The following is a 144,179-nucleotide window of genomic DNA, read 5'->3' on the forward strand; positions in this document are numbered from 1 at the left end:
TTTAATTCCGTGGCTGAGATGCAAAACCTTCCCTTTCAGCATCCACGTAACAACACATGTGCATTATGAACAGTTGCGCTTCAGTCTATCCAGACACATTAATAGAAAGGCAGTAAAACTACTTCGAACTATGCCTATACCATTCACATCAAGCAGGCACAGTCACAACATGTCCAGTGAAAAGCACTGGTGTAAGCTTCCTCAACACACGGGCCAGCAATGGCACTGAAACACAGCAAGCTCAGCCCCAGCTTGTTGTGCCAATTTACTCCAACAGCGCGCTTTAGACTTTCCCTGCTACAGCTTTGAAGCAATCAGGTTAACCCAAAACAAAACCCCTTTGTCCACAAAAAAATATGCAATCAAAATTAACCGACCATTACAAATACACAATAAACGAGCAATAGCTTACGAGAAGACAAAGCGTACTGACACATCTCCCGCATTGTAAAAAAACAAGCATGAGTGAGCGACGGGAACTTTGAAAGTCATCTGTCCTTGCTTTTTGAAGTAAAGGAGGGCATTGGTGGAATTCAACAACCACAAACACTTAACTCGCCGATTACATCGGATAATTATAATTGCATCCAACTCACAGCCACCATTAGAGAACTTTATCACAAATGTCATACACACAAGCACACGCCAACGTCTGGCACTGCCAGAGTTGCAAGACGGACTTTTGAGGCATGCGTGCATACACAAGGGCATGCAGGATTGCCCGACTGCTCGAAACATGCACGAGGATGCAGAGGCAGTCGTACGAGCTGGATGGTGACAGGCGAACGGAGCAAACAAAATGAAAATGGTGAACACGCGACGACGGCCCATGCAAAGGGTATGCCTCATTGGAGGACGTATCAATGGGCTTTTGAGGAAGCACCATTGATGACACATTTGAACTATGCACCAGAGAGGGGAAAGAAAAAAACAAAAGACGCTAACCATACAAGCCTAAACGAGGGCACAGCTGAGCCAAAAAAGAAAAGGGGGGTTGAGCTCAGGCTGTGCCCTTGACTGTATACATTTTTGTTTGATAGTTTGATACCTTGTGTTTGGGTTTCGAAGAGGAGAATGTTTTCATGAGACAACAAGAGCACTATCAAACACTGAGAAGAGAGAAGGGAAAGGGGGAGGGGGAGGAAGGGGGCGCCTAACGAGTCGACCATGCTTCCAAGCAACCGACCACACACTGGGCACGACACAAAGATGCGCTACGTGTTCGGAGGCGCCTCCGCCTTGAGGTATACACACGGGCATTCTTCACACGCAAAATGAAGGACGGCAGGCCCACAGAAGCGGGCAAGAGACACTGAAGGACTACTTCCCCCAAAGGCAGATACAAATCGCAGCCACCAGAGCTGCCTACAAAGCTATGCCTTCAACCTCTATTCTCAGCCTGGTTATTAAATTGCCGTAAAATGCCTGCCATGTGGGTGTACAGCAAAACCTGACCCTAGATTGAGGCAATGCTTTGACTTCTCCTTTAAAATGACTAACACAAAATGTTTTGTTACCGTGAGATGATTGAACAATCCCCTGTGCTCACAGCTTCGTTTGCTGCACACCCATTTCTAAGATTTTCCCAGTTTGTGGAAATTTATGAAGCTATAGTTTTACTAGTTCGTTCAAGCTGAATTTTCTATTAGAATCATGCATCGAAATAGAAACAAACTATAAAAAGGCTTAATCGCAAAACACGAAATTTTTAACCGCACGTGACCACCCCGCGAGCCAAAAGGAAGATGTTACCGCCATGACCCCGGCCGAACGACGGCAGCGTTCCAGCCTTACCAGTTGCAAGATATAAAGCTCACAATGAACACCAATTTTGCGTGGACCTCTAAAATAGCAGATGTTGTCCTAGACCAGTTCCATGGCCTATGGGTTCAAAACACGGAGTTCCTACACAGCCCCCAACGCAACTGGTAAAGCCAAATGCGCCGGCGCGCTCAGGCCGGCAGGTCTGGGAAAGGAAAGATAAGGCGGTGAGGATCCGTGGAAGCTTGATGATGATGATGAGGGCTTACCAGAGGCGTATACTTGGGCATTACAGAACGGCTGCGCCAACCAACGTGAAGGCATGCAAAGAAAAGTTTTGGGAGTCCCCGAGTCAAGAGACGGCGGTTCAGGTCAGAGAAAGAAGGGGAGGTACAGAGATGGGTGTGGGTAAAAAGAAAAATTAACAAGCACTTAGCGTTCATGCGAAAGCGCAATGTGGGTTGGGAGGTTCAGTTGGAGAGGAAATCGAGATATTGGTGGGGCAGAAGGGCTGAGGAGGAGATGATGTAACATTCGGTGTCAGGCATCACGCAAAATAAAAAAAAAAGCTAAGGTCTTTTTTTTTTTACTATGCTGCAAACATAAATGCCCGTCAAGAGAAGCTTGGCAATGCAAATGAAAAATAGAAAGATTTCGAAGGATTGGGGTCCAATGAACGGAGCGGCATCACAGGCAATGTACATCAGAAGCAGTGTATGCAAGAAAATATTGGGCTTTTTAAAGCTTAAGGGTCCCAATAAATGCTTAAATGCTTTCTTATAACTGATATTTGTATAACTTACTTCTGATAATGTATGACGTGAGGTATGAAGGACTCTTGAAACCGGGCAGCTTTTTTCTTTTTTTTTTACAAAAATTTAGGTTCAGTAATAAATAAGTTGCAGAGCTTCAATCAAAATTGGCCTTTACTTAATTAAGCACATTTGGGATGTGAGAAACTGGCCTGTGGAAACAAACTCGGCTCCAAGGGCCTTATGCACGCTGCAGGACCAAGGATGAATAGAAACTGCAGTCAAGCATCAAAAAGCATTCCAGAAACTAGAACATTAAGTGTGAACTTCTGCGGATATTTTTGGAGCAAATCTGGATACATCTAAAAAAATTTCCAATTGCACGTAAAATTTTTATTAAGGAATAAGCTGGAAATGTGGTGGGACGGAACTGATCAGGAAGTAAAATAGCCTGACTGCAGTTGATTTCATCCCTCGCACCCTTACGGCTGTGCATCCTTAAAAAAGATCTGGAAACAGTGCGTATGCGCCAAAGCGTTGAGATTATGCAAGAACATAAAACGCCGGCATGCACAACGTTCTCCGGCAGAGCTCCACATTCACACAATCACCAGTGCAAAAGAACAATCACTGTCTGCCAGACACACACACAAAAAAGCAGCACAGAACCAACTTGATATTTACAAAACTGAAAGAATTTCATGTTTTCAATTGCACTTCATCTGGTTACGGCTTGTTCATGCAACAAAAGTGTGAAGAAGGTGAAAAAAAACCGATGCTTCACAATACATGCTTCAGAAGAAAAGAAAGAAAAAGAAAAAAGGAGATGATGAAAGTGGAAAACAAAAGCAAGACTGCCTTAAAATAAAAAAAATATTGGAAGTTTAATGGCAACAATAAAAAAAAACACGGGAATATTTAAAAGGTGCCACACCCCTCTGATGCCACATATCCTATAATATGGAACTAAGCAAGTGCCGACGCGACAGATTCCAACGTTCTTCCCTCACGACGTCACTGCTGCACATTTGTTCCCCGATTCACGTTCAGTTTCTCAACTTTATGCAGACCAATTTATTAGTAAAGTATTCCGACACCGGCGGCTGAAATATTGCACCACGTCTTACCAACCGACAAATAAAAAGAGAGTTTGGTAGGTGTTCTGACAACCGCCTAAAAAGAAATGTACGTTCAAAGATGTTTCCACCGCTGACTCCCAGATCATATATTCTACAAGTGTCACCCGGTTATGACGCAACACTGCCACTGGGAGTTAAAACGGCATGAAAGATATCAGCAAGACAGTGTCATTAGAGTCAAAACGACATGTTGAACCACGTATCATGGCACAGTGTGACTGCCGCAACCGTGACGTTCCTGGTTTCTTTGCGGTGCTCTGTCATACCCTTAAAATCTCATAACAAGGCCGGCCACCTAGCAACCCCAAATTATCGCCGCTTGGGCATGTCACACCCCCTAGGAGTGCCTTTGATAACACTGCTGCTGAATGTAAGCATTTCTTGTGGCTCATGCATGACGACACTTGACACCTATGAAATCATTGCAGGGTGAAAAAAATTTGAGCTCACTGACGGAACTACCATTACTACATAAAGAAGCTTTTATCCTTTTGTCACATCTCATAATGTATTCTATATTCTACACAGGGAAATAAAAATACCCATCTATCTATTCTGACAGCACTGCCAGTGACATTGCCAAGGAAATTAGTGAAAGTTATTCATGAATCATCAATCGCCATTGCTCCTGGAGCTGTAGTCGATTGCCGTTATTGGAGTACTAGAAATCGCACTTGGAGTCAAACAGTGCCCACTGAATACAGCTTTATAAATCCTCTCACGAAGAGTATAATAAAACCTTAAGTATTTCTTTTTTGTAAGTGCCTAAGCTACCCTCACTCATTAAGTTAGTGGACAAAGTTGCATAAATATCATGCGCAAGCAACTGTTGCTGCTTTCAGCAAAACAAGACCGACCCTGTGGACGACGTGTTTACTAATCCATATGAAGTTCACACAGCTGCAATTACCACTTAGGGATCCATAAATGCAATGAGTAAGCAAGAAGTACTTTCACAGAAAAAGTAACAAATAACAGTAATATAGCCTCCCAAAGTGCTTTATCGTTCCAGCACATCCACCTGAAAACCAGCCTTTGATAAACGAGAACCAGCGCATCTGTACATTTGGTACCTTCGCATCAATCCACTCTGCAGCATTCGGTACAGGGCTAGAAATTTTACTTTGTATTATGAGCTTTGAAGTTTGCATAGCTGTATTCATCAAATCTGCAGTCTACTCACTGCACTTAATATTCATATCTGTCACGATCACTTTACAACCATTATTGTAAACTTCACGTCACAATATATATATATATATATATATATATATATATATATACACACACACACACACACACACACACACACACACACATATATATATATACACACACACGCAAAAGTGGTGTAAATCAGTCGCTCAATACCTCTGCTTGCTTGCTCGTGTGATGATGATGATAGTTGGGTTTTATTGGCGCAAGGCCGACTATGGGCAAAGAGCGCCAAAAAGAAGTTACTGGATTGTGATGAGACCGTAAATACTACAACATGTGACTAAAAGACAATAAAGTGGTGCAAAACAAGACAATGGAGATGGCTGGTGTATAGGGCCAGGATGATTACACGTGATATGACAAGAGCTGCAGAAAGTTCACCTCAGCTAGAAACTTAAAAACACGCTGACTAGAAAACATGGGTTCGTCGGCTAAAAAATATGATGGGTGCAAAGGAATGTGTCGTCTGTATAGTTCAGGGAAGTGTTTGTGTCATGTTGTGTCAAGTGCCTTGCATGTGATTAGTATGTGGACTACGGATAGGCCCTTTCCACACCTGCTACACGTGGGTCCCGAAGTTCCAGTGAGCAGGTGGGAGTGCGTCGCATGTGTGTGGCCTATCCGCAGCCTAGCCAGGGCAACTTCAGTGTATCTGTTGTGTGAGTCAGTTATGTAGCGTCCCAGTTGTGGTTTTATTACGTGTAGTTTGTTGTCAGTTTGTTGACTCCAGTGTAGTTGCCATGTGTTACGAAGCTGTTGTCTGATGTGTGTCTTTAGGTCGGTGTAAGGTACTGTTGTTATGTCAACTGTGGTCATGAGAGCAGCCGCACTAGCCATTTGATCAGCGGTCTCATTGCCAGGGATCCCACAGTGACCTGGTACCCAGCATATGGTTATTTCTAAATCTGAAGCATATGCAGTCATTATGAACTTTAAAAGAACATTGATTACATAGTTTTTTGACGATCTTCCTGATGACAGTGCCTGCACAACGCTTAGAGAATCTGTGTAGACGATGGACTTTTGAATCTTATGTTCGAGGATGTGATTTGACACGAGTAAAATGCCATACGCTTCTGCCGTGTAAATACTGCTGTGAAAATTCATTGTTTTGATAACTCTAAAATTTGGTCCGTGCGCTGCACAAGAGACAGTGGAATTAGTTTTGGACGCATCGCTATAGAATTCTGCGCACCTGTACTTGTCCTGAAGGAACAGGAAGTGCTGCAGAATTGCATTCCTGGGTACCCTATTTTTTTCAACACGAATGAATGACAGATCGCATGTTACAGGACGAAGATGCCATGGTGCGATGAAATTATGAATGGGTGTCTTGTGCGTGTCTGAAAGGGGGACATGGAGTGCAGAAGCCTCCTCCCTAACTCTGAGAGAGAACGGTAAGGAAATACATGGCCTGTTTAAAAAGAGTTGTAAATTTGATGTATCGTCCATGATGGGATTAAAAGGATGGTTGGTCAGAGACACGATCTTGGATGCATACAACAGGTCAACATACTCCCGCTGATGGCCTAGGCACCATTTGTCGCACTCGACATAAAGACTTTCAACAGGGCTAGTGCGGAATGCGCCACATGAGAGGCGAAGGCCAAGATGCAGCACTGGATCGAGCATTTTCAGTGCTGTTTTTGTAGCCGACCCATATACGACACTGCCGTAGTCGAGCCGAGACCCCACCAACGCTGTGTACAGGTGCAGCAGGAGTTGTTTGTCGGCCCCATAAGATTGATGTGAGAGGACCTTAAGAGTATTCATTGTTTTTAAGCATTTGCATTTGAGCTGTCTGATATGTGGGATGAATGTAAGTTTTTCGTCGAATAAAATACCTAAAAACTTGTGTTCCTTGTTCACAGGAATTGGCACATTCGCAAGAGTGATGTCTGGGTCCGGGTAGACGCCACGCCTCCTGGAGAACAGAACACAAGAGCTCTTCGCGGGATTAAGATTAAAGCCATTCTTGTCAGCCCAGCCGGCAAGTTTCTTGACGCCGAGCTGGACTTGACGTTCGCAGATGGACAGGTTACACGATTTAAAGGATATCTGCACGTCATCTACATACATAGAATAAGAGATTGTAGGTGGCAGTGCCTTTCCAAGAGAGTTCATTTTTACTATAAAGAGGGTGCAGCTCAACACTCCACCTTGCGGCACGCCATTTTCTTGCACGTGAACATTTGACAGTGCACAACCAACTCTGACGCGAAAAGTTCTCTCCGACATATAACTACAAAGGATGTTCAACATGTTGCCCGCAACACCGATTTACTTTAGGTCACTGAGGATACCGTACCGCCAAGCGGTGTCATAGGCTTTCTCTATGTCGAAAAACACCGTAAGACAAAATTGTTTATGCACAAAGGCATCCTTTATATATGTTTCAAGAGCTACGAGTTGATCGTTCGTTGATCGCCCCGCCCTGAAGCCTGCCTGGCAGCTCTCGAGAAGACCGTTGTACTCAAGGAAGTACACGAGCCTGCGATTTATCATCTTCTCGAGAAGCTTGCACAGGCAGCTGGTCAGGGCAATGGGTCGATAGCTAGCAGGAGAGGAAGGGTCCTTCCCTTCTTTTAGGAAAGCCACTACTATGGCCTCCCTCCAAGAGCGAGGAATGTGCCCCGAAAGCCAAATCTTGTTATATAGGTGCAGGAGTGTTAGAAGAGTTTCTGAGTGTAGGTGCTGTATCATTGTATATGTGATGTTGTCTGGGCCTGGAGCTGAGGGTTTACAAGTGCTCAGAGCGGTCCTCAGCTCATGAAGTGAAAACTCCGAGTTATAAGAGGAGGTTGACTTATCATTATCACGTAAAGACTTCTTTTCGGCCAATTGTTTGTGTTTCATGAAAGTGCTAGTGTAGTGTGCTGAACTGGACACGTGTTGGAAGTGTTGTGCGAGTGTGTTAGCCTGGTCTTCCAGTTTGTCCCCTGTTGTACTGACCAGGGGCAGGCTGTGTGTCTGTTGTCCTTTTAGTTTGCGTATTCGTGTCCAGACTTTGCGAGAGTCAGTGTAAGAGTTTATGGATGTTACGAATGAGCGCCAACTCTCTCGTTTTGCCTCACGGCGCACACGTTTTCCCATCGCCTTAGCCCTCTTGAACAATAAAAGGTTTCCCGACGTGGGGTACCTGCGCAGGATACCCCACGCCTTGTTCTGGGCCTCTCGCGCCCGCCTACAGTCCTCATTCCACCACGGCCTCCGCTGGTTGCGCGGGGCACCAGAGGCGTGGGGAATGGACTTTTCGGCGGCGTCGAGGATGTGCGTCGTGAGGAGTTGGGTAGCTTCTTCGACGTGTAGGTGTCCTATGGATGTGTGGTGTAGTTTGGACGTCTCTGTAAATGTATTCCAGTTAGCTCGTGCTTCATTGAACCTATTATGGGAAGATGGACTGCATGGGCCTTTACCTATGTATGTGAGTGAGGTGGGGAAGTGGTCACTGCCATATGGGTCAGTGCCCCCACCCCACTCGAGAAGAGGAAAGAGAACTGCGGAGCCAATCGCCAAGTCAAGACATGAGTATGTGTTGTGTCCTATGTTATGGTATGTAGGCTGTTTATTGTTGAAAAGGCATGCTCCAGAGGATGCAAGAAACCTCTCTATCAGGCGACCCCGGGCATCCGTACGAGAAGAGCCCCAAAGATAGTTATGAGCATTAAGGTCGCCTGTAAGGATGTACGGTTCGGGCAGCTGGTCAACCAGCGCCTCGAAGTCAGAGCTTAAAAGTGAAACATCAGGAGGAATGTATATGGAGCATACCGTTATCAACCTATTAAATATTATTGTTCGAATTGCAACAGCCTCAAGGATAGTGTTCAAGGTGACAGGGTGGCATGCTAAGGATTTGCGGGCGATTATGGCCACACCGCCAGAAGAGTGTGTGCAGCCAACCCTGTCCTTTCTGTATACCAGGTAACTATTCAAGAAATGTGTGTTCTTGGAATTCAGGTGTGTTTCTTGAACACACATTACACTTGGCTGATTGGCATGCAGAATCTCATACACGTCGTCAAGATTATTCAGAAGGCCTCTGCAGTTCCATTGAACAATATTTTCTCTTCCCATTATTATGTGTTCAGAGCTACTGGAGTGTGATTATTTATGTAGGGTCTTTCGGGGCTTGCACTCTTGGAAGGGGTTTTCTGGCCTTCTCTACTGACCTGGACGTCGCAGCCCGTTCCTTCCGCTGCGATGGAAGCCGGAAGGGCTCGACGTCCATGTCGTCATCTGAAGGCAAGGGGGTGGCCAGCGGACTGGGCCCCCTTGACATTGTACCCTTTCGGGTGTTCTTTGCCTGCGCTGCCAGTGCCGAAGGCGTGGGGAGCACCACAGATGGCACCGGCAGTGAGGCGGAGGAGGGGGTCGCTGCGACTGCCTCCGTCTCCATCTCCGTGCCCTTGCATGTGCTTTGGGCCGGTGGAGAGGAAGCAGTGGATGCAGCGGCATCCCCAACAGACGTTGTTGCCACCACAGCCGCTGCTGGGTGAGCTAGCGGTGCAGAGGCTGGTTGGGCTGCCTGGGGCAACCCTGGGGGGGGCGGGGGCGGGACCAAGTCCGACTCGCGGTACTGGGTCCCCGCCGAAACTAGACGCCGCTCCGCCCCCCGGCGAGCTGCGTCGGCGTACCTCCCCAGGGGGAAAGAGGCGAACCTCTTTCGCGCCTCCGGGAAGGTGATGTTTTCCGTGACTTTGACGTTGATGATTTTCTTTTCAGTTTTGAATGTCTCGCAGGCTCGCGAATACGCGCCGTGAGGTCCTTTGCAATTCACACAAAGCAATTGGTTAGAGGGACAATTATCAGAGTGATGACCTTGTTGCGCGCACTTGGCGCAGGTTAGTTGGCCCCGACACGAGTTGGTACCATGCCCGAACCGCTGGCACTTGTAACAGCGCCGCGGATTCGGGATGTACGCTCGGACAGAGCACCGGATGAATCCTGCATTGATATGGTCTGGAAGAGTTGCACGGTCGAAAGTGAGAATTATGTGCCTGGTAGGTATTTCCTTGTTATCTCGTCTTATGGATATCCGCCTGACTGCGGTCACACCCTGATTTCTCAGGCCTTCTAGAAGATCGGCTTCCGTCTCGTTTGCCAGATCTGACTCTGAGATCACGCCCTGCGAGCTGTTGAGGCTGCGGTGGGGCGTGACCTTGATGCCAAGATCGGCAATACGGGTCTGGCTCAGGAGGCTTGTGGACTGTTGCTGGGTGGTGACTTCTACCAGCAACTCTCCAGTTCTTTGCTTTTTGGCTTTGTAGTGTTTACCGATTATTCCTTCTATGAATTTTGTAGTCAGAAAAACGAACATTGAGGCAACTGGCTTGTCTTTTTCAAGGGATTCGATAATCAAGAATCGGGGATAGTTATCAGGTTTCGGGTGAGTGAGAGTTGGAAGGGGTGGGTACGTAGCATCGGTGCGGCCCCTTTTCAGGGACCGATCGGGTTTGCGGGGGGGTTTTGATTTATCCATGTGGCATTGGAAAAAAGTAGGGGACGGGGGTACTTTCGTCTCAAACCTTACCCTAATAGCTTGAGAGGTCCCGGAGCTCCCTGCCTGGTGAACAGACAGAGAGCCCATCCGCCGGAGCTTGACCTGGGCTCCGACGGCCACCGTTCGTGGTTTCTAACCCTCCACCTATAAACACATCGCCACGGTTGGATCCAGCTTATGTTTGGGGGCTCGGGGTCCGCGGTATCGCCAGTACCGTCACCATGAATACTCAAGGTGCCCCGTGCGGGGTGCTTGCTCGTGTGGAGATCAGAGGCAACAGTGAACAGTGCATGAAGACGTAGACATAAAAATATTCACCAAGTGTCCCAGTGTAATGATTTAGGCATGAGAAAGACTGAAAATCATTTATTCCAAGCGCAATGCAAAGTGACTGGCACATTTATATGTATAAAGAGCAGACATCAGTGCCATGTTCCCATCAAAATTATTATCAGGACTACAACTGCTTTTGTGTGCTGCCACATTATGTAATACTCAGCAAGAAGAAGAAAAAAGCGAAAGGCGCTTGAATAAACTTTAAGTACACTCAGCAACAACACAAACAGACTGAAGTATGGGGGCAGACATGCGGCAGAAAGACCAATACTAACATTTATATTTACATAACAAAATACGCCAGGAGGCCCGTTATCTGCCACACGGTTGTTCTGCTTCACTATTTCTTCAGACTCACCTCCCTCTACGCAACCTGATCACAAGCAAAGATAAAAAAAAAACGGTGTCATTACAGCTATGTAGGTAATCTTCCCCCTCATAACACGGATGCCTTACAGCCAAAGCACGCTTTACAGGCACCATTTGTGATGCTTGGCGCGGCAGGTGCTGTGGTCTTTTAGAAACCAGTATTACGGCTTAGGTATCCTTAGAGTTTAAACCCGAACAGTTAGTCGTTAACTCAAGGCATCATAAAGAACGGTTTAATATAAGAGTGAAATATTGTGAGAAAAATTTCTCGAGGCACTCATGTCTGCTTACGTGCTTTGAAGGCGAATGCCTGGCGGCACTTATTAACTACTTCCCTATAGCATTTGCGTCTCTTTCTCCGCTTTCGTCCTTTCGCTTTCTGGCGCGAATTACTTCGACCGGCTTCTTTTCCGCAACACCGCGCTTGCGTCGAATTCTTTGCTTTCGTTTCATCGTCTTTTGGCACGAAATACTTCAACGGGCAAACTTGTGACACATGCCACGGCTTCTCCTCAATCATAGTTCTGCGACGCTCAGATGCACCTGCATTACTCACGTGCCGGCAAGTTCGACGGGCACACGGCATGCACTGCTTTAACTTTTGTTTCGTTACTGGCAACGTGCGGCGATAGCTCAATCGGGTTCTCTAGCCCAATGGAGTTCTCATGTGTAGTCCTGGGTTCAAATCCCATCGGGTCACGCGAGCTTTTTTTTTTATTTACTTTATACAGCTGCGGTCATTTTTTTGACCGGGGAACAACGATTGTTTTTCGCAGAATGAAGCACTTATGCCTTTCGCCTTTGAAAAGTTAAATTAACCTAGACCGCACGATGGAGGTCACTGGTATTAAACGATTTTAACTATAAAAAACTTGTTTTATACCGTTTTATATTCTCATATTGCTTTATACATTTATACTCCTATTATAGATACTGTAAAAGTCTGAATTCTTAGCGATAAGATTATGAGTGCACCGTCAAAAGCCTCCACTTCTCTGCGCAATTATCGAAAACACAGTTGCCCTCTTAATATTACCAACGAACTCGGCCTTTGTACCTTAACCACACGCACGCCCACACCTTACCATTGTAATGGCGACAGCGACGGACAACGCGCGTATGCACAAAATAGATTTGTCCTCTTTAATAAAAAGAATGAGACGCGATCTTCCTGCATAGCACCTGATCACAGGATTCTTGCTCAGCAGCATAACAAGGCGTTCTTAAAGCATGAAGATCGTGGAGCTCACGCAATAACTCTCGCAAAAAAAAAAAAAGGATCACCGAGCCATCTCAAACAACGATTTCGCGAGCTTGTAGTTTTTGACAAGCGTCGATTCGCACAAACAAAAAACTCCATCCTCAGTTATTCTCAAAAATCTACTTATAGCTATTGTCTCCGAAATGTTTTCGAAATTCCACGCCGGCAGTCGGAGACAGCCCTGCAAAAGAATGCGGGAACAGAAGCACCACCCCCCGACGAAGCTCGACCATCGAAACCAAAACAAAACGACGACAGAATCGGAAGGTAGGAGGCGAGTCATAAAACCCCGATTAACTTTATTTCGCAAGGAAGGGGAAAGACGCGCGCCTGAAGTCTGAGCGACGTCTTGTAACACGCGCCAATCAGAGAATACAAAAACTTTCTTTTTTTTTTTTCGCTGGCCCAACGTATACATGCTCGCATTCGAACAGCGCGTTCCCCGGAAACGTGCTCTAAACAAGCGCACGAACGACGGCAGCATCGGGCTCTCCCCCGAGCCCCCCGCAGGATCGCAGGGCAAGGGTGAGCCAAACGAGAGTGAGCCGGGGAAAGTGTACGTGCCGAGGCGCTCCGAGCGGTGAGCGATTCCGCGCTTAAACGAGCTCGGCGGAACCAATAGTCAATAAACAGGCCGGCCCAACTTGTTCCCCGTTCGGAACGCACTCACGCAACGGCCGTCTCTCTTCGACGTTCTCGCTCGGGACAAGGGAACGCTTCAACCGGGGAAATGTAGGAACGAGACGAACGCGGATACCGACAAAAAAGGGGGGAAATAAAACGAGGTCAGCGTTATACCACGTGACAAGTCGGGGAGCTTTGGAGAGAAATGAGCGCAAGGGCCAGAAACCGTGCCCGATCGAGTGCGGTAGCAAGCAATAATTGGGGGGAAAAAACAAAGAAAACGACGAAGAAGCGAGAGATGACAAAATTTACTCGCACATAGCCGCCTGTTCATCAGCTCGTAGTTTACGACCAAAAGACGTGCTCTTCAATGCAACGAGTCTAACGCCGCGTCAATGACCCTTTCAATATTCATCGCCAATTGGGCGAGGCGTGAACTACGCCCGCTAACGAGGTAAAAATTAACTTCGCGGGCCAGGAATTAAGGGAGTGGCACATCGTCGCGTGCCCCGGCAGCATTACGTATTCGTGCTTCGAATGACATCCACCGCTTTGACTGCAATCCGCCAGGCGCAATTTGTAGCATGCCAAACACGTCGTAACACTCGGCTGTTAAGTCGCAGTTGGGAGCAGAGGCAAAACGGACAGACTGGCATTCCGGGAACAGGTTCGCAACTGTAGTTGCCCCTCGCATCGTGTAATGTTGAACACGAAAAAACTGGTTTTCAAATGGCAGTGCGATGGCTACGTCGAAGTTCAAGGTTGTAAAATCGTATAACAGACTAGACACTCTGCATCCTGCGGAATCAGAAGCGATGTAAATCACGTTCTCTGTGCCTTTCTGCGAACAAAAGAAGTTTCAACAAACCGGACGTAGTATGGGCTTCTATGCGTACCGATGGCGCAGGACAGAACAAACCGGCAAGCCGAACGAGGTGAGTTAATCATTCTACCTGCTTCAATTTGAGTGTTTTGCCTTCCGGAAGCGGTGTTGCCGCAACCGCGGCCGCAGCACGGCCCGCGTCGACGTGACGCGCGCACTACGTATTAGCAGAGTCCTTCAATGTAAAGCATTGAAGGACTCTGGTATTAGCTTGCCGCTCTGAACTCGGAATGCGCAATGATACTCGGGATAATACGGCCCCGCGAAGTTTAAACACCCTACGGAATTTGGCCTGCACTACGTGGTTGCTGCACTGAAGCCCCATGCTGCGAAACTAGCTCCACCTTTCTCCTCAGTCCCAAGTGCCGTGCACTGGAAGCAAAAGGTAACGCACAAGGCAAGAATCGCGTTTTCCGGCAAAAGCAAGATAATTCTATCAGGAAACGAATGAAGCCCGAGTCTACTCGACACCTAAGCAGCAAGTCAATACTCTAATAAGAAAAAAAAAACATCTTGCTCTTCATCAAAACGACGCATTGGAAGAAAACAGGGCCTCGTTTGGTTTGGACTGCTATGTGGGGAAAACGATTCTGCTGTCCGCGAAATAAGAAGAAAAAAGGCGACCACAGTATCATTGCTTCTTCGATTCTGGAGGCATATTTCCAATTATCTCGACGTTCCAATTTCCGCCACGCGAACCGCCGCCTGAAATGCGCATACAGACTGACTTAATGCATAAATCTCGCCCTCTCCTATTTTTTTTTACCCTGTTTTGAAACAGAATATGAAGCATGCTTCGCCGTAAACAGGGCGAAAATGGGTCCTAACAGTCGGCACGGCGCATCGTCGCTGTCAACACGACTATTCATGAATCCTGTCCTCGCCAACGTAAGAAGCCGAGCGAGAACTGCTACTGCAGTCCTCATCAGCAACAGCGGCGAAAAAAGTAAACAGCAGAGCAAAACGGCGCCTCCCTATCTCGCCCAAGGAAGAGGAATAGGAACGTGATGCGTTCAAGTAATGTGCCATACGTACGCCGATCCCCTGTTATCACAGTGGGTGTTGTTTCTGATTCTTTTGGGAGCCCGGCTAAGACTGAACTTTTCCGCGACTTTTATATAAATGAGCCCTTAAACCTCAAAACAAGATAGTTGCGTATATTTCGCTGGCACAGACACAGTAGCCCGTAGGTTATACCGCCGGCAGTCATTACTTTCCTCAACAGCGCTGTTGTATTGCTTTCCCTGATGTTTTACCCGCGTCCAACTCCACCCATGATCTAAAACAGCCTATCCTGTGTCACTTTAGCTAACGCAGAGCCGTTCAGTATAAACAGGGCTTCAAATAAACAACTCCGGATGCAATAGAACCGACGATACCCGTACGCACAGTCACCAAGTTGTAAAATCAAAAGCGGGGTGACCGTGAATAAAATGACAAAAAAGGGAAAAATAGTTACTTTTAGCAATAACGAATATTATTAAGCCGGAATCGAACTAGTGACGTTCGGTACTTCAATAAGGACGTTCGGTACACGCAGACACTGCGTTACGCTAGAACAGCGCGCAGTGATCGATGCTCACAGGCGCAAACGCAAATTAAATCGAAGCAGGCTCATTCAGCTAATCAAGAGACAGTGCAGACAAAATAAACCTGCTTGCGCAAACACCGGCTGCCGGCAGCAATGCACTTACAAATTTTCACAACTTCGCAGACAAGCTTCTACTCATACCACAAAGCCTTACAGGCAAAGCACGCTTTAGGGGTATAAGACACGCAAATTATCTTAGACGTTTACACCGATGCACTTCATAGTAAAACCAGGCAGAACATAAACATCGACTAGCACAAAAAATCAAATCAGCTCAAGAGAAAGTTCCCACGTCATCGGTTGCCTCGCTGCAAACTACCTCCAAAAGCAGTACAGCATGACGGACACAAAAGCCGAGGTTTGCCTCAAGCGGCCGCCGTGACCCGCAAATGCTTACGAGGAATGAACACCGAAATGGTGCGAAACGTTGACGCGCTACGCCGGGGCGAAGAGGGGGGGAGGAAGGGGGATGTCCCACCACCCATCTCTCAGCATGCACGCCGGGGGTATAGCGAACGCCCTTCCATATTTAGACAGTCGCCCTCCAGAAGAAGTGATGTCGCTATAGTATCTTCTGCTCACAAAGCCCATGTGAGCAGTATCTTCTGCTCACACAGCCCATGTAGAAAGACAAGTGCCGATGAACAAACGCGTGCAGAGCAAATAGAGACGCCACCGAGAAAAAAATAAAGCTAAACCCGGTTCCACCCAGTGTGAAGCCTGCAGAAACAGCGTAGCTGCGGGTTGTCTTTACGAAAATCCCACTTAGCTTCGACATCTTCCTTCTGCGTAACGTTATAGTAGTTTTAACGACTAACTGTTCTAATTTGTTTCGGGATAATTTCGATAACACGAGAGTTATACCCGTTTTCTATAATCACAGTCCCTCCGTAGATCGTCACGGATCACTGTGAAGCACACAATGCGGAAAACCCAATGCGGAAAACCCAGAAAACGATGCCCTCAAGGTCGGCTTCTCCTCAAAGCACAAGCGCATTGCTGGGAAGAAATTTTCCTTGTGGCAATATAAACCTCCATATCAAAATACGAGGGCCCTAGTACTTGTTTTTATTTTCCAACGAATTTTCTGTATACTGGGAAGCGGTTTTCGCGCGGCGGAGAAACCTGCTCCACGAAGGGCGCGAAACGATACCAGCACAGACTGTCGTCAGGGTCAGCCCTAAACTGCTCCGCTGTAAAAACAGCGGAGCAGTTTTTACTGCATTGAACACGCAGTTTTTACTGCATTGAGCAGTTTTAACGCCTGCATTGAACACGCAGTTTTTACTGCATTGAACACGCAGTTTTTACTGCATTGAGCAGTTTTAACGCCTGCATTGAACACGCATCCAACGCAATTAAAACTGAATCGACTCCTCTCTCCCCACGAGACCCTTTTCCCGCTCAAAGCGCCCGACACGCGCAGTCAAACGATTTGAGGGATGAGGAGACGCCACTTGTGCTCGCGCAGACGTCCGCTCTTCCCCTCCTCCACCACCCCCTTTCCACTCAATACGTTGGTCATAAAACAGAGCAAGGCGCTTGGATCTATGCGCTTGCGCGGAACTATATTCCTAAATACAGCCCCTGTCATTTAGATGGAGAGCAGAAAAAAGCCCGAAGTGCACACGAACGGGAACTTAATTTTTACGTCGAAGTTCAAGATATCAGCATGTATGTACATATGAATAAAAAGCAAGCTCATCAATCATTTACGTATGATCAATGCCTTACAGATCACCGGAAGGCTAGCAAAGGTGCTTCGCTTGCACACAAGATACAGGGAGACGAAAGACCAGATTAATACCACCCCCACTTTTTTTACTAACTAAAAGCTTTTGTACGACTGGCACGCACCCACGATAATTACGCGCCAGACGTAAGGCGACGCCCTCATACTGACGCCTGAAGCCTGCGTGATACGCGCAGTAAATTTCTCCGCCTGTTTGTCCAGATGATGGAATGCAGGTGTATGAGCGACCCTCAAGAGGACACCATGGAGAGTTTTGAGAAATAGCGTTTGTGACTTTTTTTATGAGTCGAGCAAGTATCTTTTGCGCCACTTAAATGTGTGACTGCCTTCCAGACTTCAAATGCAGAAGAACATTGTTACCAAGCGCCCCCGCCTTCCAAAAAGCGGAGCGCTCATCATGACATATTGGGTTGAAATTTTTCCCTTTTTTTGTGTTCAGGATTTGTTCCCTGACAAAAAAAAAAGACGATACCGCCCCAAGTTCAAAAGTTTAAAGAAAGTCCTGAATTACGGGGCTAACCCTTCGCAGTGGGGATCGCAGTAACCTGCACGTTCACAACCGCATTTTTCGCCCCCCCCCCCCTCCCTCCCTCCCTCCCTCCCTCCCTCCCTCCCTCCCTCCCTCCCCCCCTCTCTCTCTCTCTCTCTCTCTCTCTCTCTCTCTCTCTCTCTCACTCACTCACTCACTCACTCACTCACTCACTCACTCACTCACTCACTCACCCACCCACCCACTCACTCACTCACTCACTCACTCACTCACCCACTAACTGTACTGAAAACGGAGGTTGAGGACAATCTTTCCTTATCAACATTGGCGAACACCGTGTGCAGTTTACGAAATACCAAGGCTGCAGAAAAGTCGCGGAAGGAACCCGTTTTAGCATAAATGTCCCATTTTGTGCTCCAGTTCCCGCCTTCTGCTCGAGTGGCGACAATGGCGGGCCAGTTTAAAACTAGACGAGACAAAACAATGGTGCTCAAAAGTTCTCGTTCCTTTGAGACAAACTAAATTCTTGGCTTTGTACACTAGAAATTTGCAGAATATTTCCTCCCTTGAAGGGTGCTGCGCTGTTCCGCACTTATGCCATAGCTAACGCGGGGACGCGAATGCGAAAGGTTCGCTTTTCCGTTGCTCTTCTTCTCACACTCGCTGCCACTACCATCTTTGTACGGGTATAGTCCCTAGAGAATGAACATATCTGCCGTCCGGGCAGGTTTTCCATTACAACGGCCTGTTGGGGTAGGAATGAAAACCGTCGGGCGAACACCACACCGGTCGACTGCGGCGCCCTCTCCCTGCATTCACTACATTTCCCACTAAGTCATTTATAAAATAAATTGATTTTTTTATGTAATTTTACCCAAATGTTGTTTTCTTACCTTATGCCCAAGTAGGTTTTTTTTTTTACACACTAAAATATATAAAAAGCAGCGTCGTCCACTCGCAACGCCGGCTTGTCTCCCTGCGCTTGCCTGCGTTTTTTTTCTTCTTTTTTTCACAAAATAACACTGATAACTTCGCTTGGTAGTGCAGGGCTGCTCCAGTAATAGGAATTCTATCGGCAAAAAAAAAGTTCTGGGCCGTCCAAAATGACAAATCGAAGAGACAACGCGCTCTAGTAGCAGTGAGCAGACGAGCAGGCGATGGCTACACTGCACTGCTTACGCTCACGTACGCTGTACGTGGTAAAATAACGATAGCAACTGTTGACAAGCAGGGCATATATCCAGATATGAGATAATCAATGAGACCCTGCAACACTTTTTTCAACTTTTTTTCGAAATCTTAAATGCTCGCAGAACGCAGCCAACCAGCAGTGCTTAGATTAGGGGGCCGCAAAGTACCTCGGCCAGAAATAACAGCTTCCTCAAAAGATTTTCCTCTCCCGGTCTTGGCCTTCTTCGACCGCTGGAATTACGTCATTACAGTGGCGGTGGTGTGGCGGCTATTGGCCAGCTTTCTTTCGGTTGCAGCTATTAACGCATGCGATAGCCACTTCAAAAAGAAATTCACAAAAGCAAAGCAGGGACGGAAGGCGCATTTGATTCGACGAGCAAATCACGCAGTGCCGCTCCTTGCTGGAGATAACTGAAGCTTTGGCTGTGCTTTCGGACGCGAACGAAAGGGTGAAAGCGTTTATCTGAACTGTTGCAGGGTCCCTTTAACAAACGTGTAAAAACTTCTACTCAACGCACTCTCGAGATAAAGGAAACTGGTACAGCGGTGTCGTGCAAAGGTCCGCCACTGCATTTACTGTTATCATACCACAGCTCCTTAGTACCCTAAGTTTAAAATCACCCCTCAAAGACAAAAATCACGTACGACACCTTTCCAACGCAGGGTCGGCCGTGTAGCCACAGTATCGGTTATATTACGCGATTATATAGCGCGCCGCCATAGACTACTCAAAATCGCTCCCATTCTAACATTCGTTGCAGCTAAACGGTGCATTTCCCACATAACATTTCTGCAGTAAGTATTGTTAAATCCCATACGGTTAGTTGACCAAACGCAATCGCAACTTACAAACGATCCAACTAGAAGACCACTTAAAGGGAAATTCAGCAATTTAACGCTCAAATACAATCATATTAATCGAAATACGTGGTTTCTTTGTTCTTGATTTTCTTTTCAACAAGAAAGGATAGAAATGTACGTTTATCGTAAATATGTATTCCCAAAAACAGACTGACATTTTTGAATGTGTCTTTATGAACTTTAGGTTCTCATGGAGCCATTAAACCAAACCATAATGTTTGTTACCATATAGCACACCTTCAGCGGCGCATACGCCTTAAAACATTCCCTCCCAGAAAGAGAAATCTGTTGAAATTCTGCGTCCGTAAAGCGCAGCACTCACAAGCGAAAGACAGAATTACGAGAGTCGAACACGCGTTTACATCGGCCTTGAGAACTCCTACAAAGCCCACCAGCTTCAATACCATCATATGGATAAGGTTATATGTGGTTTCCGTAGCCGCAAGAGAAACATCCATATTGTATTGTGTCGCAGTGTTAATACATTTACAGCAGACGACTACACGCTCCTTCTGACGTCTCTTACAACGACCCCTAAAGAGGTATGGCAAAGAGGGAAAAAAAAAAAAAACCCTTCCCAGCCATGGCTGCACGCCGAGTTTAGCGTACATGGAAATAAGTCTTGGCTTCTTTCCACGGAAAAGTCCATCCGACAGGCATCTGACTGCCTTTCATGTCAGTTTGTCTTTTCGGGCCGCAATTTCTGGCCTAAAAAATAAACAACGGGTTCGTATTTAAAAGAACCGTGGCGAACGGCAATCGCAACGCTAAACTAACAAAAAGAAGTGAGCGCTTTTTTCCGTCTTCTCCGGCAGGCCCATTTCGCGACAGTTCGACAGTTCGGCGAGCGTCCAAAAGAAAAAAACGCGGTGCGGCGAATCCCTCTCACGTCAAAACGTCTTTTATCTTGTTATTCTAAATTGCACGCGAGAAAGGACTTCGATGCGCTGGAGAACGAGCATGTTGCCAATATCAAGAACAACAAAACATAATGGTTATTCTCAATTGAACAGGGATTGGCAGATGATTTTAGTTAATCGCGTGAGGGTGACGGTTTAGGTAAATCTTTGCGATATAGTTTTTTTTTTCATTCTGAGTACTTTCCAAATTCATTGATACCCAAATTGTGCTACTTATCGTATCAGTTAATTTTTTTCTTCGTTTTTTTTTAATGATCTACATTTGCACTATTATAGCGATTAAATGTCTCAACTTTACCAGTTACGCGTTTTCATGCCGACACAAGCACGTTGGGGTACTCGGGAAGGAAAAGGAATGCTTACGCACTGAAACGAAGCTTTTTAAACAAACTTAAAAAAAACACACAATGCGTATACAACCAGGATGTTGAAACGAAACCGTACCCGACCCAAAAACTGGGACCGAATTGGTATTTTTGCGGCTCGCACCCGCCGCGGTGGCTCAGTGGCTAAGGCGTTGCGCTGCTGAGCACGAGGTCGCGGGTTCGATTCCCGGCCGCGGCGGCCGCTTTTCTGATGGGGGCGAAAAGCAAAAATGCCCGTGTGTACGAGATTTCGGCGCACGTTAAAGATCCCCAGGTGGTCAAAATTAATCCGGAGCCCTCCACTACGGCGCGCCTCATCGCCTGCGTTGCGTCGGCGCGTTAAACCCTACAATCATCATCATTTTTGCGGCTCGCATAATTCTGCACGACTAATTTCTGCTCGTCGCCGTCTTCAACAATCGAATGAGAACAAAGATGGAACGTCGATTGTGCCCTATAGACATCTCTTCCTTCGATCTTTCAGGTAACCAGATGATCATCGTGAAAGTACCCAGTACGGCGGTGCCCGGTGTAACTTCAGATTTTTCGGTACGCGTAAAGCCGGTAGCATTGCGTTTTTTTTTTTTTAACGAAGCCAAGTATTGGTAACCCATACAGACCAGAAAACTGTTGGCGCATTAGGGCTCAGTTCCAAAGTATTTTAAAGACCCCCCAAGACTTATTACCTGACCTTGTAGGCACTACGTGCTCCGTCAAAATACGCGCCGAAGGTGAGAGCCTTAGTGCAGCGGTTGAGAGTTTAAAAAAGCTTATTTTTACGCGCATTCCCGGCCAAGGCGGTGGTTTTTCTGATGTAGGTGAAAGATGAAAACGCCGTGCGTCGAAATTTCGGTGCACGTTAAAGATAACCACGCGTTCAATATTAATCCGGAGCCCTCCCCTACGGTGCGCCTCATAGCCCAGGTGTGCGACGCGCAAAACTCCAAAGTTTGATCTTTTCTGAATGTTTATTAACACATCGACTAAACAAGACAACGACTGTGCAGCAGATCAAGGGAGTTGCGTGTTGCGCGAAAGAACATGCGACGCCCTTCGTGTGTTAAAAAGGCCGCTAGAGAACTCTCCTACTTAACACTGGGCCCCATTAAGCTGCCCTTTTACAATAGTGGCTTTCCTTTAGTAAGCCCCTCTTGCAGTGAAGCTTTCTTTAAAGGAAGTTTTAAACACACACACACACACACACACACACACACACACACACACACACACACACACACACACACACACACACACACACACACACACACACACACACACACGCACACGCACACGCACACGCACACGCACACACACACGCACACACACACACACACACACAAAGTAGTAAAAAAATTTCAAGCAATGATGTCTTAAGCTTCGGTCATATAGTTACTACACTTAAGCGCAGTTCTTTGACGCTGAAGGCTTCCCGCGCAAGACAGAATAGTGGAAAAGTGGTTTCCTAAAACAGGTTTTTACTCAAGTTTTGACAAGCTTCCTCGGAATCCCAACACATTTCGGTCAGTCAAGGGGCAGTACACGTCCCGGCCTATCGAGAGATCAACCTCTACGTACTTAGCGGAGCGCAAGATGAGGCCCGAAAGGGCAGGCCCTATGTGCAAGAGGGAACTCGCCCCAGCTAAGGAGAAGGGCTAATTGGAAAGCCACTGCTTGTTTTCCAGAAAAGTTGCGAGCGCCGCGTACACCACCTCATACCCGCCTTTAATTAAACGTCTCTCGACTTCGCAATAGCTCATTGCCCTGGGCGGCCCACGCAAAAATGACAAAAACAAAATACACGCCACCTGCACGCGCTTCCAGCAGTTCAAGAAAAATTCCGAAATGTTGAGGCGCGCAAGCGAGACCGAACTTCCCACGCTCACCCTATTGCTTTGGGGAGTGTAGAAGTTTGCTCTTTGAAGGAAGATGACAAAAGTGAGGCAAAATTCGACGCCATCTACCCTTTCTTGTGTGTTGGAGACGGAACGGACTCGTCAAAGCACGAGGTAGTGCCTCGGCCAATGAGAGAGCTACAAAAGTGGCTTTTCGAAATCCTACGCGTAGCTAGGCATGTACAGAGACACCAAGCTTTGCTTTCGAACCCCTCATTTTGTCGGTTGGTATCACTAACTCTTGCGAGCCCGGCACTAACTGCTGCTCTAAGATTAAGACGGTAGCTCTTGTGCAGGCGTTTTATACCCCTGTCACACGCGCCAACCTAATGTCATTTTAGACGAATGAGATTCGTTTCAAATGACATTCGTCTGCTGTCACACGGGCTCAGTCTAATGACATTCGCTGCGAATGACATTCGGTACCAAATGAGTCCAGAGAACTCATTCGACTGTGAATTCGGACCAACTGCGTACTCTCAACAGCAGAAGACCAGAAAAAAAATCTTAAAAAAAAAAGAAACTGATTGTTTGCCACTTTTTATTAGATCTTGCCTGTTTTCAAAGTTTTCGCTTGCTTTATTGAGCACTTCGAATGAATTACTTCCGCTTTCAGTGTGACCGCATGGGTTCCCGGCTTTGCGGGCCTTTGCCAACTTTCAACCATTTCAACATGGCTGCCGCCGGCATGGGGACGGAAAATGCGCGCGCCCGCAATGCCGCGGGACACCCAAACGAACGCACGCAATGGTCCGAGAGCGAGACGTTCGCTCGGCGACAGCCTTTTTCACGTCGCTCATCGCGGCGTCGTCCCCGCGCGCCGCTATGTTTGTGGACAAATTGCGGTATGGATCATGGCGGATCTCCTTGTTATTTGTCTTGGCTTCGTATGACTTATTGCAACAAATTACGGCCTAAAAAGAGTGCGCATAACGCATGCTAAAGCATTTTAGATACTTTTTCTCAAAGTATAAACGCTTATCTAGATTACATCATCATTCTATGCAATTTCGAGTGCGCCAAGTATACTACCGATTGCCATTGACATCACACGTGAATGACATTTGGTTTGTTCGTGTAGCACCTATGCAGAAAACGAATGTCATTTGAAACGAATCTCATTCGTCTAAAATGACATTAGGTTGGCGCGTGTGACAGGGGTATTAGATCCCCTGGCGAGGTGCTACTTTTGGTACGTAGAGCAAGCCAGTCACCGTCATAACCGTCACCATCACAAGGTCAAATATTTTAGCTCTGTTCGCAAGCGTTACAAAAGCGTACACATCGGCATCATTTTGCGTTAACTTAAACTCGCCAACCACCATAATCGCAGCAGCCTCATGAAAATGATGAACTGCGCTATTATGAACAAATTTTACTAATGCCCGCTTCATACCCCTTTATTCAAATTCGCGCGAAAAACTATGTGCCCTGTAAGTAAAAATGCACGCTCTTTTTCCAGCAGCAGCCGCTATACACTGTCGCATACAACAGGAGATACGCATGTATGCGGTTCACACTGTCTGACCCACCGCATTCAATCACAGCTGACAAGAAGCGTTCCATACATCTAAACTCTACCACGCCGTCTATGTCTACGGCAACAATACCGGCTCTACGACAAGCACGTTTTTCAACACACGCCCTTCAAAAATCCAAGTATCAAGTATGGCGTCTTCCGCGCGCCACCGTTGCGTGTGCGCTGCCACTGGTACAGCTTAATATGAACGCGACAACAAAACCGCTAGAAAGTCAAGTGTGCGCTGATAGGCGAACATAAGGCGAACATTTTATATTTGCAGAACAACCCGAAAAATAAATTTACCACCCCTTCCTAAAGAAAGTTGAGAGAAGCGGGAAAGCTGAAAGTGCGTCCAATCGACCATCAAACCTTCAAAGAACGAAATCGCAAACAAAGAGCGAACCCACGCGTCGATTTATCGCGCACTATGTAAAAGCACCTACGAACGATCTAAATGTGTACCAGTGCGTGGTTTATGAGACAAAGGTACACTATTGTACTCATCCTTCATGATCGATGCGTGTATTGTCTTATCTAGAGCCGCTCCTTTTTCGAGATTTTCAGGTGACCGTTTTCACAAAATGGAAGCCCGGTTTCTCCAGAGACCTTACCAGAGCTTTTCGGTCGACCAACCGGTCTATGAAAAAACGCATTAGTTTTTTTTTCTTTTTTTTTTTTTTTTTTTTTTTTACAGAACGCAATTGCTCCCACTAAAAAAGGCTATCGTATTGAAAGAAAAAAAGGACTTGAAAGGCTGGCGTTTTTAAAAAGAAAACAAATGCATGACAAGGAAAAACAGACGCTCGAGGTTCTGAAGTAGAGAGAGCAGAACATTAAATCGGTAGATGTGCACCGCGGCTATCTTTCAGTTAAATCGACCTTCCGCTTCCTGCTGCGGTTCAGGTCGCAACGGCGGGCGGCGGAGAAGGGCGAGACGTTCGTGGTGGTGCTGCTAGTGGTGGAGGAGGCGAACAGCCAAGGCCACGGGCACGAAAATGAAACGCGCACGCGCCGCCGATCTGACATCCGGAGGTAGACATGCGAAGCTCCATTTTTAAACACTCGGAAAATAGCTCGACCTCGAAGAGGCGGTTAAAAATTCGCCATCTATCAGTACGCCGATCTGATCCAGTGACTAACGTTGGCTGCGACGCCGAATGTAGCAGCAGCACTAGTTGCACATGGACATAGTCATACGCATTATTTGGGTCCCCTTGCCTCCCGCCAAGTCCACAGCCTCCCCCCGTCTTCACCCTCGATGAAGTTTCCGCCCCATCGGGCACGTATTGAGCAGGAGACGCAGCAGCTGCGCGAGACAACTTTCGGTTGTAAACTAGCAAAACATGAATAGCGAGCACGCCTCAGCGTCCGCTCCCGAGCCGTTTGGGCGCGCCTCCAAAGGGGCTGGGATTCATCATTCGCAGCTGTCATGGAATAGTGCCAGACACTACCACTCCATTGGACTCGTGTGGCTGTGCCTTCCATTAGCATCGACGAGGGATGCAACCGTCGCAACTAGAACGCGCTGCACTAATTTCTCGCGTTTCCCCTCATACGCAACGCGAAAAGCATATACGCATGCGCCGTTCGTTACAGTGAAACCTACATAGTTTTTAGACCTTCGGGGTCACCAAATAACAGTTGCCAAGCCTCTTTAGAGACTTCGAAGCTTTACGGCAGCCATTAGGCGACAAAAAATGTAAAATTATTCCCTTCGTCTTAATAACTACTCTTTCCCACCCGTAGTTCTCCATATAATGTTTAGATCTCTTTCCTTTTCCCTCTTCCATTCGCCACATCTCACAACGCGCTTAGAAGCAGTCTAAAATATTTTACTGACAGGGTCTTGGAGTCAGAATTGGCAACGTTAAAGAATAATCAAACACGACAGGAATTTTCGGAAATCGCTACGTGAAAAAATCAGTTTACAGACCCATCCAATAGATTTCACACTGAGTTGTCAACACAGCTGCGTTTGCTGTGCGTTAGATAGTACAAAGAGGCGACAACCAGCAATGGTAGGCAACAGCCAGCAACTGTCGCATGACGGCTGCTCCCGTTCGTCAAAAGCACCGCCGAAACGACGCGGGCACCATTACCTGCAGTCCGGGCCGGGCGCGTCTTCGCTTGAAGAGACCCTTGAGCATGTCTAGAAGGGCCGCAGTCTCCCCGGGCAAACATCGCACCCGGCGACAGCCGCTGGCACAATCGGACACCGGGCGTCACCGCCGGACGAGCGCGTCGGAGAGGAACGGCGCGCGCTGCGTCCGACGGCTGCGCGACTCGGTTCGGCGCCGCCGAATTCCGGAGGCCGATCAGATAGGGCGGCCGCAACGCACAGCACCAGCAACGGCAGAAATAGACGCTCAGATCCCGCGCAGACAAGCCCTTGTCGGCCCACTCGTCACATCACCACGTTGAACGAAGAAACTTTCACCGAAGACACCGCGAGCGATGCGACTTGAAGCGCTTCGTTCTTCTGGAACACATTCCGACCTGAGGATGTCACGCACGCATGTTCGCACTGAGGTCTGCCGCCAAGCTTCATGCCAGATCGGCGTGTAGTCACGCGTCCAGCTAGAGTACTAAGAAACGGCGATAAAAACTATCTGTAGAACCGTGGAGTCGAAACAGAAAGTTCACCGTAGTCACGTTCAGCGTTGCGTCTACTCGCTTGGACAAGAGCAGACGATGCCTGTAGTCTTGGTCGCCGGCGCACCACGTCGCCAAGCGTTGCAATGGGGAAGACGTCACAAGGCACACGCCCGTCACTCTCCTCGTAGAAGACACACGCAGCCAAGAAGGCGCTAACGTCACACACCCTTTTTTTACAGGTCAAACGGGCCGTGAAACGCGCGCTCCCCGGCGAAAGGACGTACTTCAGAAATAGCAGTTGGCGACAACGTGCCTACGTTAAGTGTACTACTACTAGCTAAGGCGACATCAGCAGTTTCTCTCCAACGTCTCGCACAAGCCCGCTAGGTGTAAGTTTCGTAATTCGGCCACTGACGACAGCTGAACCTCTCCACGCACGCGCGGCAAGAGGCGCTAGCACAAAGCTGTTGCTCACGTTAGGATAAGCGACAGTCCATTCACCTCTGTACACGACAAAAGACTCGTTGGAGTAGCAACACGCACAAAGAGACGCACAACGAACCCGAGCGAGCATCGCACGGCTCGCGGTACACGCCAAGCGAGCGGGTCGGAGGAAGGAACGCGTGTCGCCCGAGGTGGTGGCGGCGGCGGCAGGCTCACGAGCGGGACCTCCGAGCGCCGAAGTGGCCCCCGTGCTCGTCAATGGCGAGCCCCGACGCCGAGATGGAACGGCGCGTCGCAGCCCGAGGTAGCCGGCGCGGCGGAGGCAGCGTCGGCCCGCGGCGGCGGCAAGGTCGTTGCGCGTAGCGTGTGCGCTGCTGCAGCAATCCGGACGGCCGGCCCATCGCTGCTCCGGCGCTTCCTCCCGCGGCGCGTCCAATGGAGGGAAGGGTCCACGGGAACTGCGAGCGCCTTCGAGCCGACGGAGGCCAAGCGGGCACCTCGCCGCCGTCGTCGTCGTCCGAGGGCTCTCGAGCTCACTAGCGACCGCGTGTCGCGCCAGCGGCTCGCTGACGCCTACGAATCGATTACCGTTCAACGGCAGGGAGGCACGCTCCTCGCCCTCCGCGCTCGCGCGGAGCAGCGGGGAAGGGGATGGAGGAAGAACGCGCCCCGACGCCCCTTTACGCGTTTAGGAACAGCATCGACTTGCAAAGGCGATAACGGGTAGCGGCCGATACGGACGGGCAAAACTACTCGCACGGCGAACTCTTCTCCCACCGCGATAAGCCGCACAGTACGAGCGCCGCAAGCAACGATTGGACAGCGCCAGGAAGTTGGCACGGGAGACGGCATTTATCTTCCGCGCCACCCATACGTCATGCGTTCCACCTGTCCATCGTTACACGTCAGAGATGGGCTTGCAGGCTATTTTACTGCGAGGACTACAAGTGTTCCGTATATCATTAACAAGCACCTAAGAAGATTTGTCGCTTACACAACTGTTCAAAATCAATACCGGTTGCCTGCGGATTTAACAGATCATCTCATTAACGGGCCACAACGGTGACAGGGGAGCGGCGTTCCGAAGCACGCACCTGCTAAATCGTGGCACCTCGGAAGAAAATAAAAATAAAACATATACGGTATAAATAGCAAGAGAAATGAGAACCTATGACATCCACAGAATTGCCGCAATGATTCAAAATACAATAAAAAAAAGGCTATTAATCACCGCAGCGCAGCATGGGCAGCGAGAGGCCGAATTAGCACTATACGTGCATCAACGTCTGGGAACAAAACAACCCCGAACCTGCATAATAAATGCGCCTCATCTCTTAAGTTTCAAAACTGGCGGTACTACTTTTGAACAAACGGTTCAACACACGCCCCACAACGAAGCTAGTGGACGCAGTTGCCTACTTTCACGCGAATTCCCACTCAGCTTGTTTCCGTAGAAGCCCTGTTGCGCCTCTAAACAGGAAGCTAACAACAGGACGCACCGAAAAGCACACACACACACACCGTACAAACGCATACCTTCTGCTCAGTACAAACCAGAAAGCCTGTTGGAGAATGGGATTGATAGCCCAGTTACGAACAAGCGGCTCTAAGCTTGTTTTCCCTAGCAGCTCCTCGTGTTTCTAAGGAAGGAAGTATAAAATCGAATCAATCTTGGATTCACTAGCGGCTTAAAATGGAAAAAAAATAGAAGCTACTGATCAGAAAGTCGCAATGTTGCACAGAAAAGCAAACTTCCCAGCCTCCTTGCGGCCGGAGAAATGTCAAAGCTTCGCCGCGGGGAGCTCGGCGAAGAAGCGAGGAGACCCCACGGTTTTGGGGTGCACCTTCAACCTATCTTCCTACACCCCACTCGCCCCTTACATCAGTCGCACAGCACACTGTCTCACTACGGGCAACGTCGGCCCACAATCCGCGTAGCGGGCCGCATCGCACACACACCCAAGCACACGCTGCGCAGCGAACCAACGTTCAAAATCACGCAATCACTGCGATCCACGTTCGTTCCCGGGTCATGCACACAAGGCCCAGCATCGCCTCAGCGAAGGATAGGGCCGAGCGCGCCAACGATGCGAGCAGGCCACGGCGTAGCACGTCAGTGCGCAGCCGAGATAGTGGTGGCGATGCTGGTAGTGGTGGCGCAGCGGCGGCAGCCGCCGGGCCTAGCCAGCGAGCAGCGCGTTGGCTGGCGCTGCAGCAACGTCCCTGTTTCGATTGACATGGCCCGCCTGTTTCTCCTCGCTCGCGAGCGCCCGCTCACCACCGCGACAAGCAAGGGCGGCGTAGGAACGCGCCTCCGCAGTGTACAATAGTGAGCACAGTCCGTCTGCCCTCATCAGCGGTCAGGACGCCAGAAAACGTCGTTTTACAAGGAGAAAAACGACCACTCGCACGATGAGAAATGAGTGCGTGGATGCAACGAAAGCCAGGCCTCCTCCTCTACGCCGTGAAGCGCGGCCGCAGTCGCTTTCTGAAGCCCACGCGCTCGTGGCAGCCTGTGCGGGACACGTAGACGTACACGCACGCACGCACGCACGCAGGCACGCACTGTGGCAGCGGAGGAGGTTGCTCTTTTACCGGCTCCGAAGTAGGATGTGGCCGAAACGCCGTTCGCTTGGACGTGAATAAACAAACGGGCCGGCCTGCAACAGAGCAGGCCCGGTCCTCGAAACGCCGCCGCGTCTTGTACTTCGCCGGCAGACACGCGGCTGCGCACGAACGTTTGCGCGGCGCAATCGCACGCGATCCGTACGCTGGGAAACGTAAGACAGAAAAGGGGAACGCCGTACCGCGCTCGAAAAAGGCAGGCTTGGTTCACATAGAGGAAACAAAATCAAGCGAGCTAAAGAGAATAAAGTATTCAAAGAATCGCGGAGGCGACCTTTTCAGACCACTGTGAACTGGAGTCGTACTGACTCAAGTGTCGTGCCACTTGCAGCGTCATCTTTCTCTTAACCAGTCAGCGTGTGCTCCCTATCACGCATGCACTTTTACGGGTGGACTGCTCGACGACCCCCCCCCCCCCCCCCCCCAGCACCACGAACATCGGCGTAAAACCTCAAGGTTTATATAGTCGGCTAGCTAACGACGAGAGTCCTGCACATAAAACGTGCAATGCCCGCCTATAAAATACCGCTTCCCGTCTTTTCCGCTGCTCAGATAAATACCTTGCAATGCTTCACAACCACGGTCAAACGTTACATCCGACGTCGACATATATGGCCAAATACGACGCACCCCGGCTTAGCCACCCTTATGCGATCTTTTGCCAGTGGTGCTGTAATTGAGCTGAAGGGGAGGTCACTCAGCAGCTCAATTGCTTGTAATAGAATTAACCAATTACTCAGTCATAACAACAACAACAACAACAACAACAACAACAACAACAACAACAACAATAATAATAATAATAATAACAGCTGGTATTCGCCCAAGGCTGCAAGTGTATATGTTAAGCCGGATCTTGTCTCATTCCCCTTTAATTCATTTGAATGACTCAAGTCTTCCCCGCCACTTCCATGCTTCATTCAGCACATTGTATCCGCCTTTTCCACTGGTTTCTCTGAGCGCCAGGTTTCTAGCCCCAGCCCGCTGTTTCGCACCAAGCCCATCGAGACAGGCGAACTGTACGTCATCGGCTTGTGAAACAGTAGTCTACGAGGGTAATGCAAGCAGCGCCCACGACGGCGCTTTCCTGTTTATACGAAGCGCGCAGGAAATAAGTACGGCTTTCTGCCCAACCACCACCTCTGAAGAAGAGAGTAAACTCGGGCAGGCGATCTTTATTTCTAGTACGTCGACCAAACGTAACACTGGGAATTCAAGAAAACGGCCTGTTCTGTTGAGGTAGAGGGAATCCTAAAAAATGATCCTTCGGGGGCAGCCCCCACCCAGCCTATGCGATAGATCAAGTTCAACATTTTGGATCCAAGCTAAGTCTAGACGCTTGATTTAAGTCGATTTTTTTAGCAACGTACGCACACACAAAAACATACGCATTCAAATTTGAATTGGGCTAGCAGAAGGGGAGGGACAGAGATTAATTCCCACCACTGGGGTCCTTTAACGTGCGCCGAAATCTCGAACACACCGGCGTTTTTCCTGTTTTTCTTCGCTGCCCTAACCAGAAAGACAGCCTCCGCGGGGTTAAATTGAACGTGCTAGTTCACAACGTTCTGAGTCAACACGGCGTGTGAAAACCCACCCATCGGCTTGACATAACATTACTCCATGAATGTCTTTACACGCAAACTACCTCAATTGTGTCGGAACTGGAAGATGGTAACTCCACCATGATTACGTCACGTAACGCCAGCCCCTACGTTAAGAAGCCGTGCAGCCCAGGAGCTTTCCCAGCTTCCCTGTTTCCAGTACCACATATACAGTATAGGAGCAGCAGCCTCACCGAATAAAAACGAAAGGCTTTCAGCAAGGAAATGCAACAAAACAGAAAGGCCATGAAAGATGAGCGCTCAGCTAAACAGGGCTTTCTGTTGCTGCTTACCACCGGTTGTTTCCGTAACAAATAGCAGGTCGTCAAGAAGGTGAAATGTAACACAAAGAGCCGCTCAGCCAGGACGGCGATCTGATGCAGTTGCTCCAGCTGCATTCATCCCCATGAACGATGGGCAACCGGCAGCTGAACTGTTATTGCCCATCCGCGCGTATAGAACGCCATACGTTGATGCCGTATGATCATCTTTGAGTTTCACGCCACCGGAGGGAAACGATTGCTGCCAAAACGTATATAGCGCGTTTGTTTCCTTCGTTTGGAAAGTTATGCAAGCAAGACATTTATTGTTTGTCTACTCCGTCAAAATTCTGCGTTTCGAAAGCAACAAAAGGAACATGTTTGAGGCCGAAGCCCTAAATAAAAGGCTAGAGAAATTGCCCCATTCTGCACAATTTGTTTCGCAACAGCGGAACGCGCGGACGCCTTACAAGAGGAGGCTGAGATAAATAACACAAACCAAGCCCCTTTCGTGCTTGACGCGATCCCGGCTTTCGCATGCCTAGGGCTTCTTACACATTCCTCGCAATCATTCGGCCCTATTTGCCCTCTTTCCCGAAGTCACCCAAAAAAGAAATTGCCCGGCGCGTCGACGAGAAAATACGAGTGAAGAAACATCAATCAAGCGTTATTTTCAGGCGCACGTCACGGAGAACGGCACTGCCTACTGTGCGCAAGAAACAATGCTGTTAAAAACCGATGGAAAACTTTGTATCAGAAAGGCAGCAGCTTGGTGACAGAGACATCGAAGCGGAAAAAATAATATGGGGCACATTCAGTGCAACTTCTCTACGTTACCTGTACAGCCGGGGCATAGGTACACCAAAGCAGCATGAATGACGCCTAACACGTACCCTACTGAGTACGTGCAAGAATAAAAGACTTTAAGAGAATGTTAAGTGTTTGAAACTAAAATGAATCCAAAAACAAGGGCTCCGCGATAAGACAACCCAATGCACCACTTTGTGTTAAAATGCGATTACAGCGATGAGACAGCCAGAACCGAAGCGATTGAGACAGCCAGAACTGAAGCAGTCGGTCACAGGGACACGGTGAAATTGGGGCTAAGTAAGACGCAATGTTGTTCTTTACGACTACGGTCGAAGGGCAAAAAAGAATTTTCGGTCAGACATGTAAGAAAGAGTTTTTTTTTTTTTTTTTATGTACAATTGGCATTGCTTACCCCTGTAAAGCGTGCTTTGCCTGCATTGCTTAGGTGCCCCGTGGCAAAAATGAGGGTCAACAAAAGGCCCACGTTTGCAGAACCGTACAGCGAAAGCTATGTAGCTCGTATTCTTATGCATGTAGCTTAGAAAAAATTACAACGTGCGTGACCACTAAAACATAATTATAGATGTACTGAGTTTGTACTTAGTTTCACGTAGATGCTAGTCAGTGGACACGTGTTGTGTTTTATTTGTGAAGTAAGCGCTACGGATCGCGTCGCAGCTAATAAACATTCAGCGCGTGCCGTGCGTTCCATTCGAAAGCTAGATTAAAGGGGCCCTGCAACACTTTTTTCAACTTTTTTTTTAATCTTAAATGCTTGCAGAACGTAGTCACCCAACACACCCAGTACTTTGATTAGGGGGTCGCAATGTACCTCAGCCAGAAATTACTGCTCTAAGCCCAGCGGATAACTTGGAAATTCGATCAAAAAATTTGTCTCTCTTTCCCGGTCCTGACGTCCGTCGAAGGCTTGAATTACGTCACTAAGGCTATGTAGCGGCTTGCAAAAAGTGAGGGAAAGCTAAGCAATTTTCCTGCTGCAGTATACTAGAAAACTTCCTTAGCACCATTTCTCAAATACAACGCGCTCACGTAGCAAACGGTTAAAACAGTTCACTCGAGCAACAAAACAATACCTAACAATGGTGAATGGTCCCACCACCCGGCACCGTCAACCTTTGCCGCTGTGCACCTGAGCGATGCAGGCAAAGCACGCTTTACAGGAGATCGTTATAGTCCTGTGTAGAGACGTATTTACAGTGTGCGCGCCTGCCGCGATAGCTCGCGATAGTAATCGGCTTAGACAGCGAGACTGTGACCACGCACTCGAGCAGGCCGAAGATCAGCCGCAAAAGATAAAGATAATATGCCGCTCCGTGCATCGGGGACTGCACGATTCTTAAGTATTCGGAGCTCCGCCCTGTTTTTAAGGCGAGCCCAGGTAAACACGGCAAATGACCGGGTTGAGTACAAAAAAGGAGCTCCTCAGTGCACATTTTTGGTTTAGTCGGACACAACAACCACTGAACCTCAATTCAGAGCTCGCACCAACTGATCCGGCGCGCCTGGAAAAGACGCAGCCTGGAATCTCAGGGGGGAAAAAAAGAAAAAAAGATGAAAATGGGAGTCGGGAATTAAAGCGAGCAGAAAATCCGAAGCGATAAAAAAAAACCGCACGATTTAGCTGTAAATCAACACGTGACACGCGGATGGTTATACTTAGCGAGCAGATACATAAATGTACTAGATTGAGTATACTATTATTCGCTCACAAAAAGAGCGGAGCCCAACGAAACAGTTGACGTTCACGTTCTGACACACATGGAACTATCCCAGGGACCGATTTCAAGCGCAACGTCTGATAAGTTCTCATCGAAGTCATTCTCCCTCATATGAGCGCAATGAGTCCAACCATACCAACTCGCGGGGCGATGGGCAACGCTGCACCAACAGCCGTTCTATCGAAATGGCCCATAAATAGTCGGGAGAGACCTATAAAATCAGGATTGCCTGACAGCGCGGAAGGAATTATACGACACCAGCGAGTCGCTAGGCTAAATTAGCGCGCTGGCTGAAGCTAGACCTGATGTAAGACGCAGTAATGTCGGGCGACCCGCAGAACGGTTGCAGCAACGAATAACAGTATTTTGTTCACAAAGTGTTCAGAAAGGATTCACAAATTACCCACAAAATGTTTACAAAGTGGTCAAAACGGTTTATCATCGCCCCCGTGACTTCCTGCCTTCTTTTTCGGGCATCGCGTTTGCGCAGATCACTCAGTGTCACGAATGCTCTTCGGTTTCCACTCCCCTCCCCCCCCCCCCCCCTCATTCCTTTTTGCGTTTTAAACCTTTCAATTCTCACTATGACTGGTTAAAACTTGGTTATCGTGGAAGCCCTTAAAGTCCTTAAAGGCCACAGGAACTCGGTTTGAGCACCAAAAATGGTGCTACACAAAGCATACTCAAACGCGGTATGCCAGCTGGAATGCTAGATAAACCCGTTTCTATGTGCCTACCCTTGCGGCTCCCCAACTTAAAACACTTCAAGCGCAATTGCACAGGACAACTTGATAATGTTACTCTCAGTGGCCCCGCTACTGCTGCTGCGATCACGTTTGTTTTGAAAAGAGGCAAGCGCAAATAAAAACAAAGCGCTTTGCAAGAGCGCGGCTGGGATAATATAGACGTTTACCGCAATGGCTCCCCGAAGGCCCTACACCTCGTGAAGCGGGACGCCGGGCTTCAACGGTTGGCTGCCCCGGCTGCCCGGCCACGTGACGCCATCTATTGCGAAATCCGCATAGTGCACAGGCAGATGCACCACTAGCAGGCGGCGCTCCTGAGCCTCTACGGCGCGCCCTGCGCGAGCACTGCGCTGGGCCGACGTTTTTAGATTAGCGCTGGGCAGAAAGCGCGACCGCTCACTAGCGGTGCGGCGACGACCAAAGCTGACGAAAGGCAGAGAAAGCGACACTGTCCTCGCGAAACCGCTTTTTTATTCCCCCTTTTGACAGAGAAAAATGAAACGTTCCAAACGCGAAAACAAAGGCGCGCGAGCGATTACGATAAGTGCTCAGGAACGAAGAATTCCGGACACAAAAGGACGAAAAGTAAGAACTCAAGCATTGCGCCCGAATGTCAACGCACACGAAAACTGGGCATTTTTATTGATTTTTTTGTTTTGTTTTGTTTTCAGCCCAACGAACGCAGCCGGAAACACGCTTCAGTCCGGGTCTCTTTGGCGCTTAGCGCCCCTCTTTGTTGAACACATACAGCCTTAGTCTTTTTTTCCGCTTGCCTTACCGCTAGATGCCCCGCCTCCCCCCTCTCGCACTTTTTTTTGTGCGTGCACACAGCGTTGTTAAGCTTCTCACCACATTTTCAACCTCTTCAAACCGGCAAAAAAAAAAATCTGGTTTCCAAAATTCTGAAGCTGCGCTGCTACCAGACACGCGCTTTCATACTAGTCAATTTTTACGACGTCGCCAACCAGTCGAAAGCAAGTAAAAGGGGGTACACCACAAAGTTGCCTCTGCAAATGTCAAAAACAGGGATGTAACGTGATCTGAGCAGGAAATTCGTGCTTGAAGAAAGTTTTGCGAACAAGGAACTGCGACGAAGCGAATCAATCAGGCACAAAACGAGAACAGCAGTCGCCAAGAAACGTGAATCTTACGCAGAAGTCAAGAGGAAATAAAAAGAGACAAAGGTCACAATGCATACAAATTAAACAACACCCCGAAACCATATACAAAAAATAACGTGCAAAAGAAAGGCGAAGAGTGCCACGAAAAAAAAAAACCCGCAGCCGGCAGAGACAGCGCAATCCCTAAACGAGACAGCGGGGCGGAGGGTAGGAAAAGAAACACGAACTCCAAGAAACAGAAGAGAAGAGTGGAAAAACGGGGAAAGAACACAACCAACGAGTAAGAAAAACGCGCGAGCCCTCGTTTTCCAAGAGCCACTCTATCGATTCGTAGAACTCAGCCTCCGGGTCTCAGCCGCTTCCCCGTCTGCGCGACCACTCCACGCATTTTCCCCCCTGTAATCCATGTCCGCGGGCCCGTTTTTTTTTTATCCGTACCCGTGGGCATGGGCAGCTTTCAAAGCAGAGCGAAATTCGCGCGCATATACGTAATCTGTTACGCCTTCCATGATGATATAGTTCACCGTACTTAGATGTTATGAGTACCACTCTCCAGCATCATTTTGTCGCTCCTGGTGCTGCCGAGTGCGGTGTTCCCGGTAAACCACGGGTATATCAAACAAACCGCTCTTCTTTCCGTGTTCACTGTTAGCCAACTGCCTTTTGTTTAATTTCGTTCGCATTATTTATTTAATGTATCGGCGAAAGCGCCTCTTTCGCAGCGTGCACTCGTTGCTCTGTGGTTCACCTACAAGCGACATTACAACCACCGCGTCTCGCTCCCTAAGCCACAACTAATTTCTTCCGCCAACTCGGCATTCGCATTAATACGACTCGCCGACGCGCCAGCTTTTTGAATTGCAAAACACCTAGCAAGTAAAACAAAGCCATAGCCAATGGCGGTGCTGCACGTAGGTACCAAGATTACAGCGCCTTCAAAGAAACAGGCGCTTCTTGGCGATTGGTGTGAATAGCGACAACCTGCAAGCGGTCGATGAAAAATAACAAACCTGCACACGCAACAGATATGAAACTACGGAGGAAATATAACTCCGAAATTGAAGAATATTTTTGGGGGGGTCTGAGGTTCAAACATGGAGCCACCAGCATTATAGCGTATAGCACAGTCACTCCACCAAGAGCGGGTTGCCAATAGCAGCGCAACTACGGAGCAATCAACAGCTGTAAATTAGGCGTAGCTGGTCACAGGCAGCCGACGGATGCTTCTCAGATAGATTTAGGTGAGAGCGGCAGAAACGGATCGCCAGAACGAGAAACTGCCCCGCGGATCCCATTCGGAATAGAAGAAAGCTCTCATCTACGCTACCGAATTTGGGATTTAAACGCACCGAAGAAACGGCTGGGTCATGAGACGCGTGCCTGTAGTCGATTCCGTAATTATTAACAATGCCCTCTGCATTGTGCATTGACGCTCTTAACATTATTGTAATTCGCCTCCTCCAAAAATAGCTTTAAAAATCGACAGCGTTCATTACGGTCGTAAAGTAAAACAAGCTCTTTGTGTGATTGTGATTGTGATAGTGACATGAGGTGTGTATACCCGACATGGGCGAGAAACTGCCGGACGTTCCCGCACAAATTTGTGTAACTAAAACGACCATGGCCGCATAAATTCGAACTAGTGGCATCGCGCTTCGGAGGTTTTGGTTGCAGATCTATGACTCCATACCCCCTCAAACACATGCGCGGATTTAACTGCAGATGCACCTCGTTCTTACAACGAAGCTGTATATACCTAGCCCGGCAGGATGTCTCGTGTGCGTCCGTCAACGAAAACAGCCTTCGGCGCATACCCACTTATGCATCGTGCGTGGCCAAGAGTTAGAGCACTTCATGCGCCATGCCAGGGTTTCCGGCCTTCTCAGGCCCGACCTCTTCCAATATGAACTGCATGTACCACTTCTGTTTGAAGACATCTTTGGAGTCGCCGATAATTACCACCGGAGTGTGTTGACAAAGTGCGCGCGCACAAGGTTCTCTACGTGAGTATAGTGCGCGTTGTGGGATACTTATACAATGAAGATTAAGAATCAGACTTTTGTCTCCAAAGCACATAGCACACAGTTGGATGGGGTTGTTCTCTCCTCCGTGACGAAATTTGAAATAAGCGGTTTACACCAGACAGCTCGGTTGGCCATCCGCCTTGGCAGAGTGAGTGAATGGCTCCTCAGTTTTTTTTTGTGTTTTTTTTTTCGCATCTATCGCTTTCCAGCGCCACACCAGGCTGGCACTGACGACGCTTGGTCGCACGATTACGACGACGACGACGCCCACAATTCGGTGATGATGACAACGACGGAGACAACACCCGTAGCAGTCATATTATTCGGAAAAATAAAACTAGAAGGTCGCTGCGTCCGTATAATCAAAATGGGCACGCAAGAAAGCCGGGAAATGAGCACAATGCGCGCTAGCTGCCAATGGACGAGTTCGCAATGTAAAAACGGCCATTATAGGCAGAAGCCCGCCGTTTAATTATTATAAAAAACGCCCACAGCCTTGGCACGCGGAAAGCGGTTATTAAATAAGTTCCACAGTAGTATAATTCCCGAGAAACCAATGCAGAAAGTAGCTTCCACAGAAAGGTAGTTTCCCGCAAGTGGGGAGCGGAAAGATGAAGGGAAGCCATGCGGGAAAGAGATTCCCACAAACAGTAGATGAGTGCAGTACTTAAACGTTACCACATTTATCAATGAAAAAAAAAATTACTTCACGTCTCACGTCGTCCTCATCGTATGAACACATCTAAATGTACCAGATGAAAAAAGTCCGCGCTGCACCGGATGCTCAGTGAGTCACATCGGGCACCGGCAGACAATATAACGATGCCTCTCGCCCTCCACCACGCTTTTTGGCGAATTCCGAGAAGCCAGAGGTCAAGCGCAGCCGGACACGCTTCGGCGGGCAGACGCCCGGGGCACGCGAGAACGAGAGCACGCGACTGCGCAAATGAGCCAACGCCCTAACCACCCGACACGCACAAGCCTTGTCGTGGTGCAACCCCGAAATCACGGTTGGTCAGTGCGGTACACGTCGGACAAACGCAGGGGTTTTCTCGGAAGAAATGAGCAGCCGTCTGGTTGTCCTTTCACGGGTGTATATATATTTCGACCTCTTCGTCGGATCAGAGGATTACAACTAAAACGCACAATGTTACTTGAAGAATTAACAAACTGCACACAAATGCCCCCTTCTCGGCAAAACTCGACGGAGTGAGGGAAGAATAAACACAAGCCTACAATATGTAAAAGACAAAACAACGTAGCGACGAAGCAGAGTCTAACAACATTAAATGAGATTTTACAGAAGGCAAAAAAAAATGTACGAAGAGTTCGCCTTTGAGTCAGTTTAGTTTTGGCTGACCAAAGAGTAAAGGAACCATTTTTTACTAGATGTCTTGAAATTCGAAAAACCCCAGTGTTCCCGTATGCTAGCGGGAGAGTTCGCCATCAGCCTAGCTTGTAAAAGGCTGTAGTGGTTCTAAATGATGACCGCACGGTTGTCCACAAAGATCTACTAACTCCGAACGGGCTACCAACGTCACTACGAGAGCTCTCTCGTATTTGAATAACCACGGCCCGTTAAATGGACACCGAAGTGAATTTGTTGAGGTCCAGTTTTTGCTTGCGCTGCGTAGACTGGCTCAAATTAACACAATTTTCATCGTTTATCTGGTTCATAAGTCGGTAATTATTTTATAAAGCCCGAAAGAAGAAAAACTACCATGCGCGGTCTGCGGCGGCCGCACCAACTAAAGGCTGTGACGACGGCAGGAGGTGCACCGTGATTGGACGATGTCCAGGATTAGCATTCAAAGAAGTTTTAGTTTCGGTTCTGTCAAACAACATGCTTGACATACGACGTTATCGTTGGACGGACATTCTCGATATCTCATCATACCGCGCTTCTGCCATGTTGTCGGCTGTAAAATTCTAAAGATAAGCCTCCCAGGACGGCTTGGAATCGTAGCAATCACTAGCCGAGGCCTACGCACTGGATGAACGCCCTCCGCGTCACCGCATACGCTCAAATGCAATGCGCCTTTCCCCCACATTCGGAGTTTGCCTCACTCATGCCTGTATCGTAACAAGCGTAAGCGTGTTCGCACCAGGCCAAGGGTCTGCTGATTCTGGCCTGTGCCCACTTCCCGCAAGCAGTCGGTGCTTATGGCAGCAGCACGCCAACGAGAACTCGCCAGCCCGTCAGTGTCAGTCTGCGCGCGCTCTGCGAACTCGCTCGTGGAGCAGTGAACGTCATGGCCCAAAAATGGTGAACTCAGGATAGAAAACATCGGGCCTAAAACTAAAACATAAACTTACAAAAAATAAAAAAAGAATATACCCTCGGGGATTCGAACTTGCGACTTTCAAAATAACATACCTAGCGCCCCAGACCACTCGGACACGGGGCAGCGCTCCTTCTAGTGGAAATACAAGGTATATAACGTATAACCAGTTTACATTTTTAGTTTTAGCATTACAAGTAGTTTAGGTGACTATCTGTTGTACAGCGCTCGTGCAGTACGCGCGTCCCCCCCCCCCCCCAAAAAAAAAAAAAAATCCACAATATCTCCCGTCTAGCAATTGCATTTCTTAGACGGAAAAGCGTTCGCAGATGTGTGGTCGTGCTGCTTACCGCTGTGCTTGTTCACCCAGCGCAAAAAAGTGCTTCCTGCTCCCTAGTTTTACGCTGTACGGTAAAAGTTTCAGTTGATTTTATTTCCTTAGTACCTATATTGACTTCGCTGACTCTTCTCCCGCCTTCAAGTGGCCTTAGATTTTCCTACTAGCGTGCCAGTCAGCGAAGCGTCGCATGTGCGTCTGTGCAGCGCTTGTGTGGAGCGACCTGGACTTGGAGCTTGATACAGTGCACAAGCTAAAACAAAGTAAAGAAATGCACATTCTTCCATTCACAAACGTGTCGTGGCTTCGTTTCAACTGAGCGAACGAATTGCGACGACCCGTCGGCGGCCGGCGGACTAAACGCTGGGCCGACTGACTCTGCGGGAAGGTCGGCGAGCCATGCAGTAGCGCAGTCACGCCAAGTCATCTCCTCCTGACGTCACACGAAAACGCCACAGAAAATGGGCGAGGATGCAGAGAGGAGGACAGCATTTTCGGATTGATTTTTTCACTAAATAAATTCGCGTAAACGCGCTCAGAATGGTGGAAACATGGCCTATGGACTCCGGACTACAATTTGCGCTAGTAATCCCGCAATGTTTACAAATCATTTCAGTGTCCCTTTAACGCTAAGCGTCAAGAATCGGCACAACTGCGCACAGCCTTCATTCGCGTTCATCGGGATGTGGTAAATAAAAAATCATGCACCCCTCCGTCTAAAGACGACGATGGTTGGACGACATGCTTCCTCCAGATAGATTCTTCGGTTGGCCAATCCCACACCGCGAGTATGTGCTACTCGTACGCACCACTTCTCTAGAATACCCACAGCAACTTTAGGGCGTACACTCCGCAGGCCTAACGTCTCGGTTTGGGGTGTACGGCGCGAATCGGTACCAGCTGCTTTTCGTTCGCTTCGACCATGTCGAATTGGAGCAATCAGATAGACACCCCGGCTTCATAACGCGAGGGACACAGGTTCGATTCTGGCTACGGGAAGCGTCTTTTTTTTTTTTTTTTCCTTTCACTTCACCCACCCACGATTATTCATCATCATCGTCAGGAAAGCTGGCTTGCCTGCAGTGCGTATTGGCGTATACAACGTCATCAGTGAGGACACTGAAGCTTCACTTTAATATAATGTAATTTCTGCTAGCGCACCGCGCAGTCGAGAACCGCAACTTTCTCTGGGAGCAGCCAGGCTCAAAAGGGCTCGCTGTCTCATCAGATTAGTATACGGCACGGCAGCTGCTTCCCTAGCCGTCATTACAGCAGCAGATTGCTGCGCCGTGGCGGTTCAGAATGCGCAATGTCTCGAAGTAACACCTGGTCTCCGATGCCAGCCAAGCCTCCAGAAAGAAAGAAAAAGAAAAAGGTTCCCTTTGATGAACTAAAATTTCAGCGTTGGAATGCCACCGTATAAGTGCGATAGCCACTGGTCCGGCCTTGGTTTCATAGGCACCATGAGTGCGGCGTACGCTCCGAAACCCCATGCGGAACTCGCGCGCTCTATAAGAATCTCGGCCCGGAGAAAAGGGCGAAAGCAGCACCGGAAATATCCCAATCGACACAGAAAAGCAGCCGAGCTGCTGCCGTCAATAGAACCTTAAAATTTATCTGCCAAGCGACGTCGCGAAATAGTCTTCGTCGCGCTATCCGGCGACCCTGCCCAGCGCTAAAATAATACCTACACACGTCACACAGGGTGTCATTATCATGAAGAAAGCGCAAAAAAGTGGAGAACGGTGCGGGGGTGTAGTCTCCGGCTTTATTTACACCAGCCGCCTCCGCAATCTCTGCACGCGACGTAGCGGGCGCAAAGGAACCACCAGCCTCGATTCCCGGTACGCACGCGAGTCACGCGGCATGGCAAAGGAGAGCGCCGGGCAGAGACCGGGCGAGCGAGCTGCCCCGACCTTGAGGGCCCGGGGGCCACGAGTCACGGGCGGCCCGGAGAAGCGCCCGCCAGGCCACTTCGGTCGCCGGGAGCTGGGCGCAGGTGCCGGGCTGCGGCGGCAGTGGCGCAACCGCCAGCCACCTCTGGCACCCGAGGTCGACGCGAGCAGGGACCAGAGAAAAAGAAAGCAAGAGTGCGACCGAGTGCCGTGCAAGGAACGGGCGCGCGGCCACGCAATCTCTGCCGCGCTCTATTCTTCGCGGCAGCAGACTCGTCTCCTCTGCACAGACTCGCGGCCCCTTCCCCGCTTTCTTGTCGCGAGAAGATGGCGAGGGGGGGGGGGGGGGGGGAATTAATCGAAGCGTGAAGGTCCCTCCCGCGAACTGTTATTTTCGGGCCCCGAGTGGAGCAGGCGGGCAAAGCGAACGACGGCGCGGCTTTGCATGGGAGCGAGCTGCATAGGGTTCGCGCTGTGAGCGGGACTGGCGCTTTGCGTCAAGCCCCGCTGTCACTCACCACTATACGTCGCGTTGGGCCCACATTCGCAGTATTTTTTCCAGACAGTATTCAATATTCAAGCGCAAGAGCGGCTAAGGTGTACGTTTCTTCGCAAACGTGGACGATTGTGGCCGCGAGAAAGATGTTCGTCGTTGCTTCGCGTATGAACTTCGCGTTCGGCGATCAAAGGACACCTTCGTTGATGCGCAACGTATTAAGAGCAGATTAATTTCGCCCACTCAGCGCTCTTTATTGCACATGTAATGACATGCTATCTTATCCACACGTTTTGTGGTTCGTCCACAACCCATTCGTTTTTTTCTTTTTTTTTTTTTTTTTTTTTGTAGTGAACTTATCCCTACGTGCGTAAGGAACAGTCCGAGCCCGTCGGTAAAGCTCTCATTTTTGCGCCCCGATAATACAGCTTGCAATTATTCAGCAGGATGATTCATGCAGCCTCCACGTTGAAGCCCCAAAACTAGAAGCGAGATTAGGGTTTTGCAGCAAAGCCAGCTGAATACTCCTCCCCAATTGCTGTCCGTCCTAAAATTGCTCCCCCCCCCCCCTTTTTTTTTAATTTGGACTATAATGTCTTTTACCCGAGCTTGTTCCCTAATTCCCTATTTGAGACTAGCGTTTAAGGTGCTTAGGGAGCCTCCAAGTTTTTACTGCATAAGTCCCCACAGTGAGTACGCATTGTCAGAATACCGCTCCTTTCAGTGGCAGATATAGCCCCCCTGAAAGTTCTTTCCAAATGCACCCGATCCTATACTAATTATTTGCCTGAATTCCTTATCGTGGTTTGGATCAGCGCTGCAAACTTGTCCAAAACAGTATTGATTGATTGTAGGGTGTAACGCGCCGACGCAACGCCGGCGATGAGGCGCGCCGTAGTGGAGGGCTCCGGATTAATTTTGACCACTTGGGGATCTTGCGCCGAAAGCTCGTACACACGGACGTTTTTGCTTTTCGCCGCTATCAGAAAAGCGGCCGCCGCAGCCGGGAATCGAACCCGCGTCCTCGTGCTCAGCAGCACCAAAAATTTCTACACTGGAGAAACAACGACAGAATAGGGAAAAGTGAGGTTAAATAATATAAGCAAGCCGCTGTTTCATAACGAGGAAAAAGCGTTGTCACCTTACCATAGTTGTCTGGCGAAACGCGTAAAGAAAAATTTCCCCGAGGGGAAGAATGTGAAAGTGCGAATGCACGAGTTGAATTTGCGCGGTTCGGTAATGTTCGCGAAAGAGAGATCACACACACACACACAACTACAAAGAAAGAAAGATGCACTTATTCACAGACACCTATTTGTGTTGTGCATTGCACTTAAAAATTACATCGGAAAACATGGCGTCTAGTCCTTTTCGTGGAAAAGGAAGCCATTATTTAAGTCGATGAATTAGCTGACTGATAAGACGTCTAATTATATAATAAAAGATTCGGAGAAATCGGAGAAATAAGACCCAAGTGAAATACGCACGGTTTAATGTAAAACTATATGGTTATATATGCGTGGCTAACTCATTGGTGTCAAAAAATCTTGAAGAGCGGGATAGCACTTAACTATACGCCTCGAGTGCTGCCTGTAGGGGCGCCACTGAAACCCCCTAGCGTCCCGTTTCGAAAGCAGCCGCGGAACGCTCCGGCCCGCTCCCCACTGTCCTCGTTGCTATTGGGGCACGTTCAGGACTGAAATTTACCGTTTGTATGCGTTCGAAATGCATATTAATGTGGAGCAGTCACTATATTCGCAAATGTGGTGTCTGCTACATGTATCCTCCGCGAGCAGCGCAGCGACGGGCTTGTAGAGTAAGCCGCGCACGGGACTGAACGGTTTTCCGAAACATCACCACGCGACACAGAAAGCCTGCAGACACTAGCACAAACTAAAATCTGGGGCCCTTATCACATACCACACTCTGCCAAAGACAGATCTTATTCTTTGTGAAGTGCCTACCCTCTACTTCAAAAAATGCGTCCGCCGAGTGATCAGCTGTTCGTTGAATTGAAAAACAAAAGGAAAGTGAATGCACAGCTAGTGTGTGCGATTACTAAAACATTAGTTCCCTGACACTTCGTTACACATTCGGACAGAACGACAGTTAAGCGTCCCTGACTTCGTTACACATTCGGACAGAACGACAGTTAAGCGTCCCCCCTCCCCCCCCCCCCCCCTATTATGTCCCGCGCAAAATAGCAACTAGTGCATTTCGCATCCATTGAGTCCTAAATAGCTTAAGTTTAGACGCTGTCTCTAGCATTTCTGAAGCTTTTTTTTTTTTTTTTTCATTCCCGTACGAGCTATTCTGTTTCTTTCCAACTTGCAGACCATTTATCATTTGTGGATTCTTGTTCCTTGGTTCTTGCTGTCAGGCGTGAGTGTGCACATATTTAGCGACGCAGAGTGTTATACTATGCTTAGCATTTTCGCGTGGCTTGTATTCTCATACAAAGGCCCGAGCGGTTGTCAGGTGTTGGGTGATCACAACCCCGAAACATTTTTTTCTACGGCGTATATATTCGAAGCGAGGCCGCATTCATTGTACGCGCTGCAAGACGAAACTAGTCTCTCACTGTGCCAGTATCAGGTCTAAACGAGGCGACAATAGAATCCACTTGTGCCTGACGTGATCGGAGGTGGCAAAGGTGTTGTGCTGCCGCCGTCGCTGACGCCCGTAACAGCGGTCAGGAAGCGCACACAAACGCGTCCCCGGATAGCTTTTGTAGGCGTTCGAGCGCTATACAGAACCGCACTTGTTCTTTCAAGAGCCATAAACGTACTATTTGCTTACAGACGTGACCATAAGTTTTTTTAGGTCGCGAAAAGGCACGAAGAAGCGAAAGAGAACCAAAAGATTGCTTGAGCCCTTATCAGCAACCCAGCGCTCATCTCGTAGACGCCGCGCAGAAGCGGCGGCACGCAGCGCAGCCATCGCGAAGCTCGAGGCGTATAGCGCTTAACTAATGTGCCAGAATGGCGGGTCTTCTCGCTTTATGAGATTAGTCACGTCATGATGGTGACGCTATAACAATGCGCCACGAGTCGTGACGCATTGTTATATCGCCATACGCCCAATTATCCCGCATGAGCCAAATTATTGCCAGGCATGCGTCATTCCGCAACAGAAATAAGCCCCACAGTGTTCCAATTCTCAGCCCCACCGACTACACTACAAAAGTCAGCCCCGCTGAGGCGAACACCGCGGGGCAGAAGGGTGAACGACGTCGCAATGCTCCCTAGACGTGGGCGGCTAGCCGGAGTTCCAGAAAAAGTATCGGATGCTAAAAGCAGAGACCCGCGAAGGACGACGTGTTGCATAAAACAGAACAAGGACGAGCGAGGGCCATGAAACAGCGAAAGATGTAAGCGACAGCAGGAACGGCAGCTGCAGGCTCGAACTCCGTGTTAAGGAGAAACCTCGGTGTGTGCTGCAATCACACCGGAAGACAGCTCGGTAAGCGGAAAAGAAAAAAAGGGCAATAGCACCCGCCTGTTCGACCGATGTCACCGCGCACCGTGAATGACACGCGACAGCTACTCGAAACGAGCCGTCTGCCCAGACGAGAGATTTATATAGCAAAGCGAACACGCCGCGCGGCGGACGAAATGCAAGCAAGGTGGCTACACTCAAGATGCCGAGGAACGCCGCTTGTATTCCTCCTCGCCTAAGAGGCGGAAAAAAAAACATTAAGAAACACGGGACAGCTGATACGAAACCGAGCAGCAGCGAAACGACCGCGAGCCTAAAGAAGCGCGAATAGCAGTAGAGAAGAAGATGGTGATGATGAAGAGAGAAAGGGGGATTAGAAGAAGAGAGAGATGACCAAGAAGAGGACCTCCCGCCGAGAGGAGCGCCCTAAAATTAGAAGGCCACTAACAGAAGCGCGGAGAACGCGGTGGCGGCAACGCGCTTCGCGTTCGTGCGGGCACCGTCACTCAAGCGTCCCCATCTATAGGGAGTCCCATCGCCGGCGCCAAGGGATGGAGGAGGGCGAAGAGAGGACGGGAGCAGGACGGCGGAATGCGCCAGAGCCGCCAGTTGACGGGCGGATCGGGCGGAAGGAAGAAAACGCAAAACGAGTGACGAGAGCAACGGAGAAGCGCCGAGCAACGGTTCGCGGTACGGACCGATTACGTGGACGCGTGAAATACTCTCCAGTCCGCTCTTTCATGCGGAGCGGGTTATGGTGGTGGTGATGATGATGATGATTAAAGTCCGCCGGGACGGGTCTCCACCCCGCTTTTCAAAAGGCACCCTGGAATGTCATACCTGCCTACTCATCCGCTTTTCGTTCCACACCTCACAGTAGTGTGGAGCGGGATGAGCCACTGTCTCTCAAGATCCTGGTCATCACTATGCTCCTTAGTCAGGAGGAGATCGGGGTGACGGTGACGACGACGACGAAAAAGAAAATAACGATAGAGATGAATGTGGCGACGAGGATGAAGACGACGTCGATGATGAAGATGATGATCCGTCGTGACGCACGTGGTTTTTTTTTTTTTTTTTTCGAGAAAGGCGTACACCCTTTTTGGAAATTTCCTAGGCAAACGTAAGCCTTTGGGACCACAAAGAATTCAAAGAATTAGCTTAGCCTTTAAATGTGACAAAACTATTTTATGACAGTAAGAAAGAAAGGTGTTTTCTCTAGCTTCCCGGCATACACCGTTCTAGCCTGGCTCGAAACGTGAGCTTGCACACTGAATTTTTTGCAGCCTACACCCTTTCGGCATGGCCTAGAAAATTTTGACAAAGACTGCACATCTCCTGATGTAGTGATTCATTGCCAAATTTCTCTCACAGCGAAGCTGTTCAGGTTTCACACGTGGCCCAAAATTTCTCGGACGCTGTGCCTGCCGATAGCGAATGAGTTGAGACGAAATATATTCCGCCATCGTCACCTGTAACGAAGAGGGTTGTGGTTCCTCACCTCAGGGGAAGAGGAGGAACGGTGTGAGGAGCGGAACGACGATAACTTTGCTTTGCCCAATGAACTGTGACGATTCTGCGATCAAATAATGGCCGGCTTCTCTGGGGTCAATACACCCAACCTTTCTTCTCCTATAGGTACCGGAGGACGAGTCACATTTAAAGTCTTCGCAAACACATTGTAAATTTTGTTGCGACTGACGAAAAAAAAATTTTGCGCAATGAATCAAGTAGCTCTTGCGCACAGATTTCCGCGTCCTTCCTGGTCTCTTTGCTTCATTTCTTGTTCATCTTCACCCCCACCCCTATACGAGACAGCAATCCCCCCCCCGCATTACTGCAGCAGAAGGCTTAAAGTGTTCAAGCTATAGAAACACTTAGTCAAGCTTGCAAGCCTTTAAAAATCCCGAACACAAGACCGCGACAGCTTTTCTCTTTTTTTTCCCTCTCTCTTAAACGTAGATGTCTTTCTACGGTGCTCAGGTCAAGCCAGTGGCATAGTGATACTTTCGAGAAAGCGTGCAAAAGCTTGATCCTGAGCCTCTTTGACTTTGCCCAGTAGCAACAACAGCTTAGGGTAAGAAATAAGAGCACAGAAGAATTCTATTATTCTGAAAACGAAGGGAACAGCTGTCCAGCCAGTCCTCCTTTCCGTCAGTTTCACAGCAAATGAATCATTCTCCGTGTCCCCACCCTCTACGGCGCTAAAAACACTGGATGTAGCGAGCAACATTCTCCAGTTTAGTGTCGTCGGTTGGCGCACCGGTTCCGTAAAGTTCTGGCTAGGCCACGGCACGACCAGTAGAGCCTCTACTACCCCTTCTCCCCTACTCCACTTTCTACCTCCGTTTCCCCAGCCTACAATCAAAGCCCACTTTGCGAGTGATTACGGAACATCGCTGGCGAGCTTCCAGTGTACGCAGGCAGTAGACATCTCGTGACACATTTCGAGAGAGTGAGCTAAGCGGCTGACTGATGATTGATTGTGGGGTCTAACGCGCCGACGCAACGCAGGCGGTGAGACGCGCCGTAGTGGAGGGCTCCGGGTTAATTTTGACCACCTGGGGATCTTTAACGTGCGCCGAAATCTCGTACACACGGGCGTTTTTGCTTTTCGCCTCCATCAGAAAAGCGGACGCGGCGGCCGGGAATCGAGCCCGCGACCTCGTGCTGGGCAGCACAACGCCTTAGCCACTGAGCCACCACGACGGTTAAGCGGCTCCCCTGAGGCGCCAAAAAGGCGGATACCGCATGACAAAACAAACCCGCCAGTCTGGACAGAACTTTATGACAAATGAAATGACTGGTTTCGCCTATCCAGCTATGCCATTCATTAAGCGGGCCCGCCGCACCACAATGACTAAATGTCACTGCCGAAACGGATTCAGCAACATTGCAGCGAGCGAAAACAGCTCCTGCAGATCCATCACCGCCAGAGCAGAACAGAATTTCGGTTTCACAGGAGCGATATTACTTTCTAGCTAATTTATTCGACTTTACACCGGATTCAACGATTCCGCTCCTCTGGGGTGCGCATCCCAACACAGCAGCCGAATCCCGTCACCCATATACCTGCAGAGATCTCGACAGTCGAGTAGCATTGCTCCCAAATAATACCGATTTTTCCCGAAGATGGAAGGCACAAAAGGCTTAGACAGAGCGGCACTTACCTGCGCGAGTACCGTATACGATATTACAAATTTCACAAATAAGTCTGCGCTTATCGCTACCACGACAAACAAAAATTACCCCCTAGTAAACAAACGCACAGCAAGACGGCGCTCTCAGCAGCAAAGTTTCCGTTTCTCTTATCTACAGGGGCGCTCAGGGCGGCGCAAATGGAAGCGATCTTAGGCGCTATCGTTCCTTTTCGCTCCAACGCGGCACAGTGTGTACACAAGAAAGGCGGCAAACGACGGCCCCGCCAAATGCGACGCCGCGCGTTTTTTCCCCTGTTAGTCACGCATCGAGGAACGCACAAGGACTAAAACGACCGCCACCTTCCGCGCACGATTTCTTGTTTTTCTTCCTTTCTGGCAGCAAGCACCACGCGCATCGTCATCGCTCCACGCTCCCTTCTCAAGAGCTCTAAGAACTTCTTGGGAAGCCCGCGTCACGGCGATAAAGTTCGATTTGCCCTTATTCCTCGGAGGCGCCCACCATTCGAAAGAACACCCAACGGGAGCCACACGGAGAAAAAAAACGGGAGGAGGGAGGGAGGGGGATAACAGCGGAAGCGGCGAATGCAATGGCTCTCAACACACGAGGCCCGACGCAGAAGCAAAGACGGCGAAGAGAGGTACGCGAGTGGCGCACCTTTGGCGCAAAACCTAATAAGCGAAGGATATACGTTGCCCCGGTAGCAACTACCGGCTGCTGTCATCGTCAAAAGGCTGATAACTAAGTTCCGCCCTCCTGTTGCGAAAAGCTTAAGCTAAGAATCCGTATACCTGGGAAGTTCCATTTGGCCAATGGAGCCCCGTCAAAGGCAGCTGCGGCGCTAGAAACTGTACGTCAGCGCTAGAAACTGTACGTCAGCGCTAATACCGATTAATATAATGAAGCCAGAGCGTACAGCCAACGTCCCAAGCGCTCGTGACCGAGACAACTGAACCCCACTAAACGAAAGGCACTAGAGGCGATAGCAGGAACTTTTAATTACATCCACATGCCGCCAGGTGTTTCAGTGAATGACAGGCAATCGCTAATAACGAAGAAGTTGATAAAACGGCGTAGCGAAAATTTCACGCATCAAAATACAAGCGCCAATCGTTAAATGAAAAATTAACTTTACACGAATATTAAGTGTACCTGAAATTAAATCCGCGGGTTTTAGAGCGCAAGTTGAGATTGCAGCTTTGTGCCCCGAAATCATTTGAGGACAGCCAACGTTTTTTTTTTTTTTTAATTTCGCTCAAAAATTGTGAAAGTGTATTCGGCTTTTCGTTGATGACGCTAATAACTACAGTCATATCGAGGACGAAGCTCGACACGAATACTCAAACTGGTGGCGCAGGGAAAAGACAGGCGGTCTTGCTTGGCTATTGGTGTCTATAACTCAGCACTAAAACTTCGTCTATAACTTAGCGCTGAGGCAACAGCAGGGTTTTAAAGCCCGCCGCGGAGTACGGAGTAGTAGTCCAGCGACTGTCGCACTGTAGCTAGGCCCTGTAGTGCGGATTAATTTGAAGGTAATAGCAGGGGCATCGATCGGCGGGCCCTAACCTACAAAGCGGCCGTTTTCGGAACTTTAGAGATAAAAGTAGCAGTGCATTCTTCCCCTCGTTGCCTCTTGCATGATACAGCACTAATACAACCCATAATATGGCGGTGCTGTTTGTTCGTTTGTCACGCTCAGCGATCACCTTCAAATTGATCCCGACTACGGCTGCCAGGCGGCGTCGAAGATTGCGTCGGCCGCTTTTAACAGCGAAGCTTTTAACAGCGCCGAGTCCCGGGCTCGCGCAAAGGCTTTAGCAAAAAAAAAAAGAGAAAAGGTTCCAGCGCTGTCGTCAAGCGCTAACAAATGTGAAGAGACACCTTGCTTGGGGGAGGTCACCACGCCACCGAATTTTCTAGAAGCCATTACGGATAACTGGTCACATGGCTAGGAGTTTGCCAATCCTTCCCGAGACGACTTGCAGATACCGCCACACCACTGACTCGAGTCGATGACGAAGAGCTGGTGGAAGTCTAAAATGCTGAGGATGACTTTGCATCCACCACTCGCCGCGAAGACCGCTTCAATGCACATGATGACGGTTCGTAGTACCGCACCTTTGCAAATAAACAATGAACTGTGTGTCCGGCAATGCTCTCCGACAACAGCTTTGCCATTCAAGTCTTGCGCGTGAGTGCAAGCTTTCCTGAGTTTTCTTTTTGTCTTCCTAGGATAACACTGCCAGTCAAGGTCACAGCCTTATTATAGCCATATCTGCCCCAGAGGCCATCCGTACTATCGCCGTTCGTTCAGGACGCAAAGTAGTCGCACTGGGTGGATAAAAAGCTCAGGCATAAAGAGCGTATACGGAGCGAGATTTAAGGATTCCGCTCGTTAGCTAATGCCTCCGCTCGCATTTTAGAGTTGCCATCTCTCCCTTGTTGCTTACGTTCGCCGCACACAGCGCATACATACACGCCGTCGTCAATGACGGTCGATCGATCGAAAAAAGACCCCTCCCCCCTTCTCTCCCGATTTTCCCTCCGGTCCACGCTTCCCGCATTGCCGCACAAATGGACAGCGCGATGGAGCAGGTGCGTCGACAGGGGCGGGTGAGCCCGGGCAGGGCTGCTATGCTTGTACTCGCCCGACCGTAAGCACTGTCACCGAACACGGCGCAATGAAGCGGGAAATTTAAAATTAAAAGAAAAAAAAAACGGATTATGAAGTGAGGAGCGCTCACATTTATTTGCGCACGAAAGGCGCAGACACGCTCTTTTAGAAGACTTGGGAGAAGAAACAGGAAGTTGATTTTTCAGCGCTTTCACTATAGTGTATACAAGCACGCCACGCTTTCTGAAGGATCAACGAACGCACTGCTCCAACGCAAACTTTAAACTGCAATGTCTGTTTTAATGAAGCTCGCGCAGGTTGAAATGAAGAAAAGAAAAAAAATAGGGCGTCAATTACCACGGCAGCAACACAAGTTTACGGCTTAATTGACCTTAAGCTATTAACGCTCCAAGCAATTCAACGACCATAAAGCTGCTTAGCAAGTCGCACATCGGCTCGTCATGCGAATAAGAGAAAGCACTTCTTTTGCACCATTCTCCTAAGAACACAAATAGGAAAATGATGGCGAGGATGGTCGTTCCGTAAGCGGTGCCACCATGTCAGCTCACACGAATTGTATAACGTGCTCGCATTTTGAATAACTTTCGCAGAAAGCGCTGTTGGTGTGCCATCGCCACAGCCTAAAGGTCGAAGGTTCATTGAGTAGAGCTTGTACCAAAAGCAGAATGGCGCATGGAAATGAGGAGTATGCAGAACATTGCCACAGTACCAGAGCTTTAATAACAACAACAAAAAAACGAACTGCATGAAAACTTAAAACACGTTTTGTAAGCCCGCAGGCCTACACTGTACACACTAAAAATTTTTACGCCCAAAAGGGTGCTTCAGCTTGTCGCCGCAGGAGCACCTTAAAAACTGAAAATTTTGCACCCTTTAGGGTGCTTGGATTCTGTCGCCGCAGGAGCACCCTTTGTGAAGCACCCCAGAAGACAGGTGCCTATAACACCCTTTTCGACCTAAAAGTATCCTAGGGTGCTACATAGCACCCCAATCTGTAGGAGCATCTTCTGCAAAAGCACCCACCTAAAGGGGTACAAAAAGGGTGCGTCATCCTCGGTTCACAAATGCTGCAGCAGGTGTGAGACCACATATTGCACAATATGACACACGATTATGGTATGAAACATTCGTGCTTTCCAAGCTCGGTTCTGTGAGACATTCTATTGAAGCTCAACGTCAGCTGATAATTTCCTTGAACTTGTGTCACCGATTGTTAAAACATATATTTAAAGAGTCAGGAGCCACATCTCAGTACAGAGTTATAACTTTAGAGGTAGTTGATTATCCTAAACTTCGTAAAAAACCAATTATATGTTCACTTTGCCGAACTGCAGTACACATCCTTCGAGCTTCACTGCACAGCATAACCATGCTATGCAGTGAAAGCAATTAGGTGTGCAACACTTCAGCCACACAAAACTTCCTTGAACCTTAAAACCCTTGGCTTCTCAGTATTGCATCAAACTTCCAATCACGGTAGCTACCTGCAATGTTTAGTGCCTTATTCTTGAGCTGAGCAGGAAGGTTCAATATGAAGGAAGACTAAATGCAAAATGTATTGTTTCCTCCATACTGCGGCTCATAATATAGTTCCCTCCTTACTGCGGCTTATAATCTACTTATAAAAGTTGGGTACCCAAGCCATTTATTTTCGTTTGCATTATTCTTTTTGCTTTACGAAAAAATATTCATATGGTACAGCACGTACAAGGTTTGGTGGTATATGGAGTTTTATAACCATACATTTAGACTAAATGACCCCACATAGCAATAACAAGAACTGCTAACATCACAGAACAATGCATACAAGTTCCCTGGTGAAGCCCATGGTTGAAATGTAATGTCATGGTTCATAAAACATTATTTTATCATGAGGCTAGCTTGTACATGGTGCCCTGCATTATGTCCCTGCTGGCAGATGTGGGGTCATTTGTCACTGTTGCAAATGAAAAGCCAACAGCCGGGGCCCATTCGTTTTGGCTAGTATTACGAGGTGCCTCACGGCAAGCATTCTACGTCGATAGACTTTTGTAGAGTTGACTAGAACTGAAATCAGCAAAAGATTCTCTACAAAACATTCAGTCTATCCGCAGCTTTAGGGTTTGCTAATTTCCATATTAAGGTTTCTTCTGCCAATCGCAATACGGGTCTATAGACCCGTATTGCGATTGAGATAGCAGGGATCATCTATCATTACACACATATTTCGGAGGAAAGCCGCAGAGGGGATGCTAGAAAATATTTGAAACCGCTATATTTTTCCTACGGCGGCAAATGCTTGAAGCGTGTGCCCTTTAGAAAACTTGTCCTCCTAAAAAAAAAAAAAAAAACGGCGCCTCGAAACGATAGAGGAAGCGAAAAAAAAAATCCTATTAGTTTAATTCGCAACCCCGTCTCTTCCCTCACCCAGACCCACTACCTTCCTCCTCACTTGCACCAATATTTGTTTATTCGTTTGTTTGTTTGTTGATTTATTAGCTTATTAGTTTATACGAACTTGCGACCTCTTGGGTAGCAGCACAACGCCTTGACACTGTCTTCAACGCTTTCTGGTGCCACCCAATACACCATGACGCCTCGATTTACACAAGACGAAAACCTGGTGGCGGAGTAACGTCGCGGCGTGAGACATACGCAGGAACCAACCCACCCTGAATCCCCCTGTAGCTCCCGCTTCCACAAAAGGTGAACGACTCAGAGAGGTGTGTGTGTGTGTGTGTGGGTGAGGGGGGGGGGGGGGGGGCGGCGGAGGGACTACCCCGTGGCATAGGGTATGGCATACCGCAACGGGGCATGCCATATTTGTGGCATATCCGCCTAGTTCCAGCAGAAAATTACGAGCCGGGCTCCTGCACAAGTTTTGTAGCAAATCCCGTTCACGGCGGCAGCATATATACATTTTCGGGGAGGGGGACTTATCTTTTATCCCGGAATGTCATGCATGCTTGGCTACTGCAACTCTTTTTTGTACGCACATACTTATGTGAACGTCACGACGTAGCCTTTTCCTTCAAGAAGACAGCGGACAGCTCGTCGCCGCACATAGAAGCCGAATGAAACGTGCCACCCCCCCCCCCCCCCCCCCCCCCCCCCGAATGTCACCCAACTCCCCATTCCCATCGCAGGTAACGAAGCTGACAAAAGGTAAAGTAATGCTTCGAGCACCGAAAAAAAAAAATAAGCACTAAAAGGCGAGACATTTTCTACCTCTGTCTTAAACTAGCCGAGAGAATCCCCATCGCAGGCTGCATTCCAAACAGGCCACTGCCAAGGCCGACATTCTCCCGCCAGACAGAACTCGGGAAAACACCCACACACATACTACGCAGTCACAGTTTCGCTACATTCCGGCACCCGGATACACTTTCCGACGCGTCCTCTGCTTCGCACTCGTACATGAAAAGTGCCATCACACCGAATAGTCACGTAACAACCCATGATTTAATGCAATGGCCAGACTTTCCCGGCGAGGCCCATCTCGATGCAGGCGACGAATCCGCCTATTTGCGGACCGCACACGGGTCCACAGAGCACGCCGCCCTGGTTTTCACACAGCTCGCACTGCGTCGTTTTCCTTCCCGCTCTGACGTCACCGCTGTCCATCAAACGAAACGCGCCGGGACGTCGTACACACGAAAGAAGAAAGAACGGCGTGTAAAAGGCGCCGCCGTATGCATAGACACGGAAGGCGCGAGCCGATCTAAATGCAAATCCCACCGCTTCCCGTCGCCCGCACGTCGCAATGACCGCTCCGCTCGGTCGCCGACTGGCGCCGAGCTTGGCGCAACCGCCGACGCCGACGGATCCCGCACGAAACTGTGAAACAAGATTGCGACAAAGCAAGAAATCGGTTTCAGGCTCCGCCGTGTACCCTCCAAGCAACCTATACGCCTCGGATGTTTTCGCAGTTATCTAGCCTCCGGGAACAAAGCTGTTAACCCTTGGTTGTTCTAAGCGAAGCCCTTCAACTCGCACTGCTGTCTCAGAGGAGTGAAACTGTCTCTGACATGCGTGAAAATTAACCTCGGGTGTCGCCGCACGCTCACACTATCGAACCCGTAATAGCCTCTGCCGTCAAGAATTAAAACCACGACCTGCAGCGACGGCACATTGTATATCCCGCAAAAAAGGGAGAAAAAAATATGGCAGTGGGGGATGTGCCACGCAACGGGCGAAATCACGGCTGTCCTTGCACGAATAAAAATTTAAACAGCTGCTTAATGCAGTGAATGAAATCCTTAAATCCTTATTAAATCCCGTTAAATCCTGATAGCGCACAACAGAGGAAGCACCGCGCGCAACTTTGGCGTTACGGAAATGCAATCTTTAAATATTGCTCCATCTCACTGTTCCATCAACAACCAAAACTAATCGTAAAATGCTGCGATAAAATAATTTTTTTAGCCTGTATGAGAAATAGCACGAGAAAATACAGCAATGGTGGACGTTAAAAAAAAAGAAAAAACGAACGAACTGGCCGCAGTTATAATAAATTAGCGTCTCAGGACCGATTCGCCAGCCATAAATGTCGTAACAAAAAAAAAACGCAAAGTTTAAAAACTCGGTCGCAGCCGCTGCCCACGCAGCTAAAGCTCAAGTATCAGACTGTGCACATTCACAAAGTCCGAAGCGTTCGCATCAGCACATTGCTTCCAGGTGCTGACCGTTCTGGCGACGAGGTAGTGCAAGGCGACATCCGACCATAAACTCCCACCGTTAGGACGAATCCCATGCTCCGTAAACCCATCGCGCCGTGGAGTTCACCGCTCCCAACTGTTTATCTTGGCAAGCGCACCTTCGTTCCAATCAGGATGCCATCAAGATGCTGCATCGCAACTGACAACCGAGTAGCAGATATGACAACCGACCGACGGGCGTTTAAGACGCAAAACAAAGAAGAAAAAAACAGCCAGCTGAACTCTGCAGTAAGGCGAGTTTAACGTCATTATGGTCTGCGCGAAAACTGTGACAGGGTACGCCAGTTCTCAATACGAATTTTCTTTTTAGTGGCAACTTGCCAAGCAATCATTCCCGTTGCATAATTTTTTTGGGGGGTACAGTTCAGGCTTCGAAACACGATAACAAGACTATAGGCAATTTCATCAAAGAAAGAAAAAAATCACCTTTCTGGTGTCTGCGGTTCACAGCACACGCAACATATATGCATCGTAGATACAACGGTCTACACACAATAAAATAAAATGGAAATTAAAAAAAATGTTCCATACCCGCCTCCGGTACACCGGCGTGCGAAAACCTTGATCCCTGCGGCTCCGCATCCTTGATCGAGGAATCGACCGGAAGGATTAAGTATCCTGGCGCGTTGCTCCTGGGCCGCGCGTCGCAGTCTCGACAAAAGAGAGTCACCTTGGCTCCTCTACGCACGACACCGGTATCCAGATGAGTGCAGAAAGACGAGAGGCAAGCGACTGGAGCCGGGGAAAACAACGCAATCACCGAGCAGGCACCTGGCGCTTATCCCAGAGCGCACCACGTCACTTCGCGCCACAGGCAGCTTCTCCAGGCCCGCGACAACGACGACGACGAAACAACCGATTCCCGTGACGCTACGCAGCCCACAACACACAGAAGTGGTCACCGAGACGCAGCGCTTTGAGTCTGCAAAATCCAAGTTGAGCCCAAGATCATGAGAGCTGAATACGAGGAACGGGCGGTAGGAACATCCCGGTCGACACGCAACCAGAGGAGTAACGTGCGCAACGAGTGCGCCAAGGTGGCTTGGCACCAGCTCGTTGCGTTGCGGTCGAGAGTATACGTCAGCAGTTCGGGAATGTCGAGGCTTTCGCAGCGAACCTAGGCGCACCACAGTAATCAGCTCTCGGCCAACGAGGCCGAAAAATAGAACGCCCGCACCATTTTAATCACGTCCCACGACGAACGGTGTTGCGCGCACAGCATGGCTTCGCGCTGAGAGCAAATACAACGGAAAAGGGTGACCCGTTTGCAGAAAGATTAGCCACGCCGGTAAAACAACGCAGTGAACTGCGTTTAGAAAACAAAGTTCAGTCGACGTCACATCAGGCTGTCCCCAATGTACGATGCCTTCACCGCACAACACCGGTGCGATGCGTGGTAGCACTATGCACGAACGACTAGAGGAGGAGCCGCCGTAAGTGAAATCTCGGACAGCGACTGCTTTCTCGCTTTTCCAACGTGCAGAACTTGGCCGTTGAGTGCGCCGAACACAGGTTTCTTCGACGCAGGGTGGAAGCGGTAGCAGCAGGCGTTCAGAGCGGAAGAGACGACTGGAAGTGAAGCGGACCCCGGCGTTGCGGGCGAGCTCATCAAGCAGGGGCTTGGCTGGTGGAACGTGACGTTCGATGACACGGTTCTCCGTCAGGACTTTCCTGGCCCCGCAAGCAGCCGTTCGAGCTTCGCGCACTCCACAATAAACGACGGCCGCTACCACTGCACCACTGCGCTTGGCGCGACGCGAGAAATGGAGCAAATCACTGCGGAGAAACAGCCTCGTCAGTTAGCGGGCGGGCTTCTTTCCTAGCCGCTCAAGCTAAGCACGCCGAAACGAGGCGTACGCACGACGCGACGACTAGAGGACCCACACAGGCGACACCGCTGCGGTATCGTCCCACAGCTACGCCGGGCGTAACGCAAACTCTCGCGCTCAGCGCGACTCCTCCTGAAAGCAGCTTTCAAAAACAGCAAGAAGAAAAAGACAGAGAGAACGAAGTAAGGACGAAGCGAAAGAGAGCGGGTGGAGGGGAAGCACGCACGCACCGACACAGATGGCGAGAGGGGGACGACAAGACCCGAATTAGAGGGCCCATTAGTCACAAGACCGCGCGGTCCTTCCAAGTGTCGCAGGCGTCTCGGCGTTGGATCGCCGAAGGAAGGGAACGCCGGAGCAAGAAGATGTAGCCGACGTCGAGCAAGAATAAGCAACCAAACAAGCGCGGCGGCCGCGATGGCGGCATACGAAAAGAGTACATCGCGAAGAATGGGAGGGGGCTCGCCGGAGAAAAGCGGTAGAGCTAGCCGAGCGCGAACGGCGGCAGCGGCGTAGCTGTCACTCTGTCCCCGCGGCAGCCGCTGCCAAGTTTTAGGCCCGAGTCGTTTTTAGGGGGAGCGCCAGAGACGGCGGCGGCGGAGGCTGCTGCTGCTTCTTCCGAGCGCGACGCAGCCGAAAGGGAAAGATGTCACCCGCGGTAAAGTCGATGGGCACCCCCGCGAACGACGCGTGTACGACGACGACGACGCGCCCGCTCCTCGTCTCGTTAGCTGGTGGAGACGGGGGGAAGCGAACCCTTCGGTGGCCGCGGCGCATTAGCAGAGCAGACAGCGACGACACCGCTTCCGTCTGCCGGAGTACAGGCGCGGGAGTGGTGAGAGGAGTCGGTGAGTACATGTCTCGTTGCGGCGACGGAAAGAAGAAAATCATGGTCGTCCAACGCTATGTGATTGCAGTTCTGATGTAATACGCAGTATGATGGCTTCGTATAGTGCGATACACACGAGAAGGCGATGCCGGTAAGAACCGTGTACGCGTCCGTAGGAGGCCCGAGATCTTAAGTTGGCTAGTATGGCCCAAACGTAATGCCACAAAATAACGCTCGTGCCTGAACGCCGGTGAGAACGAACAAAAGACAGAATGGACGTTGAGAACACCGCAGGACTCGATATACTGAAAACCGGACACTTTCAAAATAAAATAAACCGTTAGAAGGGCACCCTTTTATAGTTCACGCGGCGGTGGCCTACTGGATAAGGCAGAATGCATCGGTCAACAGGGTTCACATGTGCGCAAGATTTCGCAGGCACCAGCTCGTTTGATATTGCTCCAATTTTTTCCTGCACTTTGCACTAAATGTGTCCACTTGATTAAAAAAGAGGGGTTGTTGAGAACAGATTTTCCTCCAAAGGCAAATGTATTTAATACGCATTCAACATTCCATCGTTACGCGAGTGTAAAATAGTAAGCGCAACTCGGCATAGCTGGAGAGGCTGATAGAAAAGTCGAATTCGCAGAGAATAGACGTACACAAACAGATACGCGTCCCCGCTATTTTTTTTTTTTTTCTCTAAATGTGCGCGCGCAGTTCATGTCTTCTAATCTGTTTATTGTTCTTCCCGAATCCCGAAAAATCGACGTGGTAGTCGACGTCTCCGTATTTTATCAGAGAGTTCGATGCGCGGCGCGTTACTGCGCAAAATTCGTCCTTACGTACGTACGTCACAAAGCCCTCCCCTCAGTCTTTTTCCCGCTCGATATGAAGAAAGGTACAGGCGAACACCTGTCCGCGTGGTGATATGCGTGTCTTTAAAGTGGGGTATGAAATGGCGGGCATAAAGAGACAAAGATGTGACAATGAAAATGTGTGCCGCCTTACACACTCTCGGTAAGGGGGAGGATGCTATGGTTGTCGCAATGCAGTCGTGCTCGGGTACATTCATTATTATTATATTTTTTTTCCTGTTTACGCCTGCATAGCAGAGTATGAGGAAGAAATTTCGGTAGACAACACACATTCGTGAGCAAAAAATGTTTATCAAAGGGATTTCGTATAATTTCATCTGGCATTGCTCCTGTATAATTTCCAAGAGGCAGGTCCTACGAAACGCTGCGGTTTAGCGTGTTCGCCGTAAACAAACACGAGCGGGGTCTGTTTTGACGTCAGTAGTGCAAATATATATCGACTAAGACCAGGGGGGCAATAGCCAGAAGAACAAAGAAGATGGAGCACCCAACTAGCGGAATTGCGGCTGCACCGCACGGCCGCCTTTCCTTGCGAGGTGACATTCGGGGCGGCGAGACCGACGCAGACCGGCGGATGACGTCAACGGTGACGCCATCGTTGCGTGGCGTTTTGGAACCAAGCCAATCTGCCAAACCCTCGGCGATTAGTATCTGGTCGACGCGGAGAATAGGCTTCTGGACAACCAGCGCCATCTAAGGAGCTGCGCTCGAAACTGCCCACTACGTCTCACGTCCACCCCTTCGAAGGCTCTCTCGGGAGTCTCCCCTTCGAAGTTTCTCTCGAAAAGGAGAAGGCCGGAGCCGGGCAGACGTCAGAAGACGTGCGGCTGTTTTCATCGACGTGGAATGCGAAGCGGACGGTAAGGGTGGGTGTGCCGGATGAGAGAGAGAAAAAAAAATACAGAGAGACAAAAAAGGAGGAACCGCGAACGCGGAAGTGGAGCGATTGAACGGGAAGAGCGCAATGCTCTGCCGTTCCAAGGCTTGTAATGCTCACTGAACATGACGTCCAGTGCAATTCTTTTTGAGTAACACCCGGTAACCCCACTTACACGAGCTCCGTGATAATGGGATGTATGTTTTGTTTTTGTTTTTCAATCAGGTAACATTCAAGTGACCTATAATTCGGAAAGTTGAGACACATTACTACTTCGTGGAGTTTAACGAAACACTACACTATTAAAGTTGGCTTTACTGTTGGGCAGAAATGCGTTGCTAGGAAGGTTTCCAGGAGCAATACAAGTGACGTTTAAGAAAATATGAATGCCGTGGGGCCTAGCATCAAATATACCTCCATTACATCTCGTGTATCCCTGCAAAGCGCTATACACCTAGCCTCTTGACAGTCGGTTTCATTACTATACACACATTCATTGCTGGAAAGATGCCCTTAAAGGGGCAACACAAGGAGTCTGATATCAAAATAGAAATGGTCTGGCGCCTTTTAGTAATCGCATTTCTATATGCGGCAAAAGTGTGGTCCATCGAGTGATACACACAGAAAAGCGGGCTTCCCAGTTGAGTCCACATAAAAAAAATGAAGGAAGCTCACACCAACGCGCGTTGTAAGACTTGAAGGCAGCGAAGCTGTATACGTTACGCAACCTTCACGACCATCACGGCGGTTTCAGTCCACGAATACAGCCCATTTGCTTCTTCTTCGCTCCCGCAACGACCTTTACTCCATCATTGTTGCTATAAGAGCTTCTTTTACTTTTATAGAAGTGATAATCATTCGACATCACCGAGAAGGGCCATACGCTTTGACATGTTTTTCTTGTTCCGATAAAGTGCTTGTTTTTTTGTAGTTGTTGTTTGCCAATCTTGGCCAATCTCCCTAAGTGGGTATGCCTGGCCTGACAAACATGCGCCGGGGACGCTGGGCAGTCGTCCCGAGGCACGCACACACGATCGCTATGAATTTTCTTGGTTTTGTTAACTTCCGGGCGGTCGCCGCGAGGGCCGCACTCACGCGCGCGCGCTCGGCTATTTCTTGGCATTTTAAACTCCGGGCGGTGCCAAAACGTTTAATGAGCCAAAGGGGAGGGGTAGAAGGGCGTGGTTAGCCTCCTAAGTCCAGGAGGCCTCTTGTCCGGGCAGCCTTCAGTGCGCGCCGCACCAGGGCGACCTGGCGCTCCGGTGCGGAGCTGGTCAACTCGGACTCCCACTGCTCAGGGGAAGGGGAGGGGTGGGGATGTGCGTGTTGGGGGCAGGTCAGTGGTTGGGGGCAGGAGAAGACGAGGTGGTAGGTGTTGAAAGGGATCTGACAATGTGGGCAGTCGGGTGGAAAGAGAGAAGGGGAAATGTGAAATAGGATGATGTGGTTAAAGTAGGTTTAGGTCTGTAGTCGGCGGAGGATGTAGGCCTGTTGGGCGGTGAGAGAGAGGGGGGGGGGGGGTATCGCCGTCGGGAGTTAGTGTGGTGGGAGAGGATGGAGTTGTACGTGGGGTCGAGAGGTGTCAGGGCTGTTGGGTCGGGGGGTGGGGGAGTTGCTTGGTCGGGAAAGAAAAATTACGATTTGCTAAACAGTTTCGCTGTTAAAATAAGTTACTTGTCGCTATCCAGCGTGCGCACGTGAAGCTCTTCCACAGAACGGCCATGAAAGCTAAGGTTTGGATTCCTCGACCACAGAACATAGAGAGAGAGAGAGAAAAAAAAAGTAAAAGAAAGGCAGGAATGTTAACCAGGCTACGGCCTAGTATGCTATCCTGCACGGTGGAAAGGGGAACAATGAGGAAAAAGAGGAAAATATAAAAAGAAGGGGAAAGGTACGGACAGAGCGTGGAGTGGTGTGCCCAGCGGTAGGACAATATAAACAAAAAAGTTCAGACAGTTCGTAGAGAGTAGTCTTGCGCTACAGTCTTTTGTGCAATTCCGTCTTTTTGAGGAAACACAGGAGCGCTTTTGTCTCCTTGTCCGCAGACGACGGAGAAGGCCAGTGGCCCAGGATTGTCTCCTCGGAGAACGGGCGCCGAGAGTCTAACTTTCGTAGAGTCGCAGAGAGCTGGCTGCGTTCGGATGAAAACCGTGGACAATCGCAGAGGACATGTCGTATGGTCTCTGGTGTGTCACAGACTTCGCACGCCTCACTGGCTGCCATTCCAATCAAATAGGAGTAAGCATTTGTGAATGCGACTCCAAGCCAGAGGCGACAAAGAATGATTGCATCAGATCGTGGGAGGCCTAATGGGAGGGGGCGCTGAAGATGGGGGTCCAGGGCATGGATACAAGCGCCCGTGAACTCTTGGGTGCTCCATTTCGATAGCGTGGTCTCTCGAGCAAGTTTTCGGAGAGTCCTAGCGGCGTCCGTCCTGGATAACGGAATAGATATGGTCTCCGTTTTTTGGTGTGCCAAGCGTGCGGCAGCGTCCGCACTTTCGTTTCGGACAATGCCGCAGTGACTGGGAAGCCACTGAAAGGCAATGTCATGACCCGCTTAGGTGGCACGGTCATGCAGTAGTCTTTAGTCTTATCTCGGCCAGCAGCTGTTCATGAGGTCCACGGCACAGGGCTGACTGGAGCGATTGAAACGCAGGCTTTGAGTCGCAGAAGATCGCCCATCTTCGGCATTAAGTTTGTTCAACGGTGTGAAGGGCACAACAGCAGAAGGCGGTATGGTAAGATGGGCTATTTTGAATTCTGTGGACATGGACATTGGTGGTATAACGACGGCGCCGGCAGAACTAGATGTTGTTACGGAGCCATCGGTGTAAATATGGGTGCAGTCACTGTATCTCTCGTGTAAATAAATGAGACTTAGCTGCTGTACTGCCAGCGTTGGAAAATCTTGCTTCTTTGTTAAGCCTGGGATACTGAGGCATGCTCGAGGCTGCGTCGTACACCAAAGTGGGAGTGGCGGCCTCATCGCAGGCGTGTAGTTGAATGGCATGCTGGTGATGTTGGAAGCTACAACCTTTGCGAAAGGCGCATGGGGGCGTTTAGATGGTAGACTAGCAAGGTGATGATCCGGCAGCCTGGTTAGGTGCCTAATATGCGCCCTGAGTGTTTCAATTGTCACGTAAGTGAATAAGGGGTGATCACGAGCCACAGCAATGGTTGCAGCTGTTGACGTGCACCGTGGTAGGCCAAGGTAAGTTCGGAGGGCCTGCGCTTGTATGCCTTGCAGTTGCCAAATATTGGTACGGCACGTACCCGAAAGTACAGGCAGGCTGTGCCGTAGGGAGCCCAAGAATAGTGCGTCGTACAGCTGAAACATTGACTTCATAGATGCTCCCCATGTGCACGTCTTGCCGCCGATGAACTGGAGAATGTGGGCCACTGCAGACAGCCTCTTCTTCAAAAAACGAACATGTGCTTTTCAAGACAGTGTGTGTGTGAGTCGCTAAGTATTTCACAGTGAATATACCTGGGTAACATTTATATGCTTCGCTTCGCTTAACGTTTTCATTCTTTGTAGATAAAGAGTAAATATCTATTTGGCGCCCCCCTGCAATCCTTGATATCTTTTCCCGCTTTTATTTAAATTTCGTGTATGTCCCACTAGTGCAGCCTGTTCTTGTTTTGTTTTTTTCCCGTAGAGATCTCAACAGCGTAGTTTATTGCAACGCCTTTTTTTTTTCTTCGTTGTAGTCTACGCCTCAGTTATTTAACCTGCTGAAAGGTTAACCTCCTGCAGGTTCGATTCCCTTAAAAGCACATCCACATACTACAGTGCATATGCAGCGTCGTCACTTGCGGCGTCCGAAACGGCTTTTTCGTACCACGAAATGTACCCGCTGATATATGCTACGCGATCGTAGCGGGTGCTCTTGTGATAACCTGAATTCTATACGGATGCCCAGTTCCGGATGCACTTAGAATGAATCCCTTACGTACAGCGCCGTAAATCCCGTGACACAGCGGCGGTCAGCGTGAATCCTGTCGCGTGCGTAATCCGGGCGAGGTACAAGAGAGGCCCTCCTCAGCAGCAAAAACAAAAATGTATGAAGACAGGCAACCAAGGGACGGTGCCTGTTGGAAGCCGCACTCTCAACCACTTGGGGAGGGCAGAAGAAGCTGACTGCGGGTACGAAGAGAAGAGGTCACACATGGACGCACGGGAAAACAGCCGCACCGTTAAGGCAAGGGCGAGCGAAGAGGCCCAGAGCCCCGAGTTGGGCGCCAACGACGGCGGCGGCTTTTGGGCCAAGCGGCGAAGAGAGAAGCCAGCCAGCTGCCACGACCTCGCCGAAAGCGGCAGGACAGAGGCCAGCCTGCGCGGCTTCGTGCACGTGCCGCTTCGAGAAAGTACCAGCGCAGAGGATTTCGATGAACCGCCTCCACTTGTCGGTGACGCCAAGAGGACACCCCACTGCTTCTTGAATTTAAGAGAAGGTGACAAGCGGCACAAGCGGCAACCGCCGTTTTTGCTTGGTCGCCATTACTTGTATCCCCACCCCCATATTATCATGCACACGCTCCGGTAAAACAAGCTTCAGGTCCTTATAGGCCGAGTAGGGTTACCTGGACGGGACTTTCACTTACTTTTTCTTTGCTGGTGAACGACTAAATTACTTTCCTGACGAACGGGTTCAGGCCTGAGAATAGTGAAAGAATTAATAAGGACAGTTGCAAGCTGACGATACACGTATGCAAAAAAAAAAAAAAAAAAAAAACTCACACTAATGCGTAAGACTGAGAGCGAAGCTGTACGCAACAGTAGCGTTTTTACCCTTTTTCGATTCACGGCGTTGTTTTACCCTCGCCGCTGTACGAGGTACCACAGCTGGATGTTCGTCTTCCTCTATCGTACACGGTTCTGCGCCGCTCGTGGCCTTCCATCGTGGCGCGCGCTTATCACTGCAACCTCCTCGCCTTCGTCCGCCACGTCCCGCGCACGTCTCCTTTCCCTCTTCGCCTATTTCGCCCCTGCCGCCTATCTCTCGCCGTTATCGGGCTGCTGCTCCGAGCCGGGCGCTTGCGGAAGGGGGTGTGGTTTAACCTCTAGCGCTCAAGGGCAAAACTGGTCACCCCTCGAAGACTGCCCGAGGTAGCGTCAAGGTAAATATAAATGGTAGCGAAGGTTCGGGCAAAAAGCGGTTCAGAACCTATTGCCAGCGACATCAGCATGGGGGCTTATGGGAGTGGCGATTGAAGCGCGACTAGGTGAGGAGGGAACAAACACTAGTAACAAAAAACCAAGTTTTGTTCAACAATAAAACAACAATTATATTTTACGAACTATATTTATTTCTGAATCACATTTATTTAAGCACAGTATGTAAATAATTTCTGAAAATGCTGTTCATTCTCAAAAATCTTTTTTGTAGCGCCATCTGAAGCACATGTCATTGCTTTGTGATGCAGTCCTTGTAGTGTTCGGAAAGGCGCTCCTAAAGTTCGTCTGCTAGGAAACGCCCCTCGCGTGTTTTGGTGGTGCGCATTTGCATTCGTTTTTCCTTGTTAATTTGGTGTGCACTTAATTTTTGCTGTGCGTGGAGTTGCGAGGTGCGTTGTATCGTCGGTGAACACGTTTAGTACCGTGCCCGGCAGGCACGGTGAACTACGGGACGATGCTGCCAACGGTTGGAGCGGAGCGCTTTCGTCGGTACCTACAGAAACGATGTGCTGTACAAGTTGCAACAGCAACTCCCGTACACCTGGCGCTTTACTGCACCATTTTCCTCTCATTTCCACAGGTAACGCGACACTATTGTACAGTTAATATGTGCACGGGGGTGGTGTAAGGGGACGTGGTGGTGCTTCGAAAAAAATGGGTCTAAAGCTTTGTTATGTCACAGTTATCTCTTGATTTCACCTCAGGCTGGCTCAGAGCAAATTGTGTCAATTACTCTAGGACTTCTCGGCGTAGTACCACTCGAATTTAAACGAGTCGCTTTAATTGTCTATCTCAGTGTCTTCTCTATTGCATTACAACGCTTGTAGTGCTCGTTGCTTCCCGCACTTGTATGCGCAAGCATTATTTCCATCGCTGTACTGTGTTATGCTGCTCCGTGCTGCGCTGCTGCCAGATCTTTCCTGCTATGTGCTTTTACATACTGCCGTCGCTTTCGTTTGCATTGATCCATTTTTCCTCTTTTTACTTATCTGCTGCGACACTTGCCTAATAATGCAACCAGGAAATTGCAGGCGTGAATGCTGAGTGAACTTCTGTAGAAATCCTTGTCTACTTGATAAGACGCCGGGACAGCTGCAGTGTGCTCGCTGCAATTTCGTGAATCGGCATTCCTGCGGCCCGGTTTTCTACGTCAAGATGCAGTGCCTAGTTATTTTCTCTTGTTTCGAAGTAGTTCTGGTGTTGACGCTCTCATTGCTCATAATGCTATGTGTTACGGGTAAAGTCAATTTTTCGGCGCGTAAGGAAAATCATAATGCATGTAGTGCCCACGAACATTTTGTACTTATTGTATACGTGCTCATTTTCTGCAGTGTGGTAAATTTGTTTTATGTTCATCCTAGAATAAAATTCAAATGTCTTGATTATAGCATGACTTTGCGTTATTTCTTCTCTTAGAACAGAAGTACACAAACTGAGCAAGCATTATATAACCTTGATCTATACTTAAGGCACGCACGCCTACCTGCGTATGTGCGACGCAATTAAACTTAGCAGAGGCGTTGGTTGAAATTGGCATCGGGGTAAGGAGTGGGCACGTTTTTTATATGAAAGGGGAGCCGGGGAGAGTGGTCAAGTGTCATTTTGGGCTCTGTATTCCAAGGCAGAAAAAAAATTCGGGTCGGGGGGGGGGGGGGGGGGGGGTGTACGTTTGCCACCCGCGGCAATCAAAATAAACAACTGATTGCTTTTATACAGCAGTGGAAGGCATGAATACAGAATAAAGGTTCAGAGAATATGCAAGATGCTTTTATAAACACCGAGGCGAATCATACGACAGTATGCTAAAGTGCGTTTCTCTAGTCACGAGTATAAGCTGGCGTTGACTTGAAGCACACACGCCAAGGGCCGCCAACTTGCGTCAGATGGCAATGACATGAGCCCTCGGCGATCAGAGTCCTGCTAAGGCTATTTTGAAGTAAAATTTTCCCGCTAATGCCACCAAAATGACGTCACTTTCTGACCGGATGTTGCGTCACATCCTGTTTATTTTTTGTTCCGCCGGAAGTGTTCCCTCCTCACACAGATGGCGCTAAGCCCCATGAGCAGCTTAAGAGCCGCCATTTTCTGAACGTATGGGCTTCTATGGAAGCTTCGCTACCAGTTATATTTACCTTGGTAGCGTACTGTAGCTTGCGCTACAAAACCAGGAGCGGCGACAATTATACGAAACTGACTCCCATGGCAGGGTGCACATCCGGGGTCACGACGGACATTTACTTACCATGAGCGACTACGGGCCAATATAACCTGTGATTTATGCTTGTGAGTGCGCCCGTTTAACGTTGAGAAAATGCCGCGCGTCAAGAAGGGAAAAGGAACTGCAGCTGCAGCGCGGGCTATAAGTGGCCTGGGGCATCTCGCGCTACACCAAAGAACTGCTCCTTCCTTAGCAGAGAAGAGTAAGCAGATAAGCTACCCTGCACGCTCATTCGTGCTTCTTGTCGACCGTCGGCGAAATGGGTAAAATGTACCCCCGCCTCTACCACGTGAGCAGATACATAGTCGCGTTCACACGCACGCTGCGTGGCTCAAGCTCGAACCTACGCATTCACCCCTTGTTAGCCAACATCACAAGTGGACTAAAGGCAATGCCAAGGCGGCAAAGCGTTAGTGTGCAGAGAACGCAGCCTCCCTGGCGTCAATCCGCCTCTTTCATTGCGGTGTGCTGCCACCTAGCGTGCCCAGCGGAAGTTGAAGCTGTAGGGTTTGTCGGCGTTTCCTCCGGCTGCGTTCTCGTTGTATGCACGGCAATCCCGCATTACGGCGAGGAGCAGCCGAAGTTTTTCTACTGTGTTGATGTTATAACGCCTTAAGATGACAGCCCCTGGTCATCACATAATACCAGGCGGCTTCTTATCACTGAATGAGGGCTGGCAGAGAAATCTCGGACAGATCCGTGTGCCGTCCGAGTAGCAGAGCGAGCACTGCTTGGAGTCGTCTGGCATGAAGTGCGATCGCCAGCTCAACAAAGGCCGGCAGTTCACAAAATGCCTTTAAGCGCTGCACACATGTACGATTGGTACACGCTATTCGCATGCGACTGATCGTTATGACTGTCACCACGACTAGTCATATGCGTGAATTTGAGACGGCCCGATGCGCGCATGAAATGCGTCGTCGGCGTCGCTCCGCCCACTGTTTTTGCTCCGTGGTCACCTACGATGATCGCTGAGCTGAATTTGTAGATTCTGCGCGTTTGTTCGCAAGAAATGGATAAATCAAGCAATCGTGAAGCGTTTTCTGCCTTCGGAAACAGTCCGCGCACACGCCGGCCGCGCCTACCAGCTCGGCACACTCAGCGGCTCGAACCGGCGCCGACTGCGCAGACCACGGTAGCAACCGCGCTTGTCGCTGCTCTTCTGAATCAATCTGATCGCTAAAAAGTTCCACATGCGAGAAAGTAGGTGTTAGTGTGGTGAAAAATTGTGCTAGGGATTGTTGTCAGGGCTTATTTTAAAAGCGGCGATCAGATATATCTGCCGCGTTGCAAGCCTACGCTGACCGGTCGCCGCGGCGCGCGGTGCGCCGAGCAGCCGAGAGATGGCGATACCTGCGCGGAAGCATCGAAACAGGCTACGCAGATGACTTGGTCACCGATCGCTCAAACGGCAGTTATAACTTAGAGTTCCACATGCGAGAAAAGGGATGATAGTGTAGTGAAAAGTTGCGTTCCGGATTGTCATTCGCAGTTGCACAGATAGCAGCGATCAATCACCCGAGCCGACGCGAGCGACGCAAGCCGCCGTAGCCGATCGCGTGCGGCCGACGGGAAGCGATAGAAGCCGACACCGTTCCCTTTTCGGCACTCCGAGTTAGAGCGGAACGCAGCACAAGTTGTGGGCATTGTTCCGCGTACAACGAGCACACAAAAAAATGTAAATGTAAATGTAAAAATGTAAACGATGTAAATACAGCCACGACCCCTTCCCGCTTGTGCGGGAGCTGTGGGGAATGTCGTCTGCTGCCCCTACTGGACTGCTTAGGGACTTGGCCGCTAGGGGATTGCGCATGCGCATTGGGGTTGTGAAAGAGGCGGATACGAATCCGAGCAACAGGCGCAGACATTCTCTCGGAATGGCATCGTCAGGAGTCATCCCTGCTGGGAGATGTGGGAAAAGGAAGGATGCGGGCGGCGAAAGGAGAAGGAGGAGAGCAGGAAGCTGAGCGCGGCGCACGATGGTCAAAACTGTTCCGTGCAACGCTGTCGAAGCTCTAAACATGTCCCGCCTTGCTTTGTATGTGCCGCGTTCCGCGGAAACGCTCATACAAGTAGTCATTCCTCTTTCCAAGACATTCCACAGTATCGCACCAACGTAGCAGCTCGCGACAATTCAAAGAAAGCGGGTCGTCCGGTTACAACGTGGCGTTCTCACACGCTCGAGGCAAAACATCGGCCGCCTGACCAAGTCCTCTATCCTGTTGTTCCTTTTGACGTGGTGTGACGTCCGTCTGCTTCCACGCCATGCGAAGATGTCCCAATTCAGGTTTGCGCATTATCCAGACCTTGGTCTTCGCATGCCCTCATCGCATGCCTGCCCAGGGTTCGCAGACGCTGCGCGGAACACGCAATAAGCGGCTACACAGCCCACAGCGCATTGGACGCACGCCGAGGCGGCGAAAGCAGCAGCAGCGGCCGGCCCGAGAGGGTTGCCCGGGCAACGAGTCCCCAAGCCCCGAGTCAACGTGGGATGCCAATAAAATTACTACTCGGCTCGCGGTGCTGTGCCCACTTTTGGGCAGGCTGCTTGTTTACAGCTAGCGACGGCAGACTCCCGACGGGAGAAGAAGTCTGCGGGCCGCCAATGCGGCGACGACCGGCCAGTCGTTACCGCCCGAAGGACGCCGGACACGCACGGCTCGGCGGCGTCGGCCCCGCGCCGAGTCGCGGCGGTGACGAGACAGTGGGCACGTCCGCCACGAAAGACGCAGGAGAGAGAGACGGCTTGCCGCTTCCAAACACGGTGTGTAATAGCCGAAAATTTGGGCACACTTTGAGCAGCGGCGCACTACGAAAGTATTCCCTTTTTAACATGAAGGTGTTATTATTCCCGAATACACAAACATTTCAGTGACGTCATATCCGCCACGGAAATGACACCAGTACAACGAAGCAAGTGGCTTGTAAAGGGTGCATTCCTGCACACGGGGTCTTCTTACGGGAAGAAACCTTTAGAACTAAAGAGTACGTTATACCTAGGGTTGTTCGTTTTCAGGTTTTATATTTTAACACCACAGTGTTTTATGTCGGAATACACCAAAATTTCACTGGCGTCATTTCCGTGACGGAAATGACGCCAGTACACCTTTGCCGAAGAACCCGCCAGCAGGACGTCGCTCGCCAAGCACACTCACATGACAGCCGCCCACCCGCAAATCATGCTCAGCTGCAGATTTTGCTGCACATTTCACTTTCGTGTTTTACCAATTCCTATGACAGAGGAATCAACCACATTTTTTTTTTTTTTGCCGCGAATATCGTAGGTGAAAAAGAAAGTCCGGAAGAAAGTTAGTGACGGTGTTAGACATAGCACGTGACTACCAGTGCAGTCATCCTTTTTACGGTGAGGACTCAGGATACGGCTCTTCTCCTTTTAGAAAAAGTTACTCGAGAGCAGACTGAACTAGGCTCCTCGGTGTCGTGTGAAACCCGGAAATAGGAACTGACACCTTTTAGGCGATTAATATTTTCGACTATAACCAGACAAGCCGTTGAAAAGGAAGCATTCTGTCAGTGTGGCAATGAGTGCACGTCTCTAATCGGTCGTCTGTAAAACGAAGCATTTTGATGTTGCCAGAAACGGGTGCAACGCGTAAAGAACTGGAGGCGTGTGTCTGCGCGTATACGCCTACGGGTGTGTCACAGGTGAAAAGTCGTGACTCGCGTCCTCTACTCGACTCCGGAGAGGCGTATTAGCGACACTGCTCCCATAAAACGAAAGGCCACAGGTTTTTTTGTAAAGAGCGGGAAGATCACGTCCTATGAACAGCGGGAAAAAATTCTAAGAAACGCGCCAAGTCCGTATAGGGGATATGCTGGAACGAAAAACTGCTCAGGTCTCCTAGTAGCCAGCAGCATCCTTCGAGCGGTGACTGAGAGTACGCGGGCCAGAGCATCCACGGCGCGGTGCCGTTATGTGTTTCGTTTTCCCATGTCACAGCGTGCTCAGTATTCATGCCGCGCTAGAGCGAAAGTCCCAGGTACTGCGCAGTCGTACTCTCCAAATGACATCTACAATGCTCGGACACACGCCTTTCGCCACAAGGGAGGGGGGGAGGGGGGGCGAAGGAGGCAGGTCAGTAAAAGTTACTGTAGTAGTAGGTAGTAAGTCATTTTAGTCGAAAATAAGAAACGGAAAGTTCAATCAAGGATACTATTGTGCCCATATAAGGGCACACCTGCATTCAACTTGGTGGGGGAGGGAGGGGGGTAAAAGTGGGAGGACGGTGGTTGTGAGAGAAAGGAAGGAAAATAATTAACAGTAGTTGAAAAGGGGGAAAGAGAAATAAAAAATCCTGGGCCATCTCCGCTTACGTGAAACATGGGGAGGGGCAAAGCATGCAGTGAACACGTGTATTCTTGGCGCCTCGGTGTTTTTGCCAACCGAGATGAAACCGTTGGGGGGTAGAGGTATACAGCTTTGCTGTAAATGTCTCTCGTCTTTGAAGCACGAAGCTCTCTAGCGGGAGGCGTAAACGAGTGTCCCGGTGTTTTAGTACCGCGACTACATCAGACGATGATTACGACGATGACGATTACGACGACGACGACGACGACGACGACTGGCGACGCCAACAGCCACAGCCTCTACGGGGCTTCGCGCCTAAAAGTAGTTAAAAAGTAGTTGAGCGCCCCTAGAGGCGTTCGTTCAGCCCCGTGGCCTCGAGACAGTGCAGTAGGCCCCGGAAGGCCCGCACTCTCGTCAGGTCAGGGCGCCTTGAGAAAAGCAGCGCCTTGAGGCTTGTGGTTGGCAGCCCCAGGCGTCGGTATGCCGCTTTCACGAGGTACCTCGTTGCGACGGCAGAGGCGGAGGACATGGTCGATTGTTTCCGGCTCCGAGCAGTTGCTGCAGGCGGGGGAGTCTGCGCGTCCCTGATGGTGGAGCCCGGCGGCGGTGTTTGAGCCTCAGGAGGGGGGCCCGTTCTCGGCGCTCCATGCAGTGTGGCAGTGGCTGCGCCGGATTCCCGCAGGCACCTCGGCCGTCTGGGTGGTCGCGTAGAATGGTGGGGTTGAGCACAGTCCGTGCCCCATCGAGAGCGCTGATGGCTGTGCACATCGCAGTGGGAGGATGGTGGGCTCCCTTGGCCAGGGTGTCTGCCTCCGCGTTGCCCCCGATGTCGCAGTGGGAGCGCAGCCAGTGAAGTGTGCTCTCACAGCCGCGGGAGGTGGCTGCGTGCAGCTTGGGCACCAGGGGGCGCTCGGCGTGGCCACTGCGGCTCATCGGCATGTCGGCTTCCAGCACCTGGTGTAGGGCTGGCCTCGAGTCCGTCAGGATGACAGCAGCTGTGTCCTGGTGGTCTCGCTCCGGGAGCAGATCTGCAGCCAGGTGGGGTCCAGCCAGCTAGGCAGTGGCTGACGATGCGGGAAAAGTGTTCCGGGGCTGTGCAGGCAGCCGCGGCGCTACCGGTCGCTAAGAGGACGGAGCCTGTGTGTATTTTCAGGCGGCCTCTTAATCCTTCGTGGCGAAGCGCCACCGCTGGGGTGTGGCGCTTTAAGCACACGACTGGCATTGAGGTGCACACCTGGATGGTGGCGCTCCTGCCAGGCGGCGGGGCTGAAGGCGGGGCCGGTGAGGGGGGTTAATGTGTCCCTCGAACAGGGAGATAAGCTGACCCATGCTCGAGTTGGGCCGGCACCGGAGCCGTAGAAGGAGTGCGGCACTATCTGGAGCCTTGTGGAGTCGCTCTATTTGCAGGAGTCCTGACTTCAGGGGGCCTGCATCTGGATGGGCCAGATGGATGACTGTGCAGGTGACGGCGGTTGGCGACGATTGTGGGAGACCGAGGCACTCCCGAATGGCCCTCCTCTGCTCGAGCTCCAGCTCCATGCTCTGCTGAAGGCTGGTCCGAACGGTGACGGTGGGCCGTGAGTCCACAGCTTCATGAGTCCCCCCCCCCCCCTGGCCATTCCAGCAGTGAAGATTAGCGGAGCCATTCTTGGTGGGAGGACTCTAGACTCCTCAAATGCTCCCTGTTCATCTGTACATTATCATCATCCCTAGCTGACGCCCCAGCACTTCGTCCTCATCCCCTGTAGATACTGTGGGGATCCTGACGCCCAGGCCATTGCGCGATCACTGGGTTTGTGCCATCACGCGGCGCTTTTCCCCTCTCTCCTCCGAAATTCCGGCTCGTCTTGGCGCCTCTGTGTAGAGCCGAGCCGTCTCTCAAACTCTTGCGTGAGGTGAAGCCTGCAGAGACCGTTGCGGCGATAAAACACTGTCACGCAGCGGGCGCTCCGCCCTGGTAGCGGAGCTAACCTCACCTCATTGGTCCGTTTGAACGAGGCCCGAACCCAACTCTCGCCGAGACGCGAACGCGCGCCCTGCGCGGGGGTCCGTTCGGGGAGACGCTTCGAGGACGCCGAAGGCATTGGCCGAAGGTATGTGACGCTTTCTTTACCAGCCGGCGGCAACTCTGTTGCGCCGGCGAAAGCCCACCAGCCCTTCCGGCTGCGGCCAGTGCCCAAGGCTGCTCCTGTTGTCCCTACGCTTGCATATAGTAAGGCCGTACCTACCACTCGACGAACACGCCGTGCGGTACGCGCCTGTGAGCGAATGGGCCCCGTCTCCCTCGCTGCTGCGAGCCGATCCGGCCAGCACGGCAATGCGCGCGCGCACAACGCGCACCCCGGAATTTGCCCTGACAGAAGAGCCCACTGGCTCTGCGCCGACGAAACGTGCGCACTTGCGCGTGGCGCCCCATCGCCCCTTTCACCTAACGGGAAGTACGTACCTGTACTGTAAATTGTGTAATTGGTACTGTAAAATATGTGACTAGAATGTTAGTATAAAATAAACGTCTTCCCTCCGTACCCTGGGCATATTCCTTTGTCGCCCCCTTCTCCACCTGCCCAACAGAGGCGGTGTTAAGTTGGCGAGACGGCGTTTCAGTATCGTGAGCGTGCTCCATTAGCTCGAACCCACGGTGGTTCCTCGCGGTGTGCATGAGTGCTTGCCTTGTGCAAAGCTAGCGTCATGGATATTGCGAGGTAGAGAGACCACAATACTCATCATCATGGGGTGTGCGCGCGGGTTCCTTGCTCGAGCTTCCGAATAAACCGTCGCCCTGGACGTCGACCTCTCCAGTAAACCTTGTCCTCTCTACATACATACATACATACATACATACATACATACATACACACACGCATACATACATACATAATGCACGCATGCATACACATACATACATACATACATACATACATACATACATACATAAAGATGAAAGGAAGTCATCTCCCTGAAACGTCAGTAAACTTATTTTTTATTGTTTTTCTTGTGTGTCTCTGTCTTTATTTACCTTATTTTATCGCGCTCTTTGCGAGTGTTATTGCTTCCAGACTACATATATGTAATATAAAGAAGATATTCCTGGACACCGGTTGAAAAATACAAAAACGCTTTTTCGACCACCTTTTCAACCATATATATATATATATATATATATATATATATATATATATATATATATATATATATATATATATATATATATATATATATATATATATATATATATTGTAACAGAGATAGTGGCCGTTAGCAGGCGCGCCAGTGTAGCCAAAGGGGTGTGTGCTCAACTGAGACCGAGGCTGACTGTCAGGTGGCGTCAATCCCCCAACTGGGTCTATGTGCAAGGCTCAGTCATCGGAGCAGCCCCATCGAGAACGATCTTGCTGAGAGACCTGCGCGTGGACTCCCGAGCTAGCTTGGCCTCTGGTACAACCAGCCCCCGTTACCACGCTCTAGCCGTCTGCTAATAAACCCCATTATATTTTGGTGGAGGTCGTAGTCTTTGCACGGTCCCCGGCCTGGAACTACGAAGCAAGCGAGTGCTCCCTCCCGTCTCCTGAGGAATCGAGCTACGATGAACTGCGCAAGCAGCGCGTCGTTACTCGCCAGCGCACATCGCCCCATGAAGAGTGCTCACGGGGATGCCTTTCCTCTCTCACCATGCCGCATGACCTTTCTTCTCTTCTGCCGCACATCGAGGAGTTCGTGCGCGCAGAAATTGCTCGACAGCTGGCTCTGCTTCCCAGTGTTCATGAGCGTCTGCCTTCGCCTTCACTGCCTTCGACTGTACGCCGCGTAATCCGGGAGCAAGTCGCCGAGGCGCTTCCTCCAGTTCGCCAACCTACACTTGTGCCGGCCCCCGTGGTAGCGACCGTCGCGCCACCCGTGGCGCCCCCGTTCGAACCGCAAGTGACAGTGCCCCTCGAACAACCGGTAGCAGCGCCCATCGCACCACCAGTGACGATGGCGGTGCCCCCCGCCATTCCTGGAGGGCTCCCCTTCAGTTACGCCTCAGTGGTCCGGCAACTGCAGCCCGGTGCTTTCCAAGCGTACCAGTATGTGAGAGACCCGCGCGCGACGCCTTATCCTCGGCTACCACCTGAACCGCTGAACCCCTGGCGCACATCTGACAACCGCCCTATCTGTTACGCGTGCTGCATGCCCGGACACGTCGCTCGGATGTGCCGTCGGCGGCCACCGCCTGCTAGCGACGTCCATCGAGTGTCTCCTTATGGACCGCAACCGTACTACACCCATGGAGACTTGGGTCAGGCACCGAATTCGTCCCCTGCCGACCGTCCGCCCTTTTCCAGCCGTCGCTCCTTTTCCCCGCGTCGCCGTTCACCGTCTCCCATGCGTCCCCGCCAGAATCCGACCGCTGAGGGAAACTAACGGCTGCAGTTCCCGAGGCAAGAACTGCAGCCCCGTCGAAATTCCGAAGCCCTCCTCTCTCACCCGCCAATGTTATAGACGTGACTGTTGAAGGTGTCGCCGCCCTCGCACTTATTGACACTGGTGCCGCTGTGTCTGTGTTGAATGAACGTCTACGCCGCTCATTACGTAAAGTTACGACGCCTCTCTCTGACCTTACCCTTCGGACTGCGAGCGCGCAAGAGATTAAACCGTTGGCCATGTGTACCGCTCGGGTTCTCATCCAAGACGTCACCTACGTCATCGAATTCATTGTTCTCCCATCATGTTCCCACGACATAATCCTCGGCTGGGACTTCCTATCCCGACATCATTGCGCCCGATTGCAAGTTGAACTTCTACCGTTCTACGAGCCGCCGTCGAACGAGCTGTCGACCAAGTTAACTGTTTCCGAAGATACGGACATTCCCCCGAGATCTTCCCTCATAGTGCCCGTTTTGTGCAATGTGGACGACACGACTGTGGTTTTTACGCCGTCCAGTTCCTTCCTCTCGCGCAAATGTCTGCCTTTACCATCTGCTGTCATCGACGTCCAGTCTGGTTGCAGCTTCATCGTCATCTGTAACCCATCTTCCTGCCCGACTACCTTGTTCCATGGGGAATGTATAGGGTGTGTGGAAGCCGTTGACCCTTCTCACGTGAACGCTGTGCCCGACGAACCATCGCTGCTCACTGTAGGCACACTTAGTCCTGTGGGTGCGTCAAGCTCGGATGCGTTCCTGCAGTCCGTCGACAAGGGCCTTAGCCTTGAACAACGCGACAAGCTCATCGCCCTCCTTCAGTGTTTTCGCGACTCCTTTGATTGCGTACAAACCACCCTGGGACGCACGTCGGCAGTTTCACATGAAATAGACTCCGGCTCCCACGCCCCACTGCGGCAGAGACCATATCGCGTGTCACCTACGGAGCGCCGCGTGATCGACGAGCAAGTGTCCGATATGCTTACCCGTAATGTCATCCGACCCTCTACCAGCCCGTGGGCCTCTCCTGTTGTTCTGGTCACAAAAAAGGATGGGTCGATCCGGTTCTGCGTGGATTATCGCCGCCTCAATAAGATTACGCGCAAGGACGTTTATCCGCTGCCCCGTATCGACGACGCTCTTGACTGCCTCCAGGGTGCCGAGTTTTTCTCCTCCTTGGACCTACGGTCGGGTTACTGGCAAGTGCCCATGGCTGATACCGACCGCTCCAAAACAACGTTCGTTACACCTGACGGTCTTTACAAATTTAACGTGATGCCGTTCGGGCTTTGTAATGCGCCAGCCACTTTCGAACGAATGATGGACAACGTTTTACGGGGCCTTAAGTGGAAAACCTGTCTTTGTTATTTGGATGACATTGTTGTGTTTTCATCGGATTTTGACACGCACCTTGAGCGCCTTAAGCAAGTGTTGACCTGCCTCACGTAAGCCGGCTTGCAACTGAATCTGAAGAAGTGCCGCTTTGCTGCTCGAAAGCTAACAATTTTGGGCCATGTTGTGTCCAAAGAGGGCATCCTTCCAGATCCGGGCAAGCTTCGTGCCGTGGCAGAGTTTCCCAAACCAGCCACTCTGAAAGACCTCCGAAGCTTTATCGGCGTATGCTCCTATTTTCGCCGATTCATCCGAAACTTTGCCACCATCATCGCCCCTTTAACGCAGCTCCTCAGCGGACACAACGAACGTCTCCAGTGGTCGCCTGCTTGTGACAACTCATTTGTGACCATGCGGCGCCTGCTTACGACGCCCCCAATACTGCGCCATTTTGACCCGCTTGCACCTACTGAAGTGCACACTGACGCGAGTGGTGTCGGTCTTGGCGCCGTGCTCGACCAGCGGAAAGCTGGCTTCCATCAATACGTCGTCGCATATGCCAGCCGCACTCTGACGAAGGCGGAACGGAATTATTCCGTAACAGAGAAAGAATGTTTGGCGATCGTTTGGGCAATCAACAAGTTTCGCCCTTACCTCTATGGTCGTCCATTCAACGTCGTTACGGACCACCACGCCCTCTGCTGGCTGTCTTCACTCAAAGACCCTTCTGGCAGACTCGGTCGTTGGGCTCTTCGCCTGCAGGAGCACGACATTCGCGTCGTATACCGGTCCGGACGCAGACACACGGATGCTGATGCCCTGTCCAGATCACCCGTGGTGTCGGACGATCACAGTTCATCTATGCCAGATGGTACCGTGGCGTCTCTAGACTCCGTTGACATGGCTGCGGAACAGCGTAAAGATCCGTGGATCGCCTCTGTCCGTCAATATTTGTCGAGTCCGTCAACAGTTGCCGCCTCTCGGACGCTGCGCCGCCAGGCTTCGCACTGTGCCCTTCGGGACGACCTTCTTTACCGCCGCAACTATTCATCTGAGGGCCGGAAGTGGTTACTCGTCGTCCCTGGCCATCTGCGCTCTGATTTCTGCTCCCACTACCACGCTGACGCAACGTGCGCGCACGCTGGGGTGCTCAAAACGTACCAGCGCTTGCGTTTGCGCTATTACTGGCGTGGAATGTACACGTTTGTAACCAAGTACGTTCGCTCGTGTACAGATTGCCAGCGTCGCAAGTCTCCCCCTCAGCACCAAACCGGCCCGCTGCAGCCGCTACCATGTCCGGCTCGCCCTTTCGACCATGTCGGCATCGACATATATGGTCCGCTCCCCACCACGACTGCAGGCAACCGATGGATTATCGTCGCGGTTGACCACCTCACGAGGTATGCAGAAACAGCCGCACTACACGCTGTTACCGCCAGCGACGTTGCATCGTTCCTCCTTCAACGTTTTATACTTCGCCATGGAGCGCCGAGAGAATTGTTGAGTGACAGGGGACGCGTCTTCTTGTCAGACGTTGTGGAGGCCCTGCTGACCGAATGCCGAGTCGTTCATAGAAAGAGCTCCTCCTATCACCCGCAAACTAACGGACTGACTGAGCGCTTCAACCGTACATTAGGCGACATGATTTCGATTTACGTTTCTCCCGACCATTCCAACTGGGATTTAGTTCTGCCTTTCGTCACTTACGCCTAGAATACGGCGACGCAGACAACTACGGGCTTCTCGCAGTTCTTTTTATTATACGGACGTGAGCCATCGTGTACATTGGACACTATCCTTCCATACCACCCGGATGCGTCTGAGTCTGCACCCGTCTCGGAAATCGCCAAGCAAGCAGAAGAGTGCCGCCAACTGGCGAGATCATTCACAACCGCAGGCCAAGGTCGTCAGAAGGCTCGCCACGACACTTCCAGTGGCGCTCCTACATACGCTGCTGGTTCACTAGTTTGGCTTTGGACACCGTTAAATACCCCAAGCCTTTCGAGCAAACTACAAGCTAAATACGAGGGACCCTTCCGAGTCGTCGAGCGAGCTTCACCCGTGAATTACGTCGTTGAGCCGGTCACTCTTCCTACAGATCGTCGTCGCCGTGGCCGCGAGACTGTTCCCATTCAGCGCCTTAAGCCGTATTACGACCCGCTCGTCCTCACCTCGCCTTGAGTCGCCAAGGATGGCTCCTTTTTTTTCCCGGGGGGTAATTGTAACAGAGATAGTGGCCGTTAGCAGGCGCGCCAGTGTAGCCAAAGGGGTGTGTGCTCAACTGAGACCGAGGCTGACTGTCAGGTGGCGTCAATCCCCCAACTGGGTCTATGTGCAAGGCTCAGTCATCGGAGCAGCCCCATCGAGAACGATCTTGCTGGGAGACCTGCGCGTGGACTCCCGAGCTAGCTTGGCCTCTGGTACAACCAGCCCCCGTTACCACGCTCTAGCCGTCTGCTAATAAACCCAATTATAATATATATATATATATATATACGTATCGCGAGCCGCCTCTTAGACACTTGAATGCCACCGCATTACGCTTCCGCTGGTGCAGAAGGTTAAAACACAGCCAAGAAATCAAACACCGTTGATGCACCCACCAGCTCAGAACCGGGAGAGAATGGCGTGGCGAAAAGGGGACGTCGCTAGCGCACGTACAGAATACAGACACCACGACACAGACCGCACGCGCGAAGGGTGCTCGTTACACGGGGACCCATTTTGCTCGAGCGGCGACATGCACCTCGCGCGACCGTCCCGCTCGGATGCCGCCGGTTACGAGACGGCATCCAGGCGTGACGACGGCCCGCTGACGACACTGGTCGACGACGTTTAGTCATAAACCGAGAGCGAGGGCAGTGCAATCGCTCATGTCCAATCGGTGCTTCGTGGTAGATAATGCATTGTACAACTTCAGGCGGAATAGGCGACCAAGTTCTTGAAAAAAGAAAGTCTAATATGGCTGGCCCCTTCGTCGAACAGTGGCTAGATGCCTAAAGGCATACAAACATTAAATTAAAAAGCAGCATATAGTAAAAAGACGGGTAGAGGCAGTTTTGCGGTGTGCTCCCCAGAAAAGGAGCCATTTTCCTTAGGGGCTTCGTGCACGGTAAATGAGTAAGTAGAACAAGCTTCGGGAGAAAAAAACCCTATCGGCGACACGGCAGTCCCACTCTCCCGATCTTGGTTTCGTACAAGATACGCACCTCCGTCTATATCATCACATTATAGCAAACCCTTCCAAGGCGGACACCTCGACCATCCTGGCCCTTGATCTCCACAAAGCATTCGACAACGTCTCTCACGTAGCCATTCTTAACTCTGTAAACTCGCCTGGACTTGGTGCGCGTACCTACTCTTACATCTTCCCCCTTTCTTCGTGACCACAAGGCCACTCTCTGATTCGGACCCTTCCGAACCTCGAACTTCCCCTTCCACGCAATAGGAACACCTCAGGGTTCGGTAATATCTCATCTCCTTTTCACTCTGGCTAAGATCCCCATGGCCACCGCCTTGTCCTCCATCACAAATCTCCACACCTCTATCTATGCAGACGATATATTACGTTATGGGTCAAATCAGGTAGCGATGCTCTAATCGAACACACACTCCAGCAAGGCGCAGACATTGTCCAAGCAACTGGTTCTCAGTTAGGCCTCCAGTGCTCCTCGCACAAATCCGAGCTACTCCTTTTGCACCCCTCTTGCAAGCAGCCCCCCCCCCACGGAACCCCCATCACAGTTTACGTCGACAACCATATCGTTCCTCATGTCTCCTCCCTCCGCGTGCTAGGTCTCACCATTCAGGCCAACCGGGGCGACGCCACCACCTTAACTAAACTCCGATCGCACGTACTTCAAACACTCAACCTCCTAAGAAGAATCACCACATGGCGTCACAGAATTTCCGAACCTGAACGCTTGCAACTTCCTCATTCCTTCGTACTCTCTCGCTTTACGTTTTATTTCCCGTACTGTAAACTCAAAGCCTCCGACAAAACAAAACTAGATTGCCTACTACGACGCATACCCCGAGTTGCGCTCCTAATACCTCCCAGCGCCCACACCAACCGTCTATTAGCCCTGGGCATTCACAACACCGCCGATGAAATCATCGAAGCCCACCACACAGCCCAGATAGCCAAGCTATCGCGCACGCATACCGGCCGCGCCCTTCTCGCAGCGGCCCGCCTGACCTCGCCCTTCCCCTCACCTATGGCCTCCCTTATTCCCACTACGCTACGCCAACTCTTGCATGTACGCCCACTGCCGCACAATATGCACCCCCACCACCACGCCGACTGGCTAGGGCAAGACATCTGCCGCCCACATTCCCTCCCACCCAGCATCATTTATACGTCGACGCAGCTAGCTACCACGATAAGCCGGCTTTCGCCCCAACCGTAATTTCATCGCTCGACAGCACTCCCTTGGACGCACTCACGATGCATACAACATCAGCAACCGCTGCGGAGAAGGCGGCTATCGCCCTCGCCCTAGTACAGTCTCCACACCCAGAGTTGTCCTTCCGGACTCTCAATCGGCAATTCGCAACTTCTCTGCAGGACTACTCTCCCCAATCGCCCTCAAAATCCTTTCCCTCAGAACACCATCCCACCCCGTGGCTCTGCTGTGGACCCCGGCCCACCCGGGAACAGAAGCCAATGAAGCGGCCCACCGTACAGCTCGATCTGCCCACGGCACACCCCCAGCTTCCGGGACGCTCTAGTCTCGTACCCGGACATTACCCAGCCCTTCCGCCTCCTCCGCAGGATATATCCTCCCCCACACCCTTCCCTCACCCACGAAACCGCTCGCCACTGGCGGCTACTTCAAACCCACACAAGCCCCTGCCGAACTATCCTTCCCCGCATCAACCCCGATCTCTACCCTTCGCCTCTCTGCCCTCAATGTCTCAAACCGGATACCCGCTACCATTCCCTTTGCGAGTGTCCCCACGACCCATTTCCCCCTTTTCCTTCCCCCTTACACTGGCAGCAGGCCCTGGAGAGCGCCGACCCGGAAGTGCAGTTGGCACTAACCAACCGGGCCGCCCAGGTCGCGGAGAACATCGCATCTTCCGCCACCCCTCTCCCCTAGACCCAGTTTGCAAATAAAGTGTTTCTCCTCCGCCTCACGTGCCAGCCAAAAGACCGGAAGCGCAAAAAGGATCGCTTGGAAGTCTTACCCCCGTCAGTCACACCACGACGACCACGCGTTTCAACCGTCAAAAATTAACGTCCCTTGCAGCTAATAACGTTTACACGGTTGAGCCGATTTGCGCTTCGAATTCCTTGAGCATCACCCAAAGGGGCGTGAAAATAATATTTCTTTCGAGTGAGAAGCATCACTTGTCAGGCCGTCAACGAATTTAGGTGCGAATTTTTGCGCGAGTCTCTCGGGTGACTGACACGCAACTCTAAGCTTGTAAAAACTCCAAATTTACTTTTGCCCTCGCTCCGCACTGAGGTTTCCCAGAAGACTGCGCGCAATAAACTGGCAAAACACGTCTACCTTAAAACGTGGCGTACCTCCGGCGTGAAGTCTCGATTTACAAATCGTGCCACGGAGAGGTTTGGCTCATGCGTGCCCTAGTCTTTTAAGTGCAGAGCACTTTAGGGGCTCGCCTTGCCGTCGTAGCTCGCAGTAACGCTCGATGTGAAGCGACTGCCGGAATCAGGCGGCGCAGCAAGATAACGGACCCAAGTATTGCCCGGCGTACCCGTCGTAAGGCCTCCCGCAGAGGCTTCGAAAACCAAGCGGTTTAAATAGTCATAACCGCTCGATACTCGTGAACCGCTGGCGCTTGTCATACATTTCCTCGTTGTTTAGTGCAAATAAAACTGCACGTACATTTGAGGCAAAATATATGTAATTAACCCGCAGTGCCCGCGTTCATTCAGTTCGGAACGCTCGTTGACTTGGTTTTTGCGATAGTAGGCGAAAAAAAGTGGCATGGCAACGCCGGCACGTGCGGGAGGAAAAGCAAGCACAAAAATAACAGCTCCCCGCTGGCGCAGTTTCAGGCAGGGGGCACACGAGCACTGCGAAGGCGGGAAATTTGAATTGCATAGGGTGGTAGCAGTATGCGGATAACGGCGCTACAGCCCATTATGACGAATCACTGCTCTGCACTTCCGACAGCTTTCACGTTGAGTGGAACGGCTTTAATTTTCTTTTTTCCTCTGCCTACACGGAACAAAACTGATATCGTTCCGGAATATTCCTCCCCTCTACACTGATCCCACTTATGCCCTGTCCGATCTCAGCCCGCGTAAAATTTCTCCAGGGGGCCTCAGCAATGCTACTCCTCTATGCCCAGCCACACTTGTGGAGCGACGCCAGGATTTAGCCACTTTCTTTAACAATACAGAGTGTTGTCTTGCTTGCAACGATGCCATTTGAATTTGTCCGTCGCATTCCGAGCGTTGCCCTCTTAAAAACACCCCTCTGCAGACAGGTATGATTTTTTTTGCAAGGGGGGTGGGGGGAGGGGGCTAGTTCGATCATGACTCATAGTTAATTGATTCGCGCCTACGCATTTTTTGTAACGTCTTCAACAACGAACACTACCCCTTTCGGGGCACGCATGCTAATGCAGTCATGCCATTTTGCCCGATCGTTATGTCTTGAACAACGAACACTACCCCTTTCGGGGCACACATGCTAATGCAGTCATGCCATTTTGCCCGATTGCCGCATTGTCTCGCGCGCCACGCCCTATCCTATTGCTCGTTTTCGCATTCTTTCCTCCCCTTTATAGTTGCCTTTAACTATATACATTGTCGTCGCCGCAGTTAATTCCTCAGTTGACAGCCAGCGCTCCAGTTGTGCGCTCCTTTACCTCTGCCCCCGTTCTCGGCGCTGCTCTTTTTTCCAACAAACGGCTCGACCCACCCACCTGCCGGCACCAACCCGTACAGTACGAGTACCGACTCGCAAACGCCAAGCGCAGTCGGCAACAATATAACGCTCGAACGCGACGAGAATATCACTCGGCGAAACGAGCGAGCTTCGGGCGTTCGTCTCACCGACGGCAAACAATGGCGCATTCATAAAAATGAAGCGATGTCCTCCAGTCTTCCCAAGCATACGCTCGAACTGCACTTTTGTTGCGCCTCAATGAATCAAAATTGTGAAATCTAGGTTCACGTTATCGTCTTCGCATTCTGTTAGCTCTACTGAATGTGTCATCATCAGCCTGTCTACGCCCACTGCAGGGCAAAAGCCTCTCCCACATATCTCCAATTATCCCGGTCCTGTGCTAACTGCGACCGCAAACGTATTGATCTCATCTGGCCAACTTTCTGCCGCCCCTTGCCACGCTTGCCTTCTCTGGGGATTCTCTCTGTTACCCTTAAGGGCCAACGGTTATCATGCCTTCGCATTACATGCCCTGCCCACACCCATTTCTTCTTCTTAATGTCCACGAATAAGTCCTTAACACGCATTTGTTCCCTGACCCACTCCGCTCTCTTCTTGTCCCTTAACGTTGCACCTATCATCTTCCGTTCCATCGCTCGCTGAGTCGTGCTCAATTTAAGTTGAACCGTCTCAGTGAGCCTACAAGTTTCTGCCACGTAGGTGAGTACCGGTAAGATGCAGCTGTTACACACTTTCTTTGAGCATCGGGAGAGAGCACTGTCCAGCTCGGACCCTGACGACCAGCTTTGGCTGGTGAAGAGGGCTCAAGAAGCCGGGAGGTCTCAAGGGGTCCTGGAATAAGGACCCTTCCCCAAGGCGAACTGCTTCATAGGGACGTTTATTCGTCCTCCTCCTCTTCAGTTATACACTGAATGTATCGGCAAAGTTTGTTCGATAACCGCAAATCGGGCTCCATTTTAAAAAAAACGAGAACATTAATTATTATCGTCGTGAATCCTCGCGATAGCTACATCCTGTACGCAACCTCCGGGTTGTGTTGCTTCTGGTACGCGTTCTTTTATCTCTCCTTGCAGTAAAGGAATTTTCAGTTGAACGGGAGAGCGGACCTTATAACTGGCACCACACGTGGCCGCGTGCTCTAAAAGGTATCCGGAGACAACAAATCTTCCATTCTTTCCGGCCAGCTCGAAAGTGTCAACGGCTAAAGTTCGAAAATCGGAAAGCTATCACATAAAAGCTGCGGTGGGCCTCACCGATTACCACTTCCGTACTGCCAGCGGACTGCCCTAAACTCAGCACGACGCTCAATTTTCGCGCTCATTCCTAAAAGGACTTTTTCTCCTGCCCGAGGGGAGTCTTCGGTCTGGCTAGAACTGGTAAACAGGGAAGCCCAGTGGCGTACCGGGGCATTAGCGGCGCAGCGGAAATGTGGTAGAAAAGTAGCAAAGCTCAATATTTCGTTACGAGAGGAGCAGTCCTTCCAGTACAGGACAGAGGAAAACGGGTGGGCATGCAATGGCAAGCCTATAAAATGGCATTTAGAAGCCATTTTATAAATGGCATATATAAAATCCCGCATATGCTATAAAATGGCATATAAGCCCATAAAATGGCATGCACAAATGTCATTTATATAATGAATATAAAATGGCATATATGTTCCGTCAAAATTCCAGCCCTTGTCGCTCGCGGCTTCAGGAAACGACGCTCAAAACTTCCCTCCCAAGTGAAAGGTCATACATAATCAGCCCGTACAAAAGACAAATTTACGTAAACCGCATACTTTATGAAAGCGGACGTGAATCTTTCATACGATGACACTTCCACGAAAACTATAACACATTACATTTTGAGGAGAAAAGGCTGAATACGATGATACCCCCCCCCCCCCCCCCACTTCCCTCCGCTCGCTCCGGCAGCGCACCCACTTGAGAGATTCGACTTGACGTCATTGGATAAGATTTTTTCATCTAATGAACTGGCACGCCGTACGTTGCCGGAGACTGAAATGAAGCTCATATCTGGTTTCAGCAGTATATCCCTTTAGCAAAAGCGAACCTATTTTTTCACGCAACAGTTCAAAAAAGGCACTTCACGTTCCTTCACGCAGGCATCAGAGGTGTGAGCACCAAATAATTAGAGGTATAAAAACGAAACTGCTGAGAAACAAAACTGTCGCTTGACGCGAAAGGAATAAGTTAAAAAAAAAGAAACTTTTAACAACAGACAGCGACAGAAAGCAGTAGTACGATGGCCAAACTCCGTAAATTCGCACGTAGCCAGGACCGCAGGCAATAGTATACTGTAAATTGAATAAGTTGAGAAAAAAAAAACGAAGTGAATCTCAAGGGGAAAATGAAGCACCAGGGCACGCAAGAATAAAATATTAAGCAGCGTTCCCGGGTCAGTGGACGTGCATCCAGTCAGGCTGGCGGGCGTCAAAACAAAAGGCGCGCAAAATGCGTAATGTATACACAGGAAGAGAATAAGACGGCGTCCGAACTCACCTGCCTTGCGAAGCTGTTCGAACTGTCTGAGAAGTTCCCGTCCGGGTGCCGGATGCGTTCGCGTCTCTTGTTGACAGATGACTGGAAGCAGGAAAAAAGAAGAAAGGAAAAAAGTTGGCAGGCTCTTTCATCACTCTCACCCACACCGATATGAAATGAATGAAGACACCCACACCAACGAGACGACAACACCCACCAAGGGGACAACATCTCCCGTGTGGGCGTCATTTCTGAGAGGTACTGCAGAAAGTTCCCAGCTGATACAGGCGAGTTATATTATAGCAGCTCCGTACGAAAACGAGCACTAAGCACGTTCAAGCATTGCTGGGTCCCGACGGTGAAGCCCCGCATGCTTCCGTTCAAACCCGGTTACACGTCTCTTCTACGGCTCCAAAGGAACCGGAGGTGGTCTGCGCGTTCCACTGGACGTATAGATTCTGCATAGACGTCAGTTGTGGCAGGGTTTCGGGAGTTTTTAAGCCCCCACTTAGAAGCTACTATGAGAATCAAAAGTAGAACACCAACCTAGCTTTGCAACCGACGTCCGTTCCCTGCCTACAAGCGCGCAAAGTTGAAAGGAAGGAAAACAAAAAGGACATGTAGGCGCATATATCAGGCACTCCCTCATATCTGGTCAGAAAAACAGGCCACCAAATAAAAATCATGTTTTTCATTAATTATCTACTAAACTTTTAACATTTTGTTCCGCATTCCCTTTTTGGTGAATATTTCAATATAAATATTGGTGAAAGCATATTTGTGTCCAGAGAGAGAGAGAGAGAGAACAATCTTTGATGAGTGTGGCGATGTCAGCCGAGCTAAGCCGCCAGGCTTGCTACGCCAGATGAATGCGGTGACAATGATGATTATAATGATGAAGAGGAACACACATTATTTTGACTGTTTACTAAGTTTGATCAAGGCTTGTGGTTTTTAGATAGACTCGGTAAGATAATTCCTGTTCCAAAGAAAGATCCAGCGTCTTCTCCGGGTAATTATCGCCCCATTTCCATTTCTAGTGTATGCTCTAAATTAATGGGGCATGTCGTATATTCACATGTCGTAAAATTTCTAAATTCGGTCAATTTCTTTCACCCTAACCAACATGAATTTCAAAAAGGTTTATCATGTGACACCCAACTTGCTCTCTTCACTAACGACCTTATCTATAGTTCCAGCATTGACGTTAACATACCCGTAGATGCCATTTTCCTTGATTTTGAGAAGGCTTTTGATAAAGTTTCCCATCAAAGGCTATTTCTCAAGCTCTCTCGCCTTAACGTTAATACCCTGGTATTTAATTGGACATGTGAGTTCTTAACTATATAACCACCAACAGTACGTTTATGCTAATAGTCATTGTTCCTCTCCTTCCCCTGTGTCTTCAGGCGTACCTCAAGGTACTGTTCTTGGCCCTCTGCTTTTCCTAGTCTACATTAATGACCTTCCTAATAACATATATTTTAACATCCGCCTTTTCGCAGACGACTGTGTAATTTACCGTCCTATCCGCAGTACTAACGACTCCGCCACCTTACAACCTGATCTATCTCTGGTTCAGTCATGGTGCGAAAAATGGCTAATGTCTCTTAATATTTAGAAAACATGTGTCCTGTCAATTCGCCGACTCCCGGGTTACTCACCCGCTAAATACTCTATTTTTAATTCTGAAATTACACCAGTTAATTCATGTAAATACCTTGGCATTAACATAACTTCAGATCTCAACTGGTCATCCCATGTCATGAATATTAGCAATGAGGCTAACGGTGTACTTGGCTATCTTCGAAGGAACTTGCGTCTCGCTCCGCCTTCCGTTAAACTTCTTACTTATCTAACACTTGTCCGCCCAAAGCTGGAATACGCATGTTCCGTTTGGGATCCCCATCAAATCACTCTTCCTGACACACTTGAATCAATCCAGAATCGTGCAGCCAGATTTATTTACTCAGATTACTCCTATATAACCAGCGTAACCGAACTCAAAACTCGAGCTAATCTTGTTGACCTAGCGTCGTGGCGCAAAATTCACATACTACGCCTTTTTCATCGTTTTTATCATTCCGTACACCTAAACCAGGCTTTCATTCCTACTCATCGCCTTTCGTGTCGTCTAAGCCATTCCAAAGCTGTTTATCCCGCTTGTGCGCATACTGCCGCCCACCATTCTTCATTTTTTTCTTGAAACATCTAGGGACTGGAATAATCTGCCTTCTGACGCCATGCACCACTCCTGCATCACTCATTTCAAAGAAGCCATCGCACAAATCATCCTTCAGTGACTTGTTTATCCCCTGACGTAACGCCCTTAGCGGTGACTTTGAGGTATAATTAATTAATTAATTAAGCTTTTTTAGCACGACAGGCACGTTTGGAAGAATTCCAGGGACCTAATACGTCCCTCAATTCTAGTCCGACGGACAGCGGCCGGCCCAGAGACACTGCGAGAGACACCCTTTGCGTACTAATCGCGCACAGTCACAGATTAGGTGTTTCAGATCTTCACGCACATCACACTGTGGGCACAGTGGCGAGGTGGACTGGTTGATTTTGTAGCAGTAGTATCGCGTGTAGGCGACGTTCAACCCCATACGGTGCAGTATTGCTGCCACAGCTTTTACAAACTTTTTTTTGAGTCCATAACTTACACAAACATCCTACAGTTAAACAATGTTTTAAATATGGTTACATCCAGAACAGGAATCACTTCCTGTAGCCTTGGTGTCACTGCCACCGTTGATACCCAGCCTCAACTGACGTCTCTACAAACCATGCGTTCGGATAACGCGCCGCCCAGCTGTGGCTCTTTCGGCGCCGCAGGAGCAGAAGGAAAAATGGGTTGGAGCGGAAGCATGCTGGGCTCCGTCAACGGGATCCAGCTGTACTCTGAATTCGCACAGTGCACGTGCGCTAGTAAGGTCGTCCTACGAAACTACGTCAATGCCACTCGGCTGTATCAATGGTACCGTTCCTTGCTAACGGAGTTACGAAAGTTCAGTGAGCTGGCACCCTACCATCGGACCTCAGTGAACGCTCTCCTGTTCTTGTGTCGGTTGCAACATCTCCCTTTATATAAACGACGAGACTATGTACGTTTTCTTTAATTTACAAAACAAAAAAACGTAATACGTTTCAAAAAGATATTTCTAATATTGGATGGCCTGAAACACATCACCAGTTGTATGTCAGCGGCACCTACACCTCATTCATCAATAAACTTAAAAAGATCTCTGATTCTGATCTCCAATGAAATACGAAGTGCTCACGCTGAAAAGCTTAAAAGACACGCATTGCCTGCCCCACGCACAGTAAAAAAAAAAATGCGGATCGGCGTAACACGAAGCTTTCATCGTGGAATACCTGGCTTTGGTGTGGCATTGGTGTGTGCGTGCGTGTGTATGTGCGTGTGCGTGTGCGTGTTACTGTGCTTAGCGTAGTTGCTCATTATTCAGAACGGGGGGCCGTGGTGAGTGCGCAGAGAAATACGAGAAACGTTCAAAGTTTTGATTGATTTATTGCAAGGTTTAACGTGCCGGTGCAACGCAGGCGACGAGGCGCGCCGTAGTGGAGGGCTACGGATTAATTTTGACCACCTGGGGATCTTTAACGTGCGCCGAAATCTCGCACACACGGGCGCTTTTGCTTTTCGCCTCCATCCGAAAAGCGGCGGCCGCGGCCGGGAATCGAAACCGAGACCTCGTGCTCAGCAGCGCAAACGTTCAAAGTTTCAATCTCCGCGAAGAGAAATATGAACATCAATTGGCGAATCTAAACTGACACGCGAAACAACAAACTAAACCTGAACCTGTAATGTGACTAATGACGTTTGCTATACCCCATTTTGCGTCCACAAAAAAAAAATGAGAACCTGGTGCTCGAACGGTGGGTTAAATAAATAATTAATGACGTGCCATATCGCTTAATGAGGCAATCTACAAACCTTTTAAAAAAATTCCTAGGCGGGGCAGAAACACGAAACATGAAAAAATTTACGCTCTGGAGACGAAACGTAAAAAGTTCAAGATCCCGAAGAGGAACATTGTTGATGTATAAACTGTTCTAGCACCTGCAGTACCCCCCCCCCCCCCCCCCCCCTCAGAGAGCTGCAATCAGCTTTAAAAAGCGACACGATCGACGTCAGAACACCTAGCGTGGTTATCGGAAATATGTACAGTCAAAAGCTTTATGACAGTAAACACGGGAAAATGCAGAGCGCTCTGCTGAGAGGCTGGCGAGCTCACGAAGTTTGTGCGTTCAGCGGGCGCAATCCCTCAAAGCGCTTTATCGCTGGGCTATCTGCACGGAATCTGTAAACATAAATACGGGAGGATAACGCATTTTTTATCACCCAATCGGGCAGAGAAAAAGCAAACGTTTGAACGTGTTCCCTGGGTTTCGCGCACGATAAAGAGCCCCTCATCTGCCCACGTATCCTCTGGAATCGTTTCAATACATATGACGTAGCTACCGCAGCAGACAACAGCGCAATCAACCGTTGTCAGGGGGTGGATCCGCAAAATGTACGAACTACGACAGTTCGCCATCTCATCGCTAGACCGCTCTGCATGTACTGAGCGACACGCGCTCCCGTGCTTACTGTCATAAATCTTTCGACCGTATCATTCACTAAGAACTTCTTTACACCAAATTTAACTTTGAAATTTTGATAATAACAAAGAATCGTTGGCATTTAAGGCCAACGGACGCAGACAATGACTTGTGTTCTGCGTTTGATTCGTCACCCCGTGATGCGTGAAGCACGGAAGAAATAGAACGAGTCTGCTGACGTTACTGCTATAGAGCGCTTTCGTCGTCATTGATGTTCACTCGCGCAAATAAATTTTACGCTCTCATTGCCACAACCAGCGGTTCGACCAACGTTCGTGCTAGCGAAAATTAGCGAAATGATGTCTCGTTACTCAGGTCGCTCATATAGCCCCTTGTAGTTCAACGCAACTTGAACATTCTTAACGATACTTGCTTATTCAGTCTTCGTGTTTCAAATCGTACCACTTGTACGCCCGAGCATCACGCTTTCTTATAAGGCCAATGCCGGTTCCTCATTCCAGCACGTACTGTGAAAAGTCAGTCCCAGAAATATTATTAAGCCTAACTTTGTCTGCTTAACTCGTTTGTATTCAAACACGATTCCCGATCAGTGACCCAAGAACTTGAAAGATCGTGAGTTCAATGAAAACACACCGTGCACATTACATAATAGTTACATAAAAAATGCTTAAATGTGAGTATTCGCCGAAAATAACAGATAAACTCCCAGCCAATAAAAAAGTGCACCAAATTTTCGAAAAATACTGCCGCGTTACCCTGTCGCGCAACCTACAAGCGAAGTTGCAACTCAGCTGCAACTCAGCAAAAGTCAATATTTCTTATTTTCCGATTCGTCATACCATGGCCTGAGTATTTCTTCATTCGCTTTAGGTCAGGTTTGGACGGCATGCAACACGTCCCGTGCGGGGCAGAATCGCGTTGCAACGTTTTAATGACTGTTCTTACTGACTGGCGATTGACAACTTATTTCAAGCTAGCACTCAATTAGCATATGGCGTTGCTTCGGTGGAGGAATGGACAACGACAATCCCTCACCTCTATGCAGCAAGCACAGTCACCGCCCGGCGGCAGTTCCCTGCTCTACTATTACCGACTCCCATACTAAAATATCATTCATTTCACCCTCATTCATGAGGCAATTCTCGTTCAGCTCGTTCATCCAAGCGCCATTTACCGGTTCGCTTGGAGCACTCGTCCTATCCTTTCGAGCAACTGCTAACGCCCGTGTTCTAGTAGCCTACGGGTACGTAGAATCCCCGGTTCTGGAGCGAACGGCCTGAGTTCTGCTAGCTCACTTCTACGCTTTCTTTTCGTAAACAAGGGTGCTTCAGTATGCTTTCGGTCGGTGTAGGGGCGGCGATCGGCATATCAACGCGTCTAATTAACGTCGCGGATAGCACCGGAAGTTCCTAGCCGTACCTACTTCGGAACGGAATGCCGCTGAATGGAACGCGACGCTCGAAGACACTGGCTATGCGCTGACGCAATTCACAGAAAGGACTCGCTGATAAAATCTCCCTATATTCGTACCTGCTCGCAAACAGTACATAACTGTTTCTCCGAGAAACAAGAGGTAACAAGAACAAGGCAATGGCATGCCGAACCACCTAAGTATAACAGCAAGCTGCCCATTACAATACGGCGAATAATTGAATAGTATTGACATTTTAGATTAGAAAATAAAAGACGAGGCCACGAGTGCAGGTAACATTGAAGGGGGGAAATGCGTATCTACCACAGCGTCGCAAATAGGAGTGTCGCACCGTGCAATCGGTCTCCGTTTTCCAGTCCCCCAACAACATTCCTTCGTTTTACACTGCGCATGCGCGCGCACGCTTCGCACGCAGGCAAAGTCATGCTAACACCCCGAGCAATCCACGCGCGTACGTGACGTACTAGGCAGCGGCGAAATGAAGCTACGCGCGCGCCACTTAAATCAATCGAGCCTACTTCCCAAAGAGAGGATTCGAAACAGGCGCGCTGACTTCCCGTTCAGTTCTATAACGCCGCGGAGGACGCTTTTAAAGAAGTGTTCGCCGTAAAGCTGCCCAAATAAGACGAACAAGAATTAAGGAGAAAAGAGAAAGGGGAGGATCAAGGGGAAAAGGAGCGCTGGCAGTTGTCTACAAAACAAGCGGGGACATTCTTTGCGGAGCGAGACGTGAAAAAAACAGCTGGAGTCGCCGCAGACGCGACGCATGAACCTGCACGCGCGTTGCTTCGTCGACGGCCGGAGAACTACGGGACGTTTGGGGCCGGGAAAAAACGATGACCTCGCGCTGTACGCGAACACACACACGAAAAAAAAATACACACACAGAACGGAGAGGGATAAAACATTTTAATGGGCTTGCAAGTAGGAATGGATAGACCTGATCTAGTGGCTCTAGGAGTGGAGCCCTAGTCCGGGAATTGATGCGTCGTTGCCCAAGCCGTCTTCGGCAGGATCACCAGGAGAGTTTGGTCTTCGTGCCATCCGATGTGCTCTATTTACTCTCCTTAGGGAGCCTTGTGGAAAATTCGCGCGTATCGAGTTTAGAGCGCCGGAAACGAGTGAACGCCCCTCTGAACGCAGCCGAGCGATAGAAAGGAGTGTGCAAACCCTAGCAGTTGTAAAAAAATTGTCCTTGTCCGGGTTACCTAAGAGCTCCACCTCGCGACCAACCCTCGTTCTAGGTCTGTGTTACTGTTTTCTGAGCTTATCAGCAGCTCGAAATCCCTAGGCGCGCATTGAGAAGTCCTTTTAAACGTCGCACTAACGCTAAATAACGGGGAAAACTGCGATATTTTCTCGTCTGCTAGTGACGTCACCAAGTTTCGGCAATTACGGAAGCCGAAGAACTGAATTAGCACATAGCAAAACCAAATTCAACCAGTCACAGCCGCAGCCTCGGGATAAAAAGTGCATTGGAGGTGGGGGGATGCTGTTTTTAAGGCATTAATCAGTGAGAACGCACGATCTGGTGACTCATAAAATCGCCTTCCTCAAGAACACGTGTTGCAAACGACTCATATTTTGTTTATTTCGCGAATCAGCCTCGTTCGAGACAAATTTGCCACACGATATCATTTTTTCTTCGAAACAAGAACATTGCTCAGTGCACGAAATGTAAGAAGCGACCACTTTCTTTTAAAGCTCCAAACTAAACTTCCATGCACAGTTTAAACCAACGTCGGGCTGCGAATACAGGAATGCCCAGACAAACGAAGAAAATCGGTGTCTCACAACGGACAATTGAATTCCGCTATTGTGTAACACTGCCCCCACTTTGTATTGCGCCTTCGCATCTCACGCGTCAATTGTTAAGTTCAGTATAGAGGCGCGGTAGGCCGTTTGTGCTCACTGGGAGCGGTTGCACATACATTTTTGCAAAGGTATTGTCTAGTACATTCCTTTTACGTGCGCATGCACGCATACTAGTAGGTTATACGTCCATCGCGGCCTAGACTTGAGTTCAATAAGCTACCTAACGATATATCACGAACACAGACGTGGCAATACAGAAATAGAAGCAAGGACATTGTCCGTTCTTTGTGCCTCGACATCTCAGAATTTAGCACTCCCGAAATATTCTGAAACTTCAAATTCCACTTCATTTCATTTACTGTTACCTCACCTTAAGAGCCCGTAGGCATTACAATAGGGGCAACAACTACGAGTTGAATAGAGCACACAGCTAAAACAAACAAAAATAAAAAAAGGAAAAAAAGCCCACTGCGTAAGTTACAAAAGTACTTCTGGAGAGCAAAAGCCGGACATACCGTATACAACAAAAGCAATAACAAACAAGAAAACGAAGGCATACTGCCATGCGTTGCCCACAAGATATATGTACAAGGAGAATTTATAAAGAGCAAAGATCACGGTAGGAGCATTGCAAACATGATTGACGAGCGATGAAGGAACAAGTAGGCAAGAAAATCAGGACATGCAGTATGTGAAGACTTACGTTTTTGGCTACATTCGTGAAATATTAAACTAGCGAATTAAAAGACGTTGCGAATTACGAGTCAGAAAATGGCGGCTCTTCGAGACTGCGCAGAAACCTGTTCGTTCGAACTGGTGTTGATTCCAGGCACCGAGTCCCCACGGTGAGTGTATCAAACGGAAGAAAGTTGATTGAGGTGGAGGAACTTCACGATATACGAATAAATTTTTGTTGGAGACAAGAATACCTATCCTTCTGTATTGGGTGGAACAAGGTGCAAGTGTTCGGGGGCCGCCCTGGAAGCAGGCAAAATTGCCTTTTGTAGCAGGCTTGGAGCAACCAGAAAGACCTTTTGGAGCAGGTTTGGAGCTGCCAGAAAGTCCGTTTGATTTCATCAACGGTATGACTTGGCCACATTTATATTTAGACCGCTGAAACAAATTGACACAAATATAATACTCTAAAATTGGCAGGTGGCTGGTACAGGCTGCTGCGCCAGCCACCGGCTAATTAAGTTTAATTTACGTACCTGCTATTTTAGGCGCTCTACCGTTTACTAGAACCTACTCCGAACCAGGAACGCAGTTCGTGTAATATAGCTGGAAATTTACAATATGCGGTGTTTTCTGCCTTCGGCGGCAGCGAGTGCGCCGCCTTATCACAGTTCAAAGAGAGTCACACACAGAGTCGAAGGCCATCAGACAACAGGCCTTGCCTCGCGTCCGGTAGACGGCAGTGTTAAGCGAAAGAAGGCGTTTGCTTGCATTTTTTCTATCGAACAGCGGTTTCAGTGCGTACGAAGCGGAATGTATCTTTGCCTTCGCCCGTCACGGGGTTGCGACAGTCCCCGAACGTACGCCGTTGATTAAGCAACGAGAGCTTGTTAGAATGTGTAATTAATGCTGGCCCATCCTATACGTAAGCAAAGCTAACCTAAAAGTTCACGGGCTAAAGTTAGTAATCATTTCACAACAAAGCCGAACCGAATAAAACGAGTGCAACGCGTCCAATACCCCTCTTGTTCAATATACATGCAGCTACGCTCGTCAAAAATTTTCGACTAAACATAAGTTCACTTCCAATAAACTGCAACCTTTCATGCGAATCTGTTTGCTCACATTCGGTCATTTCCCATAGATTGTGGCGCGCGCAGCGGCCGGCACCGGCAAACAAAACCGTGCAGATGCGACAAAAATAAATGCGAAGTGAATGTTGAGTGCATGCGGCCTTGCAGCTAAGCAAAAAGCCAACTTCCAGAGCCGCTCATCTGTGAAACCAAAACTATAACCGCATTGAAACCAAAAACAATATGTGTCAGCCAAGTTTTCGGGCGCGGGGAATCATGGCGGTAATACCTCGCTGATCAGTTCAATTTGCGGTGCAGGACGGCGTTGATAGACGAGTTTGGCGCAATAGGGGCGGTTCGGCGCAGGTTGGCGCAAATAAACAAGTATGGCGCTCAATGGCGCAAATGGCGCAGCTGTTCCATCCCTGTACAGTAATAAAAAGTCAAATCCTTCTGCTCAAAAAACGCACAGAAAGACAGCGATACGAGCACAACTAAAAGAAAACGTGTGCATCCCAGTAATTCGTCAACAGCTTATACTTTGTCACAACAAACGGCAACGATGGTAGAACGCGAGGCTTCCTAAAATCAAGTCCAGCACCAGACGAACACGCCGGAAACCGAGCGGACCCTATTTATTTATGACGATTAGCATAGTGCTAACGTGATTACGTGCACGGTAAGGTGGTGTGATGTGGATCCGCTAGTTTCTGGGTTGGTTCGTTTGGTGTCGGTCTTGAGTTTTGAAAGCTTCGCGTCCTCCCATTGTTGTCGTTCCGACAGAGATATAATTGAATTGTTCTGTCTATATTTTCACGTCCGTGCACCCTTCTCCAAATCCAAACCGCTTCGACCGTGCCGGAATGCCGCAATCAGATAGACGATACATAACGGAAGGGACCCAGGTTCTACTCCGACCACGGGAAGCGTTTTTATTTTTCGTGACTTCACCCACGACCATCACCACCGTCAGAGAAAGTTGGCTTTCCTGCAGATCGTTTTGGGTGGACTATAGACGACATCAATGAAAGGCTGCAAGCTTCGCTTTAATAGCGATCGAAAGAAGGCTGAGATTAGAGGACTTCGTGAGGTACGTATACGGACTTAAGCACAGTTATAGGTCTTAATGCGGAGAGTTCGCGGTAGTCTGTCTGAAGCCTACCGTATTTTCCGGTTTTGAAGTCGCATGCGCAAAGGTCGAAATATAACCAGCCGAACTGCTTACACAACAGAGTTAAAAGGGAACGCGGGCACACGACGGCTTCATGTCAGGCCTAAGTTTGTGCTTTGATGTCTAATGTCGTCAACCGGTACCCGCAGCTTGACGAACGCTGATTTCGGCGCTGGTTGGCAAGTGTTTTGGCTCAACGTTAAGGTTGCTTAACGTCAAGCCGGAACTGCCTTAAACCCAATCGGCTTGGCCAATAGGCAATATACAATAGCGATTCGCCAAGGCTTTTGGGTATATTGAGGGGGAGAACCGACATTATGAACGTTCGCCATTTTTATCCGATTAAGCCAGACAGGCATCACATCCTGCGATAAAAAAATACATACTTATCTCCAAGGCATGACTGGCCAACGCGACTGTAGATCTCATTGATAGCACCGAGCGTGCGCATATTTACGAGCGGCTACGCTCGTTTCAGTCACTTTTCGGCCGCTGGATCCCCTTCGGAGGGACTAGCTCACGCTCCACTGCATTGCACTGCAGTGCCGCCATAGGTGACTAACGTTGATAGGTGACATCACTGGAAGTGAGCATGACGCCGAAACCGAACGTACTAGTCGTGACAATAGTGATCAAGTCACAGTCGGGTATACGGCGCAACTTCCGCCGTTAAAGATAAGCACAAACTACCTCGCCCATAATCGACTCTCAGAGCCAGGGTACCTCCGGTGGGACATTCGTTTGCCGAACACCACGAGGTCACGTAACAGGTCGGACCGCTTGGGCTGCAGACAAACGGTTCCTGACGTGTAGGTAACAATTACTGCATCAGCGAACGATTTGACTTGGCCCTGAAGCGGGCTATAAAAACTGGCCGTGCCACGAAGCGCCTTCTTTTTTTACGCGACGCCGCCGCGAAATGCGACGCGCAGGGCTCACATGACCGCTTCGCCGCGATAGGAGGGTATACGGTGTACATTAGCATGGATTTCAAGTATACCGCCGCTCAGCAGACAGCTGAGACGCAGAGCATTGACCTCCGCACCGCAACTCCGGCACAGAGCATTGACCGCCTCGCTATACTGCAACACGAGCCATCGAAGCTTCTTGAATAAAAATTATTCGCTGCTGGTGACAGGCGTGAAGGATTGCAGTAACGCGCGTGCGCGGGTCAGAGCACGCAGGCAGAGAGACGGTGGTGTGGGTCGTTAGGTGTGACTAGCCTTCCGAAAACGCGATTTTTTTTCTTCTGAAGTTGTAGAAACAGGCAGTTGTAATATGCGAAAAGAAATAGCGCGCGCGCGCGCGGGCGTGTGTGTGTGCGTGTGCGTGTGTGGAGGGGGGGAGGGGGGATGGCGTACTAGCTCTTGGCGCGCAAGATGCAATGTGTAGGGTTAAGAGTGCGATATTTACCAATTACAGTATAGACCACTTATAGCAAAGCCAGTTTTAACAACGTACCGGTTATAACGAACAGATCTTCGTTTCGCGTTACGATTTGCACACATATATTTTATGTTCACATATAGATAAAAGTGGACACAACGAACCAATTTCCGTTTCCTGATGTGTTCGTTAAAAGTAGGCTCGACTAGCCTGTAACTACGTGAGTCGATTATAATATTATTACCCCATAATAACGCAAATTGCGTCTCATTTCGTAAGTTTAGAGTGCGTGCCATCTGGTCAACTCATTGTAATGCAACCCTCGACCGGCGGCCACTCTTTGTGGAGAGTTCGATTTTCCTAAATACCGGTATAAACTTTTACAGAAACAAGCGCAGGCGCACACTTCGGCAGTAGAAAAAAACAAATTCAGGCCGTCTGTCACAGATCCCTTAAAAAGGCGCGGATCGGTCACCTCCTCGCTGACGCCGTAAACGTTGTTGCTCAGTAAGGCGTGCTCGACGCTCGGCATGCTCGACGTTGATCATCCTTTCGCAAACGGCGCGGTTCGGCTCCCAAGCTTCCGCGACCGCGCACCAGCGATCCGCCGCTGAAGTCACACTTTCTTACTGCACAGGCGCGATCCAGAGGCTTCGCCATTCACGAGACAGATGATCCCGCCTGTTTGAGTCTCCTTTGCTTGCGCGTACGTGAGATCTATGAATACGGCCGCGTCGACAGGAACCGTACGACGAGACGACTTTTATGGAGGCGTGCAACAATTCGTCCCCAGCTCCGCCCGCCGCCTTTAAGTCCCTATAAGGCACACGTAGACTGTTACGACGAGATTTGATGTGACCCCGTTATACTGCAACATATTCACGGGGAGTAACGCATTTTTGCATTGCATTCTTGGAAGTTTTCTTCAGCTTTGTACATTCCTGTGCAACTTTTAAAAACCTGTCAGATGACTGCTACATAAGCTGACGATTTCATTATTGTGTTTCCTCGGTACGATTCGCTCAGGGTCTGTGATTAACATTAACGAAAATATCGAAGCTGTGATTTCAAACTAATGTATACAGCTCATTGCTTATGTGTTTCACAAGCTGAGTGACCGTTCGATAAAGTGGTTACCGGCCATTCGAGGTCTTTTTCCTTTAGTAAGCGCAACGGTCATATAAAGTAAATTAGTAAATGATATCCGGCCAAGGTGGAGGAATTCCTCCACCGTGCATCCGGTCCTGCCGATTGGCTGCTGAGACTATTAGCAGTGGCTTATAAAAAACTGCTGCGACGTTGCGAGGCTTGTTGAAGACCTCGCCACCTTACTGGACCTTTCAGTATAAAGGCTCCACTACTTTGCTCCGCACTCCAAAATTCTCGAACTCGAGCGCGCTTCTTCTCTTTGAACAGACGTATACGCTGGGACGGACGTCATTTAGAGTTCTGACGAAGTCGGACGTGGTACGCGACGTCATCCGGGGATTCCCCGAATACTCGACGACGGACTTAGTTCAGAACGCCGAAGAGGCCGGGCGGGCGGTCGCGTCGCACCTGACGTCAAGGCGCTGCTCCTGCTGGGGGAGAGGTGAAGAATCCGAGCGACAGACAGCGCAGAACCCCAGGAGAGCGAACTTAAAGCTGCCCTCTCAGAAATGGCAGTGCCCTCTATTTGAAATGTTTTGTTCGCACTTCTTGGAGGGACTAAACATTCGCGTGTCTCCGTCATTCTTGGAAATGGTTACAAGAAAATACCGTTTATTTCAATGTTACATGAGATCTGATAAGCCGCAGAATTTATAAACTGCATCGGGCGAAACAAACCGTACTCTTGACGACTCGCGGAACCCTTAAAAAAAACTCCGTTCTATGTTTCATTTCGAAGCAAACACTAGACAAATACCTTGCTTCTGGGTTTTTAACAAAAACAATCCCTGCCAGTCACCTCATAACGGCGCGATATGCAGCGAAAGCCGCTGACGTTCAGCCAGGCGATAACGATAGCTCTCCCACGTTCCATGCGGTACGCCTGAAAGTTGCAGCTGCAAAACGACAGCAAACACAAATTCACCGGGGACACTAAAGTCTGCTTACGTGAATAGAATGTCATAGAATTATGGCAATGGAAATTGGCGAAACCGGTCGAGGGCCTCGGACCAACGTTAGTAACGTTGCCTCGGACCAACGTTACTAGAACCTATCTAGTAACGTTGCCTCGGGCGGCCTCAATTTCTAAACTGGCCTATCCTCCTGAGTGAGACAAATGAATAGTGAGTGGGGTTTGACGTACGGGCCAAATGGAAATTGCTGAACCGGTAGTGAATTTCTGACGGCAGCTGCCATCGTCACAGGCCAATTCCCTTGAGCTGGTGTGTGCCCATAAGACCGTTTGGAACTCCGTATTGTGAAACTACGAATCTATTACGGTAGCCAAGCTTGGACCCTGTTTTGTGATTCCAAGCCAGCACTCCAGGTCCTCAACGGAGTTATGAGGCAAGGACCTTATTATGCCCTTGCTGCGGAAGTACTCGAATTATGCTCATTGGCACTGCAACAAGGACATGTCCTCACCATTCAGTGGGTACCAGGCCATTGCGGGCTAGCTGGTAACGACTGGGCTGACCAGGAGGCAAAGAAGGTTTCTGCAAATGCAGATGTTGTACGTCTGCCCTTCGCAAGGACGGACACGACCGCCCTTCTGTTTACCATTCTCCGCCACGCCTCGGCGAGTCACTGGTCCCACCCTGACAATCGTCATAGAAGACTACACCGCCTGGACCCCGACTGCAAGTTTCGGTTACCTCCTGGTATTCAGCGAAACTACGCCACGCTGTTTCACCGACTACGGCTTGGCGTAGCCTTTACCCGTCGCTACAAGCACCTCATTGGCTTTACGAGTGACCCCGACTGTGAGACATGCCATGTACCAGAGACTACTTTGCATGTTCTCTGCCACTGTCCACGCTATGCGCAACCTCGAGAACAATTAGTGAGAACATTGGCCCGTTTGGACTGTCGTGTGGTGTCGGAGGAAGTGCTGCTGGGACCTTGGCCAGACGCGAAGCGTTCCTACAAGGCATTTAAAGCTGTGCTGACATTTCTGCGCAGCAGCGGCCTCTCAGAGATATTGTAGTTGAGGCCCGTCCGGCTTAACTTTAACACATACACCGTATCGGTATAGGTATCTTCTATACATAGCCCTTTATTTATTTCTCCGCCATCTTCATCTCTCTCGTCCTCTATCCACACTCTTTCCTCCACTTTCCCTTCCCACACACAGAATAGCTGGCCGGATATACTACCGTCAGGCCGACCTTTCTGTGTTTATTTCATTTCAATAAAATTCCTCTCTCTCTCTCTCCTGAAACCAGCATGCGATGTAGCACGCACGCGCGATGTAGCAGTGAAGCTTCTTCGCCACGGGAAAGCCACAATGCTTTCGCATTTAAAGCAGGGAAGCAGACTCAAGCGTAAGTCGACAGTTGTGTTTTGTGTGGCGTTTAATGTAGAGTTGTGGTGATCAGTCACTTGCCTGCTAGTACCACGATTGCGGGGCCATCCACCGCTCACAACGCCCGAGTTTTTCACCTCATCATTTAGCATTTAAAAAAAATGAAGCACGCTCACCCTAATGCGTAAGACTTGATGCTAGCGAAGCTGTACGCAATACCTTCACGAAGGCTTACGTCCAGGATTGCAGCCGATTTGTTCCTTCTAAGCTAACGCAACGACATTTACTCCATCACTGTCGCTATAAGTGTCAGCTTCTTTAATATTTGTTTTGTAAGTGATAATCATTGGAGATCACCTTGGAGGGGCGTACGCTATGACGTGTCTTTCTCGTTCCGAGCAAGGGTCGCCATGATTACGGCGAACGCTGAAATTTTTTTTTTTTTTTTGCCAATCTTTGCCAATCTCTCTAACTGAGTATGCTTGGCTTGACAAACGTTCGCCTGCCGGCGACGGTGGGGGGTCGCCGCGAGGCACGCACACACGACTGTATCCCGCATCGGTACGCGGGGCAACAATGACATGTATTTGTGGTGCTCATAATTCCAGTTGCGCCGAAACCAACAAGCAGTGACGGATATTTCTCCTGCCTCCTATCCCGTAAAAACAGGTCGCAGAATTTCAATACAGTACCCGCTTTTATAACTTAAAATCAACGTGGACTCACGGTCCCGTGGTTAATTATGACCCCCGCCACAGAAATCCTCAGGTAGATTCCCTAAACCGCAAAAGCCTTTCGAATATTTTTCTTCACGATCGGTGATCTATGGTGCACGTGCTGTGATACCAGCGACGCACACACGGCGACTTTACACGTTAAAAAAAAAGAAAAATAAAGTGTCCCTTACAATGAACTATTGACAGTTGACGTTTAAAAAGAAAAGAAGCCTTTAATACCCAACTAATCACGCGCGCGCGGGCTGACACGCACGCAGGCACACACAAACAAAAGAGTTGGTAGCGATTAACTAGGCGGACATGCGCTATATCTCGCCTTCTTCCGCGAAAATTTCGCGTCGACATTGCTTCCCGTTCGCCAACACAGCCAGTGATACTGAGCCCCAACAAACACCAGTACACAATCAAATAATAATAATAATAATAATAATAATAATAATAATAATAATAATAATAATAATAATAATAATATAACAATAAAAGAAGAAAACAATAATTAACCGGCTCAGTGAAAAAAGAAAGTTCACGCGACTGATATATTTTCAGTAAGCGTCTTAACACTCTCACCACCATTTCTAAGCAGTTTTAAAAAGCAGTCTAAACAAGAGCAAATGCCGTCGGCCTCGACACTACCTTGTTTTTGTTATCGGTTCTGCCACTACGTAGTTGCCCACGAAGTTCTGAGAAAGGAGCGAGCTGCGGGGGCGAGCATTCAACGCGACACGCGAATGAGAATGAATGGATGCCCTGCCGTCACTATTATACGCGCCCGAAGGGGAGTGAGCACCGCAGTAAACAGGCGTTCCGGCACTACCGCCTGCGCACAGCGAAAATGTCACTGCTGCCAGAACTGCAGGACCGCCTCAGAGACTGTACCGCGAGCATTTGACCTCGCGCACGACAACCCTCATAACCCGTTTTTCTGGGATCGACGTGCGACCAGAGGCGTAAACATGAAGGAAAAACAATATATGTATTTTTCCCTGCTTCCTTCATGTTTTAAGGCGAAAACAGTAAGTGCAGCATTCTTTGGGAAAGCGCCGTGTTGTCGTTGTTGCCAGGTAAAGAAAATGGCCGCCGCTGTAGAGAATGAGTGAATTAAAGCCTTTCCACTCAACGTAAAAGCTGTCGGAAGTGCAGAACAGTGATTCACCATAATGCGCTGTAGCGCCGTTATCCGCTCACTGATACCCCCCAGTGCAATTCAAGTTCCCCTCCTTCGCAGTGCTCGCGCGCCACCTGCCTGAAACTGCGCCAGCGGGAGTTCTGTTCTTTTACTGCAAAGCAGTATATGTCTAACCCTCCCCCCCCCCTCCCCCCCTTCCCTGTTTTCATTCCGGTGTCATCGATTTACTCGGCGCCGCTCGGGGTTCCTCCTCACCACCGCTGACATCTCTTTCACAGCTATTTTCCCCCTCGCCTCCATCGATGCTCCTTTGACAAGGTGTGCAGTCGGCAGCTAACGGCGGTAGTGCGGTTATCAGATGATTGCGAAAAATAAACAGAAGCACGTAAGGGCATAAAAAATGCGCTGACGATTACTACACTCCCTAATATGAAATTTGTGCGCAGCGCGAGCTGCAGTCTTCTCGGTCACGGCGCGTTTCTGCCGCGTCTCAGAAACTGTTCGCGTGATCAGCGAACGTACGGCGGCAGCGAACGTCTGCTGCTACCTCGCAGTGCGCCGCCGCCGGCCAGCATGTTGCAAATCGTGTTTGAACCTCCCGCGCAAATGTCACGGGGTTCGGATTAGCCCCGCACAAGGGAGCAGCGAGCATGCTAATGCATGTCGTGTTTGAACCTCCCACGCAAACGTAACGCGGTTTGGATTAGCGGAGAATGGAACGGCGTCTGGGGAAAGTGTCAGGGGGAGGGCGCTCCTTAGTGGCGACACATGAAACATGTGTAAGGGAAAGGAAGTGAGAGAGATGACGCCGTAGCCTCACGTGTCGTACTCCACTTCACTCTTCGCTAGACGCGCCCATCTGTTTTTTTTTTTCGTCGCTGCTGCATTCGCTCACTAGGTTATGCGGACATAAAAAGACGCCGCTCCCGCGGAGCCCATGTAACGGCTGCCAAAGGGCCGCCCCCTAAAACGACCAAAACCCGCCGTCGCCGTTTCCACTCAGATTCACTTCGCCAAGTAACTGCGAATCCCTCCCGATAGAAGTGAAATTTCCCCAGTTAGAACGACGGCTTCAGCCCATATTTCTTTTACAGCTTGGAAGGCCGATTCCGAGCGAAATTTTTGCCAGTGTTATTCACGCCTAAGCATGCGCCATCACCGGTTGCCGGTTTTTGCGAGCACGGTTTGCGGGTAGAAAAAGGGGGGCGTGAACGCACAGCTAGGCTTCATGCCGTTACCGATAAAATGCCGGTTGTGCTGATATTTAAAAGTCGAAATTACATGGCTCAATGCGGTTAGTCGGCTGTCCTCCTTAATCGAATGGTTCAGGTGTGGGTTGATGTGTTACACAGACGTCTTACACACACAGTAAGATTCATACGATGGGAAAGGAAAACGGACAGGAATATGTTTGTACGCGAGAATAGAGCTCAAGGGCTTCCAGGCATTTAATCGTTATAGGACGGATGCATGCCGTTTGTTTGGAGGAAGAGCAAGAATCGAAGTGTTTGCCCGAACACAAGCGCGAATGGGTGCAAAAACAACGGGAAGCTGCTGGCACCGCCTGTACCGCCTCAAGTTCAACTCGTGGAGTAGCGGCGAATCCCTCCCGGTTGAAGAGCAAATTGACCACTTGGAACGCCGGCGGGAGCCAATATCACTTCTTCAGAGGGCTTTCAGGGGATATTTTCGACGGCGTCTGTCACTTCTATGCTCACGCACATGACCGGTTGCCGGTTAATGCGTGCGCAGGTTTGTAGTGGGGAATAGTGGGAGGGAGGAGGGGAGGCGTACACGCGCAGCTATAGGTGTCATATGACCGTACTGGTGTATGGCACGTCCGTACTGCTGGTGCGAGATTTAAACGCGGACGTTAAACGGCCTAATGGGACCTGTCCGGAGCCCTTAGTGGTAGAGCGGATTGGGTTTATGTGTTAGGCTATGTTCAGATTACCGACGCAAAACACGTATCGTGATCTATGGGCGCACGCAGTTCGGTTGGCTGAGACGTGCAATGACGTCGCTCTTTAAAGTTATTACGACAGTTGCGGCAACAGAAATATGCTCCATCGATAAACGATAAACGTGTTTTGTTTCGCGCACTCCGTGGACTGCGTCCAGCTTTGCAGGTCATCCTTCTTCACAGAGTGGAAGGGCACTGAATTTTTTGTGCTTGCTTTTCCTCCTGCACGTGCCGGCGTTGCACTGCCACTTTTGTTTCGCTTACTATCGTAAAAACCAATCCAACGACAATTCCTAACCAAATGAACGCGGCCGCTGTCGGTTATATACACAGATTTTGCCTTAAATGTACCTGTAGTTTTCTTTGCGCTAAACAACGGGGAGATGTATCACAAGCGCCAGCGGTTCACCAGTTGCGAACGCCTATGACTATACAGTCAAACCCGGCTATAACGAACCTTGATAGAGCGAATTATGCTATATATCGAACAAAAATAATTCAGTTACGGAAATACATGGGAAACATATTCCTTATAACGAAGTTCACATCCGATATATCGAACTATGCGCGCCTACAATGGCCGCCGAAATGCATGGTCTCGGAGCGGCTATTGAGATGTGGATTGGCCGCGACCACGGAGCAAGAGTTGCGACTTAGACATTGCGCCTCGCACAGAGCGACATGACGCCCGACACTTTCCGTAACTGTTTCCGACGCGCGGGACTCATGACGGAACCCGCGCAGTCAGCGAGTCCGGACCAAGACAGCAGCATCGGTGAACTGTGGGAAGAGCTCCCCAACATTCCCGATGATGTCGCGAGTGAAAGCCGTCCGACGCTTATAATGAAGCGCTTTCGGCAGTCAATGTGCTCCGCCAATGCTTCTTAGATTTTGGAGGACGCGGACTCGAACTGGTGCAAATAATGTTTCGTGTACAGAATGCTATGCTAGTTGAAGCCGCCAAAACGAAAGTGAAAACAAAAATCACCGCTTTTTTCTTTGCAAACTAGGCAGTTCAGGCGGAAAGTAGCTTTAATACTTGCAATAAATGGATTATTTTGGGCATGGTAACGGCTACTTTACTGTGCTCGTACTGTGCATGCGGGGATGGTGGAGTTGAGGAGGAGGAGGGGGGCTCCCGCTGATTGCGAACTGGTAACGATAAGTTCGTTATAGGCGGGTTCGGCTATATCGAACTATTGGATATATCGAACTAATCGCGCTGCATATTGCCATTCGCTATAAACGGGTTTGACTGTATAAGCTGCTTGGCGTTCGAAGCATCTGGGTTACGCCGCGGCGACAGCCGCTGCGACGGAACGCCGTGTACGTGGCTCTACTTGGGTCCAGCGAGCGAGCTACGACGACAAGGCGAGCCCCTAAAGTGCTCTGCACTTAAAAACACGTGATGCAATGCAATTTGAACCCGGGTCTGGACAGTAGCGGCCAGCTCAGCTATATCAAGACGTTGCTAGCGTAATACCAACGTTGTTGTCATCGTTGTTGCTTCTTTCTTCTCGGCACATATATACTTGGGGGATTGGCCAGAAGCTTTGAGAGCAATATGCCCGCTTCACCAAATTCACATGCCTATGAATCGGAAACGTGAAAGTTGTAGAACAGTGCATGCCTCGTGACACCTGAATGTGACAGCGCGTGAGTAGAACCGGTGCACACCGGCCACGCAGAACACTGATTCTAGGGAAGCTGCCGCGTGTGCCAGTCTGCTTGCTGGCGCGATTCCGGCTGTAATAGGAAGAAACGAAAGCGAAGAAAGAGACGCATGCATGCACGGTGTAGCAGAAATCCAACTGGCGCCGAAAGGCAAAGAAACGAAAGCAAGGAAAGGGACGCAAGTACGATGTAGAAGTATTTAAATTGTTAATTACTATCGTCAAGCTTTCGCCTTCAGAACAAGTAAGTAGACGTGAGTGGCCCGAGGATTTTTTTTTTTTTTTTGATGATTTTACTTTTTCGGTCAGAGCCGGAAATGTTCGCCCTCTATAATGACGCATCCGACAGCTTGCAAAAGGCTGACAAACGGGTAATTTCGTACGAGTCCGTGCCGGGACTATATCCCATCCTATTTCAACAAAAATGAATACAACTCATTTTTCAGTGTCTTCCATTGTTGCGAAACAACAAAGTAGAATAGTTCTACTTACAAATGTGACCTTAATTGTAATTACAAACCCTTAACCCCGGCCGCCCCCAGAGCGCATTGGCTTCCATTTTTATCTTTATTGCGAATGCTTTTCTCGTTGGCTCCCACCCACTACAGAAACTAAACCCTGCGTACGGTACTAGTGATCGAATTACAAAGAACTAATGTCTATGTTCGACATTTGTCGACCCAGTGCATGTTTTACTCCGCAAAAGAGACAGAGAGTGAGAGAAAAGCTTCACTTCTGCTTTCAAAACGGTCCCTATAAGCAAAGCTTCGTATCTTGAAGTGCTATACTCTATACTCGGGTACAAGTTAAGAACGGCAACGCAAGTTGCCGCTGTGCCTCATCACCGCAGCCGGATGTTACTCCGCGCGGCGCAAGCAGTGCGTTACTGGGAAATTTTTTAACACGGCACGAGCCGTTTCCGTCATTTTTCGGACTTAATATGCTTATAAACGACTGCAGCCACGGCAAACTCCGTGAGAAAAGGTAGACGATATCACGCATTCATAGAAATCTCCTTTCAAAACACGCGCGCCCGTTCACATCCGGGTCCGTCGCTTAGGCAGAGTGATACCGCACAAGAGCAATTGCCGTTCTTAACTTGTTCCCGAGTATAGAACAGGAACCACGCACCAGGTGAAGCTATAGGCCATCTGTGTTGAACTACCCGTATGGGTCGCAGTCAAGCTACCCTACGAGTATCGCGGAGTTGCCACGATTGAGTCGGACCGATTCCGCATCATTCCGGAATTTCGTGATCCCGTAACGAAACGTGAACGAATTGCGGCAACGTTTTCAGGAACGGTCATTTTTCCGTGCACAGCGAAAACAAATTGTAATGCCGCTTTTATCACGGCTACTGGAAAGTGATGGCCGTCGCGGTGCTCGTACTCCTTCAATGATGAATTATTAAGACAAATAATAACTGCAAGGGGATAACAAATCCTCCCTGGTGGCGAGACACAGGACACGATGGTTGTTCATGGAAGAAAAGGCCCGACGTAGCGAAAGGGACAACCAAAAGGCACTAACAAGGAAGGCTGACGTCACCGCGCAAAACTGCAACATCCATTCCAATGCGGCCGACCAAAAAAAGAAAAAAGAAAAGGCCCGTCACCCGTATATTTTAGGACGCGGCTCTTTCACTCAGTGGGCCCACATGATGCACAGTGATGTCCAGGTGATACGGTGACAATCAGAGGGCCCTGTGCAAAGAGAATATGAGATTTATTGAGCTAGCCACACACCTCACTGCCGCGATCGCTACATAGCTCCAAAGTCATCCGAGCTAGTGAAGTTCGCGCTCAAGCAACGTGTGAGGCAGTAAAACGAAACGTAGCACATGGGAGAAGTCCAGCTTGGCTGAATAAGAAGCTCACACAAGGGCCGCGTGAGAATCTGAAAAGCGAACGGTGGTCTTACTGTCCTATACTCAGGATTGCTTCACGTATTGCCGACCGCTGCTTAGCTTTTGTGCTTCATATACCTGCAGCGCAAGCAAGCGCCGCTAAGCGCTTCGTACGAGCGCGTATAGATTATAAGATGTGGACGCACCTTGCACATTCTGCGAATTTCTCCATGCCTTTGTTAACGTCACGTTAGGCTGCCTCTGTGGGAAACAATTTCCTGGACTAAGGAATTGATATAATGGGACTAATCAACAACAATTCTCCGCGATAAGCAATTGAAAAAATGCAATTAATCAGTCCATCCACTGAGTGAGAATGAGTTCAGTTCCCTAGTTACTAGGAATTAAGAAACATACTGAACCCATTGTTGTAGAGTGGGACGCCTATTCCACAGAAATGACCCAAGTTAAATTGAATGTCGAGCCATTACTTGCTGACCAAACACCCCGCCTTCTGTCTACTTAAGGCCAGTAAATAAATGCACTGCTCAATTTCTATCAGCTGCCGTTTTTTTCCAGATAAAGTAATGAGTGAAAGCTTTGCTACAAGAAGCCGCCTGATAAGTATGGCGCTTCAGCTCCTCGTGTAGGTGCACTTCGAGCTTATTGTTAGAAAACAAAACGCCGGAAACGAAGGATAAAACGCCCGCAACCACGAGGTACCGCGCTTGTTGGGAGCTGGCGATTGTTTCCCGGCCTTTGAAACTCCGACCAAACACCTTCTAGGCTCTTGTGCATCGACGTTCGAGAGTTACACTAGTTTTGTACGTAAACGCCGCGGGATACAGGCCCCACGCGGCCTCCACCACAGCCGCTGTTTGCAATTACCTTATCACAAGCATGCTCGATTCCATCACAGTACGGACGCCCATCCCAGAAACGGCGGAAAAGGCGGCGATAGCGCTGGTTCTTTCACTCAACCAAACCCCCGCAACAATCATTAAAGATCCTAAAACCGCTCTCCAAAATTTTGCCGCTGGACGCATATCCTCAAAGGAGCTCAAAAATTTGCTCAGAAACCCACCGCAATCCCCTGTACAACTGATCTGGGCCCCCGCGCATTCCGAGCTCAAGGGAAACGAGGCGGCCCATGACCCAGCCCGAGATTTTACTATCCAAGCTGGTCCAAGCCCGTAACCCTACCACGATGCCCGGTCCGCGCGGAACAGTCTGATCGGTTACCACGACATTACCACCTTCTCTCCCGCAGCATCTACCCTCAAGCAGACAAATCCCTCAAATCAGAGCAAAGTCACGGCTGGCGCCAACTCTACACGGGAGTCTTTTTTCAATCCGGCCATTATGGCCCACATCCCCGCCAGCACTTACCCAACCTCGGCGTGTCCCTTTGTGGTGTCCATGCTAATCTGGCCCACGTCACCTGAGCATGCCCCCAGGACCCTTTCCCTGAAATCCCTTCTGATGAGAGGTGGGAGGCCTCGCTTCGCTGCCCCGACCCGGACCTACAGGTATGTACGCCTGGTTGAGATGGCGGAAGAGGTCGACGAAAGGCACCGGCCTACGGTCACCACGAGCTCGCCCACTCAATTCAAGAAGACATCCTAGAGGAACGGACCTTCAGCACTTGCCCGCCACCAATATGAGGAATTCGATTCTCCTTGACCTATTTCCTCAGCCAATAAAGTTTTCGCTCGAGAGAGAGAGAGAGAGAGAGAGAGAGAGAGAGAGAGAGAGAGAGAGAGAGAGAGAGAGAGAGAGAGAGAGAGTATCCATCATTATTATCATGCGGCGTCTACGCTAAGTCAGCATCCTCCTTGCCTCGACACCGGACCAATATCCATGCGCATAGACTGGCAACACATCTCCACTATGACACGAACCGTACGTGGGCCAGACACCCAATTTGCACGTTAAGCGTCGAATCTGATTTTTAACCAACTTATTTACGTTTGTCCCACACCCTTCTCTTTCAAAACACATGCCTTTAATTTTTACTCGTGCATCAGGTGTCAAAATGTCTAAAGAGTTTATAGTTTCGATTTTAACGGAACAGGAATAAATTAAACATTGTTTAGCCAAAAGATATAAACATTTCATAATAACGCTTAGATATATGTGAATTTTTACGGGAATAACAGACCTCAAGGTTATAGAGCAGATGCGAACCGTTCTAATGGTGGTAGTTTGATTTCCGTTTACGGCCGGACTGAATCCACTGGCATCTTTTCTCTTTTTTTTTTTTTTTGTTTGCGTGCTCCGCCAAATACGTTTGAGGACCTTTTGTCACGTCATAGGGCTTTTTAGGAAGGGGGCACTCTTTCGCAAAAAAGCAAACTGGTATTCTAGTCGTCATGGCCTTTTTAAAATCGCAATCGACGCATCTGAAGCAAAGGGGGTCGACATCTGGTGCTCCGTTCCAAATCTAAACATAAAAAGAAAAAAAGTTCTGATAAATGCTGCAGCACTTGCTACAGTAATTCGCCATTGCGTGAAATAGGACCATTCATCGCAGCGGGCAGCAGCACATAGGTTGCGAGAAAAAAATCGGGTCGTGCGTCGCAGCGCGTTTTAGAGGCGGTGCGTTTGAAAGGGCAATGAGCCATTACTTATCCACAAAAACAACGAAGTGCCGACTATTTCGCGTGCGCTTCCGTTTGAGCGAAGACCGCCGACAGGGAGCTTAGGACACATAGGCGAAACTAGGTAAATAAAATTTATGACTGACCCTCCGCGGTGGCTCAGTGGCCTAGGCGTTGTGCTGCTGAACCCAAGGACATTGCGGGTTGGACTCCCGGCCGCGGCGGCCGCTTTTCTGATGGAGGCGAAAAGCGAATACGCCTCTGTGTTCGAGATTTCGGCGCACGTTAAAGATCCCCGACCCCAGATGGTCGAAATTAATCCGGAGCCCTCCACTACTGCGCGCCTCACCGCCTGCGTAGCGTCGGTGCGTTAAACATCATAATCAATGAAAATTTGTAACTGACATCATCCCCCCCCCTCCTGTTTTTATTTAATTTAAATGCCTAAATTTTGATTTCCGGGTCCGATGCGTCTGACACACGAATATGAAAGTCAAAAAGCAAATTCGTTTCCACCACAGTGCCCCACAGCCCTGCCACCAGTGAAATAATCGTCGCACCATAACAATACAGCTTAAATGCTTCCGGGCAACTTTTTAACAGCGTAAGAGAACTTTCCATAACGATCTTGGCAAAGGCAGGACTGGGGCATGCAATTAGTGCATTGGCTATTATAAGAATTGTAAATTAGGCGTTGCTCGTGCGAATAAAAGTAACACTCATAAAGCAAGCAAGACACAAAGACAGCGTCCATGGAAGCGTCGTTACGCGCAGAGGCCACCACGTTGTACACTTCACTAGCGCAAGGTGCGGAGAAAAGCAACTGCTGCATAACTTTGACCGAGAACAGCCAAATCTCGCACGAGGTTTGTATTAAAATCATCTGCGCCAACCAATGGCACGCAGGCTGCGCACTTTCACTGGTTGTCAAGAAGTAATTCCGCAGGCTAGCCGGGGGAAAACTCATCTGACATCACCGATTGTACAGCTCTTTGCACTTTTTGTTGCGCAATCAATCGCGCGTAACTAACGCGACCTGGGGCATTTCTTTGAGGGGCGAAGAGCCTTACGGAACTGGAGCTGTCGGCATCTCATGTTGTCGTCGTAACCATCGTCCCATGCAGTCACGGTACTAAAACACCGGGAAGCTAGTTTTCACCTCGTGCTATAACTTAACGGCTGCTGAAAAAAAAAAACACCGGGACACTAGTTTACGCTTCGCGCCAGAGCGCTTCGTGCTTCAAAGACAAGAGAATTCTACAGCAAACCTGTATACCTCTACTCCCAAACGATGTCATATCCGTTGGCAAAAACGCCAAGGTGCCAAGAACACACTTATACACAGCATGATACGCCCCTCCCCAGGTTCCACGTTACTGAAAACAACCCGGAATTGTTGTTGTTGTTGTTGTTTTTTTTTTTTTTTTGCGTTCTCGTGCAGTTTTTGAAATAAGCTCGATGGTTCTGCAGCCTTACTTTTTACAAGGTCGGGCATTTCCATGTTTGCATTAGTATGCAGCAAAAATGTACGTGCAACTCTCCAAAAGAGTGTGTTTAAGTGCCCGTGAAACGTACCACGAATAGCTCGTATTCAGTGCCGGTTTGATATCGTCTTTGTTTTCGTGCAAGCGTTATCGCTCCCAGCGTGCGATAGCGCACGCTCTCCAAGTTGAGCGGCAAATGAGCTTAAAAACGCGCACCTTCTCTTCGTTATTTTATGGTAACAAGCGGTTCAAATTTTCAAGCCACGCTCGACATCCGCTACTCTTCAAGTTGAACGCACTCCAACTACGCACTCGAGTATTGGTGCATATATCATGCCACAAACGAAAACTAGGGGTAGAGAGCATAGAAAAACAATTATGCTGAACATCCACGTTGAATTTCCTCTCCTTGTCTACATTCTCGTGCCGGCTAAACCTCCCTGATCTTCGATAACCAAACCCATTCTAAGGTGGAAGAAAATTCGGAGATCGCAATCATTCTAGACTTCAAGTTCGCACATGCTGCATCAACATCACAGCAATACGAATGAAAATAGGTCATGATCCAAATTACGAGATGAATCAGCTGTTTCGTTTTTTTTTTCTTTTTTTTTTTATGAAGCGGACTTCCTCCAGCGAGGCAAAAAGGAGGAGCTGTGATGCACGAATCGTACCAACGAGGTACGGTAACGGCGATTTGTTAAAAGGCAACCTTCCAAAACGCTGGCAAGCTAACGACAATTTTTTTAAGCACAAGAAAATCAAATTTCGCGTTTAGGGAAACACCTCTTTTTGCACACTCGCAAAAAGTAACTGCTGACTATGATTTCTGTTCGCACATAAAATGGGGCTGCCGCTTCGCTTAACCAGCCTCAAAACGAACCCCTTTTGCCGTGCGTCATTATAGACAAAAGAAACCGTACATATTCACTCTTGCGAAACGACAAAATGGCACAACACTAAGAAACCCAGTAATTGCGCTGGAATGGCACCCAGAATGAAGATCGAAAGCCAAATCACACACAAGAGAGCACGTAATATGCCAGCTAAAAAACTAGCGGAACGCGAACACTATTAGCGTTGTCGAAGAAAAAAAAAGGGGGCCTCGGTTGCGCAGATGAGCTCTCTTGCCCCCATCTTACGGGGAATGCCCACAAACGTGAGCAAACTAATTTACCGAGTCACCTGCGCGAGCGCGTATAATCGCAAACAGCACTAGAAAAAAAAAATCAAGACCCTCCCACTGCTCAGTTCGACGACCTCACGACGCAGGTAAACGACGCACCGCCCGCGCGATTTCGGCGCTTGCGAAGTGTCATCCTTGCCGTTCGACGTCTGGCATGGTGCTGTGTGACCTAGGTCCACTTTGCTCGCGACTTGTGTCCCAGCGACGCCGTTAGGGAGGTCGTACGGCGCTAGGGTTCAACGGGACAAGAGCGAAACTCGCTCAGCCGCGATCTTCGCTTTTTGTCGATGCCCGCTGTGGGCACCACCGGCCAGCCTGTTAATTTGTTGTTGATGCGTTTTATAGCCACGACAAAGCGTGTATCTCCTGCAGTGTATCTCCTGCAGACTGAGTCTGCAGCGTTCTTAATTATTCCGCCCCACTATCGATTTACGCCGGGGCGTGCATTATTCGGTCGGGCGTCGCAAGACGCATTACCGCAAATTGCGGTCTCGCCGCTGCGGCGCCGCCGCGATATGCGGCGGCGCCGCGCATCATCTGGTCGTGGAAGGGAGACGAAACCCGCTTTCGGGATTTCCTCCGGCCCTATCGCGTGGCACCGCGAGCCAGGTGCGCGTGAAAAAGACGGGTTTGTCCCCCACGGCATGGGGAGAACATTCCCTACAGGAACACATAAAAGGCTTAGCACGACTACGGGCACGGGGCCAAGAAGCGCGCAGCCTGTGACGCGCTGGCGGGAGAGAGCGTGCGCGACGGCCTGACGCACGGCGAATGCGCGTCCTCACCTGTGAGCGTTTTGATCGGATGGCGACCGTGGGTAGTTCTTCCAAGGCGAAAGACTGCTGCGGTAATGGTGGGGTCGCCATTGCGGGGAAGCTACCTCACAGTGGCGTACGGCGGGCACAGCAGCCTCGGCATGGTGCGTCGCCGGTGCGCCCCGGACCGCCCTCAGAGCCGCTCAGCCGTCGCCGGCGTCTCCGGGGCGTCGGCGAGCCACGACGGAACCAAACGCACGCACACTCACGGTAGCCACGGCACGACGAAACGGCGCCGCACCCGCGGCGTCCACCATCGGGCGAAACACACGGCCAGCTCTCTCGGCGATACTTTGCTTTCTTTTTTGCGCTCCTGGCGACGATTTGCTTCGCTTCCTTATGATCTGCAGCTCGCGGCTCGACTTGGCTCGGTGCCCGACTTCACCTCGTTTCGGCACTGTTTTTGGCTAGGAACGACTCTCTACCGCCCTTCCTAAATCTCAAAAATTCCGCATCCGGCAAAATGCACTATATCCGTTTTACGACAACAGAGGGCAGCACAGATCAACCAACTGCGCTTTATTTTCAGTTTCGTTTTGAGCTATAAATAACTTACATAAAACCAACTGACATATTGTGCAAAAAGTGTACTTTTTTGGTATTACAGGTTACAATGTATTATTTGTATGCAAATAAATTAGCCAGACCATATGGTAGTACAAATAGGCGCGTCGCGATGGCGCCACCAATCCGGACTCCGGCTCCTCGTACCATCCGTATTTGCTGGGAGTTGGATCAAAGTTCTGTGATCAAAGTCGGAAATTGGAAACGTTGGCAGCGTTGGCATAACTTGAATGCGCTCTTTTCCACGAAGGCCGTTTACTTATGTTGCAACTCGCGATTTATTGCACATGAGTCACATTAATCTTCTCATATTTCCAAGTAGTTCCGAACGCGAAGCAGTTTCAAGGGATAGAAAAAATCCACGTAAATGAGAAGGCACAAGGAATCTCTGTTCTGCCTGACAGAACTACAAAAAAAATAGTGCGGTCATTCATACCTGATCAATCTGAACAAATAACAGCAACAGTGTATGTAATATGCCATTTATCAAAATGGTTCCGCACCTTAAAATGCCTTTTTTTCTTCTTTTTTTTTTCCTTTAATGTGATATAACTCAATGACTCACGTGCAGTGGTGTAAATAAGGGACGTGAGGGGGGTGGCATTGCGCGTAATATTAGTTAAAACGTTAAAACCTGTAGTTATAAAAGCAAAATGGCCGCCTATGGATGTGTCCCTTCTTGTGTTTTTTCAGGATTTACGCCTCTGCTCATGTGTTTACACCTTGCTGCATTTACCGCTAACTATTGTACTAATTGTATTTTGCTGATCTTACATTTGCTTTGTGTTGACGTTCGCTACTCACAAGTAATCCCATTACAGACCAAACTCCGGGACCTCTTTGTGTACAGTAAACTGACGGTGAAGACGAAAATTTGTTCGTAATGTCAGAAATTCATCTTTAAAGGTGCTCTTTGCATTGTGCACGTTACAAGAGAGCAAAAGTGTTCTTAACTACGAAATTCGTCTTAACTAAAGTCTACTGCATATTGTTTCCTATAGATTGTAGATTGTATACTATCTCGTAAATAAGGAACTGAACTGAAACTTGGACTTGTCAGACGGGTGGATATGAGATAAAATCGTTATCTATCGAGGCACTATCATTTCTTTCTTTTTTTCTGGGGCCTTCCAAACAAAAACAAGCTTGGCACAAGCATCCTTAACAATTGTTAAAGGTTGTAGGGAGCGTTGAGGAAACCTACACATAATTGAGAGTGAGAGGGTAACAGTACTTATAATTAAGCAAAGGGAGAGATGAAAGACAAAGCTAGTACAACCATTTTCTCCTCCTTTCAACCGTCATCGCTGATACCGGTCAGAAAGAGTTGATGAGGCGAAAATTTGATTTACAGAGTGTAGCATCTAATGTCCGCGAGTAATTTCTCGATCGAAGCGGAAGATTAGGTTAAGTGCGCGGAAATTTCCCAAATTGGGAAACCAAAAACGAGAAAAGCGAAGATCCCTAATTTCAGTGATAAGTTTTGTGTTGTGCTGGGTTGAGGGGCCGAAACGAGATTTTATCCCAAGTGAAATTGCGCGTGCTCGCAGTAAAGAGGTGGTGGGAAAGATGGAAGGCTGGGGCCTGACCGTCTCATCCGGAACAGTGACGTGCGCAAGTAATGCACTAACCGGATTATCTAACCTCCTAACCAGTATCTTAACTAAGGAACGGTTTTGAAAAGTACATTACGGCATGTAAAAATGCTATAGTACCGACTACAAAGATAATATCATCTTCATCGGCTTACTCAGATCCACTTTGCTTTCTAGTTGTTTAGTAAGGTGCCAATTAAGTTTCACCTTCGTATGTCATAACCGGCAGTACGCACTGTTGGTAGATTTTTCTTTTGAGTGACAGAGGTAGCTTACTTTCCATTATTTGGAAGTGTTTGCCGAGTGCTCCCCAACCCATACCTTTTCTGCGCCGGGTTTCTGTCTCGTGGTTGGGGTCAGCACAAACCATCTGTCCGAGGTAGTTATATTCTTTTACTTCCTCTAGCGTTTCGTTTCCTTAGCTGAAGAGGACGTTTTTGGTACGCTTGTTCTTTATTACTTCAGGTGTATTCATATTTATTTTTAGCCCCACGGCCGTGCTTTCTTATTGTAGTTCCTCAAGCATTGTTTGCATGTGTTCTGCAGTCTCATTCAGCAAGACTATGTCGTCCGCAAACCTCAAATGGCTCAAGTATTCCCAGTTTATCCTTAATCCTATCCTTTCCCACTCAAGCTTTCTAAATACCCCCTCCAGACGTGCTGTACAGTTTTGCAAGATGGTACCTTCCTGTCTTACTCCCTTTCGGATCCAATTTATTGCTTTGCTTGTGGAGGGTTATCCTGCTTGTTAAATCCTTATATATTATATATGCCTTCTAGAAGTCTTATGTGGGTCTCCTCTATTCCCTGGTCTTTTAGTGCTTCTGGCACGGCATCGGTGAATCAAGCGCTTTCTTATGGTTTATATATGCCACGTAAATGGGTTTAGTGTATTCAACGGATTTCTGAAGAAAGATAGGTTTCGATTTCTGAAAATGAGCCACCAGTTGCAGACAGATTGGATAGACGTCCCAATTCAGTATTGAGTAAACAACTTTTGGATAGTTCTTTGCTAATGTTTGCGTTTATTAGTGTTTGTTCAAGGAGTAATATCATGAAGAAAAGGATGGAGGGGCGGAAGATTCATTGGGGTTTTCAGAATGGCGCAAATTATGAATTGTGAATGTTAAAAACGGCGCGCAGTATGAACGACAAGAACGAAACCTGGCGTTGACAGCGATCACAAATGGCCGTTAAAGGATGCAAATGCCAATGTAACCAGCAAGCTGCATAAAAAAGTTAACATAGCAAAGAGGTTATACGCGATGTTGTTCGATTGCAGCATCGACACTCAGTTGGTGGGAACACGGGTTCTAATCATAAAGGGCGACTTTTAAGTCACTAACACTGAAGGTAATAAGCAATGCTAACTAGTGTTGCGACCGAGTGGGGGCACCCGATCCGAGCTCCGTGGCCTCCGACATACGAGTGGTAGCGTGTATGATGCGAGCGGCCAGCCGCTGTTGCAGCCGTGAAGAAGTCCAGAAGCCGTAGGCAATGTAACTGTTTACTTCATAGCGAGAGGTGAGCCAAAGCCAAAGAACAATGCCCCGACGGGCGAGGTTACAATACAGGACTCGAGCAGAGTGACAGCATGGATTCGCTGCTCTAACAGGAATGGTTTACAGCGCTTGCGGTGCAGGGGTCTATTTATACCCAAAAGCGGTAACGGTCAAAACGCCAACAAGCGGCAACACGCCACGAACGTCACAGACACACACAACGCTCTTTCCAGAGTTCGTAAGCAGTTCATAGCCTCGGCGCACGTTGAGTCCGGGAGAGGGGAGAAAGGAGGACTTCGGTGCGATCGCGGGGCATGTGTGTCGTCCTTGAAGAGCGTTGAGGCGAGCCTCGCCGGCAGCCGCCGAAGTTTTGAAGTGCGCCGAAAGCGAAGCGTCTGACTCGGCTTGTCGAAACCTGCCACCGACATGGTGGCGCCTGACGGGTGAAAGGCGCAAGCAGTGGCTTCGCCGCACAGCCAAGGAGTGATGCGGGAAAGTACGGCGGCGCTGGCAGATTCGTAACACTAGCGGGAGGTGATGGCACAGCTACCCACTTGACCCATCGGCGTCCCGTCGACGATTGACCACCCCTGCAACCCGAACGAGTCCGCCCAACCTGGTGAGGAAGCCGGCACCACTGAGGCACCCCATTAAACTAATTGTTAATGTTTTTCGCCCGCCTCAGTGTTTCTAATTTCCTCCAAGCTCTGCGTGGACCCACCTTAATGTAAGCTGTGACTAACCAATTAACGAGCGCCACAGTAGTGTGGAATAAAAACTTTGTTAGGCAAGAGTGGTCTTGGCTAAAAAGACATAACAGTGCGAAAGGTTGACGAAAACTTACAAATGCACAAAGGACATGCGCTAGTCCTGTGTGTATTTGGAAGCCCTGGTCATGCTTTCGCGCTGTAATAACTTTTTCTACAATTGAAAAAAAAAAAGCTAGAGGACGCATGTAAGTGAGACAAATGCAAAATAAAGCGCAGCGTTTTTCAGGACTGTAAAGGGGCCATTATTATTAGGAAAGATGTGGCCCTAGTTCAAATCTACAACATATGTTTAACGCAGTGTCTAGAGTTACGTCCGACGGAACCCAGAATTGAAAACTAAAGTTACGTCCGACGGACTTAACCTGTAAATAGTATTGAAGTTACGTCCGATGGAAATTAAATTTAAAGGTACGCCAGACGTATTTCGACCCCAGCGGTTAAAAATACGTCGGATCGACGTACGCCGACCCCGAAAATCATAGGGTACGTAAATATGAAGTCCCTCCTCCGTTGAAGGAACTTTACGTAGAAAGGTACGGCGGACTGACAGTGCAGGCCCATCCGACACACCCGCAGGTGTATCCTGAGGTTGTGCTATGTGGTTGCCTTGGTCGTTCGATTGTTCGTCTTGTTGGGCGTCTTTTGGTGCGATTCCGCCTGGCTTCGTGGCGGCGAGGAACCGCCGCGCGCTAGTGAACACAAGTCCTAGGGTCGAATCCCCCTGGTTTCCTTTCCTTTTTTTTTTTTTTTGAGACAATGACCATTGTTATGCCTTTTTGTATCATTTTCATAAGATGAGGTGCCAGCCGCCACTTGTAAGTTTTCCCTCGCACGCGGCGCAAAAAAAAAGGACCCATCTGTAGCTTGTGAGCTATGTCTGTGTTGCTTTAATCAAGTCTGTCCTTTTTTGACCAGCCGAAACAGTGTTTCATCGACAACCCACATTCACTCTGTGTGCACTGTAACAAATTTAACTTTCGTTCCTCTTTCGTAACGAGTTTAAGGTGAGCCTATCCTAAGTTCCCGAAATTTAAACCGTGTTTTTTTACGCTGTGTGGACCGTAAGCTAAATGGTACCGCTCCACATCAGCTTGCAAAAATCGAGTGATCGTTGCAGTGCTTCGTGTAATGAAAGCAGCGCAATGCGTACCACTGCCGTCCATCTTCTAAACGTGATGCAGAAATGCATAGCAATGGTCATTGTCTCAAACAAAAAAAAAAAAAAAATGAGAGGAGAGGAAGTTATGGGACTGCGGGATTCGAACCTAGGACTTCTGTTAACGAGCGCGAGGCGGCACCTTGTCGCCACGAAGCCAGACCGGATCGCGTCTTGAACCGAGGCTTAACAAGTCTAACACTCGAGCGACCAATATCCGCGCGGTAATCTGATTGATTGTAGGATTTAACGCGCCGACGCAACACAGGCGATCAGGCGCGCCGTAGTGGAGGGCTCCGGATTAATTTTGACCACCTGGTGATCTTTAACGTGCGCCGAAATCTCGTACACACGGGCGTTTTTGCTTTTCGCCTCCATCAGAAAAGCGGCCGCCGCGGCCAGTAATCGAACCCACGACCTCTTGCTCAGCAGCACAACGCCTTAGCCACTGAGCCACCGCGGCGGGTGAGCGGTAATTTCGTCCGATGTGAATCGCATGAGATCACACGGGAGGCTCTTCCTCCGTGGCACCGGATTTGCATTTCCATAGGGAACCACATAGCACAACCTCAGTTACAGCTGCACGAGGGCGCATCCAACGGGCCTGTACAGTCATCTGCCGGCTAAGTCCGCCGTGCCTTTCTTTAGCCTCTGGGCATCGGGTACGTCCGACGTAAAGTCCTTTCATCGCAGAAGGGACTTTATTCCGACGTACCGTAAGATTTCCGAGGTCGGCGAACGACCGACGTACCTTTCTTTAAGTTTCACTTACGTCTAACGTAACTTCTATCATTTACAGCTACTTAAGCCGGGCGTAACTCAAGACACTGGCTTAAAGTTCCGCTGGACGTAACCTTAGCTTTCAATTCTGGGTTCCGTCGGACGTAACCCTGGAGGCTGGTTTAAAGTTCCGCCTGACGTAACTTTAGTTTTCGATTTTGAGTTACGTCGGACGTAACTCTAGACACTGCGTATATTTAATCTCAACAAGCTGCGGAATTGTTGATCCATACACCAGCTGCCCCTATCGTATGAGTTACTAGCACTTTTGTTCTGAAGCTGAAGTTGATAGCAAGCCTAGATAATTTTTTTCTTGGGGGCCTACAGGTGATAGAGATCTCAAGTAATATGTCTAGACACCGAGCTGTGAAATAGTTCCTTAGCCCAGGTAACGAGCTCATTTTCGTCCAAAAGTTGCGCTTAATTATTTTTCGAAACGGAAATAAAGGTACAGGTGGCAAGCAGTTTCCCGGTATGCATGTTCAGACGGTAGTGGACATCGATGAGTAATCCAGCTGTTGCCGATGCAGACAACACACAGGCACTGTCGGTCGGTTCAAGAGGGCAGGACCATACCTCGGGCCAATGTGCGTGCAGCACATCTAGAGAATGTACTACAACTCAGCCCATACTCTGGCACACGTTTCGAGCTTGTCTAGACATTACTGGCGACATTAGTAGGTCTCGCTACACCAGTTGCACCCACAATCTAAAACTTACCCCGCCGGCACAAGAAGGAAATAAAGCTCCGGAGTAAAGCACCCGGCGTTAGTCTGCTATCTTTGAATGCCTTTACTCCCTCCCACACGTACGGGAAACCATACACGTTTAACCTATCCCACGAAACTTGCATCCACAGCGCAATGAGGGAAGACGCGTGTAGCCAGAGCACAAGCCCTCGTATACAACACGCGGCGATGAACCCCACAAAATCGGCGTTTGTAGACGTTGCCCAGCATGCGACCCCCGGACTTCACGATGGTAGCGGTGGACTTTGCAGGGAGCGCTCTAACCGCGGCGACTGCAGTCATAACCGAGCAGGCGACGATAGCTCAAGCAATGCAAGACTCGTCGCGACCCAACGTATATACGGACTCTCGCTCCGCTGCCAGGGCCTTCCTGTTGGGGAGGATTGCGACGGACGCAGCCAAAATCCTCAACACACGCAGCGAACAAGTCTTCCACAACATTACATGGTTCCCCGCACACATGGGACACGTAGTCCACCCAGAAATCCCCAACGTCAACGAGTTAGCTAACTGCCGTGCGCGAGGTTTCACGAGCCGCGCCGGTCCCAACGCTATCCCGAGTGACAGGCTGGGCGAGTACAGAGACCCTTTACTCATTTTCCATGAAATCATTTCCCACTATCAGCTATCACGCCGGACACTCCCACCACCTCACCCCAAGCTCACACGATCACAATTCATGGCTTTCTGAATGCTGCAGACGAATACGTTTCCCACTAGGAGCAGGTTCAGCCCTATCCTGCTTTCCATGGAACCTCATTGTCTCAACTGCTCAGAAGCTTACTGCATGCAATCTTAAACACATCATCTGGCAATGTACGGCGTTGCGTACGGCCACGGACTACAGCACGGAGCACGGAGAATGGACGAGCGCTCTCTCGAGCAACGATCCGCACAAGCAACTCCTGGCTGTCCAGAGGGCCTGCGAGAGGGCGGAAGACCAAGGACTCTCACCTCCTACGCGGGTGTGGCCAGCGACTACCTGATGAGGACCCTTAGCAGCCATCTAGGACAGTCCCTCATAGCTTTTAATAAAGTTGTCGTCTGTCTGTCTGTCTGTCTGTCTGTCTGCCTGTCTGTCTGTCTGTCTGTCTGTCTGTCTGTCTGTCTGTCTGTCAGTCTGTCAGTCTGTCCGTCCGTCCGTCCGTCCGTCCTAACACGCGCTCCAGGGAAAACGATACCAAGACGCGACGCACGCTTCGTCTTTCATACGGGCCCCTATCGTGTTTTCCTGACTAGATCATCCCGTGTGCAACAGACGGCAAAAAAATTCTACGAATGGCTTTAGCCGGAATAGAAGAAAAATAACAGCGAACAGGGGTGCAGGCAAAAGCAAGTATTCCCAACTAGCATTTTGGGGCACAGGGCGTTTGATATAAAAATCGTTCTTTTAAGAACATTTCTGCAATATAGCCGCAGGGCCGCGAGTGGACGGATTTGCCTGCGTGTGAGGGCACGAGAAGGCCCGTGATGGATCACAATCAGATAGTGAGGGAAATTCCCCAGTGTTTAATCGTCAATAAGTTCTATCAGTTTTAGGCTGATACCTAGCACTGATTTTAATGCACTGCGAAAGTTGACGCACAATTATAACCCCTCTTTTTTCAAAATTTTAAAGAGTCATTACCCGTGACGTCTTCCATCTCTTCATATATATAGTTAGTTGTGCTTTTGCTTTATTTCCCCGTAAATCCCATCAACAGTCTCAACACCATAGCAAGATATATAGGAGCACTGGCTTATACTGAGTATATACATTCCATTTAAATTGATTACAATCAGTATTTCTGCATTAATGTTGCAGCCCCTTCCTGCCATTGTTTGCGACCTCCATGTGAATTCGGAAGCCAGCTTTAAACGTTATCTGGTTGAAGTTCCGAGGACGCGTAAGCATCTCTTGACCATCGTTTAATCAGGCTCCGTAGCTCCATAGCTGAATTTGGTCGCAATAACGGTGTTTATCGTACGCCGTTGTCGCGTGTCCCTCCGTTGTCGGCTACTGATGCCCTTGACTTGCATAGCCGGTGTGTGGTAATTTGGTGGACAAGTGCAACAGTGGAGTGGCCATCTTCTGCTTCGGTAAGGAACCACCACTCGTTTTTCATCCGGCAAATTCAGTCTACTGGTTTGACTACACACCAGAGTTTACCTTTACAGTTATATTCTCAGCATTCTTCATCCCGTCAAACCTCGCGGTGAGGTTGGACAGTAACTTTTTAGCGCGTGCTCTACTACGCCATGTCTCTCAAGGACATCATCGTGTCGCAATGGCCTTGAGACGCCAAAGCGCAAGACTGGCGGTGGTGACGTCACCCCACGCGATGCGCTGCGGAGACGCGCCGAAGCTGTGCTCGCTCCGAGCCTCACCGCAGAGGTACCACGTGACTAGGCGAGGATTTACCGGCTGCTTCGCAGGCGCTTGGTCGCTCAGTCCCGCCATGAATGGCGTGCCGGCTAGGCGGCCTGTGCGTGCGCCTACAAGTGTTTAACCTCACTCCTTTTCCACTATTATTCAGCATACACAAAGAGCTCTCCAGCACTCGAAGACTGCTTGGTGGTGTGGGGACCGCTTAGGCGGCCCTCCGCATCAGCTGCCCTGCGCCCCGCTAGGGTGCTCTCCAACAACCCGCTCTTGGCCTGCCGCCCACAACCATCTCTTCGCTCCCCGGCCGTAAGGGCGTGGGCACCTCGTAGTTCGAGCGATGGCGCGATGTGCCACGGTTCCGTAGTGCGTGGTTAAATGCGCAGGCAGGCGCGGAGACTCTATGGTTTCGGACTCGGCAGATCTAGCTTCAGTGACGTAAGTAAAGAGTTCTTTGAAGCAACCGCCGTGTGCCTCACTTTTTGGAACGCCGCAGAGAGCAGGCCCACAATGGCCATTGACCGTTTGTGTTCTTGCTAGAGGCTCATGACTTCCAAGTACACACAGTGCTAGTTCCTGGTTGGCATGGTGCTCATCATGCGGCAACTAATGTATACAGCCAACACGCTATGGCGGTGGTACTACATTTATGATCTTGAATGCTCAGACAAAGCGCCTTGTTCCCAAGCGTGGTCGACGAACTCGAACATTTTGGCAAACCTTCATTTGGCTCCTGCCAGGAAAAAAATTAAAGCCATTCCACTAAATGTGAAAGCTCCCGGAAGTGCAGAACAGTGTTTCATCATAATGGGCTGTAGCGCCGTTATCCGCTCACTGCTACAACCCAATGCAATTCAAATTTCCCGCCTTCGCAGAGCTCGCGCGCCCCCTGCCTGAAACTGCGCCAGCGGGAATTCTGTTCTTTTTATGCTTGCTTTTCCTCCCGCACGTGCCGGCATTGCACCGCCACTTTTTTCGCTGACTATCGTAAAAACCAACCCAACGAGCTTTCTAACTAAATGAACGCGGGCGCTGCCGGTTAATTACGCGTATTTGGCCTCAAATAGGCCCAGTTTACTTTGCGCTGAACAACGGGAAGACGTATCACTAGCACCAGCGGTTCACAAGTTTCGAACACCTGTGGCTATATAAACCGCTTGGCTTTCGAAGCCTCTGGGTTACCCCGCAACGACGGAACGCCGTGCGGGTCTACTTGGGACCACCGAGCGAGCTACGACGACAAGGCGAGCCCCTAAAGTGCTCTGCACTTAATAACACCCAACAATTGCCACCACACACTCCCTAAGAAAACGAACAGCTTTATTATTGCCCGTAACAGCGCTTACAAATGGAACAAACGAACGTTGAACTTCTGTAAAAACAGTGGCAAAAATCAATTTCACCTCGCACTCCTGACGTAGGGGGGGAACACACCTGAAATCGGCGTGACCCAATTAAGCAGCTAGAATTTCGCGCATCGTAAATCGTGACAACAACAGAACACGGAACTTGTTAAAACTCTGGACCAAGCCTAGCCTGGCTACACGATAACATCGGACACACGACATCTGTGTGTCTGCTCCACCCTTTTCTTCGACTAGTGACTACGACAGAGGTTCATAGCGCCAGTAAGCGCCATACTCACTCGCCTAGCGAAGAGACACATGCAAGACCGCTTAAAAGCGTCTTGAATAGTTCGTTTTATCAAGTTTTTTTCTTCAGCTTGACTGGTTTGTACCGAAACCAACCTTTCACTCGAACCAGCTTAGCTAAACAAAGAGCAGAAAACACACAAAACAGAGCACATCAGTCATAACTTGTTGGCACATTTTGTTCTTCTTCCCTTACTGGTGCCAAAATACAGCAGCATGTTTCGGAAGATTTTGGACAGCCATTTGACGCACGTGGCGCTCTTGATTTTCCTGTAGTGGGCCGCCCAACGGCATGCCGTTACACAACCCCTCCATCCATATACGACATATATAAGTTAGCCGCCGCTATGTGCACTCATCCGATTACGCGCTCGTGAGTCAAGTGACTCGCCTCTAGGATATTCGGGGTGGGGTATTTGGGTTCCCAGTATCTGTAGCATAAATAATAAAATATAATATTCTTGGCTGTCTTTCCGACGGAACGGGCTTCCGGCGGCCCAGTCCTACGTGCACGCAGGCACACAAAGTGCCTAGTACGCACGAACACAGCGCCGCAGTACATTTGCGGTGAAATTGCGGTCCTGGCAGCTTCGCTTTCACATACAGTATATCGACTTAGGTACAGTATTCGCCAAAAGTTTATAGGCAATGTAAAAAGTTAAAGGACTACAAAAGATTCAACATAGAAACTTACCTATAAAGTGAGTGAAAATTTTATGACAAAATAAAGACGTCAAAGGCATTTTTCACATGTCCTGGAATAATTCGGTCAGACTTCAACGTAAAGTTCTTGCCTGGATTTCTGCGGGCTGGAAACTTTCAGTGTAAAGGTAAGAACAACTCAGGCACTGGGCAGTAATGCTTACATCATCAGCCGTCGATGGTTTATGAATTGACAGTCGCAAGTAAAAAGAAATCGACGCACTAGTCCGAGTAATGCAAACCGATACCGCCAGCGCTTACAGAAAGCATCCTCGAGCCGAGCTTGATACTGGTGCTTTTAGGCCTCTCGCGTTGATGCTGCTTCTAGTTTCATGATAACCTTGGCAAAGCAATCAGCACGCCCTGGCCTGAACGAAGATTATTACGTTAGGTGGCACTCACCACGAATGATGACGACAGATGAGTAAAAAAACTGCCTTTTTTAAGCATGATGTCGTGATCTGAGGTTTTTACGTGTAGCCAGCATTAAAAATTCGTGAATAGAAGAATAGTTTTTATGACAGTTTGCCGCTTCTCGCAAATTTCTTTTGTACAAAACGGCCTGAATTTACGGAAAAGGAAGTCAATAGCACTGAGCCCGCTTCCAAGAAACCATACTAACTTAGGGAGGCCTGCTTTTTTGCCCAAAAGTTTTATGAGAAGAACCACACAGCGATTTGTGCACACTTCAATGAGGGTAGAGTGTGAAATCGACTGGACTGCTTACATTCAAACAGCGATGAAACACCAACACACAAATAAGAACGTACAAAAAAAGTAGGCAAGAACAGATGCTTCCAGTTCGGCCCTCGAAAGCATGCTCTTGTGCTACAGGCAGTGCTGGGACAGAAACGGCGGCTGCTGTTGGCGTCTTTTCTCGTAGCAAACACGACGTCCTTCTACGCACGAGGGTGTTCGAGCTGGGACACTTGTCTGGGACACTCCACGTCAAGCTGCACACCATGAGCGAAGGTTTTTCGCGTATGAACCACCTTCCAATAAGGCACAAGCACATTAGTCAGCACAAAGACCGTTTACATACAGCTCTGTAGTTGTGCCAGTCCACTCCTAGTAGCATGATGACACATAGCTACGACCAGTACGTCTGGCCGCGTGGATTATTCACGATGCCACTGACCAACAATAGCTGTAGGCGTCGCCTTCAACCACCACACTTTTCTTCTTTCCCTCGCCTTCCCCCACTGCACATGATGTCATCTTCGTGGTCTTCTCCGATGGGTTCCAGCGAACTCTGCTGTGCAAGCCGCATACAGCCAGTCCACGGCAGTTAAGCGTCAGTCGCATAAGAAACAAACGTGTTTGTCTTTTTGATAACGCGCACTTTTTCTGTTGACCTTAGACACGAATTCGATTCGATTTGTTTCTTTGCTTCAGTACAAAGTGCTTTGTAGTACACACCCAACAAATTAAAAGTTTTCTGTACAAGGTATTTAAGAAATAAACTTTTCTATGACTTATATTCCCCCTCCTTACCCGTGAAAATAAGTATTATGTAGGGGACAACACACCCGTAAACCTTTTTTCTTTCCTTTTGTAAATAGTCTATCTTTCTCTCTGTGTCCTGTCTCTCTCATGTGGATATCTAAATCGCATGCTTTATAATAGGGATATTGGCCCACTCAGTCCCCTCCCCCATCTTCCCCGCAAACAAATCTGTGCCTGTTACTTTCACACGAAACACGAAGTCTGTTACTGTGTCGCACACGAGGTTATGCGTGCGCGATCTGGAGGGCGGGATGTCGGCACACTGGCTGGGTCTGGAGTCGTGGGGAGGCGCAAGGAGTCAGTGTTTTCAGAACTTCCTGCGCAGGTAGGCCAGTCCGAGGGAGACGGAGATGCCGACGAAGAGTATGATGGTGAGGGCGATGACGCCCATGCAGAGCGCCCTCTTGCGGCGCGAGCGAAGGTTCTTCTCTCGCATGTAGCGCTGCCATTCCTCCCAGCCGTACGGAGGCCCCTGCTGCTGCTTCTCCAAGAGGCCGTTCTCCGCCTGCGAAAGAGAAGGATTAGGGACAAAGACATTCAAGTTTGACCTTTCAATTCAAAACGACACACTCCAAGCCATCCCAGACTCACTACCCCGCTATCCCTTGCCTTTTGGTACAAACATGAGACAACACTCCCGGACGGCCCGGTACCCGTTGCGAATTCTGCGCCACATGATGCATGCACCGTACCATCGTTAAGTTGAGCCCTTCCTAAACAAAAACAGTCGTTAAAAACTCATACTAACTGCCTACCACACGGATAGCTCGCGGGAACTTTTATTGCAAGCCAGCGGGAGGTTAAATCATCAGATATTGTCGTTCGTGCCAGTTAATTCGCCGACACTATACAGGAATGACGTGAGGTTTTCTTCAGAGCGCTGACTACGGTGTCTCGTAGCCGCATGTGGATGTCGACGAGACAAAACAAATTTAAGGTAACTTCGCACAGCAGTATATCTACGAGACTACAGGACAACTTAGCAACAGGTGACAACGCCTGTAGCGGGGCTTTGTAGTCAGCGACTGAAAGGAACGAGCTCGCGACCAGTCAACAGACGAATTCCACCTGCTCTTGCCTAACGAGTAAGAGAAGGCCTAACAAGGTCTAGCCTAACGAGCCTAACGAGTAAGCAAGGGGTATAGGAAAAAACGAGCAGGTTTTACTATGGGTTAGAGAATAGACATTATGTTTAGGCTTTGTCCTTTGTTGGCTATCCACCATGATGTGATTTCAGGATGCACGAGGTTGTCCCGAGGCACAAGCATTGGACGCGTTTAACGTCCCATTGCGAGCATAAAACTTTTTTATTGTGCTCATTTGTCGGAGTGCAAGATATATTTGGCCTGATTTCACTGCCTCGCTGACAAGACGCTGTTCGACAACCGCAGGCCGGACACGTCAACAATTGGCTAATCCCCATGACGTGGTGACGCCCTCTGTGATCATTCCAGAGCAGAAAAAAAAAGAAGTGAAAAAGTGGAGCGCGCACTTTTCACAGTTTTTATGTAGAGCAGAAAACGTAACAACGAGGAAGAAAAGATGTCTATCTGGCCCGAAACATTCTAGGTGGCATACCCACACCCCCCAGTATGCTCCCGGACAGAACCACGGACCCCAAGCATCAGCTATAATTAGAACAAACATTCAACCTCTTAAAATTACACGAGTGGTTATTGTTTTCCCAAGTGCCGGAGAAGCTGAGGCAGGGACGCGTAACAGACAAAACAGAGCTTGTATTAACTATATGCTCAATTGCAGCACTTTACGAATCGAAGATACCTTAGTTAGTACGTAAAATATATTTCTTTCAAGGGTGCGCATGTACGGCGGACGGCTGGAAAATAAAACAGCGGGAGTGGGACACACTAAAAAGGTGGGAGGAGGGGGGGGGGGGGGGGGAGGTGTGTAAACTTTCACGTTATAATGGAAACAAGGGACCTGAGGACTAGTCATTCAGGTAACATAGTTCCTACAGGTGGCCCCCAGCAAAGGAAGAGGAGAGAAAGCGCCACTGCGCACTTTTTGAGCCTGTTTTTTTTTTTGCCATTTATTATTGTGGCCTTTTGTTAGCACGCGATTTCAAAGACAAAATGTACATCTAACATCTTTTGAACAGACTGCCGGCGTCAGAAGTACCCCGATATAAAAATCTATGCGCTTGCTTCGGCAACAGGTGTGTGCAAACGTTCGTTTCAACGTACGTCACCGACCAGGATGTGGCCATTTCCTTGCGTTTCCTTGAGGGTAACCTCGCCGAAGCTTCCCTGGTCGGACTTGGCGGACTCGTGGTTGCACTCGCCGGATGCGTGACCAGACGCAGCCTCAGCGTCCTCCTCGTCTTCCTTCAGATCCGTCCTGCGCAACATGAATATCGTGCGTCACGAAGACCGTTAGCAGAAGTACTGCTAGCGCAGCAATTGTCCTCTTTCTTACAAAAAGCAAACAAACACTGAGCTGCTTCTGTTGAATAAATAACAGCTGGCGTGGTGTGGCTTCCAGCACAACAAAATTTCAAGGCAGCCGCACACAGTGGGAACTCGAAGTCGAATTCATGTCGTGTCTTGAGCATACGAATTGGAACTCGAGAATGCGAAACAAAGCGGTCGAGGCAACCTTGTCGGACGCCCGCGCCGATTCCCGGCTTGCAATCCGCCTCTTTCACAACCCCACTGCGCATGCGCAATCCCCTAGCGGCCAAGTCCCTAAGCAGTCCAGTAGGGGCAGCAGACGACATTCCCCACAGCTCCCGCACAAGCGGGAAGGGGTCGTGGTTGTATTTACATCGTTTGATTTTTTGTGTGTGCTCGTTGTGCGCGGAACAATGCCCACAACTTGTGCTACGTTCCACTGTAACTCGGAGTGCCGAAAAGGGAACGGTGTCGGCTTCTATCGCTTCCCGTCGGCCGCACGCGATCGGCTACGGCGGCTTGCGTCGCTCGCGTCGGCTCGGCATCCTGGCGGATATTTGATCGCTGCTATCTGTGCAACTGCGAATGACAATCCGCAACACAACTTTTCACTACACTATCATCCCCTTTCTCGCATGTGTATTTAAGTTATAACTGCCGTTTGAGTGATCGGTGACCGAAACATCTGCGTAGCCTGTTTCGATGCTTCCGCGCAGGTATCGCCATCTCTCGGCCGCTCGGCACACCGCGCGCCGCGGCGACCGGTCAGCGTATAGGCTTGCATCGCGGCAGATATATCTGATCGCCGCTTTTAAAATAAGCCCTGACAACAATCCCTAGCACAATTTTTCACCATACTAACACCTACTTTCTCGCATGTAGAACTTTTTAGCGATCAGATTGATTCAGAAGAGCAGCGACAAGCGCGGTTGCTACCGTTGCTACCGTGGTCTGCGCCGGTTCGAGTCGCTGAGTGTGCCGAGCTGGCAGGCGCGGCCGGCGTGTGCGCGGACTGTTTCCGAAGGCAGAAAACGCTTCACGATTGCTTGCTTTATCCATTTCTTGCGAACAAACGCGCAGAATCTACAAATTCAGCTCAGCGATCATCGTAGTTGACCATGGAGCAATAAGAGCGAGTCGCGCTCACCCGCCCTGTATGCTCAACCGTCTGGTGCTGCTCACAAGATGCCATCGCTCCCACCACACACGTCCTTTGTACTCGCTACCCATTGGCGCAGGCACTAGGCGAGGTCATCGAGCTCACCCTGACACACGTTTTCGTGGGCCTTGTAACACCGGTTGGGAAGGCACGGCGATGGACGTTCCACAAGTTCTAGACGGACCAATTCGGTTGGTGAGGTCGCGGTCGGGTTCGATCCAGGGCCTAGGTGACCCAGGTTAATGTGCGCGCATTGCGTATGCACATGCACCTGCTAGCACCTGTATACGAGCCTATACGCGTGTACGTGTGAGTGGCGGCGAGATGTGACAAGCGTAAACGGCACTCGGGGCTTGTAAAATGAGTTCTTGTAGCGCAAATATTTTTCAGCCCCCATTACAGCACGCAGTTGGACTGTTTATGCTTCGGTGCCTCCAACATTATATCTGTAAAGCTTTTTTACGCGACAATTGCTATGTCAAGGGCCAAACGTCGTGCAAACGCTTCACCTGCCATTAAAGGGGTACTGACACAAAATTTTGAAGGCGAGATAACTTCGGAGATAGATTGGTGTGAACACACATACATCATCTGCAAAATATAAGCGGCGAATACAGCCTAGAACATATTTGATTGGTTGATTGTAGGGTTTAACGCGCCGACGCAACGCAAGCGATGAGGCACGCCGTTGTGGAGGGCTCCGGATTAATTTTGACCACCTGGGGATCTTTAACGTGCGCCGAAATCTCGTACACACGAGAGTTGTTGCTTTTCGCCTCCATCAGAAACGCGGCGCCTATAGAATATATTTAAAATCAATCTTACAAAATGCGAAACGCAACCGAGCAGCCAGCAGATGACCTCGCGCAATCGACATCCCATGGATATTTTGGTAAATAAACAACATCCAAACACGTCACGAGTTTGTGTTTGCCGCTTCCTTACTGCTGGCGTTTTTCGTCGACTCGCCGCTCCAATCGGAGGGCGGAGCTTCTGCTCTCGAGAACGAACGACCCGATCGTTGGCGACGGAGGCGCCGTGATTTTTTCGGCTCATCGGGCAGCTGGCCGCGCCCAAAGTTCTACAGCGATTCCAGGCACTCAATTTTAATTACTATTTATTTACATTGGACGCAAAAACGTGCCTTAGACACGAAAAGCCCACTGAGCGAGCCGCACGGTCGCTGTGCAGGTGGCGGCCACGGCCGCGAAGTAGCACAGGCCGGCGCAAGTAGCTCGAGTGATAGCTTGTTACCGCTGCACGAAACTGGGCCCAAGTCCCAACCATGGCAGCTTATATGAGAAAGGAGTTAATGATGCGATGGCGGATTGCAGTAGACATTGTCATCTGCACCACTTACGAGAGCGGCAATCGAATATCCGCCGCAGTGCTAAGCCGAACAGATCTGTAGGGGGACCTGTAGGCAGACCGGCCGGCTGCTCCCAGCGCGCGTCTTGCCACCCACTGCGTCGCGCGTCGTTCTCTAGCCGCGGCAGCATTTGCACTCGCAGCGCCTGCGGCACGTCCACGGTCGATTTATAATTAAGCGGCTCACGAGATCAGTACGTGGGGGCATTCGCAGAAACTGCCGGCGACGCGGCTTCGACAGTGCTACGGCAGCTACACAAAATCCATCGTTCACACAAAATCCATCGTTTCGCGGCACCCGCTTAAACCGGAACTGCGACTGGCCGCATTGAAAATGCCTCTAATTAAACAACCGTCGCACGCATGAAGCAAATGAGGTTTCTACAGGTGATAAGTAGGTCACTAGCTACTTATCGCAAAAAAAATAAGATGCAAAATTTTTGTGTCAGTGCCCCTTTAAAGCACGCCACTCAGATTTCGACCGGCTATCCGGCCGCTTAGTCGGCTAAAATGCCACTTCCGTTTCTTGGCTGTTAGCGTGCTAGGTCGGCAGATGCAGCGTCGTCCGCTATGGAGCTTCCTTAAACGCGCATAATGGATCAACTTATGTCAAAGAGCTACTTATCATGTCCCAGTTGCTTTGGAGGTACCGATGCATGTTCAAAATAAATTTAATCGAGGTGAAATTCTGCTGCAGTTGTCCTTGCAAGTTTTAACGCTCGCACACATTCAAGGCGCTCGTAACATTTGCATGCATATACGCCGGAAGGTGTGGCGTGAAGATGTCGAGCGTACTTCTGCGGGTCCTTGGACCTGTGGGCAAACTTGACCTTCCTCCTGGACGAGAACATGGGGTGCATCCTCCGGCAAGAGCATATCGGATGACCGGTGACTCCAGCCACGGCGGCCGCCTCGCTCCCATTCCACGAGTACCGGCTCCGGGGCACGTCACCCCAGCGGCAGCACTCGGGCATTGGCGCCCTGATGCAGTTGCACCCTTCCCAGCCGGGGGGCCCTCCGGGATACCTGCTCGGAAGTGATTCGAATATAAATTATCAGACACAATTTATCATCGCCATCATCATCAACAACTTTCTCAACAAGGGCGCTAGGGTTTCGAGGATGCGTAATACATTTCCTGGCACACGTGGAGGTATTATATCTATGGGATTCTGTGCCAAATCGTTATGGCACCCGGGGCCCATCCTCCACAGCACGGTGCCGATGCTTCAAAGCCTTCCCGGATGACCAAATACCATTGTGGGCATGGCGTAGAGCTGCGTAAACCTGTGACACAAATATAGCAAAAGCTGAATGTGCCAAGGCGCTAAATGCTATTAACAACTAATTTCGCAGTGAGAAGAAAAAAGCATTCAAACTAGCGTACAGGTCCTGGCGCCTTATTAGCCATAAACCATAGTTCCTGTGAATTGGGATTTCTGTCCTTTGCATGCAACAGACGAATTAAAGAAAGCGGGCTATGGATCAGCTGACCAACCTGTAGACGGCATTGTGGAAATCCTCGCACGGGTAGTCCCTGCAGCTCTCCATGCAACTGATGGAGGACCGCTTGTGATGGCAGTGGCCGGCGCAGCTGTCGCTCAGCCAAGGGTGGTCGAAGGCCAGGTCCGACAGCGAGCCGGAGCTTGCCACGACGCCAGACTCTGCGGCAGCCATGCTTCGGCGCTTGTGCTTGTGGCCACCCTTCTCGTGGGAGGACTTCTTGGCTGCCTTCCTGCAGTGGCTGCAGGTGTTGCTAGACTTGTAGGCCGACTTTTGTCGCTTCCTGGTGCTGTCCCGCGACGAGTCCTTCTTGATCCTGCGCTGGCGCTTTCCGCGACTAGCCTCGGTGCTGCTCTGGTCTGAGGTGTCTGACTTGGTCGAAACTTTGCGCCGGCCGGTATCCGAGTAGACCTGGTCTCCTCGGGTGATGCCGCTGTCCTCCGACGTTGAAGGACCGGATGACTTGGCATCCTTGCCGTCCTCTTTTTTGCTGTTGGATGAGTCCGTCATTGAGTCCGAGTGAGCATCCTCGATTTTAGGCATGCTGACGGTCTCCGAGCTTTCGTCCTTGGGCGCTGATCTCGACGCTTCCGAAGAGCCTGCCTCTGACGGTGCTTCCGGTGACTTGGCCGCCACGGCTTGTAGGCTGCCGTCGACGACGGACGCGGTCTCTTCAGTCAAAGCTTGCGGCGAAGGCGCCTCAGGCGGTGCAGGACTGTCCGGTTTCTCGCTGCTTGTCGTTGCAAACTGCTCCGGAGGCGGTACGTTCACAGGCAGCGGCGACTCCGAGGATGTTGACTCAGTCTGCACTCTCTTGGGGGCCGGCAAAAGCGTGTGCTGCGGAGACGACGACGTCGACTCGTTCCTGAGGAGTTCAATCGTCTTCCGGATGCCCGGTTCTGGGACCCTCTTGCCGAGCCTTTCGGCGATAACTTTCTCGACGAGGTTGAGCTTCTCCTTGGTTATCACTGATGCCCTGCCCGAGCTCCGCAGGCGGTTCAACACTCTGTCCTCCGGCTTGTTGTCGTGCCACTCGCGAAGCTCCACCAGGGGCCTCGGTGACGAGGACCTGTCGGTCTCCAGCGAATCTTTAGGAAAGTCACTTTCGTTAAGCTCCACCTCGCTGGATTTCGGCTCCGTGTCAGCTGTTACTGTGATCCCCGCGTTTTCGGCTGCAGGCTCTGAAGAGGAGGTCGCGATGTCCTTCGATGTTGTCGCTGACTCGTCGCTAGCGGTTGCTGCCCCAGAGGCGCCTCTCAGTAGATCGGGTGGATCAGGAGGTTCCTTGGACGTCGAGGGAACTTCCTTATCTCCGTCCTGCGAGCTGTGAACGTCGGCAGTTGTCTCGGACGGCTTCTTGATGGTGCTGCTAGGCGACCCCTCGGTGCTGGAGTCGACAAAAACTGGATTTACCCGGGACACGAGGAACTCTTCGTTCGGTCGAGTCTTGGCGAGGTCCGTGCAGAGCAGCGGGTCCTCGCTGGTCACCCTCGTCGGTGCCTTGTGGTACGACTCTTGCCAGTGGTTCAGCAGCAGTTTCAGCATGGCTTTGTCCAGGAACACCACAGTCTGTTCGAAGAAACCAAGAAGAAAAAAAACAGAAATTGAGAACATTTTCTTTCACTTTCGCCCTTGTCTACTCACATGAATTTAATGAAACTATTTGTGTGCGGAGGCTTTTTCTCGGGAAAAGAGAATGAAGTGCCCCTGTGAGGGCTCAAAGGTACGAAAATCTTATACGCACGTTCCAAAGGTAGAGAGAATAAATAAACAGTTGAGGGAACTGCACCAGTTCGACGTCCTTGTAAACAAGGACTATACATAATTCTCTTCTGTAACGACACTTAACCGTAGCTCTTCCGTCTTCCCGTTCGAAACGCTAGGTGGGACATAAATGGAAGGTAAAGCACACAATATTTCTCGTTTATAGGAAGCTCGGGAACAACCGTTGTGGTAATGGGCATAGAGAACTACAATTACTTCACAACATTGGTAGTGTGGTGTCAACACCGATAAAAGATGGAGGCAACAAACAAAAACTTCTCCGTGTCGATGTTTCAGCGCACGTTAAAGATCCCCAGGTGGCCAAAATTAACCCGGAGCTGGCCACTATAGCGCGACTCATAATGTAGGTGTAGCATCGGCGCGTGAAGCCCCTCCGGTGTTCGCCGCAGAAGTCCCAGCTACTGGTACTGCCCCCGCCGGGGCGCTGGAGGAAGCGGGCCGCCGAGGAGGCGGAACGCAACATCGTAGTTCGAGCCGGGGACGGGACACCCGTCCCGCACGTCCAGGGTCTGCGGATCCTGGGGATGTATGTGGACGCCCACCGCACCAACGGCACGGCTGCCCGACACATAACGACGAAGATGGGGATTGCGACGCGCCTGATAAAGCGCGTGGCGTCCCGTTCGAGGGGAATGCGAGAGGCGAGCCTCATACGTATGCTGCAGGCCTTCGTGGTCAGTCACGCAGCATACGCGGGAGCGTTCCACCGCTGGACGGAAGCGGAGCGGCAGCGGATCGACGCGGCCATCCGCAAGGCGTACTCGGGAGCCCTGGGCCTGCTGAACGGGACCAGTACGTCGGCCTTGCTGTCTCTGGGGGTGCACAACACACTCTCGGAGATCAGCGAGGCCCAGAGAACAGCCCAACTGGCGCGCCTGGGCCGCTCCGCGGTCGGGCGCCGCATCCTGGACCGAGTGGGCATGGGCGCCCCAGAAGCGCCGGACCCCGAGTCAACGCCGCTGCGGGACGAGACGACCAGACGCCTGATGGTGTATCCGCTACCCAAGAACGTGGACCCCACCAACAACGCGGAGAGGCGAGCGGCACGGGCAAAGGCGCTGCTACGCAAGTATCGCGACGAGGACGGGGCGGTGTACGTGGACGCCGCCAGGAGCAGGAGCCGTCCGAACACCTTCGCGGCGGTGGCGGTGACCGCCGCCACGGGGGAGCTGAAGACCGCGTGCAGCGTGTGCGTCCGGGGAGCGAGCCAGGCGGAGGAGGTGGCAATCGCCCTGGCCCTGAGCGCCCCGGGTGTACACACGATCCTGAGCGACAGCAAGACTGCAATCCGCAACTTCGCCAGAGGAGCGGTGTGCGAGGCTGCAGCGAGGATCCTGAGAGAGGACCGGGGGACGACGCCGGTCACGCTCAAGTGGTTCCCGGCCCACGCGGGCCGAGACCTGACACCAGACGCACCGAACCGCAACGAGGAGGCGGACGCCGCGGCCCGTGGTCTCGCCACGTGCCGGGACGCGGCGGCCCTCGCTTCCGAAGAGGCGGCGACAGTAACGGCAGAAGAGGATCCCCTGACGGACTACGGCGGAATCCTCAAGTGGCACCGCGAACAGCGACGCGGCTTCCCGCCCCCACACCGGGACTTAACCAGGTGGGAGGCGGTGAGGCTGCGCCAACTACAAACAGAGACGGTGTTGACCCCGGCGCTCGCGCGCCACGTGTGCCCGGAACTCTTCGAGAGTGAGGTGTGCAGCATGTGTGCGCGGGCGACGGCTACCTTGGCCCACATCATGTGGGGCTGTGACAGTGTTGAGGACGGTGCGTACCCGCCGCGTGTGAGACAGTGTGTGGGCTCTGCGGAGCCGAAGGACCAGAGATGGGCCGTCCAGCAGCTCGAGGCAGCTCTGGCCCTGCAGAGGCGAAAGGGAACCCCTAGAGGGAGCCCGAGTAGTCCGAGCGGGGCCGGGGCACGGTAGCCTCGGGATCTAGGCCCGACACACGCCTATAGGACTGTAGACGTAGTGTAAGACGGGGGAGCACCGCGCCCTGCGTGGCCGGATTTGCTCCCTCCCATGCCGGACGCTTTGAATAAAGTCTTTTCTCTCTCTCTCTCTCTAATTAACACCGATAGAATTACAGAGAAAAGAACTTCCATTTTTGAGTAGCAAAATAGAAATTTTCAAAGAAAGCATTTCGAGAGCTGGCTTCTTTTAAACCTAGTAAGTTGCATTATGTTCAGGCATGCAGCACTAAAATTAGGGTGCACTGTTTATATAGAAGTCTATAGTGCACCAACACGAGTATTTCTTGAACCAAAGTCACGTGGCCACAGTACGCAGCTGGAGGCACCGCTCGACTAGAACTACTTTTTCGGTTGCACCGCGTTTTGCGAAGCAAAAACTGGAACATTCCTGAGAAATATGCAGACACGAAAAAAAAAGGAACACGAAAAAATTTGTACGAAATGAATAGTAAGAGCCGTGCCCTCCTTAAACCATGGTGAAAAAATGTGAAAAAAAAAATGGAAGGTCAAACTCTCGCACGCTCGGGTACCTGCGACACTACCTAAAACTTGCATCTCCTGAAATTAAAAAACTAGTTTACCCAACCATCGTACGACCGAAAATGGAATACGCCTCACCCGCCGCGGTGGCTCAGTGGCTAAGGCGTTGCGCTGCTGAGAAAGAAATCGCGGGTTCGATTCCCGGCCGCGGCGGCCGCTTTTCTGATGGAGGCGAAAAGCAAAAACGCCCGTGTGTACGAGATTTCGGCGCACGTTAACGATCCCCAGGTGGTCAAAATTAATCCGGAGCCCTCCACTACGGCGCGCCTCATCGCCTGCGTTGCGTCGGCGCGTTAAACACTACAATCAATCAATGGAATACGCCTCAGCCATCTGACATCCATCACAAACATATCTAACCCTTCAGGTTGAAGCCATTCGGAACCGCGCCGCACGTCTTATCACCTCGCAGTATTCTAACCACATCAGTGTCACCGCGCTCAAGCTATCCCTCTCCCTCCCGACTCTTCATTCACGCCGCGTCATCGCCTGCCTATGCCTCATCCACAAATTCTTTCACTGGCCACAATCTAGGCACGCTTTACTGAGGCCAGCTTACAGAATTTCATCGCGTTTAAATCACAGTCGTACGATAGCCCCCTTTATCGGCAGTACATCAGTGTTTAGTTCATCATTTTTTCCTAACGCTGTAACACTATGAAACGCATTGTCCGACGAAATCGCCACGTGTACTAAAATAAACGTTCTAGAGATAAACTAGAAAAAAATTCTCACTCAAGATTAACATTCAAGTTCTACTGCTGCAACAGAAATTTTGTGCAAGATGTATTGTTCAACTTGTTCAGTGTGTGCGGCTTAGACTTATTGTTAACTCTGTGAAATAATGTAACTCTTATTTTGCGATGTTCCTACCTTAGTCAATGTCTCGAACTCTTGTGCTTTAGTGCTTTTGTGTTTTGTGTTTTGTGTTTTTTGTGTTTTCACAATATCTAGGTTCATTTGCATTTCTGCAAACTATGTTCCATGACCCCCCCCTTATGTAATGCCTTCGGGCATTTAAGGGTATAAGAAATGAAATGAAATGAAATGAAATGAAAAATGCCAATGACAATGAAAGAACACAACTGCCGTAAGAAATATCCCTGTATTCTTTTTTTCCCAACTTGGCACACTTTTCTTCCTTCTCAGGAGCAAATAGAAGTATCCAGATATACAAAAGACTGTCTCTATACTTAGTGGCAGTGCGTCAGAGATGCAATGCTTTGCATGTAAGAAGGGCCGAATGACGAATAAACTTTATTCGTTGTTGTTGCAGCTGCTGCTACTGTTGTTGTTGTTGTTGTTTTGCTAAAACGCCAAGCGACTAACACTCTGCCATACTGGATTCGAGCTGCAGCGTACAAGATGCGTGTCACGACCACCACCTCCACCGCAACGTATACAGCGATCGCCCGTCGCGTCACTTCCGCGTGGCGTACATGAGCCTTCCACTTCCCCTTGGCGGAAGAGCGAAGGAGGAGAGCAGAGCTGAAAAGATTCCACCGAGCCTTCAAAGGGCAAGAAAAAAAAAAAAAAACCCGTGAGGTGATCTAGTTTGTTAAAAAGCAAATAGGTCACACGCACATGTTTTCTCGCAAACAAAAATAAATGGGTAATATGGAGAACATAACGAACTAGAATTGAGGTCTGTCTATTCAGTAGACAGATCTATTTCACACGAGCAGCTCAGTGACAAGCCCGTGTAACTCGTGTTCCTCGTCCCTTTGTCGTTCAACGCCGCACACAGCGGCGCTTAGGTATTTATCCGCACCCATTTTGTCTCTGTTTGTTCGGCGTTCAGATAGTGTCGTTGAGCACGCATCGGCATAATCCTCCCACAACTTCCTTATGGTCAGCCGGGGATTATGAAGGCGGAAGCTGTTAGCGGAGCCGTGATGGTGACGAAAGGAGGTGACGGAAATCGTGCTGAGGCCGAATCACGGAGAAGCACGTCAAGCGCTTTGACGCCTATACCGAGGAGCAGCATATCCACGTTGCGACGTAAGCTGTGAAACGAGGCATCCCGAAATGTAAGCATAAATGACTGGTGTGTGTTGAGAGAACCACAACAAGGGCTTAAAAAATATAGCCTAGTCTTGCTTTCAATAACCGTTGTTTCCGTTTTCGCGAAATTTTTCTGTGTATACTCCAAAGATGCGTGAAAATGTTCTACAAAAGAAACAAAAAGCTGGCGCGGCAGGTTAGAGACGACTCTGTTTGCCGCAGAAATGAGTAGAAAAACATCTAGTGCTTGCATTCACTTTACACCACTCGACGTTATCGTGAAACGCCACCAAAGCCGGCAGCGCCTGCTGGAAGATTCTGTTTATTCCATGAAGCGTCTGTTTATACGCCTTGGTATCTTTGATTTTAACGTATCTTAATTGACAGTGCAATTGCACCCGGCACAGTGTGGAATGGGGTTATGGTGTAATAGCAGCAGTCGCTCCGGCAAATTGTTTCAAGCTGAGGAGTTCACCCACATTGCAGGTGAAGATGCGAGTCGAGCA

At 49.8% G+C, this 144,179-nt stretch overlaps 1 protein-coding gene and 1 long non-coding RNA gene across 5 annotated transcripts in view; both read right to left on the reverse strand.

The window, feature by feature from the left end:
* Window positions 1-1,952: 1,952 nt before the first annotated feature.
* LOC144168402 (uncharacterized) lies at window positions 1,953-117,954 on the reverse strand. The gene is made up of 4 exons (XR_013322178.1): window positions 117,558-117,954; window positions 88,583-88,663; window positions 2,031-2,061; window positions 1,953-1,966 (listed from the first exon to the last, which is right to left on the reverse strand). It is a non-coding gene; the product is annotated as an uncharacterized LOC144168402 (long non-coding RNA).
* Window positions 117,955-128,368: 10,414 nt separating this feature from the next.
* The window catches only part of LOC144169424 (uncharacterized), a 122,936-nt gene continuing 107,125 nt past the window's right edge, over window positions 128,369-144,179 (reverse strand). For 3 of the 4 annotated variants that reach the window (XM_077698559.1, XM_077698560.1, XM_077698557.1), the window contains exons 2-5: window positions 137,362-138,935; window positions 136,659-136,889; window positions 133,130-133,283; window positions 128,369-131,430 (exon numbers count right to left, since the gene is read on the reverse strand). In XM_077698559.1, the coding sequence (XP_077554685.1) occupies window positions 131,233-131,430; window positions 133,130-133,283; window positions 136,659-136,889; window positions 137,362-138,911 (2,133 nt within the window). In that variant the 5' untranslated portion in view covers window positions 138,912-138,935 and the 3' untranslated portion in view covers window positions 128,369-131,232. The remainder of the gene's footprint in view (window positions 131,431-133,129; window positions 133,284-136,658; window positions 136,890-137,361; window positions 138,936-144,179) is intronic. The other variant, XM_077698558.1, reaches the window with a different exon arrangement.

Source organism: Haemaphysalis longicornis, unplaced genomic scaffold (assembly GCF_048455015.1).
Source record: "Haemaphysalis longicornis isolate Haplotype H1 unplaced genomic scaffold, Haemaphysalis longicornis Haplotype H1 scaffold_2, whole genome shotgun sequence".
In the NCBI taxonomy this organism is placed as follows: Eukaryota; Metazoa; Arthropoda; class Arachnida; order Ixodida; family Ixodidae; genus Haemaphysalis; species Haemaphysalis longicornis.